The sequence below is a fragment of the Larus michahellis genome, chromosome 12 (genome assembly GCF_964199755.1).
Source record: "Larus michahellis chromosome 12, bLarMic1.1, whole genome shotgun sequence".
NCBI classification, from domain to species: domain Eukaryota; kingdom Metazoa; phylum Chordata; class Aves; order Charadriiformes; family Laridae; genus Larus; species Larus michahellis.
The window spans coordinates 4,937,290-5,070,973 of NC_133907.1; the positions used below are offsets into that span (position 1 = coordinate 4,937,290).

Consider the following 133,684-nt stretch of genomic DNA (forward strand, 5'->3'; position numbering starts at 1 on the left):
AACTCCTTGAGCTGTATTTAGAAGAGTTACCATACGCAATCAAGAGGAAAAATGATTTATTCCTCTAAGGCATTAGATTCTGTTTCGTTTCATCTGAGCCTGAACCCGGGGCCACAGCTGATTAGGAGGAGTCCTGCCTAATCGGAGGCTTTTCCCTCCCAGCGTGCCTGACCTTAAGATATCGCAGTCATTTCTTCCGTGCTATCTTTGTACTTGGGACAGCACCGAGGAAATATAAAGGGTTGTGATCACTGTGAACCTCTTGCCTCTCCAGCGTGAGCAGCGTTGCTGAGCCGGACCCAAGGCTGTGTTTCTAGCCCAAAGCCCTCTGCTCCTGCGCTGCGACGGTGAGTGAAGGTCCCTCCGTGGCCACAGGGGCACCTTCCCCTCGCAGTGCCGGGGGCTGGAAAGCGTTGATGCATTTGCCCAGCCCTCGAGAGCTGCGGGCTGAGCACCCTGCACCAGCCGCCTCTGCTTTGGACAAACCCATCCAGGTTGTCCAGGGGCTGTGGTTTGAGAGGAGATGGCTGGATTGAAGAGGCATGGCTGGAAGGGCCTCCTGGCTCCTCTTTAAGGGTGTCTGAGAGGTGGCATCTGAGCGTGGGGTGGGACAGGGTTTGTGACATCTCCACATTGGTGTGAGCTGTGCTGGGGACGTGGCAAAGAGTAGCAAGTGCCGGGACAGAGCTGGCAGGAGGCAGCAGCTCTTGCCCGGCTCCACACACCTTTACCTGTCCCGGAGACCAGAGATCGCTTCGCCGGCAAAGCATTCCCGGTGTGGGTGTACTTTGCCCTGCAAAGCAATGCTTCCTAGGGGTGTAAAGAGCAATCCAAGCAACAAAGCTCAGTGGACAGATTTTGGCTGGTGCAATCCTCCCCTCCCTTTGCAGCAGCTTTTGGGGCAGCCGGGCAGGGAGGTGCTGCCGGTGCAGCCCTGTGTCCCCAGAGGGACCGGCTGTGATGCTCTGGGATGCCCTGGCAGTGTGCTCCACTCCCGGGGGGGGGCTGTGCCTCTCCTGAGTGTGCTGCGGTGCTTCCCCGCTCTGCGGAGGGCGGCTGGGCACTTGCAGGGCCGTTGGTAACTCGTGGTAGGGCTGGGGCTAAGGCTTGAGAAGGAGAAACAAGGGGAAGTTATCTACAGCCAGTTGTAAACAGAGATTCCCGGTTCACCTGTGGATAACTGGCCTTGGGCTGGATGCAGAAAGGATGTGGCTCTTGGGGCTTGAGCAAGACGCCCTGGCCAGGGGAAAGTCCCGGGGTGCGTGTGGTTGGCTTGTCTCCTGGTTCTTCTGCCCGGTTTCAGCAGCGGTGGTAAAGCATCGCTCACGGGGAGCATGTCCTGCCTGCAGGCCAGAGGCAGGCTCTCCCCACAGCGCCGACAGCAGCACCGAGATTTGGGGCTCTGCGTTGGGGACGCCCCGAGGCCTCCCCGGTGAGGCTGCCCTAACCGGCCGAGGCTGTTACGGAGCCGGGGTGGGCTCCCAGGGCTGCAGCAGGGGTCGTGCACCCCACAACTGGAGCATCGGGGTGAATCCCAGTGGGTCAGCCCACCGCGTGAGCCTGGGGTCCCTGCAGCAGGGCTGGGGGTCCCACGTCCCCGCTCTGCCAGCCCCATGCTGCCGGCAGCTGCCTTCCCGGGGTCCCCCCGGGTGCTCAGCCGTGCTCCCCTTCCCTCCTGTGGGGAGCCCAGGGCTGCTTCGCTCCCAGCCGGGTGTGGAGGACTCGCATCCAGAGACAAATTACATAAGGGCTGCGGATGACTCATGCCAAGTCCCTGTTTTTCTCCGGATTGTTTGGTGATGGAAGCAGAGCCACTTGCGTTTTCTCCTCTGGGTACCCGCAGGAGCAGCCTGCAGCGTTTGGGAAAGATGCACAAAGAGCCGCCCGGGCATCCAGCCGGCAGCTGTGCAAGCAGGGCCATGCCATGGTCCTGCCGGCGCTGCTGCCCGGGGGCTGCCAGGGAGCGGGGGGCTGCAAGAAATCGCCGGTTCCTCAGTCGCTGGGTTTCTCTGGGCTGGTTTAGGGGTGGCACCGGAGCACGAGCATCTTCGCAGGAGGCCCTCCCGGGTCCCAGCTTGTCCTCAGACAGTTGTGCAGCACACAAACGCAGCGTGTCCAGGGATGGGGGGGCCTGCAGCTGAGGCCCCCCCCCCCCCCCCCCAGGGCAGCAGCGATGGCTTCGTGGGGAAACCCCTCTGTGGCTGTCAGTCATGTCACCTCGGGAATGGAAACCGAAACTCAGGGTGTTCAGCTGGGTGTTTGTTTGTCTAAAATCGGCAAACCCTGCCTTTCGGCTCTCCCCCACCCCGATGCTGCTGATGCGGTGACGCAGCTTTGCCTCCTCCCTGCTCCAGCTGCGGCTGCCCGGCCCGGAGAGGCTTCCTCCTCTCTGCCAGCCAGAGATTAAGTAACAGCAGAGCCCGGCTTCTCCCCTGGGTTTTTTCTCTGTTGCTATTGCCTTTTATGCACGCCAAGCACGGCCAGAAGCTTTATCTACGGCAGTGAAAGCTGCTTGCTCCTGGAGCTGGAGCTCTGGGGAAAATGTCTCACCCGTAAAATCACAGTGGAACCTCCAAATATCCACCTGTAAAATCAGAGTGAAGCCTCAGTGCCGAGGCTGCTCTTCCCCGGGTGAGCCTGGCACTCTCTGTCCTGGCTCTGGCATCTTGTGGGGGGGGCGGAAATTGCTCGAGAGTATTTTGTTTCTGGGTTTTTACTGCTGTCTGATGGTGCCCAGGCTATTACAGAGACATTTGCTGTGGTTTGGAGTCGGTGCTGCGGAGAGGATGATTTCTACCCACAGGCAATGCAAACGAGGACGGGCTCCGTCGCTCTTACATGTCCCAGTGCCGGGGCTGGGGACCGGAGCTGGCGCCTTCCCGAGCTCTTTGGCCTCGCTTGGCTCTGGGGCTGCATCTTCGCAGGGGAAGGGACCGCTCCTTTCCTGTGCCGGGACAGGGCCCCCGCGCAGCCCCGACCGATAACTGTTCTCATGGCAGCTGCGAGGAAAGGCTGGGAGGCTCCTTCCCGGGCAGGAAAGCCGAGCGCGGGGTCAGCTGCTCCTGCGAGACCGAGCTGCCCGCTTGGGCCATGTGAATAAACGCAGAGCGGAGCAGGGCGCAGCCCTGCAGCCCTGGCCCTGCCGCAGGTGGCCATCACGGCCGCAGGTCTGGCAGCGACGGGGGCTTTGGTGCACGGACCAGGCGGGTTTTCTGCCCAGGGATGGATGGTTCCCACGACCACCCACTGCTCCGGCGGGGTCCATGCAGTGCCCACTGGCCCCTGCACCACCGCACCCTCCCCGCTGTGAAAGCCCCTTTCCCTCGGGGTGCGGTGGGGTTGGAGTTCCCTCTGAGGCACTCGATGGGTGTGACTGCACAAAGCTGGAAGGAAAAAAAACATCGTTCCTCTTCCTCCTCCTTTCAGTGTTGACAAACATGCCGGAACCCGGTCCCTGCTCTTCCTTCCTCCCCTGCTCCCGCTGCCCGCCTGCCCTGCGGGCTGGCTCTCGCCTCCTCGCCATTTCCTCCTGCTTGTTTCGAGGGCCAGCTTTTGTTTCCCTCGCTGACGCTGGCTTTGTGTCGGGGCCCCTGCGCGGCGTCACCAAACACGGTGTCCCCATCCTTTGACGGAGGGATTTAACAACATCGCTGTTAGCAGGGAAACTTTGTCTCTGGTGCCTGCAATCTTTTACAGCCACTCGGCGTTGGAGGCGTGGTAGTTTTGCCTGGTTGCTTTCCAGGGCTTGCAGCTGGCCGTCAGCATGAAGATAATTTTATTAGGTGGGAAGGCTGGGGCCCGGCCGCACCGCTGCGTGGAGCACAACATCCGTCCTGCGGGTCGCTGCTTTCCAAAGCCTCGTGTCCCGGCTGGTGAGACCATGTGCTGTGGCAGCCCCCGTGCTGTGGTGTGGTCCTGGGGCTGGGGAGGGGGGGTTAGAGGAACCTCCAGGGCTTTTTGCTTGGATGCGTGTGTTTTGGGGGGGGGGGGTACTGGGGCTGCAGTTTTAGCAGGGGTGCCGCTCTCGCCGGTTATCTGTGTGTACCACCCTCAAATTTGCAGCAGCGGAGGCAGGATGCTCCCTTGCGCTGCACTGGGCTGCTGTGGGTCTGGCTCAGTGAGGGGTTGGGGGGCAGAGGAGCCCCCACCTGAGCGTGGGGTGATGGTGCTTGTACCGTGGCACGTGTCGGCAAACCCAGGGTGCAGGGCTCTTGCCACCCAGGGTGTGGGTGCTGCCGCCCGATGCAAATCCGTCTCTGCTCGCCTCGCAGCGCGCTCGCTGCTGGGGGTGGATTTGAGTTTGATGGTTTTTTGGGTGCTTGTGGTTGGTTTGGGTTTGTTTTCTTCTCTGGCTGGAGGCTGAACTTTCTGCAGCAGGGCGCTCACCTCGGCAGGCGGGGAAGGGAATGGAAAATGAAAGTGGTGCTGATGAACAGAAACGAAATCGGCGTTTTGCCCTCCCCGCCCTTCCTCTCCGCCCCCCCCCGCCCCCCACCCCAAGCCCTTTTTAAGCGGGGGCCGTGGGGCTCCTGCGCTGGCGGCGGGGCTGGCCGGGCTGGGGAGCGGGGCTGTCGCCGTGCCGCTTAATATTCGCTTTATTATTATTCCCTGGAGCCGGTACCGGCGCTGGACGGAGGCTGAGTGCGGGAGAGCCCCGACTCCCCCCGTGGGTGAGCAGCGGCCGGCGGCCCCGGGAGCATCCCCTCCGCGCTGGGGGGCTGCGGGGGCGGGGGGGGGGGGCAGGACCGGGAGGGGTGTGGGGATGAAACTCGTCCCGGGATGCGGTGTGCGGGGCGGGGGGGGACAGGACCGGGGGGGGAAGCTGGTACCGTCCGTCCTGTTCGGTGCGGGCAGCGCTGCCCGCCCCCTCCCCAGCCCGGTACCGCCTCCCCCCGCCCCGCGGCCGCCCGGTGCCCGGTGCCGGCTCCCCCCCGGTGCCGGCGGGCGGGGCGGGGCGAGGCGGGGCCGCCGTGATGCAATTTCCGCGAAGTCCGGCCCCGTTTTGAATGCGGGGAGGCCCCAGAAACGAAACCGGCGGCGGCGGCGAGTCCCCGGGACCGTCCCCCCCGCTCCCCACGGCCGCGGCAGCGGTGAGAGCGGCGCGGGGGGCTGCGGGATGGATGGGGGGCGGGGGGGGGGGGGCGGTGTGGGTGGGTGTGCGTGGAGCACCCTGGCGTGCCGCAGGGCTCGGGGTGCTCCCGGGAGCCCCGCAGCGTCCTTTGGGGTGCGCAGCCCCCGCCCCAGCTGGCAGCATCCCTGCCCGAGCTGGAACCCCCCGGGGAGAGGAGGGGGAGCAAGGGGCAGGAGGCAGGTTTCGGGGTGCAAATGCCCGGGTTGGAGGGCAGGGAGCACCCGGGCTGGCGGGGATTGCACGGTGCCACCTTCGGAGAGCAATCCCCAGCAGCTCTTCGCTCCCCGCTGCCGCTTCTGAGCTTCGGGGATGCGTCTGGGAGCTCCCAGTGAACTTTTTATAGTTGGATAAAGCAAATGCAATACCTGGGGGTGCAGGTGCTTTGGGGCTGTGCACAAACGGGGGGGTTCGTGCCTGCCCACCCGCTCGGGCAGCGTGTTGTGGCTGTCACTTCGCAACAGCCGGGCCGGCAGGACCGTGCCAGCTCTCCGGGCGGGCTTGTTGAAAAAGGCTGGGGAAAGGAGGGACCCCAAGAACTTCTGAGGTTGGTTTTGCCCAGGAGGGAAACGCCGGAGGGGCCGTGGCTTCGGTGCAGCCAGGATAACTGCAGGCGATGGGGTGGCACGGGGCAGCATCCGCGGGGCAGCTCCTCTTCCACTGGTGCCAAACCCTTCTGTCCAGCCCAGCCATGCTGGTCACTCGCGGGGTGCTGGGCGATGCTGTGCCGGTCTTGTACCACTGCTCCGAGTGCCCACAGCCAAGAGGAAGAACTCCGTGGGTGCCCAGGTCCGGTCCTTGGCTGGGACTGACAACCAGGGTGCAGGGCTGCGGTCCCCTGAGGCGCGCGGTCCCCTGGCTGTGCCATTGGCCTGTCCCCATCCCCGCAGACAGCTGTCCCCGCACCCTGACCCACGTCACTTGCTCTGATCGAGGGGCACTTGGCTCACTCCAGCGTAGCGTTTCACCTAATCTCCTGTCAATAATTAATCGAGGCAAGACCTGACAAAAAGGCCACCTTCCTCTTGGTGATGGCAGAGCGGTACGGAGCGGCAGGACTCAGCCGTGGAGCCGCAATGAGTGTTTCTGCCACGGCCGTGCTCCGACTTGCCATTTCCAGGGAAATGTGATTATCCCTGGCGTCAGTGCAGCCCTGCAAGGCGCCTGCCGGGGGACGACGCTCGGATGTAGCATGGCCTGGCCCTGACCCGAAGCGTCTTCCTGAGCACGGAGGAAGTGCTCTTAGCGAGGCGGTGGCGTGGTTTGGTTCAGTTTGGTTCGGTTCGGTTTGGTTTGCAGCGAGGCCGGAGCAGTGCTGGGCAGCCGGTGCGTGTGTCACTATTGTGAGAGAGGAAAATACTCGCCCCGATGGGGCTGTGAGCGGGTGCGGAGCTGGGTGTACAATAAACCAGCCTCTCCGTCTGTCAGAGCGACTCGTTTCACCCATCAGCAGGATGCAAGTGGCTTTAAACCCCAGGCTGGGCTTTTCAGGACCGCTGGAAAAAGGTTGTTTTTCTTAAAACGTACAAAATTCAGCTTGCAAATTGTGGTCTGTGGCTTGCTGGTAAATATTGCTCTCGCTGAGCTCCCATGTTCCTTGGAGCACTTGGATTTTGCCCTGTTGACATCAGAGTTTTATTATCGCTAACACAGTTATCTTATGTGGACCTCCCCGAGCTTCCTCGTGCCCTGCATCTTTCCTCCTCCCGGGCTTGGATTGCAAAAGCTCCCGGAGCCTTTTCCTTTTTTTCCTTTCTTCTCTGATATAAGTTGGTTGGAGAGAGAAAAAGGCTTTAATTTGGCGTCGGTGCTGGTGCTGAGCGGAGACTTTAAGTGGGGTTTGCACTTCCCCTTCCTCTTCCCTCCCACCTCCAGACCCAGAGCATGTTCTGGCAGCTTGCTCAAAATCAAAAGCTTTCTTAAAAAAATAAACAGCAAGGGAATTGACCCTTTAAAGGTGGAATATTCCCTCTTAGCTTTTTGAGACTGGAATGCCCTGTCTAGGCATGAATACCAATAACAGCCCAGCAGTCCTCTATGGTCTTTATGTGTAGTTTTTAATGCGTTTAACCGAGCAGGTCGGTGTCGTTGCTGCTGCAGGACCACGTCTCCTCTGGGCTCTGTGGCTGTGGATATGCCAGGACGAGGGAACTCGGCTCCTGCTCCATGGAGCCAACTTCCAGCGATCAGATTTCACCCTCTCTCATGTGTTTTACTGAGGTATTTTGGAGTTTGCACCAGTGACAGCGTTGCACACATGTTGCACAAATCCTGAATGTGAGTGCCTTTCCCAGGAGGGCTCATCCGAAGGAGGAGAATTCCAGAGGAAGGAAGGTGAAGCTGCTATCAGAGGGAAGGCGAAGCGTTCCCAAAGCCGCAGATGTTAGCCCCAAAACAAGCCCCTGTTCGGCCGAGAGCGCGCTGCTCACCCCCGCCGGCTTCAAAGGGGCTGAAAGGCTCTTGGAGGCCGAGCGTGACCTCGGGTCCCCCTCCAGGCATTCCCGCTGGCTGCGGTTTGTCCCCACCGGCCCCTCCGTGCCTCTGCCCTGGGGTCCGGCTTAACTCCAGCCTGTTCCTGACCTCCCGGGGAAAGCCGAGTGGGAACGTTCCCTCTTAGCATCGCACTTCGGACAAGGACAAACAAGTCTCCCCAGGCTGGCGCAGGAGGGATGTTTGCCCCCCCCCAGAAGGTGCAAGGGGTTTCCCCTCCTGCAGCCCGGCACAGGGTCCCGTGGAGCCGAGCTGGGGGCTGAGCGTGTCTTCCCCAAACCGCTGCCTCCATTCCCAGCTGCCGGGAGTTTTGCAGATGTTAATGACCCTGTGGGGGTTCGGCAGGAGGAGCCCCCCCTGGTTGCAGGGTCCACGGCCCCATGCCAGCGCTGCGTTGCCTTCATTGTCTTGCTGGGGATCAGCGGAGCATCACTTGGTGCCTTGGGCAGGAGACACAGCATCCCACTCCCTCTCCTGCCTTGTTGTTGTTTATAGGTGCTCTCCTATATTTTTATTGTTTCCCAAGTTATTTCATTTCAGTGCAAAGTATTTTCTCTGCATCAGGCAGCACCAAAACCGGCCCCAACCTTTTTTTTTTTTTTTTTTTTTTTTGTGGTAGAATCAGAGCAAAGAAAAGAGTTCTTGACCCCTGCGTAGTGTCTGGGCTGGAGACACAGTTTTCTTCTGATGACCGTGGCCTTGTTACAGTCAGAGGATGGGGATACCCTGGCTCTCTGCCAGTGCCAGCCCTGCTCCGGGTCGGGGATGCTCTTCCTTATGCTCTTCCTGCGTCCACATCCAGCAGCTCTGCTGGGGCTTTGGGCACGGGAGTGCTGCAAGTAAAAGTTTGGAAATAAAGGCAGAGAGATGAGTCGGGGTGATTTAGCTCTCACTGAGGTGATTTAGCTCTCGGTGATAGTGTGGCACAGTGACCCGAATCGTGGCAGAGGAAGCGCCAGCGGAGTCTCGCAGCTTACCGAAACAGAAACTGCCCAGCGCCAGGCTCGCTGCCAGACCTTGAGAGATAAACAGGGCTGGTGTTTATCCACCGAGCGCGTGTCCAACCTGATGCGCGGCAGAGGAGTAGGATTAGGTGATTTCTTCCTAGCTCGGCAGCAGGTGGGTGCTGTGGCAGGGGGATGGGGTGCAAGCAGCTCGCTAACGGTGAGCTGGGAGGGCGGGCGATGCTCCAGCCGCTTCCCCCCTGCAGTCCCGGCTCGGTGTTTGCTGCCTGGAGCTTCAAGTGGAGCAGCAGCTTCAGCGCCCCCCTGCCCGCCTCCCCCAGCACCCCCTTTATCCCAGCGGTGGGGAAAGGAGTCTTAATTAAAAATGAAAAGTATTTCTGCAGAAGCAGTACAAAGTTTGCCTCCCGGCTCTATTTTCTGCCAGACCGCAGCTGTAAATACCGCTCTTCCCTGTATCTCTAGAGAGCTGGTCCTTCGTGACCGCGGGTCAGGAGCCCAAGACGGGTGCTCGGCACAAGGCTGGTGGCTTTGCCTGGCAGCAGACGCTGCCCATCAAGCTCCCTTCGTCCCGAGCCGCGTGGGCCAGCCGGGAAACCTTGCAGCATCATTCCCAGGGATGCTCCTGGCCTCTGGTTACCCAGGAAACTGCTGGCAAATGCCGGAGCCGATGGCCGGGGAGGGCAGGGAGCTGTGAATCACCTTCCTCACTGCCGGAGCTCTCGCAGCCGGATGTTTTCCAAGCTGTCGGCCGGAGGAGATGCCGGCAGGTCCCTGTTCCAGCATGCCCGTCTCCCAGCCTCGGGTGCTGTATCTGTGGAGCAAAGAGGGAGGTTGCTTATTAATTAATTCCAACTCCTCTTTTGTGCCACAGGGGGAGATAGGCTGGGGGGGTTGGACCTGGATTTTTCCCACTCGGCGTGGGGCAGCCGTGGGGCTGCCTGGCCAGAACCAGGGGAGAGAGCAGGAAAAAGAAAGAGAAAGTTGGCAGGAGCGGAGCGAGGCGGGGGAGGCGCCGACAGCGGGAAGAGGAAGTCAAATCGTCCGGCCACGGTCCGGGAGGAGGTTGGTGGCCGCTGTGGGGACCGTGCCGGGTCCTCCGGGGCAGCCAATGCTGCAGCCGGCTCTCCTGCGTGGGGTGGCAAATGCTGGCGGTCTGCAGGCTGTGGCACGCCGGGGACCGAGCTGAGCCCTGCCAGGAGCCCTCGCCGCTCGGCAACCTGGTCCCTGCGGGACGCGGTCCCCTGGGACCCGGGCTGGTGGGTGAGCGGGTGGGAGCAGACCCCAGGCGCTTGGGTACCACGGGTGAGGGTGTCTGTTGGGTTTGGGTGCTGGGTGAGGCTCCTGGCCGCTTGCTGGTGAGTGGGGCTAGGCTGTGCCGGTGCCTCAGCGCGCACCCAGCCAGGCTCCGGCTGATGTTTCCTGCTAAGTCGCTTGTTCCTCGTTTCTTTGTCAGGCTTTGTGTACTCACACCAATGGCTGGCAGGTACGTAGCGAGCTAGGACACAGCTGCTCCATGGCGCCTCCTCCCCCGGGCATCGCCTTGTAGGAACTTCCCGCCATTCATTTTGCTCTGCTCAAGCCATCGCCGAGGATGCCAACAGCAAACGGCCCGGCGGTGCCGCTGGGCAACCTCCAGCAGCATCTGGAGCTGCGCCTGGTCTGCTCCAAGTGCAGCGTGAAGGAGAACGAGATCACCTACCAGCTGCGGGAGGTGGAGCACAAATGCATGTATGAGATCCTCCTGGCCCGCTGCCGCAACCGCTGGAGCACGGCCTGGAGGAAGGTGTCCAGGCGGCCGGGCTTCCCCAACCCAGCCCGCTACGCCGTCTGCAGGTACTACGTGGTGGGGCTGGGCTGCAGCAAGCACAAGAGCCAGTGCACCTTCGCCTGGAGCCCGGAGGAGGCCATGGTCTGGAACTTCGAGAGGGAGCAGCAGCTGGAGCGGCGCCGGCTGAAGGCGGCCGTGCTGCAGGCGCAGCTGGGAGGTCGCCCCGCCGCCGCCGCCGCCCCCCCCCACTCCGCGGCCAGCGCTGCCAACGAGATCGCCAGCGAATTCGGGGGGCACTTCCAGGAGATCTGCAAGCGTTGCTTCTTTGGCTGCCCCCAGCGCATCTCGGTGGGTGGGCAGGGGCGGCTCTGCGAGTCCCACCGGAGCTGGGACCCCCTCCTGGTGCACGTGGTGTCGGACAGCCGGAGGAAGGAGCAGTACACCGCCATCCGGCCCTGCCCCGAGTTCATGCCAACCCTCAGCTACTGCCGGTTCGTCTCCAGGGGCCAGCCCTGCAAGCACAGCCCGCAGCGCTGCCAGTACGCCCACAGCGACGTGGAGATGGCCATCTGGGAGGCCGAGAGGGAACGCGGCTTGGTTCGCTCCGACCTGCTGCCGGCCACGGGGACCTGCATCACCAACGGCGAGCCGGCGGCGCCTGCACCCGTGCACTTCTACTGCCGGCTCTGCCTGGTGACCTTCAGCTCGCAGGAGAGCTTCGAGAGCCACTGCTCCTCCATCGAGCACGTGCAGATGCTCTCAGCTGACACCTCTGTCCAGTGGGTCCACCGCGCGCCACCGCTTGGGGTGACCAAGTTCTCGCTGTGTAGCAGGTAAGGCATCCCCCCGGTGCGGCGGGGAAGAGGGCAGGGGAAGCCACCAGCGCCCTGTGGACCCCCCCACGCCACCATGGGACACCTCTCTCCCGACAGAGCGGAGGTGTGCGAGATGGGGAACAGCTGCACCAAGGCTCATTCCACCGAGGAGCTGCAGGAGTGGATCCAGAGGGTGAAGGTTGCCATGAAGAAGAAGAAGCAAGCACTGAAGGAAGGGCTTTTGTCCTACCAGGACCGGCTCATTGCCGAGTATCGGACGTGCTCCAACGAGGTGTTGGTTGTAAGTCGTGGGCAGCGGGGTGGGACCGTGTTTGTCCGCTGGAGCCCAGCGCATCATGAGAAGCCTCTTTGTAAGAGCTTGCGAACGGAGGGTACTGCTCGCCTTTCTGACGGTGATGCAGAAAGGGATGTTGTGTCCCCCTTCCTTCACCCATTTTGAGGCAGCAACCCGAGAGCCTGCCTGGGGTTCCCAACCACATGCTGTGCCGTGGGTCCTTTCGTTCCCCCAGGCTGCTGCGTGGGGACGCTGAGCAGCGGTGGGTGAGGACTGAGCATGAGGATTTACTGACGGTCCCCTCTCGGGAGGATGCAGTGTAAAGGCAAAGGATGAAGCGCGCGTCCGTGGGATGTTGCCTGCAGTCCCGTTCCTCTCGTGTCTCCCCCACAGATGGCTGAGCATGTCGAGGGCGTCAGAGTTGTGTGTGAGCAGCCCCTGCACGTGCAGTTGGAGGACAGGAAGGTGAAATACCGCTGGAAGTTCAGGGTCCACTCCCAGGTGAGCCCTGCTCCGTGCAGCGGGAGGCTGCGAGCCGCTGGCGGTGCCTGCCACTGCGCGCAGTCCTTGTCCTTTGGGGTTTTTCGTTTGGTTGGGTTTTTTTAATTATTATTTCCAGAAGGGGCAAAAGGATAGGGATTTTGGAATGTCCAAATGAGGACGCGTGTTGGGTATTTGGGAGCAGCTCAGGCTCAGGTGATGCCTGAGCTGGGGCCATGTGTGAAGGGTGCAGCCACCATGTCTCCTGTCTCGTCTTGTGCGGTGGGGCTGGGGCGAACCCGGCTGCCCTCAGCACCTCCCACGTATCATCACAAATAACAAGATTCAGCTGCTTTCCTGCCCAGGATTCCGTGGGTGTTGGGGGCAAGAGGCTGGGTCTAATTGTCCTGTCCAACGTAGGAGATCTCCCATTTACAGCAAACTGGCTCAAAAGCTACAAAATTGAAACCTGAGGTTTTTTAAGACCTTAAAATAATTGTTGCAGGAGGAATAAGCTCCTTTAAGGAGAATTTCAAGTGCGCTGTAGGTCTGGCATGGCGTTTGGTTCCTGCAGCAGCTTTTGGTAGGAAATGCTGCTGGGAGGACCTCATCAGCTGCTGGACTCTTCCCGTGGGCTGCCCTCACCGTGTCCCTGTCTTCTCCTCAACTGGCAGATGCCTCTGCAGCACGTGGCGCTACTGAAGCGGGAACCTGGGGTCAGCTTCTCCCTCTCAGGGAATGGGCTTTCCCAGGGCGTCCACTACCTTCGGGGGGAGCACGTGGCCACCCTGCCTTCCTCCCCTCCCACCGCACTGGTGGAGGTCTGCATGGAGTGCTGCACGCTGGGCGTCTTCGAGCAGTGGGTGGTGTTCGACTTCGGCAGACGCCCCGTCCTCATGCAGAAGATCAAGGTGAAGGTGGGCCGGCGGGACACCCCCCAGCACGTCCCCAGCAGCAGGGAGAGCAGCCGCCCCGTCAACTTTGTGCGATGGGATAGAGGTAACCGGATCATCGTTCCCAGCGTGCCAAGGACTGGTGAAGACGTGGATCTGCTGGCCAAGTACAAACCTCCTGCTCTCGCCCTGGACTACCAACGTGAGGCTGGTGCAACTGTTCCCATCACCCGTCTCAACTATCGTGAGAGGATGCACAGCTTCCTCTTCTGCGAGGAAGAAGCCGAACAAGCTCTGATTGCCAAGTAAGTGCCAGCTGTGGATCCAGAGGGGTTCCTCCTCGCCATGGACCACGGGTCCATTTCTCACCCTTGGGGCCATGTTGCCACTGGTGTCCCTGTCCCTTCTGGGTTGGGTCCTGGGGCGCCTTCCCAGAAAAATGGAAACCTTCCAAGAACGATGGCTTGCTGGGTAGTGATAGGAGGGGAAGGGCTGGGTCTTGTCCTGCAGCCATGGATTAGCTAGGAGCACAGTTTCTGTCCCTGTGTGCTCGGGGCCGGCAGACTCTCCCTGGGTGTAGGCGGCAATCCCCCCTCTGCAGCAGGTCGGGGGGTGGGTGCTGCTGATCTGATGGGCCCGTTCTCTGCTCTTCATTCGGGCGTTTCTTCCTTTCAGGCTCAACCTGCGGGTCTTCATCTCGCTGACCCCCATGCTGCAAAGCCTCTCCATGGGGATGAAGTTTGCCCTTTCTGGTGAGCTGTTTGCTGAAGTGCCTACCCCTTACAACCTCTCGCCGGACACAGACGAGGGGTATCTGCTGAGCAGGTCTGTGCCCACTGCTTTCCTGGCACTTGACCCACCTGTAGACAATCGGGTTTACGAGGTTATTGTGGAGCATAAAGCCATCACGGAGAAGACCATCTGGCTACAGATACCAAAGAGATGCTGCTCAGAGCTGAACTTCAAGCCAAACACCTCCCACAAGGTGGAGATCCAGTTCCAAATTGACCAGATGCTGTTCCGGCAGTGGCACCAGGCTGTGGACCACCTGTTGGATGAGAAGCTGGTCCTACCAGATGTCGCCAGTTGCTCTGTCCCCTACTCTCTTGGGTCACCACAGAAAGGGAATAACAAGCAGAAACTAGCCATCTCCTTCATCACGGGCCAGGCAACCACCAGCCGGCAGGTCCCACCTCTTCTCATCTACGGGCCTTTTGGCACGGGGAAGACGTTCACCTTGGCCATGGCCACCATGGAGATCCTCAGGCAGCCCAACACGCGGGTGCTGATCTGCACTCACACCAACAGGTTAGAAGCGGGTGAGGGAAGAGGGAACCAGAGCTGTGGGCTGGGTCCAAGCAAGCTCATCCATTGCTTGCCTGGTGGGATGAGAAGCGAGCTGGTGTGTATGAGACGGAGCTGAGCTGCCCTTTTCTTATTGTGCATTTCAATTACCTGCTTAAATAAATTAATTTTTATTTAATATGTCTGTCGGCTGAAACCAGGACAATGTCTTAAACTCCTCTAGCACTCCCTGCTAGGAAGAAGTCTGGCATGGGTGGAAGTATTTGTGGAAAAGGCAGCATATTCCCGCCTCATTATAAAATGAGGATGGGGTTGGGAGAGACAGTTAGTTCTTTCTAGCCTTTACTGTCTACTGGAGGAAGTAGAAAGCTGTTGCCTGACCTTGCTGGGATAATACTGTGCTCTACTTGCCCGTGCAGACTATTGTGCTCTGTGCACATGCCAATTTTTTGACTTTTCCGGGGAGAGTTTGGGAAAGAGTAAATGCAGATCTGGTCTGACTGACACTGAATCTACCTTCAGAGAAACCAGGCCAAGATTGTTAAAATTAGAGCAGTTATGCTGAAAAGAGTGTCCACATCCGTTCCTGCAGGCTGTTACTGCCTTAGTTTTTAATGTATAATAGATGGGTGAGTGCTAATCTTAGCTTGTTTCAGGCTGGCTGCTTGCACTGAAGCTTCTTCTGCAGATCTTGTCACCTGCCCAGGCTGGGGATGGTTAGCTGTCAGAGGAGGGGTCTGTGGGACACAGAATCTTCTTGGGCACATTGCATTTTTCCATATGAGCATCGAGAGATGCCCTCGCCTCGAGTATCAGCTCCTATTTTAAACCTTACTCTCAAAATAGGCTTGGAGTTGGTGGCTGCGTAAACACCAGTTTCTTTGTGCATATATGAATGTCTCCTGTGACGAGCGCGTTGTCAGCCAAGGCTGGGAGAGAGTTTGGGAACATGCTGGTGAACGATCAGATTGCGTGTGGGGATGATGGTCACAGCATTTGGGAACAGCACGTACAATTCCTTGATGGTTTCCCCCTTCGTTCCCCTCCAGTGCTGCTGACATCTACATCCGGGAGTATTTCCATAACTACGTGACCAATGGGCGTCCGTGGGCTGTTCCCCTGAGGATTATATCCACTGACCGTCCCATCAACCTGACGGACCCCATCACTCAGATGTACTGCTGCCTCTCGCCAGACCAGCGCTCCTTCCGCCACCCCACGCAGGCGGAGATCGACAGGCACCGCATCATTATTACCACCTCCATGTTATCCAAGAACTTGAAGGTTGCCCGAGGCTACTTCACCCACATCATGATCGACGAGGCTGCTCAGATGCTGGAGTGCGAAGCTTTGGTTCCGCTCTCCTACGCCACTTTCCAGACCCGGATTATCCTCGCTGGGGACCACATGCAGATAACCCCAAAGTTGTTCTCTGTTGGGGATCGACAATCTGCCGATCACACCCTGTTAAACCGACTCTTTCAGTTTTACCAGAAAGAGAGGCATGAAGTGGCCACAAAGAGCAGGATCATCTTCAATGAGAATTATCGTTCCACTGCAGGCATAATTGAGTTTGTCTCCAAGCACTTCTACATCGGCAAAGGCAATGCTATCCAAGCCAGTGGGAACATCCCACCCCATCCCGAAATCTACCCGCTTGTGTTCTGCCACGTGTCTGGCATGGCTGAAAGGGATATGTCCATGATTTCTTGGCACAACACCTCCGAGATAATACAAGTGATTGAGAAAGTGAAGGAGATACATCAGAGGTGGCCGGATGAGTGGGGTGTCCGAGATCTGAAGAGGATCTGTGTGGTCTCCCATGGCATGCAGGTATGTAGGAGAACCACGTGTTCCCCACCTGAAGAGTCTATGCAGGCACTGCTGACCGTTCTCTAAACACTCCCTAATAAATGCTGGACTCTTTATGATAAACCTGTCTCTAGTGCTAGTAAAAATAGGGAATCTGCAGTCTTGCATGCCACCGGTGGTTTTTTGAGGCGCCCTCCATTTGGGTAGTATGTCCTGGGTGGTCGGAGCAGAGATGCCTCATGGTGGGATGGTTTAGTTGAAGATTTCTTTCAGCATCCTCTAGGCAGGTTAACTGTAGGGCAGACTGGGAGCACTGGCTGAAGTCAGCCCAGGACACGTGGCTGCTATCGAGAAACTTTCTTGGGGAACCTGCAGCCGAGAAGGGTGAGGGACCTTGGTGTTGGGTGGGGGGGCGTTTTTGAGCTGAATCATAGAATCGTTTTGGTTGGAAGAGACCTTTAAGGTCATTAAGTCCAACTGTTAACCTAGCGCTGCCAATTTACCAGTAAACCATGTCCCTCATCACTACATCTACACGTCTTTTAAATACCTCCAGGGATGGTGACTCAACCACTTCCTCAGTTGTGCCTCTTTCCTTCTTACCAGGTTTCTGCAACAAGACAAGAGCTGAGAAAAAAGCAGCTGCAAGATGTGGTGGTAGAAAACTATGAAAACTTGCCAGGTTTGTGTTTTGCGTAACAGCAGATCATTCCTAGCTGCGTTTTGAGGTCTTCTGTGTGCTAGGGAGAACTTTTGCAGTCATGTTGGTGGACAAGAGAGTCTATAGCAGCTACAGCCACTGCGCAGCGGGCAGGGGGAAGAGATATTGGGTTGTTAACAGAGGACTTTCCAGCATTTTAACGTTGTCCTCCTTGCTAAAATGCAAAATACTGGCTGATCTCATGGCAAAATACCTCTCCGGGAGGGTGCACGCGGCGCTGTTAGGCAGAGGTCCCCTACCCTTCCCCGTGGCTCTGCCACCGCTGCAGCGAGTGGCCACAGCCCACCTGGCGCTGTTTGGGAGGGAGTGCCTGGAAATCTTTTGGCTGATTTCCATCCCCTTCTGGTTGGTAATTCTTTGATTTTTTTTTTATTTATTTTTTTTTTTGTCCTTTCCTCAGCGAATAAGATTTCACACTGAATTAAATCTGCCCCCACCTGTCAACTCGTTTCGAATATACGGACGTTGCTTTGTAGGAGGGTGCAAACCCTGTCAGTGCGATCCCAGGGACTTGAGCATGTGTGAATCATGTGAAAGCCCCGAGTCCCAGTGGGGGAGGCTAGTAATAGAAGGGAATTGAAACCAGGATGGCCTGAGGTTACCAGTCGCAGCAAAAAGAAAAAAATCACAGAACAGCTCACTAAAGGAGGAGTCTGCTCCTCTGAATGACGAGGGGGGGATAGGGCTGGTTTTATCCTCAAGGACTTAGTTTATGACTCATCCATGTTTTTATTATTATTATGTTTTTTTTTATTGTGCAGCTGGGACTCCTCGTGGTGAGAATAACTGACCCCTGGGGTGTGTTTCTGATCTCCACACCCTTTCTTTGCAGTCTCTTCCCAGCTCTGAAATCACCAGGGTGCCTCTCGCTGTTTGTTATTTGTCGTGCGATCAGCAGGGCTGTCCTTGAGGGGAGAGGGATTCTTCCTTGAGAACGGTCACCGCTCTTGTTCCTGCGAGACCCCTCAGTTCCCCGAGGAGTTTAGGATTCACGGAAAACTATCCATGTTTGCGAGGAGTGGCTGGCGGGGGCTGCTCCATGGGCACTTGTGGCTGCACTGGTCTGGTGCCCTGCCTTTCTCCTGTCTCCACGCTCCCTGGTGCGTGGGTGGTGGTGGCCTCGTGGTGCCTGTCCATCCTGGTTCATACCTGGAGGCTCTCGCGATCCCCAAGAGCTGCTTTATTCACATCAGGTGACTCCTGTGACTCAGCCGAGCGAGGTTACATCAGCCCATGGCCACGTAACACAGTGTAGATGGGCAGAGCGCCGGGTGGCAGCCAGACAGGGTCTTCCCCGTTGGGTTCCCGTGAGTGACTTCTCCCTTGTCCCCTATGGTGCAGGGCGGGAGTTCCGGGTCATCATCATCAGCACAGTCCACACCAGCGAGAGCCTGCGCGTTTCAGCCTCCCACCACCTCGAGTTCTTCAATGAAGCCAGAGTGCTCAACACCATCATGACCCGGGCTCAGTCACTGGTTATTGCGGTGGGGGATGCGGTGGCCTTGTGCTCCCACGGCCAGTGCAGCAAGGTATGGAAGCGCTTCATCCAGCAGTGCATCGAGAAGGGGAGCATCTTCCCGGAGGACCTGACGATGGCCCAGATCAAACAGGCTGCGTGCGACAAGGAGAGCTGGAGCAGGAGGAGCCCAGAGAGGGACGAGGAGGACAGCGATACAGATTCCTGGAGCTCCGAGGCTGAGAGCATGAATCCTGATGATCCCATCCTTCAGGAGCTCTTAGATGAGAGCAAGAACGTGCTGGTGACGGTGTCCGATGAAGGGCTGTTGAACGTGAAGACCGAGGCTTCAAACCTGTGTAAAGACAGGCAGGAATACGTCAGCTTCTCTTCTCAGATGATGCAGGAGTATCTGCGCATGCACCCCAAAATGTACAAGAGATGTGAGCTGATCAAAGAAGGGTTCGACAGAGCTTCTGCCTTCACCCTCAACGACTCCCCTGCAATGACCATTCAGATCAAAGGCAGAGTTCACTGTGGGACGGCCTTCACTGGGGACGAGGTGCTCGTGGAAATCCTGCAGAACAGCACGGCTGACAGCAGCAGCCACCGCCCTCAGGGGAAGGTGGTGGGCATCTTAAAGCGTGCGGAGAGAGAACGGACCTTCATCTGCATGATGGATGAATTTGATCCCCGGGTGATGATACCCATCGATCGCACTGTCACCAAAATATTTGTCCCAGGGCTGAAAGAGAAACCCAATGTCATTCCCATCCGCAGGCTTGTCAATGGGAAGTACAGAGTGGTCAGCTGCGAGAAGATCAGCCAGGAGACGAGAAGATGCCAGTTGTTCTGCGTCCAGGTTATCTCCTGGCGGGAAGGGTTTTACTACCCTTTGGGGATAATAACGGAGATTCTGCATGCAGCATTGACTTTGGAAGAGGGCTTAAAGATCCTCGACTTGGAATATGGTTTGGAGAAGAAATACCCAGCTGCTGTCACCAAGGAATCAGCCAAATACACTTCCAGCAGCAAACTAAACCTCACCAAGGAAAATCTGAAGGACTGTCGGAGTTACCTGACCTTCACTGTTGACCCTCAAGGTGCCCGGGATTTGGACGACGCTATCAGCGTTAGGGATCTTGGGCATCAATATGAGATTGGGATCCACATTGCAGACGTGGCTGGCATCATTCCCAAAGGCAGCGCTTTGGACCTGGAAGCAAAGAAGCGGGGTGTCACCTACTATGCTCCTAACCAGGAGCCTCTGTGCATGTTCCCACCCCACATTAGCCAAGATGTCTGCAGCCTTCTGCCACAGAAAGATCGCCGTGTGATCTCCTTGTTTGTCACTGTAGAAAAGAAGACTGATGAGATGTTAAAGGGAGTCTTCACCGTCTCTGTGATCCGCTCGGACCAGCAGCTGTCCTATGAAGAGGCAGAGCTTTGCATTAAGGACCACTACAGGGGAGCGGCAGGGGCCCTTCGTTTCAATACCGTGGAGGATTGCATAGCTGTGGCTTATCACTTCTCCAGGATCCATCGGAAGTTTCGGCTGCAGGAGGACTGTTTCTATGACCGGATGGACGAGGAAAGCTCCCCGGGTAACAGGGGGTCCCATCAGATGATAGAGGAGTTGATGATCATGTTCAACAGTTTTGTGGCGGAGTTCCTCACCAACCAGGAGGGGACCAGAAACGTCACTCCTCTCCGATGCCAGTGCGAGCCAAGCCTTCAACAGTTATCACTCATGAAAAACAAGTACAGACACATCCTTCCCTTGTCCATCCATCTCTCGCACCACCTGGGAGAGGTGCCTCCTGGCCAAGACTCCCCTAACAATGTGGTGTTCAGTCTCCTGGCCCCGATCTGGGAGCACCTGCAGTCAGCTGCTAATGTCCGCAACTTCCACAAGATGATAGACCTTATTGTCACTGATGACATCCATCCAAAGCTGGCCCCTGTGGCCCTGGAGTTCAGGAGACTGCTCAGCCGCTCCTATTTCAGTCGCTCCAACTCCACTGTCCAGTCGAAAGCGGGCCATTATTCCCTGCACGTTGACTCGTACACCTGGGCTTCCTCTCCCATCCGCCGGTACATGGATGTCGTGGTCCAGCGGCACCTTCATTCCGTGCTCCGCAAGAAGCCCATTGTCTATTCTTTAGATGACATTGAGTTTCTCTGTCATGACTTCAACAGGAAGAATTCCCAGGCGGTGACATATGAGAAGAGAGCCCGCTGCCTGCAGATGGCCACCCAGCTCAAGGGCCAGGTCCTGCAGAAGATCGCCTTCGTAGTGGATATCGAAGGGATGCAAAAATATTTTAAAGTCCTGTTTCCACTGAACAAAGAGAGTCTTCCAGATCCCCAGATAATTAACTACAGGTCTCTTCAGCTGATAGAGCAGCCCATGTTCATCCAGGAGAAGAGCAGCATCAGGCTGCTGTGGAAGAGGAGGGTGTACTTTGTGGAGATGACAAAGGAGCACAGCCTGCAGGAAGGACCTCTCCGCGACCTCAGTGTCACCTTCTTTGGCACCCAGACTTGGCAAGAGGTGCTGGCAGCCATCAGGAGGGAGGATTTTGAGACCGCGGCCTCCATCCTTCAGAAGAGCAAGGACCTGTACCAGCGGCACGTGGGCTGGGTAAGGAAGAGCCAGTGCTCGCACTACACGGAGCTCTTCCTGGAGCTGAGTGCCGGCGACGCGCTGCGGTTCCAGCTCACCACGGATGTCTGCCGGGGCTTCCTGGTGCCCTTCGTGCAGCTGTGGTGCGTGACGCCGGGTTTCGACGTCTGCCTGCAGCACATGGAAAAGCCTATTGATTGCTTCTCTGCCTATGCCACCCTGCCATCCAAAGACAAGTACAAGCATCCAGCGGAGTATAGCAAGGTTTGGATGCCGATGAGCGCCATGGAGTCTGCTTCATGTGCGGTAGCTGAAAATGACTCGATTGTCCTCCATGGTGTCAAAATAACCTGGGCGAAGCAAAGGACAAGCAAAGGACAGCTGCAAGGGAGTTTCCTCCTAGACAAAAAATTTTTGGAGGAGTGCTCCATTGAAGTGGACTTCAACTACTGTTACTTGTGCATTCGCCTAGGTGGGCTGAAGCTTGGGAGCCTTCAAAGCGATGAGGATTGCCTTAGCCACAGCCTCCAGAACCTGACTCTTCTTAACAAGGGCAGGTCAGAAAGCAAACTTACGGTTGATCCAGATACCTATACCTGGGTGGCTCACGGGGTCACTGAAGAGTTCAGCGACGATGAGAAGTCAGACAGGACTAGTCAGCAGACCATGAACTTTTACATCCGCTCTATGTCTATGGAGAACATCCCCGTGGAAATCTCACAGGCCTCTGCCAGGTTCACAGTGGAGCTCATACCAAAGATGCTGCCAGACGTGTAAGTGTGCTTAGTGGTTGTGCTCTGGTTGACCTGTCCATGCAGAGCAATGGCTTCTCACGGGACTCCTTTGCTGCACCCAAATGGATTTTTCTCACTGGTGTGGCTGATCCCCCCCAAAAAACCTGTCTTTGCCCAGCTTCACTTGGCCATGCTGTTGGGCTGTTGATGTTTGGTAGGGGTGGCAGCATTTCTCAGATCTGTTCTCCAGATGGCCTCTTGCTCTTCTGGTTGACCTTGAGAACGGGGAGACAGGGAAAGGTGCCGTGCTGAAATTTCCCTGGGCAGCTGTTTCTTATGTTATGGGATTGCTGCAATATGTGTCATGAAAGGCAGCATGAAGCACTGGATCAGGGTTTGCTTAGCGGAAGTGCTCCCTGATTTCCCAATCGTTCCCCTTTGTTGGTGCTGTGAAGCAAGATCTGCTCTTATTAAAGCAGAGCTGATGTCTGGTTTGCCCTTCTTTGTACACAGCATGGACTGCTACGCACCCACAACTGCGGTAGCTTTTTCAGGGCAGAATATGCTTCCTTTTGTATCGTGAGTTTTAGGAAAAAAAACCTGGAAGCTAATCCAATAAAATGGGGTGGGCCGTAATAAAATGGAGTTGGGACAGAAGCTGTGCTTCTTGCTCTCAATGTCTTTGCAGGCCCAGCTCTTCAGACCGTTGAGAAATAGTCCCAGATGCAAAAGAGCACAATAAGAGTTGTTTTGGTTTAAGTTCTTTGTGGATTTAATGCAACACCAAAGCGGGGAGAAAGAATAAACAAGACAGTTGTACAAAGCTGTGTTACAATTTTTGCTATTTTAAGCTACATTCCATTCATTCTTATTTTTCCCTCTGTCAGACGGAAAGAAAAGGCAATTTGGAAGCTCGCGTATGCCTCTGAGCTTGCTAGAAGCATTGCCCTGGGCCACGAACCTCCTAAAAAAGGTAGGTGCAGATATTCACCATTCTTACCTTGTGGCTACTTGCTTCTGGCCGGGCAGGTGCCCTGGCAGCTTCAGTGGGTCCTTGCCGTAGGGGTTATGCTCCCGGACCAGGAGGTTCCCCTGCCAAGGGGAGGAGAGGAGCTGCCAGCCTGGCAGAGTGAAGGTAACGTGGGATGCCGGTCTGGAGGGTGGCACGGGTGATGTTTTAATCCCTAGGACCCACAGAAGAAGGCTCACGGGCAGAACATCTTGGCACAGGACAAGGATTCCTTTTAGGTGGCCTTGTAAATGGGCCATGATTGCTTGGTACCTGCTGCATCCTCCTGTTGAATCCCTTGTGTGCTGTCTTCAGTAACCTTTAAACTTGTTTTTTTTTTGGTTTTTTTTTATCGCTCTTTGCCGTAACAGTGACGACGTCCAAAATCCTGCATCAAAAATCCTTTGATCTCCCTGGCAGCCCCAGGAAGCTTAACCACAGTCAGAACCAGGCGATTCTAATGGCTCTGAGAAAACCCTTCACGCTCATCCAAGGCCCACCAGGTAAGGCCGGGGGGGATGGCACAAGTACAGGCCTACTTTGTTATGAAAAGCAGGTTAGAGTTAATCTGTTGCTTTCCAGAGGACCCTTCCCGAGACAGAAGATGGTAGCGTGGGTTGGCATCACCCACAGCTCTTCAAGGCAGTCACCTCAGTTTTTGATTTTTTATGTCATGGCTGATCCTCCAGATGCTGATCTAGAGCATGGGTGTCACGGTTAAAGTGTTCTCAGCAACCTCCTTGTTTTTCTAGGCACAGGGAAAACCGTCGTTGGAACTCACATTGTCTACTGGTTCCATAAGCTGAATGAGGAGAGCGTCGAGAAGGAGCAAACACCATCCGCTGAAGAAGAAAAGCCCAAGGGGAGAAAGTGCATCTTGTACTGTGGCCCGTCCAACAAGTCTGTTGATGTTGTTGCTGGTAACTATCGGTTTTAAGCCCCCGAGTTGGCTCGTACTGGTGGGAGGGAGAACATGTGGCCGTGAGCAGGAGGGGCAGAAAGCGGGGCTGGTCCTTGCAGAAGATCCCTCGCTGCAGGGCGAGGACCGGTGAAGGTGGGGTTGGTGAACGAGGGGGTGGGGAGAAGAGGCAAGTGCCCAGCAAACGCTGGGCACCTCACAGGACAGGAGCTTTCTCAGCATCGCCGGTGCCTGGTGCTGCCTGAGCAGACCTCTTCTCCTTCCCCAGAGATGCTGCTGAAGATGAAGAACCTGAAACCACTGAGGGTTTATGGGGAGGCCATTGAAACGATGGAATTCCCGTACCCGGGGAGCAACCGGCACCTCTACCGCAAAGCCTTGCGGGATGCAAAACCAAAGCGGGAGCTCAGGTAGGACTGCATGGCCCCGCAGGCTGCGAGAGGGCTGGGGAGCGATGTTTTCTGCACCGGTAAAGCCGAACAAGCCAGAACAAATGTGGTTTCCACTCTCTACTGTGGAGCAGCACTATTAACCTGCTTTGTACTTAATTTTTTCAAGTGAAGGTGTATAGTCTAATGTAGCACCTAGTCAGGAAACACCCTAGATGTTTTCATCTCTGTTTTGAACAGCTCTAAGTGTCTCTGACTTCATTCCTGCTTGCAACTACTAAAGAAAGGTGGTTGTATTTTGTGTCCTCGAGGGTGAGCTCTATAAAGATGGAACAGTCTGGCTGTGACTTCTTTAGCTAATGGGGTTTCTCCACATAGACAGATGTGGTATACTTCACTGTACAAGAGATCACTTGGGTCTGTGTGGGGAAAAATATTTATATATTGACTCTTTATTCAGCGAAATAATCCTGCATCATCGCATCCGGCGGCCGCCCAACCCTTTATGGCAGGAGATCTGTAACTTTGACGCTCGGATGAAGGAAGGAGAGCTTATAACAGAAGAAGAAACAAAGAAGTGAGTAGAAAGAGACCCTGGTGAGAGATGGCTGACTCTGGCCTTGTGCCACCTCTGAAGCGCTGCCTGAAGGAGCGCAGTGCAGCAATCTCCTTCCCCTGCGAGAAGAGGTTGGGGCTACACTTGCTGGGTCTCAGCTGACACAGACTCGTAGGCTGCGTGAAAGTCAGCGCCTTTGTCCTGGCTCATGCAAGGCAAGGGACTCGGTGACAGCATCGAGGTGGATTAATCAAGCTGTGTGTTTGGAATGATGATAAAAAGTGATTAGCTCAGGGTTAGTGGTACAGTGCAGAGCATCCGCATCGCTTCTGCTCTGGTGCTGTTGTCCCTCTGGACCAAAAAGTCATACTGTGCATGTGTGACACTTGCATCCTCCACCCTGAGCCCCTGCCCTGTTGAGTTCAGGACAAAGTGCATTTCCTACAGTGTCCATCCAAAGCCCTTTTCTGGAAACACCAGCTCATCCTGGGTAGGGAGACGGAGCCATAGTCATTTGGGAAAGTGTAGCCTCTGCCTGGTTCCTGCATGAGGAACCTGGAGATGTTTCCCCTATGCGTGACCTGGTGTCTTCTGCATCAACCACCAGGTACAAAAATCACTTGTCAGCTGCTCGTGCCTATGAACTGGCAGGCCACGATGTCATCCTGTGCACGTGCTCTGCCGCATCCGCCTCTTCCCTGGAGCAGCTCAATGTCAAGCAGGTAATCATCGATGAGTGTGCCATGTCCACGGAGCCTGAGACCCTCATCCCCTTGGTCAGCCACCGCCATGCTGAGAAGGTAAGTCCCTTCCAAAGATGTGTCTCTAGGATGGCTGCTCAGGGCTCTCAGACCTTTGCATGTCTTCCACCCTTACCATGCTACTCTTCCAAGTTTTACCAGGTTTGAGGGTTGTTCTTGGTGGCATCTATGATGGTGCGTCAGTGTCTCAGCCTTCAGGGAGTTGTTTTCTTTGTGGTATAACTTCACTAACTATAATGAAAATCTTGAGGCACAGAGAGGTAGATGCGGTACGTAAGTATTCTCACTAGATGTATGAGCTGTGCATTATCTGTTCGTATCGCACAAAGCAGAGTCGTAAGACCTGCTGTAGGCCTGAAAGCTGTGGTGGAGAACTATTGCATCTGCTCACCTCTCTGCTGCGTGCATCAGTTCAGCACCTTGTCTCCAAACAGTTACACCCATAGTGTCTCCTCTAAACTTCCTCTTGCCTTTCTGCAAGAGAAACCAAGTGGTGGTGTGGCTGGATTTTTGGTGCTTCTTTACAGGGTGGGTGTCACTGCCACCAAAAATTGTGCTGGCCCAGGTAAAAAGTATTGACGTGACAAGAAGCATGGAGCAGATCTCAGCAGACTTACTGCATGATGAGTTCTATCGGAAGAGAACTAGGCTCTGCATTATCTGGGTCGAGATCTTTATGTAAGGCCCAACATGGTTCCTTGATTGAGGTTGCTTTAACCATAACAGAAATAAGGAGCACCAAATGTCTGTGTGCAAATAGCTTTTCAAAGAGCTGAATGCCTTCACCAGTGCCACCCACCCTCATAGCTGAAGTGTCCACTCTTCGTTTCAGGTTGTTTTGCTTGGGGATCACAAACAGCTGCGGCCTGTGGTCAACAATGACTTCTGCAAGAGTCTTGGCATGGAGACGTCTCTCTTTGAGCGCTACCGGCATCAGGCGTGGATGCTGGATACGCAGTACCGCATGGTGAGGCCCTCGAGTGGATTGTCTTTTCTCTATCACAGAAAATGCTGCTATCGGGGCTTGCCTCAAGCCACTGGGAAACAGATATTCTCCATTAGTGCTTTCCTGTCCTAGAGTGATTAACAATGCCCTCGCCCGGTGCTGGCTTGTAGCACAGTGGCATTGCAGGTGAAGCCTGCCCAAAAAGATGCTGCAGGTTGAGAAGTTCCTTGTTTTTTGTTCACCTCAGTTTCTCCCCTTTTCTCTCCCAGCACAAAGGCATTTGCGAGTTCCCATCCCAGGAGTTTTATGAAATGCGGCTGAAAACGTGTCCCCAGCTTCTTCGTAAACCCAGTGTCTTCCACCACAAAGACAATGGCTGCTGCCCCATCATCTTTGGGCACATGGAAGGGAAGGAGCAGAGCCTCATGATTTCTACTGAGGAAGGAAACGAGAACTCCAAAGCTAACCTAGAAGAAGCGGAGCAGGCGGTGAGGAGGGTCCTGGGGAACTGCTGGAGATGTACAAGGGAGGGTGTTGTGTTGGGTGACTCTGGGGATCATGGTGGGATGATGGGTAGTGATACAGGACAAGGATCAGTGGGGTACAGTATCTGCCTGGCGTCTTCTCGGGTCTGGAGCGCTCCACGATGTTCCTGGCCAGAGGCAGCTGTAGGGAAGTGTGACCCAGGGCAGGGCAGGGCAAGCAGCGCAGCCGGGCACCATGGCTGCCCTGGGGACAGGCTGCTGGAGGACTGGTTCCCTCCAGCCACCGCGCTCCCAAGTGAGCAGGATCCTGCTCTCCCCAGGTGAGGATAGCGAAGCAGCTGACACTAGATGGCACCATCCGGCCAGAGAACATCGCCATCCTGAGCCCCTACAACGCCCAGGTGTCCGAGATCAGCAAGGGCCTCCTGAAGGAGGGCATCCGTGGAGTGACCGTCTGCACCATCATGAAGAGTCAAGGTGAGCTGGCAGGAGAGGCGGGGGTTGGTTCTGTGCTCTCCTGCCTTCCCCAGAACGGAAGCAACCTATCACAGAGACGGTCTTTGAGCAAGTCCTACACCAGGGTCATTTCAGCCATGGAGGAAGCATCCCTGGGCCAGGTTTCTGGGTGATTTGTCATTGTAATAAATCCTTTGGGAAACTCTGGAGTGCCCAGGCAGGGTGAGACTGATGAAGGTAGGGAAGTGGAGGATGTCAGAAGGGGGTGTTAAAGAACTGCCGTAGCACATACTCTTTGGAGAGCAACGACCAGGGGTCCCATGGCCTCCAAAGCTAGAGAAACCCAAACGGTGGCTGCAGTTTTGTGGGTCTCGCTGTAGAGAAATGAGTGTCTTGTGGGGTGGAGGGGAGGCCAGATGCTTCCTTCTAAAAAAAAATCTTTCAATTCTGCTTTCTAGGAAGTGAGTGGAGATACGTGATCCTGTCGACCGTACGCTCCTGCCCCCGATCAGAGATTGATAAGAAGCCCACAAAGAGCTGGCAGAAGAAGTTCCTGGGGTTTGTTACTGACCCAAACCAGGTCAATGTGGGCATCACGCGAGCTCAGGAAGGACTCTGCATTGTAGGTAGGTCTCCTGGGAGCGTGCACAGGCCTGCAGGGGAACAGGATGCTTGGATAAAGGGGTGGAGATCCAAACTAGTATAACCGATGGCCTTGCTTTATTCTTCTGCCCTTAGGCTGTCTGTGGTTTTGTAACTGGGCTATCTGGGAAGTCTGCACAAAGCAGAGATCCTGCGTGGCTCCGGTACAGCATGTATAATTAGTTTTTCTCACCCTCTGGTTTGGACCACGTTGTTTCCATCACTTGCATGCTAGAGCTCTCTCCTAACAGCATTTGGCTGCTTGTTTTCCTCCTAATCACGCAGATGGGCTGTGGTGTGTAGGGGAGCTGCTCGCAGATATGACAGCACTGTAAAGGGAGCTGGGATTCCGCAGAGGAAATGTCCGAAGGAAATGTCCCTGCAAGTTATCCAGCACCCTTAGGCTAGAAATGTCAGACAGAACTTTCCGTGACTGGTCTGTGATGGTATCATCCAAGCCTTTCTCGGCCACTAACCCGCTGTCCCCATCCCCGTGCCAACAGGGAACCGGTACCTCCTGGAGTGCAACCCTCTGTGGAGGAGGCTGCTTCAGCATTACCGACAGCGCAACTGCTCTACTGCAGCCCAGGGGATTTTTGTCAGGAAGACTTCATCCATCCGCCGATGAGGATGGGTTGCAGCTCGATGAGCTCGTCCCTCTCTACCTGAACTGCGTTACGTGTGCCTTGGGAAGGACGCAATCTTTCCATTATTTAATGACCCATGGAGCCAGCATCTTCCCCTGCGCAGCGACAGCTCAGCTTCAGTGTGTCCTTTGGCGTCGTGGGGTGGTTTCTTTTTTTAATCAGTGCAACCTTGGACAGGAACTTTCAGCTCTAGCAAACCAAAAATCATTGGAAATGGATGGATGGGTGTGTGACTTTATTGATGACACTATTTTTGTAACTGTAAGATGCTCAGCGGAGCCCCCATCCTATCTGCCGGCGCAGCTGCATTTTGGGGACCAAATACTCAGTCCATTCGTCGAGGGTGGAATGACCGCATGCAAGCTGCGATTTGCCATAGAGGACCAAAGCTTCTGGGTACTACCACTCATTTTAAAACCAAGGCCAGGGAATTTTTAAGGCTTCTCTTTTTCTCAAAGCAGAAAAACAATTTGTTTTGGGTTTTTTTGTTGTCATCATTTTGGTTTTTTTTTTTTAAATGAAGGAAGAAAGCAAAGAGAACCACGTACCACTCTTTGTCTAGCCAAAACGCTGTTCTCCAAGTGTGTAAATATCACAGAGCCGAGGCCAAGTTGATTTTGTAAATAGATTTACTTATTCTTTCTACAAAGGAGGTTGTCCTCACCAGTATAAAGTTAATGAAAAGCGAGGACCGCTCCTACCAGGGACCGTTGGAAATTGTAAGCATATTTTAAACTGTTCTGAGTCTTATCTGAAATCTCCTCCTGTAAAAGCCCTCCTTTCCTACTCCAGATTTTTTTAAAGCTGCTTCTAATTTATTAACTTTTTAACTCTGTGAATTTGTTTCACAGCCTTACGGCCTGAGTTTTTAAGAGCGGGGATGGAAATTTGATAAACGTACCACAGCATATTTGTGTATAATGTGTTTTTTTTCTATTATTATTATTATTATTTTAAGTAGCCAAACTGCTGTGAACTGGAAGCTGTGATTCACTAGAGAAGGCTGCTTTTGCCCGGTTACGTATGGCTGATACAGATGGGTAGCGGGGAAGTGGTGCTCTCTGCTGAATCACGCAGCTGCTTTTGTGAAGGTTGATAGTTTCGAGGGAGGGTGTCTTTTATCTCATTTCAATTCTGAATGTATGAAGTGCCTGCCTCAGCTCTCCCCAGGACCACGCGCCTGGCCGTGGTGAAATGTTCACGTGGGATGGAGCCAAGATGCAAACACGGTGGTTTTGCAACAGGTATATACTGTGCTGGGACATGAGTCCTCCTTGGCCTAAGGGAGGGGTCCCCGTGACTTCACAGCGCCATGGCAAGGGTGAATTTTGTCCTGTTTGCAACTGAAAATGCAGCATGGCTCTTTCCGGTGTGGAGGAATGTGCAATAAGAAAGCGTTGTGTCTGGAAAAGTCCTTATTTAACGCTGTGTTTCTTCTCATGACTGTGTTAAACTTGACTCGAGAACCTATGGGGAAATTTGGTTCTTCTCTTCCTTATTTTAAAGTACCTTCCTGCACTTCTGCATTTGGTGGGCTTGATCTGTACGTTAGAGAACCCCCAGGCTTGCTCTCGTCTTACTGAAGCGTAATATCGGGCATACGGCTGGCGATTCCATAAGGGACAAAAGCCTGTAGGAAGTACCTCCTGCTGGTTCTAAAGATGCTTGATAAAAGCTGGTAGGATGTAAAGTTCATTGTTCCTCTTTGAAGTCATCCCACCTGGGATCTTAAAAGACTCTGCGTCAGCCTGATTTTGCATATTGCCATTGCAAATTGCAAATATTATTACAATTCCAAAATAAGCTTGTATGGGAATCATTTTGTGGACTACTGAAATACAATCGTGTATCTCCAAGATGATGTGGAGAATTGCAAAGGCGCTAGAATTGTTGGGATAAATACTTTAGCGTGGTGCCAGCGTCGTTCTTGGTCCCTTTAGAACCAGGGGGTCTCATTTTCATGACCTAACGTAAGTGTAGAGTTTCTCCCCTCCTTTTTTTGATGGTTATTTCATTACACGTAACACAAATGAGGAGACTCAACCCAAGCGTAGTGGCTTAGTCCAGTGCTCTTGTATGGGGTTTGGTCATTTGTGTGTTTGTGTAGACCAAGAAAGATGCTTCAAAAAGTGTCGTCTTCTGCCCTTAGTGGGGGGGAAAAAAAATGTTTACTGCTACTCCTTGGAGGCTAAAGCCTAGGCTGAAATGCTATGCTTGGTCACCTCTGTGTTGCAAGACAATATACATATATTTTTTTTAACTCTGAAGATGCATTTTGTACCTGGTGCTTAGAATTGGGCTGTGAGCAGGTACCCGTAGAGTTGGTCCCGCAGCTGCAATAGTCAGGGATAGCAGAAAGTGCAATTAATGAAACTTTTTATAGACTGTTAGCACCAGCTGAATATCGTGTTCTTGTCCTTGTGCTCGTGTATAGAGAGAATCATAGAAATGAATAGAGAGAAAAAGTTCAAAGTAGTCTGGTTTCATTTGCACACAGAGCTTTGAATTTACTTTTGAAAGAATTTTATGTTCAAGCACATATTCTTAAAATAATTATAAAAAACAAAAACAACCAAAACCACCAAACCTTTGGTAATTCCAGTAGGAAACCACTGGCAGCATGGTGTGGGTCTCTTCTCCCAAGTAACAGGCGATAGGACAAGAGGAAATGGCCTCAACGTGTGCCAGGGGAGGTTTAGCCTGGATATTAGGAAAAAATTCTTCACTGAAAGGGTTACCAAGCATTGGAACGGGCTGCCCGGGGAAGCGGTTGGGTCACCGTCCCTGGAGGTACTTAAAAGATGTGTAGGTGTAGCGCTGAGGGACATGGTTTAGTGGTAACTTGGCAGTGTTGGGTTAACGGTTGGACGTGATGATCTTAAAGGTCTCTTCACAACGATTCTGTGATTCTGTGGTGCACAGGCCATCTGTCCGATCACAGGCTCTACCTTTGCCGCCGGCTCGCAGACAAAAGAACATTGTTGCGGGACACAAATGTGGGCTCATCCAACAGGGTAACTTAATTTCCTCGGCACTAGGCAGAGCTGGAGCCCAAGCTGAACGCCAGGAACCTGCGCATGCAGCAGGTCCATGCGGTTGCAGTCATCACCATGTGTCCTGCTCCGACTGGCAGTGAAATTAGAGACATCCAGAACTAGGAAAGCTCTCCTGGGCTCCAGCTGGCAAAGGAGAAGCCCACTGGACTGTTTTTGAGGATTTGGACAGATCTGTGTAGGACGATCAATTTACTGCAATAAATTGTTGGGTTTTGTTTTTTTAAATAGAAATGAAATGTTAAGTGTCATGAAGTGTAAATCAAGGCTAACTTGAAATGTGGCGGGTTTTTATCTTTTGTATGTCTGTGACTTGCAGCGAACCTCAAATGACGTTTTGGATACAAATATTTCTACCTGCTTCTACCATTTCTAAGAATGAACCTCAACATTCCTTTTTTTGATATTTAAGCCATAATTGTAAAAATGATTTGAATTTATTTAAATAATAAATTTTATTACTAAAAGGCCTGTTGGTGTGATGGTTTGACCAGACTCTGTGTGGGGACAGCTATGTTTGGGCTGAACCGAATGGTAAAAAAGAAAACGGGCGATAACTGCAGTACGTGGCAGAAAAAGATTGTTTTCTACAGATTGGTCGTGTGGATGTATTACCCTTCGCTGTTTGTTGGGGGGGTTTGGAGGGGTTGGTTGAGGTTTTTTTGTTGGTGGTTTTGGGGGTATTTTTTTAATCAGTGATCTTTTCGTGCACTGTAGGGGGGTGAGCATTGAATCATGCTTATGTTGGACCTATTAAGCACAGGGCGTAGAGGGTGAGAGGAACCAGAGACAGAGATAAGTTAGGGTGAGTGATTTGAAGAGCTCAGGTGCTTTGAAAGAAGGACGTGGGGGGGAAAAAAAACAAACTTGGGGTAAAAAAACCTAACCCAACATCGTTGCAAGAAGCTGGCACTGAGCATTTTTTGGTGGATGGAAAGCACCGGATGATGGAGAGGCTTCTATCCCCTGTGCTTTGCATCCAAGGTGTCCTGCAAGACTGCCTGCCGCGACCTGCTCCCGCCCGTGAGTTCTGGCAGTGGGAAGTGGGTGTTGAGTCCTGAATGCTGCCTAAAGGTGTTATTTTGTGTGAAGAATTTGGAATGGGTTACTGTGAACCTGGAAAGATTTGGGGAAGGCGCTTGCAAAATTGTTGTTGAAAACAAAACCAGTTCCGTTTCAGGCGAAATGTTTGAAAACCTTTAATTTTTCTCATTCTGCTTTTTCAAATGGATAAAATAAGGAAAACGTTTTTGTGTGTTACCTCATCATTCTGGTGCCTTAGGGGCTGCTTCCACGTCTTCAACAACGTTATTCTTGTGTCTTCAGCGTAATGCTATCGTGCCACCTTACAAAGACAAGCGTTAGAGTGTGCAGTCTTCGAATGGTGAATTCGTACGAGCTGCCAGGCTGCAGGTTCTGGACTATGCATGTGTTGGAGGTGACTTGCTGAAGCCTACCGTATCCCACTTCCGTCTGACTCCCGTTTGTCAGCAACTTAACGTGCAGTTCACATTCTTCGACATGTGACTCTTGGTTTTCGGTAAACCACTTGAGCTCGGCCCAGTCCTTGTGTGCAACTGATTCTTTTCGATCAAAAATCAGTGGCCTTTTCGTATAGAGAGAAAGCCTAATGTTGGAGAGCCCGGTGCCTCTAAGACCTGCATGTGAGACCAAACGGTGCTTGATATAGAGCTTTCCTGGCTCTTGCAAGGAACGGAGATTTTTCATCGACATGGAGAGCTGAGACACTCTCTGCACAATCAGGTCCCACCTGGAGAGGAAAGTTATCATGTCCCAGGTCTCTACGTAACAGCTCAGCTCCTCCCAACCCCGTTTCAGCTGTTCTAGCAGCTCAGTTAAAAGAAACAGCTGGATTTCAGTCTGTTTTTTTCCCACTTTCTTCACCCTCTCCAGTCGGATGGGGTCTATTACTTGCAAGATGTCAATGCAATGCAGCACGTCGTTCTGGTCTCTCACGTTCACGTGTTTGGGCTCAATCTCCAAGTAAAAGTAACACTTCTTCAGAAGCTCGACGTTGTTCCAGTGGTGCTGGAGGTTGTGGAGGCTCAGGTCGGAGCGCAGGAACTGCAGAAGAAGGGTTCTCCTTTCCAGGTACTGCTCCCAGCTGGCATTGTTGTCTTCTCCGCCGTGCGCAGCACTCTCCGAACTGGTTTCAAATCCATTCAAAGCCTCAGCCATGATTCCAAAGCTCAGTTGCTGTGTGAGAAAGCAGCAATAATAACATCAACAAGCAAAGGAAAAGCAGCCGTTGAGGGAAAGTAATCATAGAATCATAGAGTCTGTTGGGTTGAAAGGGACCTTTAAAGGTCATCTAGTCCAACCCCGCTGTCATGGCTAATCATGGCTGAGACTCTTCTCTCCTCTCTTACTGATAAAGCTTAGCTTATAAATTTATAGATGGGAAAGAACTGTTAGGCTAGGTGTAGTTCCAGAGGAATTTTCCTTTCTGGTTAAATGGTTTCTAATGTTTTGTAGAGGCTTACTTTTATATATTCCAACCAACTGGTCTCCTGCTACTCCCCCTTGAGAGGTTCTACCTCTGCTTAATAGATTCACTGTCAGGAATTATTCTCTGATATACTCTGCCAAAATGTCTCCCTATCTTATTATCTTCTGTTTCATTCTAATTAGATGCCTTTTGTACTCCTGTAAGCAATTTCTTTCCATTCTTCTACATCTCTGGAGATGTCTATTTTTCTCTTTTTGTAATCTGCCAGGCTGTTGAGGTTTGAGACCCATCTTCTAAGCCAATTCCTACAGCTACATAATCACCTTGGTGATTCAAATTAACCCTCTGCCCCCCGAGCGAGCTGCTGTGCAGCAGGCAGAACCACGCAGAACGCCGAGTGCCGCCTCACAACAGCTTTCAAGAGGAACATTAGTGGTTTTCCTTGCACCTCTGCCTTCAACAGCAACATTGTCGGCGAGGTATTGTTTTCCTTCAACAGCAGCATTTTCAGTGATGTGTTGTTTTCCCTGTCTTTGGTTTTAGTTTACGTCATCAGCTTGGCCCGTGATATCGCCTCGCTTTCTTGTAGAAGGACTCTGTTGGTCCGTAAACAATGTACTGAAATGCAAGCAAAGCGCCTGCGGAGAGGTAAGGGTTTGCTGGTAAGAAGGTGTTTGGGTAGTGGTCCTTGGCACCGCCGTATCCGCTCTCTGTCTTAGTCTTGGCCGTTCCATTTACTGACAAAGCCGGGACCTGCTTGGTGGTTCCTGCTGAGCCACGATGGACGGTGTTTCCCTGTTTTGCTTTCGCTGCAGTACCCGTGGCTCTCACACCGTACATATCGCAAGCAGAAATCACCTAAATAAATGCCTGTGTCCCCGCCGTCGGCGATACTGTAACGAGAACCCAGCCTGACGTTGCGAACCTGGCCTTCGCAAGCTGAACACGCTTGATTGCAAAAAATAGGGAATCCCGAAAGTAAGACTTTGTGTGACCCCAGCCAGCCTGCGGTGATACGATCTAGCAACAGGTAACTTTCCTCATTCTGTGTAATTTTCTGGTTATAATTATTTAAGATTTCTAGTAGCTAACCGGGATATTTTAATTCTTACATGTCTTGTGGAAGCTAGATGGTGATACGTAGTTGACAAAGCAATTTTTCTCAGCCTCATTTTCCCTAAATAGACATAACAGAGCTAATAACGGTTCCTTGTAGGAGTTTCAAGTGTTTGTAAACCTTTCAGATGTCTGGTCCCTAGCTGCACTACAATTTATACTAATTCGCTCATCCACAGCCACTTTTTTTCCAAGAGAGCTGTCAACTGAAAAAACAAGCTGTATTTCCTTTTCACTGTTTTGCTTTCCACTAAAAAAAAAAAACAAAAACAAAACCCAAAACCAAACCCCAAACCAAAGCAGTGCCGGTTCCTGGCATCCCCGTAGGGAGCGCAACAGGGACAGCGCATGCACCAGGTTACGTTACCCCGCTTTCAGAGCGATTTGGCTCTCTGCAGCAGTCTGTTTGCCCACAGAGACAGAGCTGTGATTGTGCTTGTTTTGCCTTTCTGTTTTTATATCTCTTTTGTTTTTTTTTTCTTGCCAGAAATGGCTTTTTTTTCCCCAGTAGCGCTGCTATGTTTGCAGCCTGGGAGGCTGGAGTTGTAGAATCACAGACTGGTTAGAGTTGAAAGGGACCTTAAAGATCACCTAGTTCCAACCCCCTGCCCTGGGCAGGGACACCTCCCACCAGCCCAGGTTGCTCCAAGCCCCGTCCAACCTGGCCTTGAACCCCTCCAGGGATGGGGCAGCCACAGCTTCTCTGGGCAACCTGGGCCAGGGGCTCACCACCCTCACAGAAAAGAATTTCTTCCTCAGATCTCATCTAAATCTCCTCTCTTCCAGTTTAAAACCATTACCCCTCGTCCTATGGCTCCCCTCCCTGATCCAGAGTCCCTCCCCATCTCTCCTGGAGCCCCTTTAGGGACTGGAAGGGGCTCTAAGGTCTCCCTGGGGCCTTCTCTTCTCCAGGCTGAACCCCCCCAACTCCCTCAGCCTGTCCTCACGGCAGAGGGGCTCCAGCCCTTGGAGCATCTCTGTGGCCTCCTCTGGCCCCACTCCAACCAGTCCATGTCCAGTTGCCCGAGCCGGGGGCTGCATGGCCCTGGGATCCCCCAGGCCAAGGGTTCCCTGCCTGCCATCGCCACCCCCCAGGCCCGGGGAGCCGGAGGCAAACCACCCGGGGACAAGGCTCCAGCATCCCTGGGCGGACGCGGGTGCCGTTCCCTCTCCCTGCTGTCAGTTCCCACCACCCAGCCATGCCCCGGCTGGTGTCACCGAGCCCCCAGCACCCGCTGACGTCCCCCCTAAGGCTCCACTTTTCACCATGATGCTTCTTTGCCCTTGGCGGCAGCGGTTTGTGGGGACATACCCCTAGTTGTCTACGGGACTGGAGGCCCCAAAATCGTCTCTACCTTCCCCTCCGTAAATCTCAGTCACAATCCACTTCGTCCCTGGGGAGAGGTGGCACCTGGGGTCCCTGCGGGTCTGGTGACACCGGTCTGGCCCCAGGGGGAGACAGCCACATGCGTGGCCGTGTTGTCCTCTGCCTGATTAGTTAGTGGCATCTGTTTCTACCCCGCCGGCGGTGGCTGGGGTCGCCAGGACACAATGCCTGGCTGCTGGAGTCACAATGTGACGCATCCCCCGGCGCCGGGCACGGGGCGAGGGGTCGGAGTGACCCTCGGGCTGGGTGTCCTGCTCTCCGAGGTGTGAGCAGGCTCCGTCCCCCAGCCCAGGGCTGTGCCCGGGCACTCTCCCACCCCACCGGGGGCAGGCAGGAGAAGGGCTGAGGGCTCTGTGCTTCCCCCTGAACCGGCACATTTGGTTTCACTCCCATCTCGCGCCCTTGCTGTTGCGATGGGGCTGTGGGAATGCTATGCGGATGAAAGGACCATGTGCAGGGTTTGTGACCATTGGGTCACCCAAAATACGATTTCCAAAGCTTTGCTCTCCTGTGCGAGACGTTCACACTGTTCCCCCAGCATGTTTCGCCTCTGCTCCGTGGAAAGGCAGCGGCCTCAGTGTTTTCTGAGTCCCAGCTCTAAAGCCGAGGAGTCTGAGACTGAGCCGCTTCGCTCTGGGCTGCTTTAAAGCTCCGTTCTCCCTGCAGAGCCCAGACCTCAGCAGCAAACTATGAGGACACGACCTCGAGCCAAGGGTCCCTGCAGGCAGAGAGGAAGCAGCTAAGGCAGGACAGCCAGAAAATGGTAAATGCTGGCTGAGAGCAAGGTGTAGCAGAAAAGCTGGCTCCATCCCAGGAATCCTTAAGGTCGTGCCGGTGGCACCCTGCGAGGTGGCCACGGCCAAGGGCCTTGCTGGCACTCGGAATCACGGAATCACGGAATCTTCAGAGTTGGAAGGGACCTCTAGAGATCATCTAGTCCAACTCCCCTGCTAGAGCAGGATTGCCTAAAGCACTCGGGTGCCCTGTTTCTCCCACCGCAGGCACCTCGCCTGGGTTTTGAGTCGGGAGGTTTAGGTCAACACTACCCAGGGGCTGGTGAGTCCTCTCAGTCCAGGCTGCTCCGAACTGCGCTGTTTGTCGCATTTCTGGGAGGAGGATTGCGAGTGACGCTGCCCTGAGCTCCTGAGCATCAGGACATCAGCCTCAGCACCCCGCTGCTGCTCTGCCTGGGACCCTGGGCTGGATGCCCACACGTAGGCTGCAGCTTTGCTCTTTGCTGTTTTGCCCACGTTAATATTTGCCCAGGAAAGCACGGGTGGTTCTGGGGGACTAACGGGATCTGCTGGGCTTTACGGCGTGCTGTGGGGTGGGGGGGTATTTTCGCTTTTTGAGGGTGACTCTTTACATCTGAGACTGGACACGCTCCGGTGCTCTGCTCTCCCCAGGGAGACAGGCTGTTTCACAAAGCGTCGGGAGTTTCATTAATTTAAACACATAATCCTTATTAAAGAGATGTGTTGAAATAGGATATAAACGGCTCCATTAAGTGCAGCAAACTTCTCTTTTTGGGTAGGAAGGGACTCTCCTGCTCTGCGCTGCTGCGGGACCCGGCTGGCCAGTCAGCTGCGTTACGGTGGAGAAGAGACGGGCTCGTCTGGTTCACAGTGAGCTCAGTGCCGCGACCGGTGTGTGTGTTCATCACCAAACCGGACAGGCCTCCTGCGTCTGAAGGTGCCTTCGTACCCCCTGTGATTAAATCTTTGGGTCAGGGCTTAGCCTTAATGCTGCCGTGTATGCTTAGCGGGTGCATCTCTGATAAGCTTTTTTAATTGAATGATAGGCAAGATCCGCAATGCCAGCCCTGAGCTTCTGCTTGAACATCAAGGGAGGAGGCGATCTGTCATTTTAAGAAATCAATGCATCTCCTCGAGGCAGCCGGAGCTTACCATTTCATTTCACAGCTGCCAAGAGATTAACTATACGATTGTCAGGTGTGATTCTCTAACAGACAAGATAACAAATATGAGTGAAAGAAGGTTGATAGCCTTGCTTGACGGGGAGGGCTAGCAGAGATCAGCATTTGGTAATAACACCAAGTTTCTGCAGGAAATGAATGTTCCTGGTGGTGTCATGGGTCCCAACCCTGTCATTTGGGTTGTGTGTGCTGGGAATTGCCCGTGTTCTTTTCCCTCGGCCTTGGTGGTCTGAGGGCCTAAGGACGTAAGAAGAATCCTGTGGAGGTCCAGCTGACCTCGCCTCCTCTTCCAGCCACGGCCTGTGCCAGGCGCCCCGGGAGGAGTTTAAAGCAAGGCTTGCACTTTGTGTCCGTTTCCCTTGGTGCCCTCCCACCCCACGATCTCTGAAGATGCGATGGTGTCTTTGTAATTAACAGCTCTCAGTGGAGAGCACGCCTGCCATCGAGCTGGCGAGGTCTCGGCTATTCAGGGTGTTCCTGTCCCCCAGAACTGACCTGGAAAAGGCGGAGGGAGAAGACGAAAGTACTGCGGGGCTGAGCTGAGCGCCGCGGCTGAGCTTCTCAGGCAGCAAAGGCGAAGTCCTGGGCTTAGCAAGCTTTGCTCCTCGTTTTGTCAGGGTTGGGATGTCACCTGAAGCACTCTCTATGAGCCCAGCATGGCGCGCCTTTGAAACAGGATTTATTGCCGGAGTTGTGCAGAGGCTTTTGCACTGAGCTCGCTTCTCCTTGGCATAAATGCTAACCTTCATCCCAAATTCAGCATGGAAAAACGGAATCCCTTTGGCTGCCCTAGCCAGCACAGCAGGCCAAGCCGCCGTCTCGCTTTTAGGAATACGAGCATAAACCTGCTTATAGTCTGCAGCTGAAATTTTACTGTTTTCAGCAGCTTTGCATCAGGGATCAATTCAACCATAGGATTTTATAGCACTCTATGAATCCCTTTGAATTAATACAAATACAAATGTGTTTGAAGCACTCAAACACCATGTACCACTTCCCCCCCCGCCATCAGCTGAGCTCTCTCTGTAGCAGAGCTGACAGCCGTTGTCTGTCACGTTTGTCATTCTGCCCCGTCCTCCTGCCCACAGCACCAAAATAAAGACCTTGTTAGTCCTGTCTTTGAGATCAAGATATAAGCAGACAATTGATTTTCCTCCCTCTTCTCATTAGTGAGCTCTGACACTTAATAAAACATATTTCCACTCTCGGGGTAGGCAGAACACCCAGATAGTGCCTGTCAGAGAGAGCCGGGAGCGGGGATTCATCTTTATGGAAAATCAATATCTGGAACAGAGAAATTGGCAGAACCCAAATTAAAAGTCGCCGGCAATTTCTGTCTTCATATTTCATGTCTTCTGCATTTCTGAAACAGGAATTTGCTGCAAAGGAAACCCACCACGGGGGCCAGGGAGGAGGACGGACTTTGTGCCTGGTTCTTCCTCTGCTGCTTCCAGGCGGGACCTCCTGGGTGAAGGTGGGCGTCAGGTTTGGAGCAGCTCTTTGGGCAGTGCCCGGTTCAAGGTCCCGGGGACAGAGGGCTGTCCGCCCTGTGCCTCTTTCAGCCAGAGGTTGTGTCCCCACGGCTGTTGCTGGCAGTGCTGGCATAGAAGTCTCCCAATGCAATGTCACCACCCCCTCCAGGGTTCCTGACTGTGTCCCTGCATCCCTGGACGGTACCCATATCTCGTCATGTTCGCCTGGCCCCACGGGATCAGGACTTTCAGAGCAGGGCAGCCTGTCACCTGGCTGCACCGAGCGGCTTCAAACCCCATTATCGTCACAAGGGTGTGACTGATTTACTCACTGCTTCCTCCCAGTTTCGCTGGTGCCTCATATACCTGAAATAAATGATACGTTCCAGATATATCCCAAATCTAAATCATCGCCACGCAGCAGTGAACCCACTTTGCTCGTCGGGCTGTGATTCAGAAGGCTCACTTTGGGAAGGAAGAGGGATGGAAGTTTTCTAAGGAACCTGGGGGAGAAACTGCTCTTCTGGGATGCAAAAGCCCCAGCTGGATCAGGCCAGGAAGGAGTTAATTGTGTCCCGGAGGCAGCAATTATCTCCAGCTCATTACACCTACTAATGGCACCCAGGGAGGGAGCCCCACAGCCTGGACCCGGGTGGAGCTTGGGGTAGCTGCTTGCCTGCAGCAAGCCAAGAAATTTGGGGGTTTGGAGACTGGTTTGGAGCAAAAATCTTCCCTGGTCTGTGCCCAGCCCTGAGACCTGCTGCGTGCGGGGCTGAGGGCTCGGGATTTCCTCGGGAAAGGGAGCCGTCATCTGTTAGCTCTCCTTCCCTCCCCTGCTGAGAGTTTGATGGTTGGACAGGGCTTGGCACCCAAGGGGAGCCCTAGGACGGACAGTCCCTCCGTTCTCCAGCGGTGACATTAATCTGAGTACCCAGGTGACATAGATTAATGTACCCAGGCGTGCGTGCGGGATGCGAGAGGTGAGAGCTCCTCTGGGCTGCGGGCTAAGGCAGGAGCTCCTTTACCGATGATCTGGCTCAGGAAGATGGAGCAGGGTCACGGAAGCTCGTTTATCTTGCTGGAAGCTCATCAAAAGCCCATTCGGATATCCTCGTGCTGTGCTGCGCTTTACAAGACAGACGTCCTTGAGCAGAAGTTCAAGGCAGGCTGCCGTGTCCCAGATCCCACGAGACAGCCCTTGCTGGCAGGCTCCTCCGAGCAGCAGGCGTCTGTGCCCCCTTTTTCCAGGAAAACTTCCCAAGGGGGTCACGTTTGCTTGGATGTGGGACAGAGAGCGAAGACGGAAAGTGGGAAACTCGCTCAGCCTGCAGCCTTGTCCCCCGGTTGTCACCTGCGGGGCTGCGGCTGGCGGGGAGCGCAGGGGGGCTAACGTCAGGACACGGCAATCCGACAGAGCCGGGTGTCCCCCCTTCCCAGGGCATGGGACACAAAAGCAGCGCTGAGGCTGGAACATTCGTCCCGCTGGGAACGTGGTGACCAGCACCTTTAGTACCAGCGGGCAGAGCTTGACCCTGCGTCCCGTGATTTATCGCCTGGCCGGCCGGCTCCCATTCCCTGCCGTCTCTCAGGGCCAGCGCGTCAATCTGCAGTGCCAATGTGCCGGATAAATTAGCCCAAAGCCTTCGTTCCCACAGCAGCCTCCAAGCGAGGGAGGGCTGCAAACCCCCAGGGCGTGAGCAAGGCTGGGGCATTTATTTCTTGCCGGTGAAGGCTCAGGGGACGTTTGTCTGTGTTCCCAAACACAGGGCCAGTGCTGGGGCATTGAGGAGGAATTGAGGCCCAGGGTAAGAGAACAACCTTGGCTTTGCGGAAGAGGGGAGGTAAACCCTGGGCGTCCACTTTAGTGCCCCTCACTCATGTCTAGAAGTCTTTTCAGAGGGGGAACGGGCGCCTTTCGCAAGACCACAGATGCTGGCCCTTCTCGGGTTAAAACAGGAGCGATTCCAGAGACAGATCCGAGCAGAGCTGGAGGTCGGAGCGGTGCGTGGCTGGCTCAGGCGTTGCTGCTGCTCGCAGGGATGCTCGCCCTGGGGGGCTTCATCCAGCCCTGACACTGGGGCAGGGGGCTGCTGGTGTCCGTGGGGCTGATCCATGGGGGGCTGCTCTGGGAACAGCGACAGCCCCGGGCTCCGGCGGCAGGACAGCAGAGGTGAAGTCACGCCCGTGTCAGCTCATCCATCTCTGCCGCTCGCAGGCTGGTCCCGGGGGAAGCGCGGGCTTTGGCAGCTGTAAGTGGGTTGGAGGCGGATGCAATTCTGGAGAACAAGATTCCCTTGCAAAAAACCTATATAAAAAAAATAAATATTAAAGTTCTTGGCTGAGAAGCTTGTTTAAAGATCTTATCTCTGGCAGAGGAAATAAGGTCTTAATTCCCTCCTTTGCTGCTTGCCTTCCAGCGCGCCTTCGCAAGGGCTGGGTCCCCGGAGGTGCGCAGGCCGTTAATTCTGGCAGGAAACGAGCTGGAGATGAGAAGTGGCTTTTCAGAAGACTGACCTGAAGCGGCCGTGGGCGAAGCTGCCGCCTCCGCCACGCGCGGTCCCGGCGGTGGGGAGAGGCAGGCGGAGGGTGTGCGGGGTGGGCACCCTGCGCGGCTCCACAAACATGCGTTCAAGGCAGATACCAGGCAAAAAAATATATTTGGCTTTCTGACTTGGCCATCTTTCTCTTCCGAAGGCTTGGTTGGAATCGGGAGGTGGTTTGGGCAACCCCTTGTTCCATCCCCCGGGTCCCCCGGGCAGGGCTGGCATCACTGGGTCTTGCCTGGGGTTTCTGCAGGAGGAAGGATGGGGTGACCATGGCTGTCCCACGAACACTGCGGGCTGCACTGCTCCCGTCCGAGCTGGCACTGGAGAGCTGCTGGGATAAAAGGTGTTTAATAAGTGACAGCTTGATGCCATCCATGGCCTTTTCTGCTGTGTGGCAGAGCACCGGGGCTGGGCTGTCCCTCTGCCAAGGACCCCCTTGACTGTCCTGCAACCGAAGAGGGGGACAGAGGATGAGGAGGGTCCACCCTCCTGCCCTGCAGCACGGCGGCCGGTGGGGAGAGCAGAGCCCCTGCTTGCCGGCTTTCGTACCCTCGTGTTTCATCGTCACCTCCACCCGCACCAAGAGCCTCGTCTGAGTCATCTCCCGGCTAAATGGAGTGTGTGGGCTTAGCGCAGCTTTAGCTGTTCATCCTCTGCTTTGCTGGAGCCTGACACGGGGTAAAATAGAGCTATTCATCAACGTGGAGATGAGGCAGATGAATGTCCTGTACCAATAAAAGGGGCCTTGCTCTCCTCCTACCAGCTCGAGCAGGTAGTGTCTCTTTGTGGCCCAGCGAGGACTGCTTAAGTGGCTGCTGCTTGAGGAGCTCAAGAGATCTTAAAAGAAATATAGACTTACGTTTTGCACCGAGTGACTTAGTGCTCTAGCTATAAAATGCAATGCCAGAGCCTCTGTGGAGAGGAAGCTCTTGAAAATGTTCCTACCGTGTGTCGAAGCAGGGAGAGGGAGAGGGGGAGTGAAGCTGGTGGCAGCATCTCACCATGGGCTCTCTGACATTAAATCCCTCCGGGGTGAGGTTGGTGCTTGCCCGGCTGGCACCCAGGGCCACATCTGGCCTGGTGGCCATGGCGGCTGTCATGGGTTTCCTTGCCTGTCCCACCCTTGCCCTCCTGCCTGGCGGTGGCCTTTGCCACGTGCAGCTCTTCCCCAGCACGTGGCCTCTCCTGGTCCCCAAGGAGCCGCGGGGCAGGGGATGGCTGGTGCTGAGGTACTTTTGTCGTCTATCAAGTCATTGAAGTGCTGTTGTGGAGCTCAGCAGCCCTCTTTGCATACGGAATAGCAGGTCTCCAGGGAGCAAATCCGGAGTGAAACATTTCTCCTGGTGACTGACACCAACCTCTCTCTCTGTTAATGATGTTAAAAGCTTTTCAGCTGTCGGCTGTGCCATGCGGTCACCTGTCCTTACCGGCTTCTTGCCTGCAGTATGGTGGCACACGTGCGAGCTGACCCGGGCTCCCACCCCAAGCTCCTGCTGGTTTTCATCTGCATCACATTTGCAGGGGCCGAGCTAATGAGAGCTGGGGGCCGCACGGAGCATGTTACATGTCTGGTCACAAAGTGCATGCTACCATGAACCTGGAGGCTGGCAAAACGGTCCTTGTCACTGGTGGAGCTTAAAACAGACGGAAGGCACAGGAGCAAAAGGACCCTCCTTGGAGGGGCAGCAGCATTTGTGCTGGGGAGTTTGGGGGCGTCTGCATGTGGTGGGGGACAGTGGGCCGTGCCCAGGGCAGCAGGATTACATCTCTACAGGCAAGGTCGAAGCGTGTGTCTCCCAACAAACCTTTCTTCCTCCGGTGGGATGCCAGCAATCCCGATCCAGACCCAGTGGCAGGGCCCCCCCCTGCTCCCCAGCCTGTGGTGACTGTGTGAGCATCCCCACTCGCCCAGTGAGCACCGAGCCGGTGACCACGCAGCGGCAGCAGTGTGGCACGGCCGCTCACCGCAGCTGCACTTGTCACCAGGACAGGGACAGTGTTGGGGCTTGTCCCAAACCTCCCAGTGCGACCAGAGCCAACCCGGCCCCTTCCCTGCCTGCAGGAAGGATGCTGGGGAGGGACCGGGGGGGAATGTTTGAGCACCCAGTGTTGCCCTCGCAGTGGGTGCCATGCAGTCAATGCTCCTCAGCCCCAAGATAACCTGGCTGGAAGCTGGAGGGGGCAGGGGAAATGCAGCTTGGGCCCCCCCTTGCTTGTCTGCCAGCAAATGGGGCAGCTCTGGCCCCTCGGCATCACCCTGGCCAGGGCCAACCAGCTCCGCCGTGGCCCCGCTGGGCTGAAAGCATCCATTTTAGGTCTCTGTCGGCAGCAATTAAGCAGCACAATGCTGACGGCCATGTGGGGGGAGCCCGCAGCCACGCAGCCGGAGATGCTGGGGCTGCCGGGGGGGGGAAGGACTGGTCGCTGAGCACGTCCCAGCACAAGGTTTCGAGGCTGTTACGCAAGGGCTGGCGAGCGGCAGTGCATGGCCCCGGGTGCCGGGACACCCTGTGTCCCCACACAGGCGCAGGGTGGCCCCACGCTGCCCAACACCCGGGAAATCGCTGCCTGCCGTTCCCTGCCCAAAGGAAAACTCATCCCTGCAGGACACGGCTCAGCCATGCTGTGCTTTTCCCATCACGGATGTCAGCTGTGGCACTGGGGGGCCTGGCTGGAAACAGGGCTACGGGGGCTCCCAGCGGCTTGGTTTTGGTTTGCACATGTGGGATTTGGGACAGAGGATCTGCGCAAAGGGATTAAATATTTGTGGCTACTAAAGCGGCAGTTCTGCAGGGCATTTTCCTTGCTGGGTTTGCAGCCGCCTCCGGAGTGGGTGGCCCAGCTGGGCGAGAGGCTGCTCGCCCTCTTTGGCTCCCGTGCTGCGGGGCTGCCGGGGAAGGGGGAGGACGGGGAGGCGTTTCCGCGGGCAGAGGCCACGCTTGCCTGCCCCGCTAATCGCCATGGCCTACTTGGTGTCTGCAGCGAGAACGGGGCTAATCCTAATCCGGGGCAAGGATAAAGGGCTGTGGGTGCTGTGTGCCAGGGAGCCACATTCTGGTTGGCACTGGCCACCGTACCTTGGTTTAGTGCCCCCGGCTGGGGTCAGGCCAGCTAGCCCAGCCCAGGCTTAGCTGGTCCGGCCCTCCAGGATGGAGCTGGGACCACTTTAGGGCCTTGGTCTGCCCGCCGCTGCTCGGGGATTCCCCTTCCTTACTTAGAGACCAGCAGCACAGCTGAGGACAAACGCACAAAGCTCCTGTTTCAAGTTGTGTGTGGCTTTTCAACCCCATCAAATAGCTTTATTCACACAAACGCCCCTTAATTTACAAAGCCTCTGCCACTCATACACATCAGGGTATCCACAGTGTTCAAAGAACTTAAATAGAACGTCTCATACCAACCCAAGTAAACCAAGTACAAAAAATATTTATATAAACTTGTTCACACATAGGTCCTAGATTACCAGCTTCTGTGCAAAAAAAAAAAAAAAAAAAAAAAACCAGATTCATTTACTAATTATCATTATCTTTAGTTTGGAGTCTGGGTTTAAGCCTTCTACTCTTGCTAGCTCAGCACAGGGGCTGCAGGGGGGAGCCCAGGGCAGGGCTGGGGCAGGGAAGCGGCTCGCAAAGCTCCTGGATTTTGCTGGATGAGGGAGCTGAAGGCCCAGGGTGGGCTGGGCAACTGCTGGGGTGCCAGCCTGGGGACACCAAGCACTCCCATGTGGTCCCTGCGAGCTCTTCCAGCAGCCTGGACATCACCCTCAGAGTGAAAAGCACTTGGGCAGACTGCAGAGAAATGGAACTTGTCAGGGTGCTGCTGGAGGAGAGCAACTCCCTGCACTTTCCTTCCAGCTGTGCCCACCACCCTGACACCCCGCTCTGAAGTGTGAAATGCTTTTGGACACCAAGGGCCACACGCTGGGATGTGCCCAGTAACCAGCAGACAGCAGAGGAGCTGCTGGCGCAGTTCTCCCCACCACCAGCGATGTTAGCAAGGAAGCAGCAGCATGAGCATCAGCCCCTGGATCCCCCGGCTCCGGCTCTACTCTCCGGATGCTGCCCCTCTGCCAAGCCTCGGACCCCAGCAGCCTGGCCGCGGGGATGGGAGGCTGCGAGGAGCCGGGGCTGAGCACCCCGTGCCCATGCTGCAGCAGCGTCGCTGAAAGGGGACCAGGACCCCCCCACCTCACCCCAGGCGGCTGTAGTGTGAGGCTTGGGCAGCGCACACCTGGGGTAAGGAAGGAAAGCAGCAATGGGTTTCCCTGCTCTCATGACCTGCAGAAAGCCCCGGGAAAACCCATCCCAGTTGCCCCATGACGCTTGGCAGGCTTAAACCCAGACTCAGTACTGCATACGGAGGAGACATACAATGCACACAACGGAGGATTTCCACGACGATGGTAATGCTTGTTTTAAGTCTTATTGCTCCAGAAAGGCTCTGGGAGCCTCTGATATGTGAAGGAGCTGGGTCCTGAGGAGTAAAGGAAGACCACAGGGGTAACTCTTATCTGTCACTAGCACCGCTGAACCTCAAAACACAGCAGCAAGGGGACAAGGGGGAGCTAATCTATCCCCTCTAGGCTAGAGCCACCTCTGCTCTCTCCTCCCTGTGGACTGAAGCTGGTCGGGAGATCCCCGTGACACCGGCACGATGCTGGCGGTGTCAGCCTTGCTGCAGGCTGGTGCAGATAACACGTTTCCCAATCCTCCTGAGGCTTGGCTTGTTCCCCCCACCCACCCCACATCCCTCTTGTAAACAGCGTAATCAGAAGTAAACAGTTTCATACAATCACTCCCCCAGCACGGGCACCGGCTGCAGCCCCACAAGCTCAGAGGGCAGCAGGGTTTCACGAGAGGGGGCTTGGCTCCCCCCACGCTGACCAGACCCCCCCAGCACCTGGATGCTCAGCTTCGCTGCGGCCAGGAAGAGATGGAGACAGCCTGGCCCTGGGCTGGGCAATGGGCTGCAGGCTCGGTGCTGCTTTCTTAAGCTTGAGTTTTCCCAGTGGCGCATCCTAATGCCAAAAACATCTACAGCGGAGGGAGAAGTTCAGCCTGTAGGAACTGGGCAGGAGATGCCCGATAGACCCACCTGGGAAGAAAAGCCTAAACATCCTCCACCCCACAGCACATGCAGGTTTGAGCTGTTCCCACCTTGTTCTAGAGGTTCTTGGTCTGGGCCAAAGTAACTGGGAGGAGAGATGCTGGGAGCTGTAAACACAAGGCAGGTTCCCGTATAGTCTGGGGAGTCGAGCACAAACAGCAGCAAAACAATCAGGGAGAAAGGCTCTTAAAAGAACAAACTAATCAGGGAAGCATCCACAGTAGCCAAAGGCTAGCAGCCCTAGCTCATTCTTGGAAGTGTTTGCTAAATCCTAAAGTAAGGCACTACGGTCTAGCTCACTAACATCAAGCTGCTTTAAAAACACATCTGCAATGCAAAAGCTGAGGTGGAGACGTGTGGTTTGAAGACAGCCTGAAACAGCGGTGGACCAAGAGGGCTGACCCTCCCAGGGCTTGCCTGGCCGCTGCCCGCCAGGCTCGCTCCTGTCCCCAGCTGGAAGCAGCGGTCCCGGTGAGCAACTCACTCACCACCTTCCACCTCCACATCCTGTGTTTCAGGCTTGGTTTCCACACATGGAAAGGTCCCTTCAACTGGGATGTAATGCCTGGTGAGGGGCCCTTCCAGCAGGGAAAGCCACCCGAGCAGGGCTGGGAGGGTAAAGCCCTCTTACTGCACTGGTTCAAGCCAGGGTTAGGTTATAACAGTTGTTAACAGCCAGGAGCAAAGGCTCTGTCAGGTGGAGGAAGGATGGTCCAGTGATCACGGCACTAACACCGTACTTGTGAACTACAGGGTTCAGCTCTTGTCCCTCCTGCGGGATGCGGGGCTCTGCAAGCCCTCCCCGGGAGCAGGGGGAGAAACCCGCCTGCAGCCCCCCAGCACGGCCGCCACAGGGATCTGCTGCTAGTTAGAGAGAAACGAGAGCAGGCAAAGTGCTGCTCACAGCCCCCGCGAGTGCTCTGCGGGCAGGGCTGAGCACAGCGCCTGCTACCCAGCCCCAAACTGCTCCAACCCCAGCAACCAGCCTGGAAGGGGTCTGTACAGTCATGGTCTGGCTGTGGCTGGCCACAGCCCACAGAGGCATCCCTAAGAACAAACGAAAAAGCAGCGTGGGAACAGGGGCTTGGCGCTGGATTTGTGTTGTCGGAACCTTCACAGGTCACAGACTGATGGTCTGGAACCTCCTGGCATCGTCCTCCTAAAAGGGACCTGGCCTTCCTGCAGCAACAGCCTTAGCTTTGTGTCCTAGAATAGAGATGGAAAAAAAAAAAAAAGAAAAAGATACCCCTCCCTCCTTTCCCTGCTTTAGCTCTGCCTTAGCCCACCTGAATTTCCTGCATTTCCATTCGTTCCTGTGAGGTCAGCAAAGTATACAAGCTGCTGCCAGTTCAGGAACCTGATGTGTCAGTGATGACACAGGAAAGCTGCAGGAGGCAAGGAGCAGCTCCCACAGCCAGGGACGAGGGCGTCGGAGGGACCCTGTGGCCTCATCCAGTCCTGGCTGCGGTAAGGGCTGGGCGCCCGGGCAGCTCGTGAGCGGTGCTGGGTCAGCCCAGCCCACCCCTCAAACCGCCACCAGGTGGTTTAGCCTGATGAGAAATGGTTTCGTTGGTTCAGAACCTGCAGGGTGCGAAGAGGTGGTGCTTTACATTGCATTTACAGTGAGCAAAGTCTAAAGACCATCAACGCGGGCTCAGCCCTGGAATATTAGTGTTGCTCTAAATATAGGCAAGGAAATAGAGTATTAACTGCTCAGCCTGAGGTTCCAATCTCCTTACCTGAGCTGTACTGTAACCAAACCCAAACAGCAGCATTGCCTTTTGCTTCCTGAAGACAGTTATCTAGCAGGGAAAAGTGTTTTGCAGGAGGCTAGAATTCCAGCCTGTGAGCCATTTAGGCCAAACCTCCTCCTCTCCCGAGTACTGTTCTTAACAACTGAAGTTTGGCATGAAATGGCTCAGAGTAGTGGACTGCTTTCTGTTCCTTTTGTACAGAGACGATGTCCACCTGAAAATGTACCTATGGGCTCCCCATTGCCCTCCGTAGAGAAAGACTGTAACAAACGTCACTAGTGAAATCCAGCTTGGGGAGAACAAAGGTCTGCCCGTCGCAGCAGCAGACCTGCCTTGCTGAATGGTTTTTCAGCTTGTTTATGCTACTCTACCCTAATGTCAACCGCTCATAGCCTGGGCAGCATCCACCTATTGAGAAACTGCCTGGCTATGAAATTACTTAGCTGCTTGGTCCAAAAGACTCACTTTCTCTAAAGCATTGCACGCCCGACGCAAACCCAGCAATCACTTTGCTCCCGTTTCCCCTAGACAGAAGCAATACCTTTAAACCTAAAGTTGTGCCCAGCTGGACTCGGAGCTGGCGCCTGGCAGCACACCTCTCTGCCGGGATGCCAATTCCCACCTCCTTATGGAACCGGATCTTCTCTAGAAACATCTACCGAGTCTAAACGGCAGCCCAGGAGACACAGGGAGGGCTGGGCAAGGGCAGCTCTGCTTTCTGGATCTTGTTTAAAAGCCTTGTGAGCATGACAACTGCCAGCTCGTGCTCTTCTACGGGCCCCTGCAGCCCCCTCCCGCACTGCCAGAACACCTCTTCCCAACAAAACAAATTAACACCCAAAGATTTCACATTGCCGGAGATCCTGCAGACCAGGGATCTTCTGTATCATCATCTTCCCTTATCTTTGCCTTCCCTTGTTGCACGTAAATAATGGAGATTATGGGTCCCTGGAAAATAAACCTGCAAGAAAAACAAGAAAGGGAAAAAAAAAAGAGGTCAGATGTGTCAGCAGTTTTGTCCCAGTTACTACATTGTGACAACGTCCTGCCAGCCCTCCTGCTGTCACCCGACCCAGGCTGCAGGTAAGTAAAGCAAGCAGGATTGCTGGTGCAGTGTGCACCCTGCATCTCTCCTTTAATTCCCAAGCCTTAATTAAAGCATCATTTGAGGGACTGGGAGAACTTGAGATGAGCGCACGCCTTCTTGTTACATGGTCACAAACAATGACTGCGAACAGCAATGTCTACGAACAACTGCTCCGGGGGGAAGGTGCAAAGGTAACCAGACTGGTGCTGGAGCCATCCGGCTGCTGGATGGAAGGGCTGGAGGACACCCAGTCCCACAGCCTTCCCACTGGTTCCAGTTAGCCCGAGAGGAGCATTGACACATCTCTCTACTTCACAGTGCTTTTGTTATCGATCCAGGCACTGGGTTCAGTTTACAGTCATTTCTTTCTCAGGAGTGATTCAGACAGCCCTGCGCAGAGCACGCTGCCAAGGTCAGTACACGCTTCCAGCCGCTCCAGTGCGCGGGCTGAGCTGGGACGGGTCGGCTGGGAGTTGAGCATCGCTCCGTATGCCCCTTGTTAGGGGGCACAGCCCCTTCCCACAGGGCTCGCTGCAGTGACAGCCTGGCTGGAAGGAGGATGAGCGCTACCACAGCACAGCTCAGCCTTGAGGGTCCACGTGATGTGCTCGCGCGCTGTGGCTCCCAATTCTCCACCAGGAAAGGTGGAACAAGCTGTGACACCGAGGACACCCTGCATGTGCGTCAGCAGCAGCTCGGGCTTCTCAAGTGGCTCTGCAAGAGGCGGTTAAAATCCATTTCGGTGCAGCTGACAGCAGAGCAGGATGGGTTCGCAGCGCAGCCATGCCACAACCTGCACTTGAGACGAGGATGCTCCGTGCCAGGGATTTCAGGGAAGAACAAGCAGCTCTTTGCTGCGCCAGTCCCTGTTCTGGCCAAAGTCACAATGTAGAGCATCCCCCACGGCCCTGAGGCACCAAGGGTGCTGCACCGATTCCTCCACAGCCCTGGCACTGCACCCTCCTGCTCTCCCAGCTCACGGACGCAGAAACACCCAACTCTGCCCATAAGCCACCAGCATTTTCCTCCCAGTTTGTTTGCAATCCAGCAAACTCCCTGTGGATGTCCCATCCAGCAGCAAGGCCGGACCCAGCAGAGGAACAGCGCATGTGCACGACATGTCACTTCTGTATCGGAAACAACATCACTCAGGGTGTCGCAACCTTCAGAGCGGGGACCAGCAGAGCTGAGGCCAGGGATTGTGCTGGGAAGTGGCGGTGATGGTTCGATGAAAGCTGGGACCCACCTGCCTGATGGAGGGACCTGGGGCTCTCCCCGCTGCTGTCAGCTCTGCCCACTGGCTCCTCAAGGGGGACGGGGCTGGAAGCCACTGAAACACAAACCTTCACCCCAAGGGGAGGACCTTGCTCCACTTCGTCACCCCTCATGCTATGCACAGGTGGGAATTTTCCAGGAGTTACCCGCAGCTTGATTTTTCCCCAAACTTGAGCTCTGAGCTCAGACAGTTACATGGAAAAAAAAAAAAAAGGGGGGGTGGATTTAGCTGCCCCCTGCAACAGGGGCAGATCCACACTAGGGTGTACGGCCAGGTCTTCTCCTAACTGGGAACGAGCGAGGGACTCCGCAGAGACACTGAGCGACGGAGCAGCGGGAGAGACCTGCTGAAGAAAAACTGCCACTGCCCAGCAAATTACTCAAATCCCTTAGCCCTAGGAAATCTCATTAAAGAAATCCATGTCTGAGGAACACATTTCTGAAGGAAGAGGCTGCCTCTGGCCTCCGCTGCTCGGAGCAGAAGCCGGGGCCACGGGCACGCTGCTTTTCAAGAGAGGTTAACCGGGAGATGCCACCTTTGCAGGCTGCGATCAGAAAGAAAAGCCTTTCTGTTTGAGAAGGCAAAGCTTGCGAGAGGCACCCCGATATCAGGTCGAGGGCAACGGCTCAAGGAATTTTCTGGAAGATTTATCCTGTGGCGCAGCTTCATTAGCAAGTAGGGCAGCGTTCCTGTTTGTGCTTCCCTGGAGTAGGAGCGTTTTCAGGGAAAGCGCTTCCTTGAGCGGCCCCGAGCTCACAGCTCTGAGACAGGAGAGCTCACTCCATTGACGCACGTTGTTTCAGGGGCTTGTTCAAGAGCTTTTAATCCCTCCACTGATGCCACTTATAGTTTTAATCAGCTCGAATTGTTCATTCGGCATCAGCAGGATATGAACCAGCAGCCCATGGAGTCCTCAGCCAGCACCTAAGGAAGATGACACTAATGCGTGGGTCACGGCAGAGATGGGAGGTGGCAAGGCAGTCTGCGTGGCAGCAAAGGGAGAGATAACCCAGCACCTTCTTGTGTTAATCACATTATCGACCCCTGCGTGGGAACACAGGGTACGAGAGAAGGCGGCTGAGAGCCAGCTTTATCTCCTAAATTCTTCCTCATGCTTTGTACGTACGTTTGTGACGCACTCCTTGGGAGCTCCCTTAAATCCAACTGCAGTGGCCTCCCCCGGGAGGGAGAGCGGGGTGACGGTGAGCAAACGAAAAGACTAACACATCTGGCCAGAGGTGACGTGATCCAGTTCATCCTCAGGGCCCTGGTTCTCTCCAGGTAGAGTCACCGCTGCCCAGAAAGGTGTCACTACTCCGCAGGGTGGCCCTGCAATGCTGCACCCGCTGCTATGGCCAAGAGGAGGAACTGACCTTGCTTTCACTGCCCCGTGGCTTGTTTTGACCGTGCCAAGACTCACAAACCACACCGAAACCACTCTGAAGTCAAAGCCAACACTGAGAAATGAAACCGCTGTCCTTTTCCTTGACTTGCCCACCTGTTTCTGGCCAGCGGGGTCAAGGCACTTTTACCGCATGGTAGAATTTGAGCTGAGTGGTATTAACAGACAAGACTTAACTGGATGCAACGGCCCTACTTGCTGACAGCTCACCAGCACAGGCACTGCCGATGTGCGTCCGATCCCTGCCCTCCAGCTCTGAAATTCTGTAGGACAGCAGTTTATTAGCGGTGCTCAGGAGCGGGCACAGCACCAGCGAGCTCTCGCTGGGGACAGACACCATCACGCAGAGCCGACGAGCTTGTTCAGCATCAGCTCCCCTTGCATTTTGAAAACGCAAAGAGGAGAACAATGCAAGTGCAAACAGTTATTTCCATCTGAAACTGGAATGATCAAAACCAGTGAGAGAGGAGGAGGAGGAGGAGGAGTGCTGGAGGGAACCAGGCTGGTCTCGGCTGTCAGACACCTTTCTGCTGAAGGCAGCCCCCAAGATGCTGCAGTCTGCACCACACCACACGCACACGTTCCTGCCATTCACCTCGAGCATCCATCCCAAAATCAGACCTACTGTTTCATCCACAGTGAAAATATCATGGGATACGATCTACCAGAACAAGCTGCCTTCTACACCAAGCACAACCATTACAGTTTGATGTCCTACATGATTAAAATGACAAAGTTTCTTAAATGTAGAATTCTGGGCAATGCTGCCACTTGCTCCCCATGTAACCCCCTTATTTCTGCGGCCAGGACCACCAGTGCTACTCCAGTGAGCAGCAAACAGCCATGTGCTCTCGCTGTACCTCGCTCCTCAATGACTTATCTAAGAAGTGCTCAATCCACACTGCACGAACTCCCCAGTGTTAGAGGGTCCCACCAAAGCAGTGTCCACTGGAGGCCCCTCACCTGCCCTGGGGAACTCACAGGGCAGCTACAAAACATGCAAAGAAAAAGATGTCCAGGAAAGGAGGAGAGAGGAGAGTCACCCCAACCTTCTGGTACGGACAAGGAGGGGTGAAATACTCCTTAGTGTGCGGTGCAGTCACAGTGCTGGGCAATCACACGGCAAACAAGAGACCATCAGCAGGTACCCAGCACAATCCAGCCACTCCCAAATTGTACTAGAAAGGCTTTTGTCCTCTTTGCCCAAAAGGCATGCTTTTGGGAACAGTGATCTCGGGCTTTAGATAATGCCTGCTGCAGAAGGTGGGGAAGCACAGTGTTCAAATAAGAAAGAAAACCTTTGTTTTGCCCAGGAAAATGCTGCCCACCTCCGCTGAACCTACCACCCCAGGGCCACCAGCAGCACTGGGGAGAGGAACATGGAGATGAGCAGGCTTGTCTCCACCCCAGCAGAAACCCCCCCAGACACCCTGGTGTCCGGCAGAAACCAACCCAGAACGCTTTTCCTGGCTGAGAACTGACATTTAATGTCTACATTTTGGAAGGGTAACAGAGCACGAAGCCTGCCGACTGACAGGTGCGTGCAGCATCTGTAGCAGAACTAAAGGCTGGAACACGAAGCAAAATCAAAAGAGGTCAGCAGCATACCAAAGAATAAGCAAAAATCTGCTTGCCTGGGTCAGGGAGGGTTACAGTTTTCCAGGTTATGACATGAACCAAGGCTGCGCAGGGTCTGAAGCTGTCCTGGGGAAGAAGAACCCACTGCATGACCCAGCAGCCCTATAAGCTACATGCCAGCACCACAATTAATTTGGGAAGAGGTTACTTGAGTTTCTCGGTCAACTTAAATTACCTGAGAGCAGAATTCAGGTTCAGGTCCTGCTCTAAATCCCATTTTAAGCTTCTCAAGCGGGTTTCCGATTTAAGATTTGCATTTAACAACAGCCAGAGGCAGGCTGATTTGAATGCACAAATCCACAGACGCATCAGAAAAACCTTATAGGAAAGGACACCAAATATTCTGCTGCCCCATAAACAAGCCAGAGGAATTCTCTCCTGACGCACAGCGCAACGCTCAGGGTTTGTGGTGAACATACGCCCGGCGCCGGGTTCCTATCTGGGCCAAGCAGCCACGCTATGTATGTATGCCGGGTTGTGTTATACAAGTGCATCCATCTCTGCTGCAGCTGTGTCACTGATCGGTGCAGACTCACGGCTGGCTCCGTCCTCGGATGGAGGTGGGGGGGAGGTTTGCAGAAGGCAGCTGGGTTTTAAGCAAACAGCCCCGGGGTAGGACTGTCCCCTCGGTGTTTGTTATCCCTGCATGTACTATTCTGCAGATATGCGCAGGATGAATTTTCCCCAGAGGGCACGGGGGTTGCATAACTCAGCAGCATCGTGTCAGCACAGAGCGATGGCAGATGGCGGCCGCAAACCCCGACCTGACCCTCTGCCACGCAGCAGAGCCGCTCTGGACAGCCAGGGGAGACCCACACCTCGCCCTGCGGCACGAGGTGGGGTGCCCCCGCTTCTGCCCCTGGGACTTTTATCACACCCATCTCAAGGGCTCGCATTTCTGCGGATTCACTCCCCCACCCTAATCCCCAGCCCAGACTTGCGCTGGGACCAGTAACAAGTCCCAGCCCCAGGCCGAAGCAGTCGCATCAATTACTTGCACCGGAGATCTTAGGGGCGCTAAATATTTTGTGCCGGGGTGCGGAGGGGATTGTTTGTGGACCAGTTTGGACAAACCAGCAGTGACAGAACTAGACCTAGCCCGTGGACCTTTCCATTTCTATATTCCTATTCCTCTGCAAACAGCACAAAGCTCACCTGGGCACACTCATAGAATGGTTTGGGTTGGAAGGGACCTTAAATATCATCTAGTTCCAATGCCCCTGCCACGGGCAGGGACACCTCCCACTAGACCCTCTTCCACATGGAGAGGGGATGGGTAGCGCATCACTTTACATAAGCTCAGGAACCCTCAGATGGGCAGCAATGAGGTTTTTTTAGCAAAACCTGCCCAAACATCCCCACCACCCTGCTGCTGGAGGCTCACTCTCGGGAGCGGGCCAGGCACACAGCCATCGGCTGCAAGCCGAGTGTTTGCTGGTTAGGGGGTTTGCTGGCCAGGAGAAACCCTAGTAACAGCTCCTGTTTACAGACTGCTTTGCCATGCAGGCAACACCTCCCAGTCCTTTGGTGTCACTGGCTAATGACACCACATCCCTGGGGATCCTTGCAGACCATGTGTGACTACCCTCAGGACCAGGATCTCTGAGCTTGGGACTATTTAGGAACCAAGATGGTGGGGGGGAGGAGGGAGGGGACTCTGCTTGAACGGAGCTGAGCTCACTCTGAGCACAACTGTTTTGTAAGCTTCCTTCCTGAGCAGACACAGGTCTGAAAAACACAGATGCTGGCGACCAAAGCATCCTACTGGGTTTAGACAACTGCAGTTCACACCAAAGGGAAGTCCTGCCTTTAGCAAGGAAACGAAACGAGACAGACCCACATGCCTTGTAGGTGAAAGCAAAGGGAACAGCTTTGTCTGCGCTGAGAAGGACCTGCCACTCCACTCAGTGCCTGCTCATCGAACCAGCCGAGCCCCGAGGCGTCCCGTCTGAGTCTCAGAGGGGAAGGGGACTGTGCTAGACAGCAAGGTGCTCTCACCACTGACCGCAGAAGTTATACCATGCAGAAGAGGCGGCAGAACTGGCAGCTCCTTCCCTGCCCCTGGGAGAGGCTGAGGTACCCAAAGCTGATGTCAGAGGGTGCTCGCGGCGTCTCTACGCCATGCACCAGCCCGTCTCAGCCGCTGGCCAGGGCCTCTTGAGGAGCAGGGCTCCTACACAGCCCTGCCAGGCCTTTGGGCAGCAGCAGAACGTGCAGCTGCTAATTCTGTTTCCCACCTCTACTTTATATTTGCAGTAGAATAGGTGGGAAAAAAAAAAAATTACGAAGCAGTGCTCTGATGAATCACTATAGAAATAGCTCTGGGAACATAAAAGAGTCCTTTGTGTCACTACAAAGTGCATTATCAGGCTGGTGCAGCAGACAGAATAATATAAAAACTGCGGATCACTCACCCAGCGGTAAAGCACAGCAGTGCCCTGCCCTGAATTTAAGCAGCACATGTAACTTGGTCCATTCTGGTTTCAAGCTCAAAGGCATCAGGTCGATCCTGCGGGTTAGCAGCCAACATGTCTTTCAAGAGCTGCTTGATCCCCTCAGACATGGAAGTCCTGCGTTTCTGAGGGATGTGCAGCTCCATCTTTGGGTTTTCTAGCAGCGCTTCCCCAACAGGCACAATCTCAGTCCCCTGTTTGATGTAGGTCCCCAGCAGCTCCTTCTTGGTCTCCGCGTCGATGAAAGTTATCCTCTCGATCATGGCCCAGATGATGATGCCGAGGGCGAAGATGTCAGCCTTGGCAGTGTAGTGTCCCTCCCAGACCTCGGGCGCCATGTAGAAATCGGAGCCACAAGCCGAAGACAGCCAGTACTTGTTCACATTCACATTCTTGTTCTCATGCGCACCCTCCTTGCCCCGAGCAGTCAGGCCGGCGCAGACCTTGCTCAGCCCAAAGTCGGCCACCTTGAGAACAGGGGTGCCGGACTTCTCGGTTATCAGGATATTGTCTGGTTTCAGGTCCCGGTGGACAATGTGGTTCTTGTGCAGGAAGGCAATGGCGCTGGTCAGCTGCAGCATGAAGCTCTTGTTTGTCGCCGGGTCGGGTCTTCGTGAGAGCACATACTGGTTGAGGTCTCCCCCTTCGCAGAACTCCATGACAAACCAGAGATAGCAAGGCTCCTCCGCGTAACCCAGGATCCTCTCACCTAACCAAAAGGGACAAAAACAAGAGAGGGTTTTTCAGACACATTGCAAAATGTCCACACTAACTCAGCGCAGGCAAGGAACCGGTCTGATTTACGCCGATAGTGAAGGCCTTAGGAATGTGAGCGGGACCTGTCGCACTGCAGGGTACCAGCAGTGATGCTGGCGCTGCTGTGGCTTCAAGTGCTTTAGGATCCTGTTGAGTGTCACACACCAGCGCCACATTTGTTGCCTGGGAGCCAGCTCAGGGACCTGTCTGGAGCAAAGTGCAGGCGTGCGAGTGAGACCGAGCACACGTCTTCTCAGTTCCTTGCAGGGAACTCGGGAGCAGAGGGTTATTTTCCTGTGCTACCATCAAGCAATTCTCCCCAAGCTCTGGAAACCAAAGCAGCAGGCAACTAAAAGCACAATTAGCAGCAAGTCTACGCAAAAATAAAAAAAATCATTTCTGCGTGAATGCCAGCTGTCCCACCTGAGCTCTGCTGCAGGGGGCAAAGGCTAGCTTATACCTTATGTTTTACTAGTATAACTGCAAGTGGGGAGTAAATCACACCCCTTAACGCTGTGCGACTACAGCCTTGCTAACAGCAGTCACACCAGTGTCACAGCCTTGCGGCACTCGGGCACTTTTTAGGCTAAAATTTGCGTGTTTAAGCGTTGCGTTTGCGCTAGGGGAGCTCTGCCACTTCATACAGCTTTCGCTAAGTGCCAACAAGTCTTTAAAGAGCAGAAAATTGGAGGCCCAAACAGCCAACGTGTAAGTGCAATCTCAGCCACGCTTATGAATATAAATGCTGCCTCGCTCCTTAGCGCTGCTGCTCAGTATTATGCCCCCCAACAGCTTCCTTCCTTCACCAGACGTCTCATTGAGCTCTTCAAGCTCAGAGCGTTTCACGTCCAATTCATCGCATCCTGGTTTTACTCCACAACCCCCCTGCCGAGGCAAATCACTCTCTTGCACATAAACTAGACACGTGGAGAAATGCAATAGCATCGTATCGGCTAACGGGGCCGGGTCTGCCGCCGGTGGTCCCCAGGGCATCCTGGCATCGCATTGCGATGCCAGGATGCCCTGGGGACCACCGGCGGCAGACCCGGCCCCGTTAGCCGATGCCAGGATGCAAATCCTGCTGGCAAATCCCACATCACCTGCACAGAGCACCCAGCTGACAGGCAGAGCCTGCACACACAACCAGGGCGTCGTTTTGCTCTAGGAACTGGGGTTTTTTTCCACCCTCAAGCACCATAAGGGAGAAGCTGGAGGACGCCACTCACCCCTGCCACAGTTAACAAGTCACAGAGACGAATCCAAGTGTTTTGAAAGCAGTTAAATAACTCCACCCATTTGACAAAGTTGGGTTTTGTTTTAGCAAAGCCCTAGAGAGCATCTGGGAAAGCAAACTTCCAGCAGCAGGTAAAGCCAATGACTACCACAGACACCAAGCCCAGCGCCTGTGCCTGCAATGGTCAGTGATCAGTGTGGGTGGGAATATTGGTTATTTGCACAAACAGTCTGTATCCATGGCTACTGCTATGGCAATGAAAGTCTGCACAACAGAAAGATTTGGCTGCACCTCCCTGCCCTCAGCAGAAGACGAAGGTTTGGTCTGGGGGATGGGAGGGACCATCAACAGGCTGGAGACGTGGGGCACTGGGTGCATTTTGAGGCATCAAATGAGACACCCAAAGTGCTGGAGGGGGGCTCAGCACGTGATCCCAAGCCAACTGGGAGCAGCCCAGGACAGCTTGGCTCTGGAGACCAAAACACCAACGAGGAAAAAAGCAGGTTCTCTGGTGCAAGCCGCCCTTTGGTGAGACTAGCATGACAGCATGGAAACGGGAGCAGAGACCTTTGCACAGCCCCAGCTCCCACTGCCGCTGCCACCTTGGCTTTGCTAAACCCCAGCGCAGCAGGGCACCTTTGCTTTCCTGCTCCCGTCAGCATCCATGTAGCCCCAACACGGGGAGTAGGAGGGTTTGGGGCTTCTCAGCCAGGAACTGCCCCACGACGAGGAGCACGGCAGTGCCCCGTGCCCACGCACGGCCAGGAGCATCAAGCCAGGGCACACAGGTGGGAGGGTGAGAGCATTCACACGGCAGCGCTGCCCAAAGCCCCTTCCCACAAGGAATCAGCTCAAACACCGGCTCACCAGCAGCAAGGACCTGCTGGCTCCAACAAGCCGAGGTTTGTTTTTAGCATAACGAAGCCTCTGATTTAAAAATTGGCCCCTGGACGTCGGCAAGCGCAGGGAGGACGCCACTGACCCAGCAGTAGCTGCTAGCACCATGCACTTCACTTTGGGTGGAGCACTGCTAGGAGACGCTTAAGCCAAGAGTAATATTTCCTCATTTTCTTTCTATAATCTGAAAGTGTTTTAGTTGTTAAATCATCTTCCTGCCTTCAAAACAAACACTTTTAAACATAAAGAGCTGGCAAGCCGCTTCCTAAAGATGAGATGTTAGCAAACTGAAGTCAAGCAGCCCAGAGCTGAAGAGATGCAGACGACAGGCTGGACCTGTTCTCCGTCACGAAGGGAGCATCCCCGCACGCTCCCTGCCCAAACACGGGGTGGCACACGCTAACCTCTCCAAACCTGCAGCAGCCCTCCCACCACCTATCCTGGGAGCTCATTAACACCTTGTTAATTTGCTTAGCATCGCAGGGAAAAAGAAATAATAATCTAGAGACAGCAGACCCAGCATCCCACTGCCGTGTGCAACCTCCGACTCCCTCTGCGCAAAGAGGCTGTGCCAGAGAGATGAGAACCAGCAGCACAAAGCCTGGGTGCTCGGACCGATGGTAACACGCGTGGGCGACGCCAGGGCAGCCTGCGAGCGCGGCTGAGCACCGGCAGCGAATTGCTGTCACCCGTGGGTGACAGTTAGGAAGCAACGCCCTACATGGGTTCACTTAAGGTAGCTCCCTCACCTGCCATGGGTTAGGAAAAACAAGAGGGGCACGTGGCTGTGCACAAGCCCCAAAAATGTGTATCGGGGCACCAAGCACGTTGCTCAAGGACACACCTCTCCTCCAGGCTCAGTGCTGGGCTTCCAGCTTCCTTTTTGCACTCTGGCCTTAAATTTATTATTCCACTTCTCATTAAAATGATGATGGTTCAGGCTCCACGCTGTAGCCGAGACACGACATTGCCTGGTATCCCGACAGTTGTGCTCCCGATCCAGAAAGTCTCCGACTAATCCCCCCCGCCCCGTGCCCTGAGCCCCGGCGCGTTGGCACAGCATCTGTGCAGGCCTGTAAATAGCCCAGCTGCGGTCGTGCAGAATGGCACGGCAGCACAGCTACGTGCTGGCTACCTCGGCTGGAGTGACAGCACGGCGGCTCCACACACGCAGCCCGTGCGCTGCGGACAGGGAAGGAGAGCGAGCAGACCTGGGAGGCTCATCTAGCTCTAGCTTTTGTTCTGAAAATATTTATCGGTGCCATATCAGACTCAACGCTTGGGAAGGCAGCAAGAACAGCCTCTGCCCAGCAGAGCACAGCCCGGAGGGCAGTCAGGAGGAAGGCAGACGGAGGGGAGAACGCACTCTGGGTTTGGGAGTGAAACTGCTGCTCTCTGGCCTTGGGATGGAGAACCCAGCTCTGCTCCCCTCTTCAGAGGGCTGCAGCAGGACTGGCGCAAGCAAAGCTCTCCCCACGGTAGGGAAGTCAGGGGGCTCTCTCCCCACCCAGATGGGAGGCATCTATAGCTACCCATGAGCTTTCCCCGCAAGCCATGCCATGCTGCCTCTTCTCGGGGTGTGCAACGTGACAAAGCGGGGGGACAGGGATCTCCTACATCTGCCAGAAAGAGCTTGAGTTGCTACAGCTGGTCACACACCCAAAGGGAAGAGTTGGCTCCTCTCCCGGCGAGTTGTGCCCGTGAGAGCACATAAAGGAAGCACCCAGGCTATACAGAAATTAGGACACTGCCCTTCCTGGGGAGGCTGCCGTGGGCAGTTGTGTGTGGAGTGTGAAGGGAGAGCAGGATCAGGTCTGGACATGTCCCCCCAGGAGTGCAGAGGGAACACGGAGGGCAGGGACAGCCTGAGAGACAGAGCTTTGGTCGGAGATGGGTTTCAGCAGCCCTGCATGAAGTCTGTGCCTGGCACAGGGTTTGGAGGCTGACTACGCTGGGGAGCATGGGGACACTGAGCTCCTCAAGGAGCAGACACGAGCCCTGGCACACAAGTTCGGGGAAGGGAGGGGTTGGGGTGAGCTGGCTCTGGCTGCGACAGGTTGGGGGGCACGAGGGCATCGAGGATACAGGGCTCTGGTATTTTTCCACATCTTCACTGCACATTGGCAGAGCTGGGTCTGACAAGCAGCCAAGGGAGCAGAGGGAGGGAGGGAGCATTTCAGAGATGTCACCATCACACTCATAGGCTGTGGCAGGAGAAGGTGACTCCTGACAGCCCCATGATGCTGCTAAGGGACCCCAGGGGAAGGCGGGGGTGTCAGCCCAGGCTACAGGCACTGGTGCTTCCAGGGCTGTCCCCATAGAGGCCACAGTGTGGGGGGAACAGGGACAGGAGAGCACAAAGAACAGTCCCAAATCTGTAGGACCGGTGCACGCAGGGCACCATAACGGGCTGCAGCCTTGGGGTGCCCAGAGGAGATGGGACTGTGCACCAGGTGGAGAGGGGGAAGACGTCCCCTTGGTGTGACTGGGGCAGAGACCAGTGAAGGTCCCTGAGGGACATGCGTGGGCTGTGGCACAGGTCAGGATAGTGGAGGGAGCCCCAGGAAAGGGGTGTAATGGAGGAGGAGGAAAGCACTGGCATGGGGTGCAGGGAGGGCTGAAGGCAGCACACAGGGATGCTCCCCAGGGCTGGGTCTGAGTCTGGAGGTGACAATGGGGTCCCTCATGAGGGGGAGCATGGGGCTGGGGTGCTGCAGAGGTGCAGGGCACAGGGAGGGACCCCACAGGCAGGGCACAGAGATGCTGAGGCGCAGGGTCAGGACTTAGCGAAGGGTGTCCCTGGGAGGAGCAGATGGAGGAAGGGGAGAGAGTGGAGGGAACACACAGACAGAGCCCAAGAGCATGGCACGGGGCACAGCCCAGGACAGGTGACACTCTGCAGGGGTCCCAGGGGCTGCTTGGGGTGGGTGGCAGCAAAGAAGGGTGCTGGGGCAGCAGAGGGACCCTGTGGGGGAGCCCTTCAGGGACAGGACCCAGGAGGATGATGGGAGCAGCAGGGAGCACACCTGGGCAGGTACCACTGCACTGTGGAGGGACCCCCAGGGCTGGCAGGGGTGACAGAGGAGACTGGGATGACCAGAGGTGCAGTGGGGGGAGCCTGGGGGCGGTTATACTGGAAAAATGGTGAGTTAAAGTGGAGGGAGGTGTGTTGCGAGGGTTGGGGGGGAGCTTTGGGTGCTCCTCTGAGGGCAGAGTGATGCCAAGGAGGGATGTGAGCAATGGGGTGATGCTGGGGTGCAGGGGGTGTCTGGGAAGGGGGGGGGGGGGGGTGATACCAGTGGTATCCCAGAAGTTACCTGGTATGGGGGCATCAACGACAGCAGGGAGGTGGCAGACCCAGGGGTGGGGGTGACACTGGGGGTGGGGGTGGCATCCAGGGAGGATGACCCTGGGGTGCCCAGGAGGGTGCTGGGGGTGGTGTGTGCGTGGGAGGGTCGGGTACCTTTGAGGGAGGTCTCGACGAGGCGCAGGTAGAGCTGGCTGCGCTTGTTGCCGTGGCTCATGCGCTGCCCCAGGCCGTGCCGCTGCAGGACGCACTCCTCGAAGCGCACCACGTTGGGGTGCTGCCGCCGGAGGCTCGTCAGGGCCCAGAACTCCGCCAGCGCCAGCTCCACGTTCTCGGGGGCGTCGCAACGGATCCGCTTCACCGCCAACCGGGCGCCGCTGCGGCCCGACACCGCTTCGTACACCACGCCGTAGGCCCCGCGGCCGATCTCGGCCAGCAGGCTGTACCGCGGAGCCCCGCCACTGCTACCACCGATACCCGGGCCAGGCCCCGCCACCACCGCCGCTGCCGTCGCCGCCGCCGCCGCCATGGGGCCCCGCCGCGCTGCCCGCCGCCGCGTCGCCCTTTGTGTCCCGCGGCGGCCGCCGTCCGCCGGCTCCATGGCGCCCGCCGCCGCGCGCGCCCCCCCCGCCCCCCGCCCGCCGGGGAGCGCGGAGCCGGCGAGCGCCGCGCGGGCGAGGGGGCACGCGCCGCCGCGTCGGAGGGCGGAAAAGCGCGCCCTGCCTGCCCCTTTAAGCGCTCGGCCAATCGCAGCGGGGCGGGACGAACCACGGCGGCGGCGGGGGGGGGGGGGAAGGGGAGGGGGGCGGCGGTGAGACCAGGACTGTCCCACTCCCACCCCCCCAGCGGCGGGGCGGGTGGAGGCGGAGGCGGCCCGCTCCCCTCACCCGGTGTCCGGTAACCGGGGCTCCGAGCCGCCCGCGCGACTCAGCGCGGCGGGGGGTTCAGCGCGGCGGTCGGCCACCACTCTCCCCCCCGCCGCCGCCGTGGTAGGCGCCGCCCCGGTGTAAACAGGCCGGTCATAGGGGCGGCCGCACTGCGCCGCTGCCGCCGCCCCGGCCGAGCCCGGGCTGACCTCGCTTGGCACGGCGCGGGGAAGGCGGGGCGGGATGGGCCCGGTTCACGCGGCTCACCTGGGGCCCAGCGGCGGGCTCCGGGCCGGGCACTGTGGCGGCGTGTTAACGGGCGGGGCGGCGGCGGGATAAGAACGGGGCTGTGCGCCCTGACGTAACCCCTTATGTAACGGCGGGGGTGACCCGCCCCCATCCCACCGCACCGGGACGGTCGGTGCGCCGGGAGGGGGCGATGCTCCAGGGGGGAGGGTCGGTACACCGGGAGGGAGTGACGCCCCGGAAGGGGTGTCAGTACACCGGCGGGGGGTGATGCTCCAGGGAGGAGGGTCGGTACACCGGGAGGGGTGTCAGTACACCGGGAGGGAGTGACGCCCCGGGAGGGGTGTCAGTACGCCAGCGGGGGGTGATGCCCTGGGGAGGGGGTAACGCCCCGGGGGCCGTGCGGCGGGAGAAGGCACCCGGTGCACCGGCTGTTGGGTAGCCGGTCGGTGGCCGATGCACCGGTGCCATGCAACCGCACTGTGAAGGGCGGGCGCGGAGCTCGGGGGCGGTTTGCGCCCCCCGGCAGCATTTAGGGGTCCCTCCCGGGCACCGCGCTCGCTCTGTCGGGGACGGTGCGACCTCCTCCGTCCCGGGGCTCACCGGGAGGTTTCCAGCTGGAAGTTCCCCGGGAAAGTTGCTGAGATCCTGGAGGGGCATCACCCGTGGGACAAGAAATATGTCGGTCACCAAACGCGGGGCACAACGACTGCCGTGCACTGGGACCCTGCGGGGCGGTGGTGTGTCCCCCAGGATGGCCGTGTCCCCCGTGAGTGCGGTCCCCTCTCCCCACTTGGCCTCATTGCTCCCGCAGGCAGGTGGCGTGGGATGGCTGTGTCCCCACACAGCTTGTCACACACACCGTCCCCAAACTGCTCTTCACCCCCTGGCTGGGGACCTCACACACATCCGTCCACCCTGGGTGGTGCGGGGGGGGCTACTCCTGGCACTGGGATGCCGGGCTGCGTGCTGCTGGGGGTGGGCAACTGGTGGCCCCCAGGTTTTGGGGCTTTGCATGCTGCTGTGCCGCTCCCCATGGGGTGGAAGGGGGGGGAATGGCAATACCCTAACGTGTTTTTTTTCCAGACTCTTCTCCCTGTGTTTTCCTGCCCCCCACGCGGGTGACGTGAGTGGCAGGCGCTCTGCTGACGGTCAAGGAGAGCATCCTCAGAGCCGCTTTATGGAGGAGCTCGAAAAATTACTGCTTTCTTGACTCATTTCTGAGGCATGTGCCTTTTTGATCATGCAGTTGGGCTGCATCATGCTGGTGCGTCCCCCACAGAGGGGGACGGAGACCCCCAGAACCACCGGCAACCCAGGGCCCGACGTGCAGTGTGGGTGATGGCTCCCATGGCGGGGCTGACCCTCGGTGGCAGGGCGCGGGCTGCAGCTCCTGCAAGTGGTTTGAACTCAATTTGCTTTTAAATGCAGCCGCTTCACCTCCCGAGCTTGGGGATGCGGGGGCTGTGCCGCAGCCCCGTGCTCCCGGTGCCACTCGGCAGCCTGGCACGATGTGTACCGGTGGCGGGGACGATGGCAGCAGCGTGACTCGCTGTGTTTACGTGGGCTCTGCTTTTTGTACCGGTGTTGAGTGGCCACTTGTGCCTCCTGCCAACGCTGGGAGGTCACCATGTGCCTGCACGTGTGCCCACATGGGCTGCTGCGCTGTGACACAGGCAGGGGCTGAATCGGCTCCTGGTCCCACACCGCTGCTGTGCCTGCTGCCGCATCCCCCGCAGCAGTGACCACCCCCTGCTCTGCGCTGCCTGCCTGGCATCTGCCTCCAGATTGTCCCGGTGCCACTGCCAGAGGTTTGCCCTGCTGCTGTCGTGGTCAATCGGAGACTGCACGGCTCCTGTGGGCAGCTGGGAGCAGACCCCCAGGTTTAACCCCCACCCCGCAATTCTCCCCACGGAGTTGTGGGTCTCGTGACCCACAAAATGCATCCCTCAACCTGCAGCCCAGCAGCAGCCGCAGGGAGCCCTTGCTGCCCTGTGCCCACATCTGCCCGCGAAAAGGCCACCTCCCGCCTTGCCCGTGGCAGCCTGGTGTCACTTTAGGGCCAGCAGGGAGAGTCAACATTTTGGGAGTTTCTGGAAAAGCCCCATCCCACTGAATAGAACAAAGCTGATGGTGCTGCAGGAACCGCAGTGGAGCAATTGCCTTCCTGTGGGATGCTCCTGCTGGCAGCGCTGTCGCGGTCCCACTGCTCGAGGACAGCCCAGGTGGCTGGCATTGCTCACTCTGCCCGTGGGGACAACTTACCCCCATCTCAGGACGGGGAGCCGGGCACTCTCGTGGCTGCGGAGCCAGCGGTGCCGTGTCTGGGCTGGGGGTGTCAGGGCAGAGCCGTGCCACTGCCGCGGGTGACGTTACCTGCCGTTAACTCCCACTTGCTTTCGCGGGAGCCTGGTACGCACGCTCGTCCCCCTCCTCGCCAAACCCGCTTTTCACTCACGTAGTTAAGAAAACTTAACTTTTCTATTACCGCACATTTCTCTTACCCAGGTGCTTAATTACCATTGTCCCAGGGAAATGTCAGTGTGACTCAGAGACAGTTTCCCATTAGGAAACGGCAGATGAATATTAATTAAACTTGCTGGTGGGTGGGCTCGCTCCCAGCTCCTTTCCCGGGGGGATCCTGTCACCCGCCACGCCTGCCCAGACCGCGACCGGCCCCGGGGAGGACCCTCTCGCCCGGCTCAGCACATCTGTGGCACACGTAGAAAATCAGACGACTATGCTCTGGGGACAGGAGTAACTCGACCTCCCTCCCGGAGCAGAGAGAATCTGCCCTGAGGAAGGAACCTTATTACAAATGACTCTTCTCTCTGTTCCTGTGGGGTTTGCTCTGTCTCCAGAAACGCATCTCCCTCCGGTGCAATTACCTTGGATGGGGAGGTGGCTGATCCCTGGGCTGTTGTGCTCCAGGGAGGTGCAGGTCTGCTTTTGGGGGGAGAGCTGTGGCCACCCTTCTCCCCTCCACGCTCCTTGTCCCCAGGCAGGCACCGGCCTTTGGGGTGATGCTGTTGCTCTCACCCGGGGACGTGTCACGGCTCCTGGACGGAGCCATTTGCCTACCTAACAGGTTGGACTGGGGAGGCTGGGTTTTAGGGAAGGATTTGAGGGGTTGGGAGGGCTACTTGGTAGAAATAATGGGTTTTGGTGTAAGAAATGCTCCTCTGCACTGTGTCTGCGGTGCCCACAGGACCGCTGGTCCCAGCAGCAAGGGTTAAACCCACTCTGGGGGGATGCCGGCAGCCCCCAGTTGAGTGTGTCTGTGGTGGTTTGCAGCTGCGTTTTGTTCTCCTCGGCTTTGTTCTGTGCCTGCACAGCCCAGCACACTCCACAGCGAGCGGGGGGTCCGTGGCTGCCCTTTGCTCGTGCCCCTGCGGGGCCTGAGCCTCTGTCACCCCTTTGCCGCAGTGCTGCTGCCTCCCGGGATGGGTCCCACGGGGGACATCTCCTCCATCATCCCTGGGGAGATGCAGGATGCCCTGCATCCCTCAGTCCCTCCGTGCCGGTACAGCCCCAGCCCGGGTGAGCCAAAATCCACCTCCAAGCGAAAGCCATGGGGTCCCACATGCTTTCTGGGGAGCAGAGCCTGGCACCCCAAACGTGGGTGCTAGTGGAGGTGGCCACCACCTTTGGGAACAGGGGACCATAGGCAGCTGGCGCAGGCTGCCCTGCTTGCCCAGCTGCATCTACTGGGTGTCCCATGGAGGGTCTTGGCCATGTCAATGGCCCCCGCACCCCTCGGTGGCACCGGGAGGGCTGAGCAGGGGGCACCGGGTCCGGCAGCTGGTGTTCGAGCTGGGGAGAAAGGCAGGTTGCTGGGAAACATCCCTCTTGAGCTCCGATAAAAATAGCTCCGTCTTCAAGGCGAGAGGACGGGCTGCGCTGCCGGCAGCGTGTGGGATGCGCTCGCTCCCGCCGGGGCTGCAGGAGACAGGACGGGCGGCCTGGCCTCGTGGGGTCTGTGCCCTGGACCCCCCCACCAACCCCGCATCTCTGTTGGGACACGGTGCAGGGGGGACGGTGGTTCGTGGGCTCAGGGGGGGTGCCCTGGCATTGCCCAGCGCTGCCTTCCTTCACCCCCAAATCAGGCTTGGAAATGTGTGAGCAGGACTCAGGGCTGAGCAGGGACAGCAGTGGGGGGGTTGTCTCTGTCGTCCCCTCCCCACTTGCCCTGTGGCTCATCTCTTTGGTTTTGTCCCCAGGAGGAGGGGGGACGGAAAGAGGGTGGGTGGGGGGGATCCGAGCCCCATCGGTGCAGAGGTGGGGGGGTTTCCCTGCCAGGGCTTTGCTGCCCAGCCGCAGCCAGGCTGGGTGGGTCGGGGGGGACCAGCCTTTCCCGGGGCATGAAGACCCTCTCGCCCTTCCCGGTGGCTTCGGATGGGCTCACTCCTCTCCCCAGCATTGCCACGAGGACGGTGCCTCTCCCCAGTCCCTGGGTTGGGGGAGTCGGGGCTTCACACCCCTTGCCCTTTCCTTCTTGGGCAGGATTTGAATTTGGTGACACGGGGGGGATTCACGCCCCCGGCAGCCAAACTCCTCGGCACTCAGCTGGCGGGGGCAGACGGACCCCATCCCAGTCCCCTGCCACCTCCCGAGTTTGGGGCACGCTTTTCAGCCCTGAGGACCGAGGCTGTCGGGGGTCCCCGAGGGACGCAGCCCGTGACGGTGCAGCGGCGGGATGCACACCCCGGTCCCCGGGGCAGCCGGGGGGCTGCGGGGAGGTCCCGGCACGGCGGGAGAGCTGCTCGGGAGGTGGCGAGGATGCTGCGGGGCTGATTATTCACAGCTTCCCTCGCCCCGATTGGCTCCGCGGCGCCGAGCGCAGCCGGGCCCCGCTGCAGGAGGAGACTCCGTGGCCATAAAAGCGGGGTGGGAGCCGGCGGGCGGCGAGTCCGGTGGGCACCCTGGGCACCGCCGCAGGGCCACCAGCCAACGTGGCCTTGCCACCGCCACCGATGACCGGCTCAGCCTGACAGCCAGGGAGGGACGCCCACCACCCACGACCCGTCCTGCATCGGCGAAGCGGGTGCTCGGCGGGACGGGGAGCAGCGGCAGGTAGGGCTGCCGGGGTCTGCCATCCCGCTCCCATTGCGCGGGCGCAGCTGGGGTATCGCTCCTGCTAACCAAAGAGTGACGCTCTTTAAAAACACCCCCCGAACGACGGTGCCGAAAGCGGCTCACGGTTGGGCTTGTTGCGTTATTTCGAGGGGCTCCCGCCTGGCCGCAGGTGCTCCTCTCGTCCCTTGAGCGGTTTTGTAGCCCATGAACCGCTCTCTAGAGCTTCACTGGGGTTCGTTTTGACACCGATGCCACGTCTGCCACCTTTGCAGTGGGGACACCCAGGGCTCAGAGGGGGAAAGGGAGCGGGGGGACAGGACGGGGGGAGGTTTCTGTCTCCCCCCGACTTGGCTCAAGGAGGAGCAGCGGCCACAGGGCTGGGTTTCACTGCGATTGTGTTCCAAAAGTCATCAACTTTTTTGAGAAGCCCTGTCCTGAAGGCATTTCCAGGTCACTCTCAAAGGTGAGCAGAGGAACGGCTGGAAGAGGATTCTTCTTCTCCACCACAAATCTCTGCAGGGTCCTCACCTGCCCGAGTTAGACCTGTGCGGGAGGAGAGACCTGCTCAGCTTGGGAGAGCTGCTCACATCCCTCGCTAGAAATAATCACAGGTTAATTATGACGGGGGGGTCGGTCTCTGTGCTGCCTGGCACACACAGTCCCGATTCCCCATCCCTCCTCGGGTCATCGAGTCTGTAACCGATCCCTGGGGTGCACGGATGCAGCTCGGGGCTTTTCCACGCATGAGCAAAGCCTGAGCATCAAAAACTGGAGTGGAAATGGAGGAGGGGACCCCGGCAGACGCCTGACACAGGTAGGATGTGCTGCGGGTGGCTGTGGTGGCCGGGACCCACCGCTGGCATTGCCAGACACTGCCACGATCCCGTCGAGGCATTTACACAGGAGAGACGGCTCCGGAGCCTCGGGACTCCTCCAGGTAAAGCGGGATCAAGCTCTAACTCTGCTTTTTCTTCTTCCTCCTTTTGTGTGCTTCTTTTTGCTTTTTTTTTTTTCCAAAGACCTTTGTTTTTCTCCCTTTTTCCCGCCCCAATTTTGCCAGTCCCCCCCTTGCTGCAGGAGCAGGCAGGGCGCTGTGGGGGCATTCGTGGCTCTGTCTGGACAAGGTACATTTGCAGCAGGGTGTCCCGGGATGCTCGGGCATGGAGGGTCCTTGGTCCCCCTGTGCCCCGGGGAGCTGCAGCTCCCCTGAGTGCCATGAAGTCCCCGATTCTCTGCTCGCAGCGGGGCACGGGGCTGCCGGCAGCAGAGGAGCACAGCAGGGACAAGGGAGGGGAAGCTGCTGGGAAAAGTGGGGGAAAAAGGTTTCCCAGCAGAGCTGTTGGAAAGCAGACGGTGGTTTTTCTTGGGAGTTTCGTTCCTCTCGGTGCTGCAGCTGGCACCTACCTGCGCAGCTGGTGAGTCCTCCCCTCATCGGTGCTGTCTCGGTGGCGGCGGGGCAATAAGGGACCGTGGCTGTGTCTCAAGGGAGAGGGCTGGCTGGGGTCCCGCCATGCCTGTGCCCATCCTGGGCACCCGCCTGCCCTGCTGCCTGCTGCTCTCCTTGGACGAGTTGAGGGGATGCTCTTAGGGCTGCACGGAGCCAGCGCGCGCCGCAGCCGAGGAATGCAGACAGCTTGACACACGATGGTGCCGATAATTCAAATTAAATTTTAATCTAGCATGAATTAATACTGTGGCATTAACATTTCTTCATCAGTACCAATTACAGTACATTAGCAGATACTGCTGGAGAATACAATAGTCTCTAATATGCGTCATTCATGTGTAACAGATCCCTCTGGGTCATGCCTTTCCACCCCAGATAAAAGCAGCCAAGGAGGTGGGTGGGTGCTTGTTGCCAGCGCACCCCTTGGGGCTCAGCTCGTGTGGTCCCGGTGGCACCGCGGTCCCGTGGCACTGCAGCTGGGGCCAGCACTGGCCCCTCCAGCCTCACCTGGGGGGTTCTGGAGCAGCACTGGGCACTGCTGCCGGCACAGCCCCTCTCCCAGCCATTGCACGGCATGTTCAGCCCTCCGTGGCCTCGTCCACAGTGGCGAGAGGCTCTGGCAGAGCAGCCGGCAGGCTGAAGGACGGCGATGGCAGCTTGCAGGTAGGCTTCCACCCGAAACTGGGCTTTTTCTCCCTCCCTGCTGCTGCACCAGCCCAGCAGAAGGGGTTGGTGGGAGGGAGGGGAGCCGGGGCTGCCCCGGTGCAGCAACTTGGGGTGAGACTGTACTGGGTGATGGCATCCCCCTGTCCCCTTTCTGCTGGTGGCTCCGATTGCAGTGCTTTTCTTCCCCAAGGCCAAGGGGGAGAGCTCGTGATTCATCCCCCCCGCACCGCACAAACGCGGTGATTGCAATATTGCAGAGAAACTCATCGCTAAAGAAAAAAAAGGGGCTTTTTATTTTCTAATGGTACAGAAGGAGCGATGGATGGGATGGGATGGGGTGGGATGGGACAGGAGTCCCTGCCCTGGGGACCTCGGGGGCCTGGCCGTGGCTCAGGGCTTGTGCCAAGGACCAGGATGCAGCCAGGGTAAGGGATCGCATTCCACGGTGTTCCCGCCGGTCACTCCTGTCCTTTTGTCTCCCTGCCTGGGACCCAGAAGCAGCACCTGGAGGTGGGTCGTGTGGTCACAGGTCCCGGTGCATGTCCCCAGGAGCAGCCGCGCAGGTGGAGGTGGCGGGTGCCCCTTGCTGAGGGTGCCAGCGGGGTGGTGATGGGCTCCCTGGGGCCGGCGCGGGGAAGATGACGGGCTCTGTGCCGTCTCTCCCTCCCCAGGCAGCGGCTGCGGGGTGAGATGGCGCGGTGGGCGCTGGCGCTGGCCCTCTGCCTCTCCCTGGCCATGGCGGCATCCGCTGACTGCGTGACCCAGTGCTCCCTCTGCGCGGCCCAAACCCGCGGCACCGAGAGCAGCGTCCAGCCCCTGGTGAGTGGGGGGGTTGCAGCAGTGAGGGTGTCGCGGGTGACGGTGCATGGGGGGGCAGAGCTGGGTGCTGCTGGGGTTGGTGGTCGTGGGCACCCCAGGGTGCTGGGAACATCCAAGTTTGGCTTTTCGCTGAGCTTGGCAGCATGGCGGGTGCGGACCCCTGGGCTTGAGGTGGGGGCACCCCCGGCGAGGGGTGGGAGGAAGGCAGGGGGTCAACCCGAGCAGTGGGGTGATGCCGGTGGGCGCCCCGGGACCACTGTCTTGCAGATGTGCCTGTGGGAATGCCAGGGCTCCTCGCCGCCCGGCCCCGAGTGGGAGACATGCAGAAAGGCGCTGGCACTCCTGGCCCCACTGGTGGCCCTGGCCGAAGGGACAGACCCGTCCCCTCACGAGGCAGAGGAGGATGAGGCAGAGCTGGAAGAGGAGCTGGATCCCGGGGAGCTGCCACCGGCGCCGGTCAAGCGCTACGGGGGCTTCATGAAGAAGATGACCAAGGGGAAGCTGCTCTCCCTGCTGCGTGAGAACGCCCACAGCAAGGGTGGCCTCAGCAAGAAGTTCGGGGGCTTTGGCCGCAAGCCGGGGGAGCGGGCGGCCCCCGAGGACTACCCGGGGCCAGCAGGCGATGGGGACGAGGAGCCCACGGGTGCTGGGGCCAAGGGGCAGGAGCTGGCGGAGCTGCACAAGCGTTACGGCGGCTTCATGCGCCGGATCCGGCCCAAGCTCAAGTGGGACAATCAAAAGCGCTACGGGGGCTTCCTGCGGCGGCAGTTCAAGGTGACCACACGGTCGGATGAGGACCCCAGCGCCTACTCAGGGGAGGTCTCGGACCTATAGAGCCAGGCGTGGGACGGGCGGCACCACGGTCTCCACGCTGCCAGCCCGGACTGCGCCATCCCCCCCCAGCCCCATCCCCTGCCCATCCCGGCATCATCCCTGCCTCATCCCCCCAGGGTCCCCATCGCCAGTTGTCCCTCTCTGGTTCACCCGCCCATCCCTTAGGGACCCCGTGCATTGAGAGGACAGTGCCACCCCTCCGGCTGCCGGCAGTGTGGCTGCGGGTCCAGCCCCAGGGCTCCTGGGGGCAAATCGAGGGTGGTGGTGGGGAAACATGTATCCTGCACCCTCCCCTGGCTGCAGAAGCACAGCAGGGTTTGGAAACGATCACAGATGATGAACGGGACGATGGCCTCCGAGCACCAGGAAGGATGAGCCAGGGCAGGATGAGCCCCTCCGGGCTGGTGGATGGCCCCGGCAGCCAGCACGGCCGTGGGAGAGGTGGCTGGGCAGGGCTGGCACTGTGGCACCATCCCCGGGGCAGGCAGACGGCCGAGCACCACCCCGACTCCCCTCCCCGAGCCGCTCGCCCTGTCCCACCCGTCCCAGCACCCGCCTGGTCCCCCCCAGGCTTCCCCCCCTCAAAGAACCACCCCCAAAGGCAGGGTCAGACCTGCGCCCCAGCCCCTGCTCCCCCCGCAGCCAATAAAAGGCAGATGCCAACGAAGCCGAAGCCGTGCCGGGTGCTGAGTGTCCTCTGTGGGGCAGACCCAGCCCTCGTCATGAGGGGATCACGCGCCCCAAGCCGGGGGGGCTATGGGTGCCCAGGGTTGGGGTGCCAGCTGCAAGACCTGCAGGCAGGGGCGGTGGTACCCTCCCCACGCCATGGGTGTCGAAGGGGATGTGGGGCACCCACACACCCCATTGCTGCTGCCCCTGGAGCCATGCCCCTGGGGAGGCAGGGACCCCCCAGCCGAGCAAGGGCAGGGATGCTCAGCCCAGCCCGGGTATGTGTGGCGTCCTGGCTGGGGACCTCCCGCAGCGCAGGGCCATCTGCTCACCCCCAACAGCATCCAGGGAAGGCTCCCTTGGGAATCCCAGCAGCTGCCCCGGCTGGGAAGGGACAGCCCTGCCGAAGGGCAGTGGCCAAGTTGCTTTGAGGACAGCGTGACCCTGCCAGCAGCAAGGTAGTGCTGAGAGAGCCCAGCCTGGCCAGCAAATTCCCTTTCAAGCTTCTCCTTCCTTGCCTCACCTTCCACGTGGCTCGTCACGAGGGGAAGCCTCAGGCCACAGTTTCCAACCCCGGCACAGCACAGCTTGTGTCGCCCACAGCCAAGCCCCCAGCTCCAGGGTGGGAGAGAGGGGAGGTCACTGCAGAGCACTGGCACGCTCAGCTCACCCACTGCAGGGGCTGCAGCCAGCACCCAGCCTGCTTGCACCCCACTTTGGGCACCCCAGCTCCGACTCGCCTCCCAGGGAATGGGAGCACCTAAGGCTGCAGCAGGGCTGTGTGGGGAGAGCTGGCCAGACCCTGGGCCACCCTCACCCTCTGGTGGGCTACTCCCCTCCCTGGTGCTGCCCAGGGGGACCAGCACCACAGCCCCCATCCCAGCCTCAACCTCCCCCTGTCTTCCTCCTCCTCTTCCCTCCCGCTGCAGCACACCCCAGGGATGTGCAGGACCCCCACCCCACCGTGCACCCCCCTGAGTGCAGGGACAGGCTGACATGCGAGAGCAGCACAGGACTTTTCACTTTTATTATAAAAATATCTTGCAAGCGAAAAGAAAGAAAGAAAGAAAGAAAGAAAGAAAAAAAAAAGAATAGTCTGTACAAGCAGTCACATCGTTCTCAAAGCATCACCAGGCCCCCCCCCCCAGCCCCCGCCACCACAGCCCCCCACCAGCAGCCGTGGGGCCAGCCCCATGCGTGCCCACTGCTGCAAGGCCACCTGGGTGCTGCAGGAGCCAACGCGCAGGGTCCAAGGATGGGGCACACGGAAGACACTTGTCCCCATGGGTGGGCTGGGAGAAGCCTACCTGGCCCCCACAGCAGAGCTGGGGGTGGGGGGGGGGATGTAAGTCCCTGTTAGAGTCCATGGGGTTTTGGGGTCTTCACTGAGAACTCGGTCTTAATTTTGCACATCTTATTCTAGTGTTAAGTACACAGCAGTACACCCACGTACAACACAAAACATTGGGTTTTAGCTCTAGAAATTAACAGTTACATGTCAAACAGTCAAAACATGTTACACGGTACCTGCGGGGAGCTCCCGGGGAGGGGGGGAAAACCGGGCTGGTGGGGGCACCCGCAGCCCGGCCGATACGGAGCTGCACGCTTTGTACAAGCCTGGGGCAGCGCTGGTGGGTCCCGGTGCGGGGCAAGGCTGTGCAGAGGAAGATGAGGAGGAGGATGCTCCATGTCGGGGAGACGTACCCGGAGCCTCCCTGGGCGGCAGGACGGGGGGAAGCCCACAGCAGGGGGGGCTCAGCTCGCCAGCCTTCCCAGCCTCATCGGCCTTGGTGCGAGAACCGAGGTCCCGCAGAAGGGACACTTGGGAAGAGTGAGGCGGACGCTCAGGTCCTTCCTTTAAAGCCAGAGTTTGTTTTCCAGGCGTCGACGGCAGAGAGCCCCAGAAGGCAGCGCGGGGGTCCCGGCCGGTCCCTGCGGGGTCAGGGGGGCTGTGGGGAGCCATACAAACCTGTCCAGGCGGTGGCATCCCCGCGGGTGTGGAGACACTGTCCCCATGGCCTCAGCCCAGCTGGAGCTTCCCGAGGAGCCGCTGCTCCGCTGGCTCAACCCCCTTGCAGGCAAACCCGGCACACCGAGGCCGAGCGGCCCCCCCGTGGCTGTGGGGCAGGGATGGAGCCCCAAAAGGGATGGAGCCGGCAGCCCCAGGACCAAGCTGCCCCCAAAAATCAGGTCTCTGAGGATGGGCGCAAACCCCCACCAGTATTGCGGGCTGCATTTCCACACCAAAATGCGAGTACCGCAGCATGTCTTCACATCACTCCCAGTGCTTCCAAGAAAATCCTCCCGGGGAGGAGCAGAGCAGCTCCCCATGGGGCAGGGGGTCCCGGCAGCCGCTGCAGCCCTGCTCACTTCCTCGGGATCTGGACGCTGGCGTACTCGGAGCCGGTCTCCTCAGGGTGCGGGGCCGGCCGCTTGGGCGCCTTGCTGAGGTGCACCATGTCCAGGTCGGCGTAGGTGAGGTTGTCATCGCCATTGGGCGCCCGGCTGGGCTGGATGCAGGCGTACTCCGACTGCTGGCTCATCTCCACCATCCGGCGGATGGTCTTCTTCTCTCTGTCGAAGTTGAGGTCCGCGTAGGTCAGGTTGTTGGGGTCAGATTCCTGCACGAGACAGCAAGAGTTCCTCATCTGGGAGGACGAGCGAGGAGATCCCCCCCGGCCCCGTGCCCACCCCATGCCCTAAACCCAAAGCCCCACACATCAATCCCGCTGCAGCTTGACCTGGGCCAGCTCGGTCTCTGCTTGTAAATGACGCCAGCAGCTGGCTGGGACAATCCTGCAGCAATGCTTTACCCCATGCTGCATCTTCAAATCACCAGCCACCGCTGCCACTGACAGGCTTCAGAGCCACCACCGTGATTCAAGAGCCGCCCCGTCACCCCGTCCTGGTAGGGACGGGCAGGGGCCAGCCTGCCCAGCGATGCCCACGCGGGAGCTGGCAGAGGGATGGACAGATTGCTGCTGATCACGACTTTGCTCGTAACTGCGTCACCAAATGCAAAATAACTCCACAAATAGCCTGGCTGGCTATCGCACAGCTGGTTCTCCAGGCAGCACAAACCTAGACTTCCCAGGGAGGAGGAGGAAGAGGAGGAGGAGGAGAGAAGGTGAAGGCAGAAGAGATGCTGGGAAGTGGCTATCCCATCCCCGGGAACAGCTTCTCCTCTCTCTCCAGCCACAGCGTGGAGACACTGAGACGTTTCACAGGGGAACCACCACCCTCCACCGGAGACACAGAGATATTTCATGCAGGAACCACCACTCTCCACTGGAGAAACCAAGATGTTTCCTGCAGGAACCACCACCCTCCGCTCCTGCCTCCAGTGCCTCCCGGCTGCTCCCCCTCCCCGGGTCCTGGGGCTGAGCGACACACCTGGGTGGTGGCCTCGCTGCTCTTCTCCGGCTCATGTAACCTGAAAGGGGGAACAAAACAAGTCAGATCTACCCATTGCCTTGTGGCATCTTCCATAGTGATGGAGCGGCAGGGGCGGGGTGGGGCAGGGGGGGCATTCAGAGGCAAAACAAGGTCCTCGCAGCAGCACCCAGCAGGATGAGTCCTCACTGGTGACCATTTGCTCACGTGCTGGGCCAGCTGCATCTCTGCAGGCTGGAGACCCAGCTCCCACCCGCTTTTTCCGCCTCACCAAAAGCCAAATGTTTGGGTACGAGATCACCGCGGGGCCAGAACCACAAGCAGGGAGATCAGCAGCGCCTGCGCCTTCCCTTTCGCAACGAGCTTTTGGGGATCCAGCTCCATCCAGATCCCAAGGGACCCAGTTTGTGGGCTGGAGGTATCCAGCTCAGAATGCCTGTGGACGACTCAGTGACTAGAGGAGATGCGCGCTTACCTAGCAGATGGCGAGCTTTTACCTGTCGGAAGAGAAATAATTCAGGAAAGAAATAGTTCAGGAAACAACATAACCCCCCCTCCTTCCCCAGGCACATGAGCCCACATGCAGAGAGTGCTGTAAGAGCAGATATACATCTCTTCCCAGAGGCAAGTGCCTGCAGTTTTCTGGAGTTTCACTCCATTTACTGCAGGACTGTTGCCGGGCAGAGGGCAGGAGGTGCGAGGGGGTGTCAGACATTTTTAGGTACAAGGTACAACAAGCACATTTGAGACTGCTCCTGGCAGGCACTGGCACGCAGCGCAACCGGGCAGAGCTTCCCCTGCGGCCCGCAAACAACTTGGAGAGCTCTGCTCCGTCCTCCCCTTTGGACACGAGCTGCAGGCACACAGCCATGCGTTCAGAACCCAAGCCCTGATGCTCAAGAGAGGGAGAAGAGGGTCAGGAGCAGATGCTTCCCTGCCGTGCGCTTGGTTTCCTTACCCTTGCTCTGCTTCACCCGGATAAGGTAAAGAATTGCAGCCACCAGTAGTGCCAGCACAGCGCAGACCACTCCCACCACGATGTAGATCATCAGAAAACCACCTGAAACATGAATGCAAAAGGTCACCATGGGCCTGAAAATGATGGTACCGACAGAGACCCTGCAGCCTTACAGCTGGGGTTGGCCTGGTGATGCCTGGAGCACGGAGGACCTGCCAGCATGACCTCCCCAACCCCCCAATATGGGGATTTTGTGTCCTTGAACCAGATTCTGGTGGGACTTTCTCAAGGGGGGTGATATCTTACAGTCCCCTGGCAGAGAACAAATCCCAGCGGCCCTCACGCACCGTTAACTGTCTGGGATGAGTCTGTCGTTTCTGACTTGGACGTGGCAGTGATCCACAGGGTGGCCGTCCTGTCGACGGGCTCCTGGGCATCGTGCACCACACGACAGGTGAACACGGACCCGTTCTTCTCCTCCATCGCTTTGACCTCCACCAGCCTGGTCAGCTTGAACAAGCCCTGGGGCGTCTCCACTGGCTGTGAGACGTTCTCCATGTTCATCTCCGTCCCGTTCTCCAGCCAGGTGATGGCCACGTCCCTGGGGTAAAACCCCTTCACGTGGCAGGTGAATTTCACGGTCTTGTTCACCCCAACAGGGCTCGGCGGGTCAGCGTCCACCTGGATGCTGGGGGAAACTGGGAAGAGAGGCAGCGCCTGGTGCCCAGCGTTCCCCGTCTCCGCTGCCGGCGGGGTGCCCTGTCCCTGCCCTGGGACCCCCAGCCCCACAGGAGCTGGACACCCCCAGCGCCGGTCCCCCCCCAGCCCTCACCTCGCAGGGCTTGCCTGAGCTGGTACGTCTCCCTCAGCGGGGCCGTCAGCGTGGGGTGCCGCACCTCGCAGACGACCTGTGAGCGGACGTCGTCCACCCCCAGTGGCATCGTCACGGTGCTGACCATGTTGTAGGAGGATTTCATCCGCTCAGGGGTGATCGTTGGCTGCTGAGCCGAGATGGGGACCCCATCCTTGAGCCATTTCACACTGATGTCTTCAGGGAAGAACCCTCCGGCCGTGCAGGTGAAAGCCACCGATTGCCCCGGCCCCGCTCTGTCTTCGGGCCCGGATACAACTGGGGGGGTGGGTTTGGCTGCGGGAAGAAGCGTGGGGCTGTCATCCGGGCTCTGCCACCCCCTCCTGGGGCTGCAGGGAGAGGGGTCTCCCACGGGGGCAAGGATGCGCCCAGGAATGGCCCACAGGACCCACTCCTGGGACCCCGAGACCCATCCCCATCCCCACTCGCCCCGAGCAGAGCCCACCGGGCTGGGCTGGGCTGGTTCCCACCGGGAGCCCCACTCACCACGTACGGACACCTCCGTGCCTTTTCCATGCTGATACACCTCATCACCGCTCACTGATTTGCGGAACTTCACGCAGTAATAGGTGCCGGCATCCTTGGGTTGAACATCCCTGATGCGGATGGTGAAGTCTATGTCAGACCCATTCACTGCCCTCACCCCATGGGTGAGGGCGTTCGTCTGGTCATAGATGGTCTGGTTCCCACTGCCCCAGCCCTTCAGCCACTTCACGGGGCCAGCGGGAGCATTTCCAGACGTGGTGCAGGTCAGGGTGAGCGTCTCCCCCGCTGCCACCGACACCTTGTCCTGGGGCTGCTGCAGCTTGAAGTCCCGACTCACCTGGGCACCTGCACCTGGGGAAAAAACAGACGGAGTCTCATCTGGCACTGCACCCCCATCCATGCTCCCCACTGTCCCCCCTGGCCGTGGGACAGGCTGCACACACACCTCTGGTTAGCCTGGACCACGGGCGACGGAGCTGGGCCAGCCCCAGGGAGCCCGAGGGAGAGGCTGCGGTTACGGCAGCGGGCACAGACCTCTGCCCGCAGGTCTCGGCAGCGGAGCCGGCCGGAGCTGTGCTAGATGGCCACATATCGTGCTCTGTACAGCTAAAACCTCGAGCAAATCCCAGCTGCCCACGCCTGCCAGCACACCGCGCCGCCTCCCAGGGCTGCTCGGCTTCGTCAGTCGGAAGGAAACAAGGGCACGACACGCTCCGAAAAGCCAGCTCCCCTTGCAGATGCGCTACCACGTTTTCTGCGCTGAATCTGTCCCATTTCTGCATTGAATCCAAGCCCCGCTTCGCTCCAGCGGAGCACAGCCATTAGCCGAAGCCGGTGCCAGTCAGGCAGCCGCCATTCCTGCTTGTCACCGGCAGAGGAGAGCAGTCCCCTTCGAAGCATCTCGGTCACAAGGCTCCCTGATCCAGCCGACTGCGTTGCACCTCCTGGCACCAACGGAAAGCCACCATCCCAAGTGCTCCCCTCAACTATGCACCCATGGGTGCCAGCACACCTTCCCCTGCGCACGGCCAGCCAGGGAGAAACTCCCCAGGTCTCTCCAGGAAAACCGCAGGGGCTCCGCTCTCCGCAGGCAATACCAAAAATCCACCTCGGGAGGACCTGCAGCCAGCGCCGGCAGGGATGGGGGTCCGAGCTTGCTGCCATGCAGGAGGGATGCTCTGGGAGCCATCCGGCTCAGCGCCGTGGAACCCAGCAGTGCCACTGCTCCCTAAAAACAGCTGGAACAGCGGAGACAACCACCCCACAGCCTACACGGCTCCTCAAAGGGTTAGTTTTGGCAACACTTGCCATGCCAATATAGTCACTGAGACCGAATTGAATGAGATTTCAATCCAGGTCACCGCTTGAAGGAACAGAGAAGGTGGGAGAACCACCTAAACCCGCCTGCTGGTAACAGGGGCCAGGCACTGCTGACCGCTGCAATCCCAGAGCTGGCAAGCTGCACGGAGAAACGGTGTCACGGTCGTGCAGGGACCGTCATGTTCGAGCAGGTAACTCCTGCCACAGCTGAGCGGTGCGGGGAGCGCACGGACCAACGTCCCCAGAGGGTGGGAGCTGCATTGGCACAGCTGGCCGGAGGGCTGCAGCTGCACCCACATCTCTCACACCAGAAAAATCCAGGGCAGCAACTCCTGTGAAAGCTGCCCTTGGTCCCTCCACAGCCTCCCGCCATGTAGCTGTCCCCAGGATGGGACAAAATCCTTGGCTGGATGCTCCCAGGAGGACCCACTGTAGGACAAGCTGCTCCGAACTCTCCCGGCCACGGCTGGCTCCCACCGAGCCTAGAGAGGATTTTTGGCAGCTGTTAATCCCTTCTGACTTCCAGCGGTATTTGGTATATCCACAGATGTTCTCACTGTCTGCGCAATTACATGATCTTGATGGCCAGAGTTACCAGGAGTAGTTTCTCCAGATTCCCCAAGTTAAAGGCTTTTTGCCCAGGGCATTAGTCCGCTGCATCCCCAGCACAGGCTGATGCTCGCAGCCGAAAGCTTCAGCCCTTCGAAGGGCTGCGTTTCCCTTCGATGTCACATCAAGGCTAACGCAGTAGCAGCGCTCGACATCGGGATGAGTTTGTCCCAGAAGACAAGCGTGGAAGGACGGAAACCTGGTTTGTGTCACGTCCGAGTGTATCATCCAGGCCCAGCCTCGGTCTTGCAGCTGAGCAGCAGCGGTTTGGGCTTCTGCAGGGTGAGCCCGTGTTTCTCAGGTGAAACCAAATCCAGGGGAGCAGAGCCCCGGAGCAGAGCCCCTGCCCTCGGTGGGGGCTGATGCGCCCCATGTGCAGAGCCTGGTGGTGACGCAGGGCACGCAGCGCCGGCTCCGCTGCTGCAGCATCTCCTGAGCTTCTCCATCGCCTGCGGCCCCCGGACCTTTCGCAAGAGGTGGTTGAGAAATGTGTAGAGGAAGTTTAGAAGCACAGAAGCATCATCCGCCTCTCGCCAAGCACCCACACAGGGATGTGACACAGGCAGGGGACCCGGCTGCTCTGGGCACGGGGACCCGGCACCCCCAGCCACCGTCCGCACAGACCCCCAGGCCCCTTTGAATGCCCAAGGTTGCCGCGTTGCTAATTGCTCTCTCCACCAAGTTGGGCCAATGAAGCTGCGTTGCCTCTCCGCTCATTAGCAGGTGGCATTGCAACATAGCAAGAGCCTTGGGAAGTGGGGGGGGGGACACAGGCACCAGGTCCCCTCCCAGCCACAGGGGCTCTGCACCCCATGATGAACATGTCGCTCACTGCTCCCCTCTGCAATCCTGCCTAAGAGACTGCAGGGTGGTGTGACTCCCCCAGCCCATGTCCCCTCGAGGGTACCCGGCACCAGGGAGGGCTGCCCTGCTCAGAGGGGCCAGCGCCACCCCGCACCGACAAGCCCAGTGCTTCCTCTTCATCCTCCCTCTCTCCATCTGTCCATTCTCCCTGCAAGGCACGCGCAGTTCCAGAGGGGAGAGAGACGGGGGAAACGCCTGCTTTGGGCTCCTGAAGCTGACCCCAACGCCGGAGTGTGGTTGGGGTGCGCAGCACAGGCATTGCTCAGCCCTGAAGCTCATTTCTTGGTCGCAGCCACGGGATCTCAGAGCAGCAGCCACAAAAGCAGCGGGCAGTTAAACTGAGCACGGCTGGGTATAGCCGCCTCGGCACAACGTCCCTGCCTTCCTGGGGTCACGGGGATTTGTCTCGGCAGGCAGCAGGGCTCACCTCTCCGAGAGCCCGGGTTTGCAGCCGGGCCGGCGATGCTCCGCGTGCATCTCACACCGCCGAGCCCACATCAGCTCCCCGATGGGCAGCGGCGTGCGAGCACCTTGCCCTGCTCCCTGTGATGAGGGATTTGCAGGCAGGGCACACGCTATTGTCCAGCAACAGGCTGCCAGGGGTGCTGCTGCTGCGGGGCCACCACCGCACGGGGCTTTTCTGATGGTGCCGCTACTCCCAAAGCGGTCCCGAGAGCGGCCAGGGAACAAAGGGCTTCGTGCTGCCTCCGGTGCCACGTGCCAGGAGGCTTCCCCGGCAGCTCTCAGTCTCTTGGTCACAGCAGCAAACACCGCGTAGGTCTAAGGAGCCTCTCAGGGCTAAAATGTGGCTTTTGGGTATTTTTCCATGTGTTCTGCTGTGAGCCACTGCGCTACTTAAGAGACTTTCACGCACAGCTCTGCTCGGCCGGTGCTTTTTCAGATCACCCCATTGAGGGTTTGCAGGACACCTATTGCACGTGAGCTTCAGCCACGCTATGCTACGTTAACACCACGCCGCCTTAACGAGACACTCTCGCACCTCCCAGCCGAGGAGCACGAGTCCTGGACAGACCACCCAACTTCTCCACCTGCCTGTCCTGCACCCAACAGCCCTACGCCAGGACCAACCCGACTCTTCGCGTGCTCCGAAACACCTCCAAACTCCAGCAGCAGCCTCCAGAGAGGTGCTCCCACACACACCCCGCCCCGGCCCTGGCCACAATGGGAAAACACAAAGGGGAAGTTGATAGAAAACCCCAGAATATGCAAGTTAGAAAATGCAAAGTTTCCACTGAAGCTTCTCTCCTCCCTTCCCCCTGAAGGCAGCTTCTCCTTGCACCCAGGAGATGTCTCTCCTCCTTCCCCTTTCTGGCTGCTCGCCCTGAGGAGCGATGGGGCCAGGAACCCAGCTGAGCCCTCTCCCAGCGGGTATTTGCCAGCAGCACATGCGAGCCCTGACCCTCATGACATGCTTGTGCACCAGGAGCAGGCTGCGGGGTACCTTTGCGCTGCAAACACACGGGGCACACCAGCATTTCTCACGGCGAGCATCAGTTCAGCGCAGACCCGCTGCCCACCTGCGCATTCGCAGCGAACGATGACACTATTTTCTTAAGACTTTGATTTCAAACCACCTAGAGCCAGCGCAATCCTTTCGCCGCCAAGATCAAGGGGAGCTGAGGTGCTCTGACCCTGTAATCTGCTCTATCCTACCCTCCAGAATTAACAAAGTGCTGAAAATCGTCACCTGACGTTCCCACGTAGGTGGGAGCATCCTCGCAACGCAGACCCAGAGCGCTCCCAGCCCAGAGGAGAGGCAGGAGCACCGGCATCGGGCTGCGCCTGGTCTGGCGGAGCCTCCCTCCTGCTATTCAATTTGATCCTGTTATTCAATTTAAGTTGAGAGCAAAATAATCCCCAGCTCTCCCGCTGCAGTGCAAGTTTTCCATCTCGGTGACACTTTTTTTTTTTTCTCTCTCTGTATTCCACCTTTTGAAGTATTTGATACTGAACAGATTGCAAGAGGCTGGGGTTTAATTCAGGAGAGGCTGCTTGGATGCTTCCTGATAAAAATAGATTTTTTTTTTTTCCCCCCTCCAAAGAAGCCGGTTAAGGAGCTCCGGGATGGCGAGGGAAGGGCCGCGTGCTCCAGAAGCAACGTGCAGCTGGTCACCGGCATCCGGAGCCTCACGGTCACTCGCTGAAGGAAGGGACCGACGGGCAAAAGAAACCCCAAAATAATCCTGCTGGAATTTCACCTGCAGCAGAGCTGCCCCTGGGGGAAACTAACAGGTGCTGCCTATAAAAAGGGCCTGGAATCTGCAGTTCGGGGGGAAGACAAGAAGAGAGACCCAGGGGTAGCTGTCGAGAGCTATGCAGATCCCAGAGCGGCTCGGGGACGGCTATAGTAAAGGCTATATTTTACATACATGACATCAGAGGAAGCCTCGGATCACACGCAGCCACCATTTGCAAGCTTCCCTCCTACAGCATTAGCAGAAATTCAGCTTGAAAGCCAGAGCCCCACGACCAAACAGATTTCCTCTTTAGCGGAGGCTCCGGGAAGCGCGGCTGAAACCCTCCGTTGAGAAACGCCTGCACAGCAGGGTTCTGCACGGCGCACATTTTGCAACGGGGCTTTGCAGTTCAGCTTCCCAGCATCTCGTCTCCTCTTTGCCCTACAGGAAGATCTCCTGCAGGACCTTCCCTTTTCCCCCTTTGCTTCTGCAGAAGCGCTGTCGGAGCAGCCACCCTCCGGCAGTGGGAGCCTGGGCCAGGAGTTCAAGCTCAGTTTGAGCCATGGCCCAGGAGGGTCCGCCACAGGGTCTCCACCACATGGAGAAAGAAAATAAACAAACATCTGCATGCTCGCACCTGAAACCAGGGATGCAAACCACCTTGCAGCCCAGGATGGTTTTTTTCCTAAGGCTGGTTTGGAAAAATGGTTTTGTTTTTTTTTTCTCCCCCCTCCAAGGCCATGTTTAATTGAACTCAAGAGCTTTTCTCAAGCCATTCTTTCGTAGCAGGAAATCGCAACGGTTCACTGAGAAGCTGCGCTCGCCGTCAAAGCCTTCTTGGCTTTCAGCAACTGGGAGTTTTCAGCTTGGGGCCAACACTTCTCAGTTGTGATCAGGCGACTCAAAGCAAGGAGTGTTGTGCTGAAAGCATTTGCTTTCTGCTCAAGTTTGTGCTCAACTCTCCGCCCAAGTAAAGCTCCAACGGTAAATACTTCCAACGGGCCTGGAAGAGCACGGCTTTCCCCCCATGCGGGACGGTGTTTCACCTGTGTGGGAGCCTGGGCTGGGCTATTTGAAGCAGGATCTGGCGGGAAGGTGTAAAATTTGGTCAGACCAGGCAAAAAACTCAGCAGCAAGATGCTCCTGAACGGGCATCGCTGTTGCCCCAAGAGCTTTGCACAAAAAGCCCCGTCCCACCCCGGAGGCACAGGCAGCGCCGGGTAGGAAGGAGGGCGATTCCTTCGCAATATCACCCGAGATGAAGAGCACCGAAACAAACCATCCTAGAAACGAAACATCCTTGAAAGCAGCAGCCACCACAGGGCTTCGTTCCTGGTGGGGCGAGAAACTTCCCACTGCTAGCGAGGGAAGGGAAACAGCCAGGGAGCGGCGCGCACCACCATCATCCCTCCTCATGCCACATCCCCAAGCTTTTATATGGGACGGGAGGAGCCACAAGCCCCAGGGAGGGCTGGGGCAGCCGGGGGGCTGAGGTGACCCATGGCCAGTGCTCGCAGTAGGGCTGGGTGGTGCAAGGTGCCTGGGAGGATGGTGCAATCCCACCACTTCGGTGCTCAACAGTTGGGTTGAGCAGCAAGAACTGCATACCGTCAGGGCTAAGGCAGGGAGGTAGCAAGAAAAACAAGTTCCCAGCAGAGGAGGCAAGCAGCCCTCGCCAGAGCCTCCCAGTGCCCACTCCGCCATCCTCCCCGTCTCCGGGCGGCTTCCGAATGGGAATTTGGGCTGCTTGCAGAGATTTGCCTCTCACATAGCTGGCAGGGGGTGCTAGCAAATGGGTGGAAACAACATGCCTCTTCACGTCCCTGCCTAATTCCCTCATCTTGCTGGAAAGGGGAATGTCTGCCTTGAAGTTTGCTGCCGGAGGAGCAGCCGAGCGCGGGCCCCGCGGAATGCCCTCTGCCATCGCCGCGCTCTAGGTCATCTCACGGAAAGGTCAAACCAAACGTGCGCAGCGAGACAGCATCATGTCGCACTCGGGAGGTGCGCGGCGGAGGGGCAGCAGGGAGGAGAGAGGAGGACGGAAAGGAAAGGAGCGAAGGGGGAAGAAAAAGAAGCCAAACCACAACAGAAGAGGAGGGTGGCAGGAGCGGGAGAGCCCGCGGCGGGTGGGAGCCATGGCTTACCTGGCCAGCCGGGCAGGGACAGCAGCACCAGGCAGGTCAGCGGCCAGGAGACACGGCCGGGGCCGCGGGGCAGCGGCTCCATCCTCGGCGGGTTCTGGGGAGCAGAGATTAGAGCGGCTTCAGAGCGCGGCTGCCGGCTTTCAATCGCACAGGGAGAAGGAAATCGCTCTTCTCAGCCCCAAAATGAGGAAGGAGGGCTGGGCTCCCGCCTCCCCCCGCTTCCCTCCCGGTTCCCCCCTCCCCCCCCTCCCCACGCCGGGGCTGCGGGTGGGGAGCCCGGGCACACGCACGGCCCCGCCGCCGCCCTCGGGCACCGACCTGGCCGGGCCCCGGGCTCGGGCTCCGCTGGCGGGGCCCCGGGCGGGCGCATGCCCCGGTGGCGAGCGGAGCCGCGCCTGCCCCCCCCACCCCCTCCGTCGCCGCCGCGCCGCCTCCGTTGCCGTGGCACCAGGGCGGGATGGGGCCGGACCCGGCTCGGAGACCCCCCCCCCTCCCCTTCCCTCCCCCTTCCCCGGCGGCGGGGGCGAAGCCAGCACCGCCCGGCCCGGAGAGAACTTGCTTTTGTAATGTCACCTCGGCGTGCCCGGTGTGCTGCTGCCTTAAGGTGGGCTGGGGGACACCCCCCAAACCCGTCCCGGGACCCCCCGGGTCTGAAGGGGTGCCCGGCTCCCCCGGGGCAAGCAGGATGCGCCCAGAGCAAGCAGGATGCAGGGCCGGGGCAGAGGAAGGATGATTCAGTGGCCCCAGTGCTCATCCAGGGCTGCAAGGAAGGTGGCTGGGGTCCCCCTGCTTGCCACGGGCTTCCTGCGCCAGGGCCAGCATGGCCACCGCTTTGGCACAGCCATGGCACAAAGACCAGCATCCCTGCACTGGAACCGGGGGGGGAAAGCACAAGGGTGCTGGGGCAGGGGTGGACGCAGCTTAGGGGCTCCTGAACACACAAGGCATTTTGTGCCACCCAAGGGGCCACACAGGGCCAGCAGCTGAGCCAGGAGAGCCCATGGCAGAGGCACAAGTGGCATTTTGGAAGTGCGTTGGGGACAGGAGAGCTCAGCCCATGGGGGTCAGACAGAGCAAGGAGGGGAACTCTGGTGCAGCACGGACACATAGAGAGTGGATGGGGAAGGAGAGGAGAGACCTGCACCCCTTTCCTGCCAGGGGGGCCCCTTGAGTTGCCCTCTGGGAGCATGGGGACAACCCCGTGACATCCCTCAGCAGGGGAATGGGCTTAGTGGGAGCCCATCCAAGGGGGAGAGGACAGGAACCCACAGTGGGGAGAGGCAACAGCTTGAGGATGAGGCAGCTGAGATGGGGACGAAGGAGGACACAGAAGAGGAGGAGGAGGAGGGTGTCTGGACGCGAGGATCCATAGGTTGCATGTCCCTGCACTGCCCTGCTTCTCCCTGACACGAAGTCCTTCCCAGAGGATGCACAAGGACATTCTCCACTATCTGTGCCTGCTGCAGCTTCTCCCACCACCCGTGGGCACTTCAGCAAGGCCAGGACAGGGACCAGCTTGTTCCCCTGTGCCTTGCATGGGCACGGTCACCCGCAGCCAGACGTGATGCTGGCAGCTCCCAGCAGGACCTCCAGCAGGTCCCAAACCCACCCTGTTTTCCCCTCTGCAGACCCAGGGACAGGGTGGACCCTCTGCAGAGCAGGGGCTCCCAGCACACCGGGGTAGCACCCAGCAGCACCCATGCACCCCGCAGATCACACACAACTGCTCTCCCACGCCGGGACGGGGCCCCGGGGCACTATCGGGTGCCTGTGCCATGCCAAGGGACCGGCTGCCGGCTCCCTCCTCCCTCCCCAGGCAGCCGCTGGGGCTGTCGGCTTTATTTAGAGCTTCGCACAAACAAACACCAAAGATATCTGAAGGGACTTGGCACCATCAATCTGCGCACGGCGTCAGGCTGCGCGCGTTCCCCTCCCCGCCAGCCTCCCCCTCGGCCCCAGCTACGCCCATGTGTTGCATCCAGCCTTAATTTAGCTCCCTCCGCTGCTGGGAGCTGGGACCGGCCTCCCCAGCCATCTGCAGTGCACCCCCCCAGCCCCCCCCCCCCCGGGGAGCACCCCCGGGGCCGGTGCTGCTCCTACTGTAAAATTATTTGCGGCCAGAGCCGCTCCCGGGGAGCCCGGTGCAGCCACTGTTTTTATTTCCCCTTCGCACAGCTGGCGAGGACGTGAGCAAACAGCAGGGACCCAGAGGGGGCGTTAGGTTCGGCCTTTGGCCTTTTTTGCGCATGCAGCGTGGCGTGGAAATAAATTACCAGTTTGCGCAGGGACGGGACCCAGGATTCATGGAAACCTTGCAGCTACACTGCCCTGGGCGGTGCATCCCACCCAGCGCCAGCCTGGGCACAGGCAACCAGCAAGAGGGAAGGTGCTGGGGACACGCCGCAGCCATTCACAGCCGCTTTCCTGGTTATTTTTAAATGGAAGCACAGTTCCTGGAGGCCTGGCTGACTTCAGCCTGTCTGGGCTGTTCTCCCGCTCGGCGTTGAAGGTTCAGACAACCTGTTTCAAGGCGATTACAAAGCAGAGACAGCCCGTACGCAAGCAGAGTGCTGGGGAAGGAAAGTTAGAGCTTAAAAAAGCTCTTGGGCGAGAGAAGGTAGCGCGGCGGAGCAGATGGTGCAGCGTGAGCTTCCCGGGAAGAGCCGCTATTGCTCCCCATTAGGAAGCATATGGGCAGGCTCAGCTGCCTCCCCTCCTGCCCACGGTCCTTCCACTCGGCATCGCAGGGCCCCGCTCGAACACGGGGGGCTCTGGGGGAGCCGCCCCCAGAGGGCAGCCCCTGCCCCGCGGGCTGGCAATGAACCTGGGGGAGAGGAGCACTCCTGCTCCTTCGCACACCCAAGACGGAGCGAGAGCGCAGCATTTCGGGAGGCGCAACGCCACCATTAGCAGCTTCCTCCTGCACCAAACACCCACGGCGAGCAGGAGGCTGCTTGGCAGGGCGGGCAGCGCTGCCAGCCGGGCTGCGCTCGTTTTTGCAGCATCTTCGTGCTTTAGCTTAAAACCACTGCTCCCGCAGGGATGATTTTGGAGCCCGGGTCTCCCCAGGAGCCACGCAGCAGCCAGCGCGGGGGGCTGGGGTAGCCTTTTAGCAGAGCTTTTCAAGAATAGGTTGATTTTCACAGTTTTGAGGCACGATGAGGAACTTGCATCATGCTGCCAGCACTCTTCTGGGGAAGACACGTGCTCCGGCCAGTCTGAGACAGGCTGACCCACCCACACAGGTTTGGGTGCTCTGGTTCCCTTCCTGGGACAAAGGCTGCAGCCAGAGCCACCACTACTCCCAGCAGGGACCAGGGGTCCAGCGTGCTTTTGCATTTCCCCTTTTTCGGCAGCAGGACCAGCTGCGCGAGTGACTTCCTCCCCTAGCAGGAGGTGGGGGGTCCTTCTCCGCACAGGGACACCCGGCTGGGGCAGCAGCACCCCATCCCAGGGAGGGCCCCCCCAAAAGACCCTCTTGTCTCAACCCAGCAGCATCCAACGGGGGCAATTACAGCCTCACCAGAGCGATCCCACCTGAAAGTCTTGCAGCACTGGTTTTGCCCAGACTGCTCTTTCATCCCCCTAATTAGCAGCCTGTCTGATCCCCTCCCAGCACCCACAGCCCACGGGGACAGCGGTGGCTCACTCTGCTGAAGGGGGGTTTCACAGGTGATGGAGATGGGAGAGGTTTCAGTTCCTGCCCTGCGGTGCCAAACCTCAGCCTAGTGATGAGCCACGTTTCACTAATGATGGAGGTGACTGCGGTTCTTTCCCTACCCTGGGCTTTTCCCCTCGGGATCCCCCACTCCCCAGCCCCAGACCAGCATGGTAGAGCACAGCGGGAAGGCTACCTATGGCCTGACCAGCTGGCCACATCGGCTGTCCCAGAGGGCTTGTGGGCTCAGTGCAGCCTCAAAACCCACACCAGCAGGGAAGCTTAGAGGTAAACATGTGGGAAAATATCAATACTTTGGATATCAGCTTAGAAAATACCCTAAACCAGCATCCAGCAGTGCTGTTTTGGGATTGTGGGTGCAGAGCCTTGCCCAAGCACCAGCAAGCAGCCAGCACCCATGGGACCCCCTCCATGATAAACCCAAACAACACATTGTACGCCCCCGCCAAGGCACTCCGGATTGCAGGGACTCGCTGCCGCAGCGAAGCTGAGAGCCGCTCGGTCGTATCCAGCCCCAGGCAGAACCCAGCCCAGTCCCAGCACCCCAAGAGATGCTGCTTTCACAGCTTGCCACACCAAAACAAGGTTTGCAACCACATCAGAGAGCCAAACCCAGCCCCAGCGCCCGCACGAGGTCTGCTCCAGCACACGCAAGCCAGTGCGGCCTCCCTGCACGGGAGAACAACAGGTGCATGGGGCCGGGAAGGTTCATCCCATCTGTTCTCCAGCTCCATAGCCAAACTTCAAGACCCCTCCAGCCTACTAGCCAAGCGGACACATCTTACAGCCCTCCTGCCTCTCCCCACCACCCCTTGGGCTTCAGAGGCAGCACTCTCACAGGGCTTTTCACTGGGAGAAAAACCACACAAATGCCTTTGAAAGTAGGTAGCACCAATTACACTGCTGATATTTAGGGCTTCCAGCACAACAAATGGAGCTTCAGCTTCATTAGGTACCATGCCAATTTAATCCAAGACATCCAGTACAGAAGGAGCTTAAATTAGTTTATCTGATGTTAACTTATAATAAGCAATATGTTAACACGGGGATGGAAAAAAGTGACCTGCAGCCTGCGCGTAAGGAGCAGCACGCAGGGGTGGCCGAGCCGGACCCTCACCCAGGGAAGGGGCAAAGGAACCCACCACAGGAGCACCCCAGCCCCACAAAAACACCGATTTAAGAATCAGGGGTGTGTATCATACCTGTCTGCTCACCGCACGCTCCAGCTGCGGCACCCACAAACACCTTCCAGCTAGAGGTGGTGGCACCCAGCCACCCCCTTATGGGGGGGAGGGCCTGTGGGGGTTTAATGAGCTGCAGGTGCTTCGTTAGGGCTGCGATTGCCAGAAGACAGGCAGGGGTGGGCTGTGGGGGCTGCTGTGAGCCGCCTGTGCGTGGGCTTGTCCCCTTATCTTTTGGGGAGGGGCTCAGGGGAACTGTCTGTAATTGCTTTGGCCAAGCTTTTATCGTGTGATTTAGGGCTGAGCTGAGACATCTCAGGTCCTCGTCTGAGCTCTCGGCCCCCGGCGGTGCAGATGGTGCAGGGGCCGAGCGGGGAGGAGGCGCTCCCCGACGCGGGGGATTTTCCAAGGAGGCCACCTCCACGCGCGCCGGCCGGACCTGCCGCAGGGAGCCGGGTTCCTAATCGCAGCCTACTTAATTTCAGGGGCGCTAGAATGCTCCGCCGGGATCAGCTGGTCCCCTCCATGTCCATAAAATGGCTTTCAGGAAGGATGAGGGAGGGATGTCGTCACTGTCTGCCCAGCGCTGGACTCTGCTGGGCTGCAGTGATGCTCCGAGTGCCCTTGCGGCGTTCACACACCGTCACCCACGGCTTCGGCAGCGGTGGCAGAGCCCGGCCGGTGTCAGACCATCCACCGAGCAAAAAGAGAAGCACGTGGGCTGCAGCGGGGACCGTACCCACACCGCGGCTCACCCGTCCCAGGGCCGTGCAATGCTCCTGGGCTGCTCCCACTCAGCAGGGGCACCCTGCGGGGTGCTGCAAGCCGGGTAACTCGTCCAGGCTTCCTTAACGCGGCCCTGCAGGCTTCCGACTGGGGGAATTCCTCCTGGCTGTGTCAGAGCAGGAAAGGTGGTTTATATCCTGTGCCTGGCCTGGAAGCTGCCCCAGCTGACCTGGAGGCGATGGGCAGAGGGACTGGGGTTTTGGGTGAAACTGCTGACCGGCTGGGAAAATCCAGCGGCGCGGGATGGCTCGGGAGGATGGGAGCCGGCAGGGCTGGCGCCTGCTGGCTGGTTGGCTGCCCCGAGCACTCGGAGGGCTGCGATGAACCTTGTTTGCAGGCAGGATCCTGCCCCTGGCTCTGGGGGAGGATTTCCTCGCTGGCTGTGGGCGCAGTGGCCGAGCAAAGTCCGAGCAGGCTGCAGCGTCCTGGGTCGGCAGCACAGGCACAGCGCTGGGACAGGGACCGGGGCGCGAGGCAGCCCCCACCCAGGGCAGCTCACAGCGGGGCACAGGGTGGCCCCAGTCCTGCACCCCTTGTGCCAGCAGTTGCAAAGCTCAGGGGCTGTGAGGGACACCCGCACTGGCTGGGAGGCACAGCCAGGGCTCGCTCCATCTCTCCTGGGCTCCAAGGTAACCCCGGTGCCACGGTGGCAGCTGAGTGGTCCTGCCGTGGGACCCTCACCCGCCCCGGGCTGGGCAGGGCAGGGAAGGGATGCTCAGCCCCAGGAACAGCGGTGCTGAGGAGGAGAAAGTGGCAGGGAGGGGAGGAGAGGGAAAGGGAGGGGAGGGGAGGGCAGGCAGGGGCAGCCAGGGAGCTCCAGCCACGCAGGGGATGTTTCAGAGCTGGGTGCTAATTGTTGATGGGCCCCTGGGAGCTGTTAGAGCTGAATCCCCCATCTCCGCTCCGGAGGAGGATGCTCTGCACCGCGCTGGCCCACGGGGACACGGTGGCAGTGCCAGTACCCAGATCCCCACAACGCACAGGTGGTTCCCCGCAGCCCATGGCCAAATTCTTGTCCTGGGGGCTAATGGGAGGCCTTGTCATGCTGACGCCAGACAAATTTACTTTGCCCTCTCGAGCCCCTGCAGCTGTGGCTCTCCCCAGCAGGCCACGTCCCTGACAGAGCTGCTGGTGGTTCCCCGTGTCGGACACAGCCCATCCTCCTCTGGCTGCCCCCTGCTCTTAATGTGGGGGCTGCCGGTGCCATGCCCCCGCCCGGGGCCATCTGCGGACCGTGCAGGACAGCCTGGAAGCCAAGGAATCCCCAGGTGGACGGGGTGCAGGCTGTGGGAATGCACGTGAGAACAGCGGGTCCCTTTGAGCCTACAGCCCCATGGAGCGATGCTAGAGAAGACCTTGGTCTCCCCTTGGCGGTACCACTAGGACCGTGGTGGGGTGAGGAGCCTGGCCGAGGGAGGAGCGATATAATCTCAGTTTTATTCTGCCTTTTTTCCCCCGCATCCTCTCAAAGTTCTTTGTTGATTGCAAATTGTTATCATGAAAGCGCATCCAACGCTGCAATAGCAGATAATGCTCCGCGCGCTCCCAGGCACGGCTGCTGTAACTCATTGCAGGCTGGGCTGCCTGATAAAGTCCCGTGGCAGCTGCAGATGAAAATAAAAATGCTAACGCGGTGGGATTTATCATGTTAAGCTATCTCAGCCCATCGCTTCCTGCTCGTCAGAGCTCTCACTGGAGGCACCGGGACGGCTGCGGGGCTTTGAAGCCCAGGCTTGGTCGGGGCATTTGCGCTGTTGGACCTTGGCCAGCCACAACCCAGGAGCCGGGGAGATGCCCCGGCGCGGGGCTGAGCTGGGACACGTCGGGTGCAGGAGACCCAGTACGACCCCATGTCACCCTTCGCTGAGTGTTATTAATGAGGGTGCTGAGAGAGAACGGCGTGGCTGGCAGGGAGGGCTTTTACCGAGGTTATTTGTGAAAGTGCCATATCTGATGCATCACGGCGGAAATGGCAATTGCACGGTGGCTGGGGGGGGGGGGGGCAGGGGATGCACCCCCCGAAACGGCCGGACCCAGCCCTGGATGAGGGTGCTGCTGTCTTTACCAGCCCCCCAGCATCGCCAGTCCATCCTCAGCCCTGACACCAGGCCGTCCCCTGCAGTGGCTGTCCCAGGCTGTCCCCGCAGCAGCCATGCAGCTCAGGGGCCACGTGCCGGGGCTTGGGGCTGTTTGCTTTGGCCCCGTTGAGACCAGGCACATCCACGCTGCCTGACCTCCGCGGGGCCAGGGCCATGCTGGTCTGCCACTGGAAGCTGAAGGAAAACGCTTCTGCAAGGGGTTTGTGTTGTTTTGTCTTTGGTTTTTTTTTTTTTTTTTTTTTTTAAACTGAAGGGCAACAAAAAGCACGAGGATTAATGTGGCTCTGCAGGATGCACCGCGCTCCCGGTGACTGCATCGGTCCCAAGGGTCTGGCTTGGCCCCGATAAGGAGCTGCAAATCAGAGCTGTGAAATGCTGCCGTCCTGCCCCGGAGCTCGGTCTGCCAGAGCCGCGGAGGGGGATCAGGGATTTAAAGGGCCTGAGAGATGTCTAACAGGTTTAGAAAATATTGCCTGGGATTATCTACTAGCAGCGGTGACCAGAGACGTCTGAGCCGAGACACACATCGGCACCAGCTGATGTGTGATGTCTGCTGAGGGGGGATGCCTGCGCAGGGGAAGCCTGTTCTGCATGTGTGTGTGTTTGTGTGTGTGTTTGTGTGCATGCGTGTGCGTCTGTTTGCATGTGTGTGCACACACGTGCGTGCATGTGCAGTGGCGACAGCTCTGGCACGGGGCTGTAGGTGCAAATGTGACAGCTGGCCCGGTGGCAATGCAGGGTCTGAGCTGTGCACAACCCCCGGTGGCCACTAGCCCCATGCTGGGTCTCAGATGCCAGGAGAGAACCTCGAGATCCGGCAGCAAACCATCTGCCCCGCCGCACGCGCGAGGGATGCTCCAGCCTTCGCCGCGCTGCAGCCCTTGAACAGCAGCTCCTGACCGCCAGCATTAATGATATCCACCCAATTAGCCGCCGCGAGCTCTGCCTAGCCCCAAGGATTAGCAAACGAAATCATCATCCCAAGGCGTAAGCAGTTAACACCACTAATTAGTCATCGCGTGAATCCTAACCCAAACACTAACCCGGGCTCGGGCAGCCTGTGCCGCGGGCAGGGGGCTGCTGCCCCTCGCCCACCCCCCCAACCATGGGCTAGGGTTTCCCTCGGCTCCTGGGGACGGGAGCTGTTTACGGAGAATTTACTGGGCTCGGGGATACGTTATTTTTACACGTTGCCATAGTTACCGATACCATTATAAAATTAAGCCTGAACCTTGCTGAAGAAATGGATCCGTCAGAAGCAATTATTTTAGCGAGCGCGTTGTTGGTGCTGCCACGCTGCCCACCCCGTGGCCGGCGGCGAGGGGCCGAGCCCAGCCGGGGCTATGGAGCTCGGGTCCATGGAGCTCGGGGTGATGGCCTCATCCTGCTCAAGGGCCGGGCTGGGACACCGGGCATGCTGCCGGAGCCCTGGGATTGCCCGGCTGCGCCACGCTGGGAGCCACCGGCGCCGGCACAGCCCCTCGGTGCTGGCAGCACTGCCGGGCACGTCTGGGGCAAACAAAAGCCCACTGAGAAGGCGCTTTCAGCCCGCTTCGTGGCTCCCTCCCGCAGCGCCTGCTTTCCCCCTTCTCCTGCCTCTCTCAATATTTTTTTTCCCTTTCCCTGCGCTTCTCCTCAGAGGGACACTTGTGCTGGGCTCGGGGCACTGCCAGCACCGGGGCTGCGGCCAAGCACGGCTGAGCTTTAAGGTCACTCGGTGCCAGGAGGAGCGAGGAGCCCTGGGGACCCCTGCGGCGTCCTGCCCTTGCTGCCGTCCGGGGATGCCCTGTGCCACCCACTGCCACGGGAAGGGGAGGAGAGGGGAGCTCCCCAAAGGCTTTCCCCATCCCGAGCAGCAGCACCTGGCTCTTTTCCCCAGACAAAACCCACCGGAGTATCCCTGGTTGTGTGTGCGGCTCACTCGGGGCATGATGCACGTGTGGGTGTCAGGGGACCAGGACCACTCCAATGTGTCACCATCAGTTGACCCAACATGAGGAGTCCTGGGCATCCCCAGTGCAGGACACCCCTCCTGCCCTCCCGGGGACCCCCTCAGGCGCCGGCAGGACCAAGCACAGCAGCTGGATCCACCCTCCCTGTGCCAGCTCTGGAGGGCGATTGTGCCCAAGCAACGTCCCGTCAAACACCGAAAGCACAAAGTGAGTCTTTCTTAAGCACTGCATGTTCCTGTTCGTCCCACGGTCCTGGAAATCCCTCTTTAATCATTGCCAGAATCTTGGCCTCCACCACATCCTGCAGGGAAGGACCGCACGGGCCAAAGGAGTGTTGGGCGCAGAGGATTTCCTTTGAAATGTGTTTCACACTTTCATTTTCACTGCCTGCCCCCTCTGACGTGATACAAGAGATGGGGAATGGCTGGAGGGCAGCCCTCAATCTGCTCCACACCCCATCAGCTCCAGGGATTTAATGCAAATGATTCCGGGTCGAGCAGAGAGGTCCCCAGTAGCAACAGCTGATACAGCACAACCTCCTATTAGACACCAGAGAATCCACACGGACAAACAGCATCCTCCAAACACCTCCACCTCCCCTCAGCCCAAAGCCCTGTGGCTGCAGGGCCAGGCTGTGGCGTGGGCACTGCCGGGCAGTGCCCGGGAGCCCACCTCCTCCCCGCACTCCCCAGGGAGGGTCCCGCAGGGCACCCCCGTGCCGGGCAGTGGTTGTCCCATACCGTGGTTTTCACTCAGGCGGTGCCTGGGGGGCTGGAGCCGTCTCTGCCGTGCTGGCGAGAGCCCTCGCTCCATCAGGAGCCCGGGGGGAGGACGAGGCTGGCAGCGAGGCTGCGGCACCGAAACAGTTCCTATGACAACCCCAAATCCCAGACCTGTTTATCCCCTTTAATAAAAATCCACAACAACTGTGAAACCGGGGAATAAGATTCAATAAGTAAGAGGTGAAATAAATCAGGAACGGCGTAAAGCATGTCACCGTTTTACTTCGGCTTCGTTCCTTGCTTTCCGAGGAAAAGCCTGCGAACTGAGGAGCTGCAAACGGGCCAGCTGGGGGGTTTGGAATTGGTGGGAGCAGGGTCCAGCCGTGCAGCATCCCAGGGCTTCTCCCTCCAATTCTCTCTCCCAGCAGGAGCTCAGCCCAGGGCAGTCGGCAGGCACAGGCAAGACCCACGTGGCATTTCTTGGGGACATTCAAATTGTCCCTGAGACCCTCTCTCCCTTCCAAAACCCTCAGAGCACCCCAGCCATTCCTCCAGCTCCTTGTGCTGCTCTCTCTCGGTGTCCTGGCACAGCATCCCCATGGCGTTGCCTGGTCCCCATGGCATCACGGGGTCCCCGTGGCATCACGGCGGTGCCTGTGGCATCATGGAGGTCCTGTGGGGTCTCTGTGGCTTCGGATAGTCTTGGGCCCATGGCTGCTTGGCTAATGATGTGCAAAGGGACCAGCCTGTCTCTCCCTGGGGATGGGCTTGTGGCCACCACAGTCTCACAGTGGCGAGGATAGGGATGGGGACTGGGATGGGGACAGAGCAGGAGCACAAGGGCATCTTGGAGAGAGACACCCACAAATCAGGGCCTTGGCTAGAGCTGCTGCCCCATCAGCCACTGGAGGGGACAAGCTGGAGCGCCATGGGCTCCCGGGAAACACGATGGCCCCTGGGCACCGTCCCCATGAGAGGCACTGCCAGCGTGGGGGGGGGGGTGGTGTCTCTGCTTCTCACCACGGAGCTGGAGCATCCTGGGGCAGGGCACGAGGCGTTTATCCCTGTCTCTCTCCTTTTCTCCTTGCTCAGCCCTGGCTCCAGCACAAGCTCAGCTTTGTCCCGCTCCCCCGTGAGCGCTGCCAGCCCTCTCCTGTCCCCCGGGACACCAGGGAGATGCCCTCATCTCCCTTCTTCAGCCAGCCCCACGCACTAGCTGAGACCGTGCTCTTCCTTGGCACTAATTAAATCATTGCTCCCCCTCCCCACGCTGCTGGGACCAGCCTCCTCCGTCAGTCACGCTCTCCGGACTAATTGCTCTCTGTTATTCCATGTTTTCCATTGGAGGCTCATACTCCCTGCTGCCTCTCGGCACAGCCCGTGCCTCCCACGCTGGCTCCCTGGCACAGCATGGCACATGCCACCACCCTGACAGGCTCTGCCAGCCCTCTCCCGTCGGCACCTCCAGGAGCCATTTCCCAGGCGCCAGGAATGGAGTAGACTCTGGGGCAGCCCCCGAGCATCCCCTGGCCCTTTCCCAGCTCCTGCTTCCCGTCCCCTCCCCACGGTGGGGGTCTGCACAGACCCCCACCGCGGCGCAGCCCAGCTCAGCCTCTCCCCACCCGCTTTGCTCGGCTTTGCCGTCCTGTGAGGTCTCACCGGGCTCACAGACCGCAGGGAGGAAAAGCCCGGCTAAAGCCCCCCCGTGCCACCCACACGCCGGGAGCTTCTCGCCGTGGCAGGGCCCGCTGCCGGGCCCATTTGCCAGGACACACCGCCGCCGCCTCATCCACCCCCCTGCACCCTCGCCCCCGGTGTCCGGTGCGGGGTCCAGCGCTGGGACATTGCCCAAACCCTGGCTGGAGCTGGCGTGTCCCCTCCCCGGCTGGGACACCGAACCTCTTCCCACCTCCCTGTCCAGCCACTGCCTCTGCTCCGGCAACGAAGCCGCCTTTCCTCGGCCCCGGCTGTGGGCAGGAGGAGCCCCAGCATCGCCCCCCGCCCGCCCCAGCCATGGCAGCCCTCGACCTGCCACAAGCACCCACCTTTCTCGATCGAGCACCCAGCGGGCGACTCGGCGGGACGGGACACCCGGTGGCACCGGGAAACCACCACGGATGAGTATAAATCCCTGACCCCAGTGTCACCCGGCGCTGCCCCCCCAGCGAGTTGCTGCCACCCCAAGCATGGTGCCGCCCCCCAAAGCGAGGTGCTGCCCCCCAAGCGAGGGGCTCCCCGACACGCTCCTACCTTGTGTCTGAGCTCGGGCGCTTGTTTGTGCTTTCACTGCCGGCACACCCCAGGCTGATGGCTTAAAGGATTTTCCTATAATAACCACTAAATCCTTCCCCTGGGCAGTAAGCCGCAGACCTGGGCCCTTTCCTAGGTGCAGAGCGCTCCACGGTGCTCTGCTCACTCGTTGCTTTGCATATGCTCGTATCAAACTGGATTTCCCCCCCACTCCTGACACAGCCCAGTGCTTAAAAAGCTCTAAATCCCCGTGAATTTCATTTCCCCTTCTCTGCAAGGTCTATCCCCAGTTTCGGTCTCACCCACATATTTTACATACTCCTGCTCGCGATCCTGACGTGAGCTTTCCGCGAGCTTTGGTCTCCTCCCCGTGCAGAGGCCGGGCAAGTCCCGTGTCCTGCTCAGAGCGGCTGCAGCCTCGGCCGGGAAATGAGCCCCGGCGTGGCCGTGGGTCCGCTCGGGACCCGGTGCCATGGGAGGCTTCTCCCCAGCACCCCCATGCCACGGCCCCTCGCTGCCACTGAGGCTGGTGCAGAGGGGACCAGGCTGGGGACGGTGCTGGGGGCGGCAGTGACAGACCCCTGCCCTGGCAAACTCCCCCCCCCACCCCCCCCATACCCGCAGGGTGCTGAGTACCCTTGAGAAAGAAGTGACCCAAAAGTGTCCCCAGGTCACATCCCGTCCCCCCCCCCCCCGCAGGCGATGCTTACTCAGTCATGCAAATGAATTTCAGTAGTGGCTCCTCTCCCCTCAACAACTCTCTCCCCGAGAGGATCTCTGCTGGCAGACAAGGCTCCCCTGGGTATACGCATGCTGCTGTTTCACACTGTCTTCTTTCAGTTCCCTTTTTTTGATTTCACAGTAAAAAGTAGATAAAGTTAGAAACCAGCAGCTTTCAAGGTTACAGGCAGCAGCCGGTTCCTCTGCCTGAAAAGTGTGTTTCACCCTCAGCCCGTGCCTGCCAAGGGGGTGTTTGCGTGAGGCGGTGCACGGCGCGGTGGCAGCACCCGCCGCCACGGGTGGGTGGGTGTCTGCACTTCGCACCGGGGTGCACGCGGGTGCCGCCGCCACGCTCCGTAACGCTCCCCTCAGAGGTGGGCACCCAGCACGCGTGCACGGAGATGGGGATGTGCGCGGAGCAGATGTGCATGGAGCAGGGGATGTGCATGGAGCAGATGTGCATGGAGCAGGGGATGTGCATGCAGATTTGCATAGAGCAGATGTGCACGGGGCAGATGTGCATGGGGCAGAAGAGGAGTATTGACCAGATGTGCATGGACCAGATGTGCGTGGAGCAAGGGATGTGCATGGAGCAGATGTGCATGGAGCAGATGTGCATGGAGCAGGAGATGAGCATGGAGCAGACGCGCATGGAACAGATGTGCATGGAGCAAGGGATATGCATGGAGCAGATGTCCATGGAGCAGGAAACGAGCATGGAGCAGATGTGCACAAAGCAGTTGTGCATGCAGCAGGTTTGCCTGGAGCCGGGGATGAGGACAGAGCAGGAGACCTGCACAGAGCAGGGGATGTGCGTGCAGCAGATGGGCATGGGCTGGCTGGGGCCAGAGCAGGAGATGTGCACGGATCAGGGGAGAAAGGCTGGAAGGGCAGGCAGGCTGGTGCCAGCCGCCCTGCTTTTAACACAGCATCAGGATCCTCGTTCCCAAATACCAGCCCCTTCGGCAGGGCAGGGAAAGGCATGCAAGGGCTCAGCCTTGGCCCACGAGCTGCAGCAAAGCAGCACCGAGGGCTGTTCCCGACAGAAGATGGAGGTTTGGGGGGAGCCGGGCAGGGTGGGAGGTGGGGGTGCCTGTGGGGACAGCACAAGCCTGGCAGCAGCACAGGGTGAGCTGGCACGGGACTGCAGAGGCCACACGTGTCCCAGGACCCCGTGGGACCAGCACGATTTCTCCTGCTCTGAAAACAGCAGGACTGGAGGGAATGGCTATTTGCTGGCTTTAATGCGGATGGGCTTGGTGCGGTGAAAAGATTAACACAAATTATGAACCTGCTGAGCCGGGAAAGTGCCGGTGGCGGCCCGTGCTGGTGGAGACAGGCATACGAGAACTCCTCCTGGAGCAACTGGCACCGCACGGCTTGCACAAGGCAGAGGTGCTCAGCTCCATGGCCTGATCCGGTGCTCGAGATGGCTGCTGGGTCCTGGCAGAGCTGCTGCCCAGCCCTGGCACAGCAGGTCCGGCCCTGAGCCTCACCCTGCCCGGTGTGGCCACCAAGACAGGAAAGAATTAGGGGAGCTCTGCCAGGCATGACAAGCTCGGACCGGGGTGTGCCGTGCAAAGCAACCCACTTCCTTCTTTATTGTGCCCTGCAGAAATGTCCCTGCTTCCTCCCCCAAAACGGGCTCTTCGGCCTCACAGGCTGCGGTGCCACATGTCACTTGGTAGCTACCCTGACGCTGGCGTACTCGGAGCAGGCTGCGCCGGGGCTCCTGATGTGCCGCGGGGCCGCGGGCAGGGGCTGGAGATCGGCGTAGTGGATGTAGTTGTCCTCCTTGCTGCTTTGCTGCAGAAATGCAGACGAACGGTTAATGCTGTCGCTAGATAAATCTTGCAAAAATAACCCTAATGGCGGGGTTCAGCCTGCGTCGGCGGTGCCACGGCTTGCACAAGTGGCCCCAGGCCGTGATGCGGAGCGTGCCAGGACCACGTGCAGGGGGCTGCTGCTCAGCCATTGCCCACGCTGGCCCTGGAGCCTTGCAGAGTCCCTGCAAGCCAGGGCATCGGCATGGGATGCTCTTCCCCATATTCACAGCTCGCCCTTACCTGGCTGGGCAGATGGGAGCTCTCTGCATCCAGGACTTCACTGTTGGGGGAAAGGACGGCCATTAGAGCTAAAGGAAGCTGGGTGCCCTCCCCACCCCGCTCAGCACAGTGCTCCTCAATTCCCATCCCAAATTTTAGCCCGGCTTTGCGGCATGTGGCCACACATGATGCCCACGCTGAAGGCAGAGGAGAGGGACAACGTGCCATCGGCGTTCCTGGGCCGGGCTCAGACACCGCGGTGAGGGGCTGCAGGGAGCTCCCTGGTGCTGGGTGCTCCCCTCCCGTGAAACACAGAGAGAAGCGATGCAGCGCAGTGATGTGTCTGTGAGTAAAGGACCTCTTCTGGGGAAAACCACCACTCCAGAGGGAGAGGAAATCAGGATAAGGCAGGTGGATAAGGCGGTTCACTCAATTTGAGGTGCCGAAGAGGTGGTGGGTACGAACCTGGGGGTGCCGGGGGTCCCTGCACAGCACCGCAGAGGGATGGGCGAGAAGGTGCCCATGGCCGCCGGCCTGGCCAGGCACTGGCTGTCTGCCTCACCTCTGTGCTTCCTCCTGCACATGCAAAGGGTGATGACGACGCCAAGGAGGAGGAGGAAGCAGAGCACTACAGCTACAGCCACCATGCTGCGAAGCAAGGTTGTCTCTGTGGATATACAATGCAGAGTGGGGAGAGGGTGGTGGTGGGTGCAGGGCAGCACGGGACCCCGCTGTGGGCATGGGACAGGGTCCACTGGGAGCAGCGTCTCATGGGGCTGCACTCACCATGTATGGACACCTCCGTGCCTTTTCCACGCTGAAACACCTCATTGCCGCCCAGCGATTTGCAGAACTTCACGCAGTAATAGGTGCCAGCATCCTCGGGTTGAACATCCCTGATGTGGATGGTGAAGTCCGTGTTGGACCCATTCACTTCCCTTGTCACACGGGGGAAGGAGCCCGTCTGGTCATAGATGGTCTGGTTCCCACTGCCCCAGCCCTTCAGCCACTTCACGGGGCCAGCGTGAGCATTTCCAGACGTGGTGCAGGTCAGGGTGAGCGTCTCCCCCACTGTCACCGACACCTTGTCCTGGGGCTGCTGCAGCTTGAAGTCCCAAGTCAGCGGGGGACACGCACCTGGGCGCAGCGACAGGAGGGTTTGGGGCTGAGCGATGGAGGGAGGCGAGGGCTTGCCCCAGTCACCCCCAGCGGCACGGGCAGGGGCTGAGCGGCCCCAGCTTGCTCCGAATTTGCAGCAGCTCAGCTGAGAAATACCCCTGGATATGGCGGAAACAGAGCGCAGGCACCGAGAGCGGCAGAAGCCAGGTTAAAAATGAACGAGGGGCAAATTTACACCCCCTGTCGTGTGGTTAACAGGAGGCGCTGTGGGCGCTTGAAATCTGGTGAGGTACAGAGGGAGCCAAGGGGAATTCCTGGCAGGAAAAACTCCCGAGCGCTGTTAAACATTAACGCCCCAGCTCTGTACAACGTGAGCCAGGACTACTGGGGCTCTGCGAGGAAGTGGGGTTCACAGCCCGGGGCTCTGCGCAGCCGGGGCCAGGAGCCGACTCTGAGCCGGGATGTGCAGCCCCGGAGACGAGCGCAGCCCCCAAACCCCTCCTGCCCCCAAAATTCCTCCTGCCCAGAGCCCCCCCGCCACCTTCGGCAACGGCTCGGCGGGGCTCGGGGCTGCAAATCCCGGGGCTCTGTTCTGCGCACTCGGGGCTCGGTTCTGCGCACTCGGGGCTCGGTTCTGCACACTCGGTGCCCGGTTCTGTGCACTCGGTGAGCGGTTCTGCGCACTCGGGGCTCGGTTCTGCGTACTCGGTGCCCGGTTCTGCGCACCCCGGGGCTCGGTTTTACACACTCGGGGCTCGGTTCTGCGCACCCCGAGACTCGGCGCTGCGCACCCCGCCCGCCTTGCCCCCGGCATCTCCGCGCAGCCCAAAAAGGTGGTCGGAGGGGGGACTCCCCACACCCCCTCGCCCCGTCCGGTGTTTATCTTTGCCGGCCTGCTCGCGTTAGCGATCTGCTGCGGCGGCCGGGCCTCTTCCCGCCGTCCCTTGTCCCCCCGCCACCCCCCCGGCAGCAGCAGCCAGCGGGGCAGGGGAGCGGGAGGCTGTCGGGGGGCCGCCGCCGCCGCCCCGCTCCGGACTCACCCGAGAGCCGCAGCGGGAAGAGGCTGAGCTGCAGCAGCAAGACGCGCCAAGCCATCGGCACTGCCCGGGCTTCGGGCTCCGGCGCCGGGAGAAGGGGAAGGAGAAGCCGCACAGGAAATGGAAGGCGAGCGGGCGCGGGATGTTAACGCTTCTGCTGCCTGCCCCGGGGCGGGCGGGGGGCAGCGGCGGAGCCGGACGGCAGCTCCGCCGGGCTTCATCCCGGAGGGCATCGTCATCCAAGGACCAAGAGCCTCCCGACACGAGGGGCTGCGCGGGGCGCGGGGCAGGAGAGCGGCTCTGCCCGCCCCGGTTCGGCTGCAGGGGGGCTCCGGCGAAGCCCTGGGCGAGCTCTGCACCACGGGTCCATCGGAGACGCCAGCCCGTGCCCCGATCCTGCTGGCAAGGGCTGGGGGTCCCCCGGATGCCCCGGGGTGCCGAGCTGAGGGCTGGCCACACGTACGGGAGCGTGCCGGGTCGGGGCCCCGCTCGCTGGCTGCCCGGTGCTGGTGGCCGTGGCCGTGGCACACATCTGTGGGGAGAGCCGGAGTGACATCAGTGGCGAGGACCAGCCCTGTGACGCGAGATGGTGTGAACACTCTGGGAACCAGCTGGGTCTGTGCAAGGGGTCCGTGGAGGAACTTGGTCTGTGGTGAGCCCCTTCCTTCCCCTTTGCCGGGGCAGAGCCCAGCACCCAGCCGAGCCGAGCAGAGCCCGGCCGAGCCGAGCTGTGGGGAGCAGGACGTGGGAATGACCATGGCCCGGGTGACACGGGGGCTGCCTCTCGCCTGCCTGATGCTGCTCCTGCTCCGCAGAGCCCCGGGTGAGTGTGGGCCCCGCACAGCCCCAGCACCTCTCCCCCGACACGCTGCCCTGCGCCGCAGGCTGGGCAATGCTTCCCTGTGCCTGTGGGCATCTGGGGCTCCTCTCTCACTGCCTCCCTTCCAGCTTGCTTTCACCCCCAGCAAAGAGCTTGTTTTACTCCAGCACGTCCCAGGGGTCCCAGGACCCCCCCGTCCCGCAGTCCCCGGCAGCGCTGGCTGCCGCGGGGGGTGAGGGACGGGGATGTCCCCTGCTGTGGGCTCAGGGCTGGGGGTCTGGCGATGCCCCGTGCTGTGTCCCGGCTCCAGGGCCCCCCGTTAGCCCCAAACCCTCCTGTCGCTGTGCCCAGGTGCAGGTGCCCAGGTGAGTCGGGGCTTCAAGCTGCAGCAGCCCCAGGACAAGGTGTCGGTGGCAGCGGGGGAGACGCTCACCCTGACCTGCACCACATCTGGAGTCGCTGCCCCTGGCCCCGTGAAGTGGCTGAAGGGCTGGGGCAGTGGGAACCAGACCATCTATGACCAGACGAACCCCCTCACCCATGGGATGAGGGCAGTGAATGGGACCAACACAGACTTCACCATCCGCATCAGGGATGTTCAACCCGAGGATGCCGGCACCTATTACTGCGTGAAGTTCCGCAAATCAGTGGGCGGTGATGAGGTGTATCAGCATGGAAAAGGCACGGAGGTGTCTGTACGTGGTGAGTGGGGCTCCCAGAGAAGCTCCCGGTGGGAACCAGCCCAGCCCAGCCCGGTGGGCTCTGCTCGGGGCGAGTGGGGATGGGGACGGGTCTCAGGGTCCCAGGAGTGGGTCCTGTGAGCCATTCCTGGGCGCATCCTTGCCCCCGTGGGAGACCCCTCTCCCTGCAGCCCCAGGAGGGGGTGGCAGAGCCCTGGTGACAGCCCCACGCTTCTTCCCGCAGCCAAACCCACCCCCCTGGTTGTGTCCGGGCCCGAAGACAGAGCGGGGCCGGGGCAATCGGTGGCTTTCACCTGCACGGCCGGAGGGTTCTTCCCTGAAGACATCAGGGTGAAATGGCTCAAGGATGGGGTCCCCATCTCGGCTCAGCAGCCAACGATCACCCCTGAGCGGATGAAATCCTCCTACAACATGGTCAGCACCGTGACGATGCCACTGGGGGTGGACGACGTCCGCTCACAGGTCGTCTGCGAGGTGCGGCACCCCACGCTGACGGCCCCGCTGAGGGAGACGTACCAGCTCAGGCAAGCCCTGCGAGGTGAGGGCTGGGGGGGGACCGGCGCTGGGGGTGTCCAGCTCCTGTGGGGCTGGGGGTCCCAGGGCAGGGACAGGGCACCCCGCCGGCAGCGGAGACGGGGAACGCTGGGCACCAGGCGCTGCCTCTCTTCCCAGTTTCCCCCAGCATCCAGGTGGACGCTGACCTGCCGAGCCCTGTTGGGGTGAACAAGACCGTGAAATTCACCTGCCACGTGAAGGGGTTTTACCCCAGGGACGTGGCCATCACCTGGCTGGAGAACGGGATGGAGATGAACATGGAGTACGTCTCTCAGCCAGTGGAGACGCCCCAGGGCTTGTTCAAGCTGACCAGGCTGGTGGAGGTCAAAGCGATGGAGGAGAAGAACGGGTCCGTGTTCACCTGTCGTGTGGTGCATGATGCCCAGGAGCCCGTCGACAGGACGGCCACCCTGTGGATCACTGCCACGTCCAAGTCGGAAACGACAGACTCATCCCAGACAGTTAACGGTGTGTGAGAGCCGCTGGGTCCCGCGGCAGCAGGGGGCTGCGGGATTCCTGTCCTCAAGCCGTAGCCACTCACGTCCCCTTGTCCCCACTGCAGGTTGGAACCTCCTGTCCAGCCCCGGCTTGTGGCTTGGCATCCTGCTGGAGAAGGGGCTCCTCGGTGGGCTCCTCCTCTTCCTCTTCAAACGTGTGATGGCATGAGGAGGGAAACACGGGGGCAGCCCCCACGTCATGCTCTCTGTCGGTCCCCCGTTCCTTGGGTGGTGGCACCGGGAGCGGGTCTTGGCGCTCGGCCACCGCGGGCTTTGTCCTGTGTACCTGGAAATAAAGGGGCCGGGATACACAGGCCGCCCTGGGCTGATCTGCGCCGCTGGATCCTGGTGCTGGCACTGCCTGCATCCTGCACATCCGCCATAACCCAGCGTGCAGACCCCCACTGCAGGCCCCATCCATGTGGCCCCCCTCAGCAGCTGTCCCGCTGCTCCTTGTCCTGTGCAGCCCTGCACAGCCCAAAAACATGCTTGCAGGGCAGAGGCAGAGACGGGCGGCAGCTCCGCCGGGCTTCATCCCGAAGGGCATCGTCATCCAAGGACCAAGAGCCTCCCGACACAAGGGGCTGCGCGGGGCGCGGGGCAGGAGAGCGGCTCTGCCCGCCCCGGTTCGGCTGCAGGGGGGCTCCGGCGAAGCCCTGGGCGAGCTCTGCACCACGGGTCCATCGGAGACGCCAGCCCGTGCCCCGATCCTGCTGGCAAGGGCTGGGGGTCCCCCGGACGCCCCGGGGTGCCGAGCTGAGGGCTGGCCACACGTACGGGAGCGTGCCGGGTCGGGGCCCCGCTCGCTGGCTGCCCGGTGCTGGTGGCCGTGGCCATGGCACACATCTGTGGGGAGAGCCGGAGTGACATCAGTGGTGAGGACCAGCCCTGTGACGCGAGATGGTGTGAACACTCTGGGAACCAGCTGGGTCTGTGCAAGGGGTCCGTGGAGGAACTTGGTCTGTGGTGAGCCCCTTCCTTCCCCTTTGCCGGGGCAGAGCCCAGCACCCAGCCGAGCCGAGCAGAGCCCGGCCGAGCCGAGCTGTGGGGAGCAGGACGTGGGAATGACCATGGCCCGGGTGACACGGGGGCTGCCTCTCGCCTGCCTGATGCTGCTCCTGCTCCGCAGAGCCCCGGGTGAGTGTGGGCCCCGCACAGCCCCAGCACCTCTCCCCCGGCACGCTGCCCCGCGCCGCAGGCTGGGCAATGCTTCCCTGTGCCCGCGGGCATCTGGGGCTCCTCTCTCACTGCCTCCCTTCCAGCTTGCTTTCACCCCCAGCAAAGAGCTTGTTTTACTCCAGCACGTCCCAGGGGTCCCAGGACCCCCCCGTCCCACAGTCCCCAGCAGTGCTGGCTGCCGCGGGGGGTGAGGGACGGGGATGTCCCCTGCTGTGGGCTCGGGGCTGGGGGTCTGGCGATGCCCCGTGCTGTATCCCGGCTCCAGGGCCCCCCGTTAGCCCCAAACCCTGCTGTCGCTGTGCCCAGGTGCAGGTGCCCAGGTGAGTCGGGACTTCAAGCTGCAGCAGCCCCAGGACAAGGTGTCAGTGGCAGCGGGGGAGACGCTCACCCTGACCTGCACCACGTCTGGAAATGCTCCCGCTGGCCCCGTGAAGTGGCTAAAGGGCTGGGGCAGTGGGAACCAGACCATCTATGACCAGACGAACCCCCTCACCTATGGGGTGAGGGCAGTGAATGGGACCAACACAGACTTCACCATCCGCATCAGGGATGTTCAACCCGAGGATGCCGGCACCTATTACTGCGTGAAGTTCCGCAAATCAGTGAGCGGTGATGAGGTGTATCAGCATGGAAAAGGCACGGAGGTGTCTGTACGTGGTGAGTGGGGCTCCCAGAGCAGCTCCCGGTGGGAACCAGCCCAGCCCAGCCCGGTGGGCTCTGCTCGGGGCGAGTGGGGATGGGGACGGGTCTCGGGGTCCCAGGAGTGGGTCCCGTGGGCCATTCCTGGGTGCATCCTTGCCCCCGTGGGAGACCCCTCTCCCTGCAGCCCCAGGAGGGGGTGGCAGAGCCCGGGTGACAGCCCCACGCTTCTTTCCACAGCCAAACCCACCCCCCCGGTTGTGTCCGGGCCCGAAGACAGAGCGGGGCCGGGGCAATCGGTGGCTTTCACCTGCACGGCCGGAGGGTTCTTCCCTGAAGACATCAGGGTGAAATGGCTCAAGGATGGGGTCCCCATCTCGGCTCAGCAGCCAACGATCACCCCTGAGCGGATGAAATCCTCCTACAACATGGTCAGCACCGTGATGATGCCACTGGGGGTGAACGACGTCCGCTCACAGGTCGTCTGCGAGGTGCGGCACCCCACGCTGACGGCCCCGCTGAGGGAGACGTACCAGCTCAGGCAAGCCCTGCGAGGTGAGGGCTGGGGGGGGACCGGCGCTGGGGGTGTCCAGCTCCTGTGGGGCTGGGGGTCCCAGGGCAGGGACAGGGCACCCCGCCGGCAGCGGAGACGGGGAACGCTGGGCACCAGGCGCTGCCTCTCTTCCCAGTTTCCCCCAGCATCCAGGTGGACGCTGACCTGCCGAGCCCTGTTGGGGTGAACAAGACCGTGAAATTCACCTGCCACGTGAAGGGGTTTTACCCCAGGGACGTGGCCATCACCTGGCTGGAGAACGGGATGGAGATGAACATGGAGTACGTCTCTCAGCCAGTGGAGACGCCCCAGGGCTTGTTCAAGCTGACCAGGCTGGTGGAGGTCAAAGCGATGGAGGAGAAGAACGGGTCCGTGTTCACCTGCCGTGTGGTGCATGATGCCCAGGAGCCCGTCGACAGGACGGCCACCCTGTGGATCACTGCCACGTCCAAGTCGGAAACGACAGACTCATCCCAGACAGTTAACGGTGTGTGAGAGCCGCTGGGTCCCGCGGCAGCAGGGGGCTGCGGGATTCCTGTCCTCAAGCCGTAGCCACTCACGTCCCCTTGTCCCCACTGCAGGTTGGAACCTCCTGTCCAGCCCCGGCTTGTGGCTTGGCATCCTGCTGGAGAAGGGGCTCCTCGGTGGGCTCCTCCTCTTCCTCTTCAAACGTGTGATGGCATGAGGAGGGAAACACGGGGGCAGCCCCCACGTCATGCTCTCTGTCGGTCCCCCGTTCCTTGGGTGGTGGCACCGGGAGCGGGTCTTGGCGCTCGGCCACCGCGGGCTTTGTCCTGTGTACCTGGAAATAAAGGGGCCGGGATACACAGGCCGCCCTGGGCTGATCTGCGCCGCTGGATCCTGGTGCTGGCACTGCCTGCATCCTGCACATCCGCCATAACCCAGCGTGCAGACCCCCACTGCAGGCCCCATCCATGTGGCCCCCCTCAGCAGCTGTCCCGCTGCTCCTTGTCCTGTGCAGCCCTGCACAGCCCAAAAACATGCTTGCAGGGCAGAGGCAGAGACGGGCGGCAGCTCCGCCGGGCTTCATCCCGAAGGGCATCGTCATCCAAGGACCAAGAGCCTCCCGACACAAGGGGCTGCGCGGGGCGCGGGGCAGGAGAGCGGCTCTGCCCGCCCCGGTTCGGCTGCAGGGGGGCTCCGGCGAAGCCCTGGGCGAGCTCTGCACCACGGGTCCATCGGAGACGCCAGCCCGTGCCCCGATCCTGCTGGCAAGGGCTGGGGGTCCCCCGGACGCCCCGGGGTGCCGAGCTGAGGGCTGGCCACACGTACGGGAGCGTGCCGGGTCGGGGCCCCGCTCGCTGGCTGCCCGGTGCTGGTGGCCGTGGCCATGGCACACATCTGTGGGGAGAGCCGGAGTGACATCAGTGGTGAGGACCAGCCCTGTGACGCGAGATGGTGTGAACACTCTGGGAACCAGCTGGGTCTGTGCAAGGGGTCCGTGGAGGAACTTGGTCTGTGGTGAGCCCCTTCCTTCCCCTTTGCCGGGGCAGAGCCCAGCACCCAGCCGAGCCGAGCAGAGCCCGGCCGAGCCGAGCTGTGGGGAGCAGGACGTGGGAATGACCATGGCCCGGGTGACACGGGGGCTGCCTCTCGCCTGCCTGATGCTGCTCCTGCTCCGCAGAGCCCCGGGTGAGTGTGGGCCCCGCACAGCCCCAGCACCTCTCCCCCGGCACGCTGCCCCGCGCCGCAGGCTGGGCAATGCTTCCCTGTGCCCGCGGGCATCTGGGGCTCCTCTCTCACTGCCTCCCTTCCAGCTTGCTTTCACCCCCAGCAAAGAGCTTGTTTTACTCCAGCACGTCCCAGGGGTCCCAGGACCCCCCCGTCCCACAGTCCCCAGCAGTGCTGGCTGCCGCGGGGGGTGAGGGACGGGGATGTCCCCTGCTGTGGGCTCGGGGCTGGGGGTCTGGCGATGCCCCGTGCTGTATCCCGGCTCCAGGGCCCCCCGTTAGCCCCAAACCCTGCTGTCGCTGTGCCCAGGTGCAGGTGCCCAGGTGAGTCGGGACTTCAAGCTGCAGCAGCCCCAGGACAAGGTGTCAGTGGCAGCGGGGGAGACGCTCACCCTGACCTGCACCACGTCTGGAAATGCTCCCGCTGGCCCCGTGAAGTGGCTAAAGGGCTGGGGCAGTGGGAACCAGACCATCTATGACCAGACGAACCCCCTCACCTATGGGGTGAGGGCAGTGAATGGGACCAACACAGACTTCACCATCCGCATCAGGGATGTTCAACCCAAGGATGCCGGCACCTATTACTGCGTGAAGTTCCGCAAATCAGTGAGCGGTAATGAGGTGTATCAGCATGGAAAAGGCACGGAGGTGTCCGTACGTGGTGAGTGGGGCTCCCGGTGGGAACCAGCCCAGCCCAGCCCGGTGGGCTCTGCTCGGGGCGAGTGGGGATGGGGACGGGTCTCGGGGTCCCAGGAGTGGGTCCCGTGGGCCATTCCTGGGTGCATCCTTGCCCCCGTGGGAGACCCCTCTCCCTGCAGCCCCAGGAGGGGGTGGCAGAGCCCGGGTGACAGCCCCACGCTTCTTTCCACAGCCAAACCCACCCCCCCGGTTGTGTCCGGGCCCGAAGACAGAGCGGGGCCGGGGCAATCGGTGGCTTTCACCTGCACGGCCGGAGGGTTCTTCCCTGAAGACATCAGGGTGAAATGGCTCAAGGATGGGGTCCCCATCTCGGCTCAGCAGCCAACGATCACCCCTGAGCGGATGAAATCCTCCTACAACATGGTCAGCACCGTGACGATGCCACTGGGGGTGAACGACGTCCGCTCACAGGTCGTCTGCGAGGTGCGGCACCCCACGCTGACGGCCCCGCTGAGGGAGACGTACCAGCTCAGGCAAGCCCTGCGAGGTGAGGGCTGGGGGGGGACCGGCGCTGGGGGTGTCCAGCTCCTGTGGGGCTGGGGGTCCCAGGGCAGGGACAGGGCACCCCGCCGGCAGCGGAGACGGGGAACGCTGGGCACCAGGCGCTGCCTCTCTTCCCAGTTTCCCCCAGCATCCAGGTGGACGCTGACCCGCCGAGCCCTGTTGGGGTGAACAAGACCGTGAAATTCACCTGCCACGTGAAGGGGTTTTACCCCAGGGACGTGGCCATCACCTGGCTGGAGAACGGGATGGAGATGAACATGGAGTACGTCTCCCAGCCAGTGGAGACGCCCCAGGGCTTGTTCAAGCTGACCAGGCTGGTGGAGGTCAAAGCGATGGAGGAGAAGAACGGGTCCGTGTTCACCTGCCGTGTGGTGCATGATGCCCAGGAGCCCGTCGACAGGACGGCCACCCTGTGGATCACTGCCACGTCCAAGTCGGAAACGACAGACTCATCCCAGACAGTTAACGGTGCGTGAGAGCCGCTGGGTCCAACGGCAGCAGGGGGCTGCGGGATTCCTGTCCTCAAGCCGTAGCCACTCACGTCCCTTTGTCCCCACTGCAGGTTGGAACCTCCTGTCCAGCCCCGGCTTGTGGCTTGGCATCCTGCTGGAGAAGGGGCTCCTCGGTGGGCTCCTCCTCTTCCTCTTCAAACGTGCGATGGCATGAGGAGGGAAACACGGGGGCAGCCCCCACGTCATGCTCTCTGTCAGTCCCCCGTTCCTTGGATGGTGGCACCAGGAGCGGGTCTTGGTGCTCGGCCACCGCGGGCTTTGTCCTGTGTACCTGGAAATAAAGGTGCTGGAATACACGGGCCGCCCTGGGCTGATCTGCGCCGCTGGATCCTGGTGCTGGCACTGCCTGCATCCTGCATACCCGCCATCACCTGAAATGCTGACCCCCACTGCAGGCCCCATCCATGTGGCGCCCCCGGCAGCTGTCCCGCTGCTCCTTGTCCTGTGCAGCCCTGCACAGCCCAAAAAGGTGGTTGGAGGAGGAAAGCCCCCGCTGCCCCGTCCGGTGTTTATCTTTGCAAGCCTGCTCGTGTTAGCGGTCTGCTGCGGGTGCCGGGCCTCTCCCCGCTGTCCCGTGTCCCCCCCCCGGCAGCAGCAGCCAGCGGCGCAGGGAGGCGGGAGGGCTGTCGGGGGGCCAGCACCACTGCTGCCCCGCTCCGGACTCACCCGAGAGCCGCAGCGGGAGGAGGCTGAGCTGCGCCAGCAAGAGCCGAGCCACCGCAGACCCTCTCTTTGGCTACCCAGTGCCCGTGGCTGTGGCCGTGGCACAGATCTGTGGGGAGAGAGAGCGGGACTGAACATCTCTGGTGAGGATCAGCCTCGTGACAGGAGATGGTGGTGATTGATGGCCAGCGGTGAGCCCCTTCCTTCCCCTTTGCTGGGGCAGAGCCCAGCACCCAGCCGAGCCGAGCAGAGCCCAGCCGAGCCGAGCAGAGCCCGGCCGAGCCGAGCTGTGGGGAGCAGGACGTGGGAATGACCATGGCCCGGGTGACACGGGGGCTGCCTCTCGCCTGCCTGATGCTGCTCCTGCTCCGCAGAGCCCCGGGTGAGTGTGGGCCCCGCACAGCCCCAGCACCTCTCCCCCGGCACGCTGCCCCGCGCCGCAGGCTGGGCAATGCTTCCCTGTGCCCGCGGGCATCTGGGGCTCCTCTCTCACTGCCTCCCTTCCAGCTTGCTTTCACCCCCACCAAAGAGCTTGTTTTACTCCAGCACGTCCCAGGGGTCCCAGGACCCCCCCGTCCCGCAGTCCCCAGCAGTGCTGGCTGCCGCGGGGGGTGAGGGACGGGGATGTCCCCTGCTGTGGGCTCGGGGCTGGGGGTCTGGCGATGCCCCGTGCTGTGTCCCGGCTCCAGGGCCCCCCGTTAGCCCCAAACCCTCCTGTCGCTGTGCCCAGGTGCGGGTGCCCAGGTGAGTCGGGGCTTCAAGCTGCAGCAGCCCCAGGACAAGGTGTCGGTGAGAGCAGGGGGGACACTCACCCTGACCTGCACCACGTCTGGAGACGCTCCCGCTGGCCCCATGAAGTGGCTGAAGGGCTGGGGCAGTGGGAGTGAGACCGCCTATGACCAGACGGGCTCCTTTCCCCGCGTGACGAGGGAAGTGGATGGATCCGACACAGACTTCACCATCCACATTCGGGATGTTCAACCCGAGGATATTGGCACCTATTACTGCGTGAAGTTCCGCAAATCGCCTAGTGGTTATGAGGTGGTTCAGCGTGGAAAAGGCACAGACGTGTCTGTATACAGTAAGTGGGGCTCCCAGAGCAGCTCCTGGTGCGAAATACCCCTGCCGGGTGCTGCCTCCCGCACAGCCCAGCCCCATGGGCTCTGCTCGGGGCGTGTGGGGATGGGGATGGGGTCTGGGGGCCCGTCCCTGAGGGGGACCTGTGGTGGGGGGAAGCAGCAGAGCCAGGGGTAGTTGGGCAGCCTGTGGCCACATCCCTGGCAGTGGCCGTGCCGCAAGCCTGCTGTGGGGCTCTGGGGGGTGCATCTCAGGGCTCAGCACTGAATAATCCCCCTGTGAATGTTTGAGGCTCTTCTCTCACTGCCTCCCTTCCAGCTTGCTTTTATTCCCAGCTGAAAAGTTTGTTTTATTCCAGCTTGTCCTGGGGGCCCTGGCATCCTCCCATACCACAGTCCCCAGCAGTGCTGGCTGCCCAGGGTGGGGCGAGTGATGGGGATGTCTCTCTGTCCCCTGCTCTGGGCTTGGGGCTGAGGGTCTGGCGATGCCCCGTGCTGTGTCCCGCCTCCGGGGCCCCTCATCAGCCCCAAACCCTCCTGTCGCTGTGCCCAGGTACGGATGCTCAGGTGAATCGGGACTTCAAGCTGCAGCAGCCCCAGGACAAGGTGTCGGTGGCTGTGGGGGAGACGCTCACCCTGACCTGCACCACGTCCAGAGACTATTCTGGTGGACCCATGAAGTGGCTGAAGGGCTGGGGCAGTGGGAACGAGACCATCTACGACCAAATGGGCTCCTTCCCCCGTGTGACGAGGGCAGCAGATCTGTCCGACACAGATTTCACCATCCACATTAGGGATGTTCAACCCGAGGATGCTGGCACCTATTACTGCGTGAAGTTCAGCAGATATCTTGGCCGTATTGAGGTGTTTCGGCATGGAAAAGGCACAGAGGTGTCCGTATACAGTAAGTGGGGCTCCCAGAGCAGCTCCCAGTGGGAAATACCCCTGCCGGGTGCTGCCTCCCGCACAGCCCAGCCCAGCCCCATGGGCTCTGCTCGGGGCGTGTGGGGATGGGGATGGGGTCTGGGGGCCCATCCCAGGAAGGGGACCTGTGGTGGGGGGAAGCAGCAAAGCCAGGGGTAGTTGGGCAGCCTGTGGCCACATCCCTGGCAGTGGCCGTGCCGCAAGCCTGCTGTGGGGCTCAGGGGGGTGCATCTCAGGGCCTGGTGCTCCATATGCCCCCTGGGAGTATTTGGAACTCTTCTCTCACTGCCGCCCTTCCAGCTTGCTTTTATTCCCAGCTGAAAAGTTTGTTTTATTCCAGCTTGTCCTGGGAGCCCCAGCATCCCCCTGTAGCACAGTCCCCAGCAGTGCTGGCTGCCCCGGGAGGGGTGAGGGATGGGGACATCTCTCTTTCTCCTGCTCTGGGCTCGGGGCTGGGAGTCTGGCGATGGCCCTTGATGTGCCCTGGCTCTGGAGCCCCTTATCAGCCCCAAACCCTCCTGTCACTGTGCCCAGGTGAGGGTGCCCAGGTGACTCAGAGCTTCGAGCTACAGCAGCCCCAGGACAAGGTGTCGGTGACAGCGGGGGAGACGCTCACCCTGACCTGCACCACGTCTGGATATGGTCCCCCTGGCCCCGTGAAGTGGCTGAAGGGCTGGGGCAGTGGGAACCAGACCATCTATGACCAGACGGGCTCCTTCCCCCGCGGGATGAGGGCAGTGAATGGGTCTGACACAGACTTCACCATCCACATCAGGGGTGTTTGTCCCGAGGATGCCGGCACCTATTACTGCGTGAAGTTCCGCAAATCACTGGGCAGTGATGAGGTGTTTCAGCATGGAAAAGGCACGGAGGTGTCCGTACATGGTGAGTGGGGCTCCCAGAGCAGCTCCCGGTGGGAACCAGCCCAGCCCAGCCCGGTGGGCTCCGCTCGGGGCAAGTGGGGATGGGGAAGGGGCTCGGGGTCCTCAGGCGCATCTGTGCCCCCGTGGGAGACCCCTCTCCCTGCAGCCCCGGGGCTGGGTGGGGGTGGCAGAGCCTGGTCTGACAGACCCACACTTCTTCCCGCAGCCAAACCCACCCCCCAGGTCGCGTCTGGGCCCCACCACAGAGCGGGGCCGGGGCAATGGGTGCCGTTCACCTGCACGGCCAGAGGGTTCTTCCCCAAAGAGACGCTCACGTCCCCTTGTCCCCACTGCAGGTTGGAACCTCCTGTCCAGCCCCGGCTTGTGGCTTGGCATCCTGCTGGAGAAGGGGCTCCTCGGTGGTTTCCTCCTCTTCCTCTTCAAGCGTGGGAGGGCATGAGGAGGGAAACACGGGGGCAGCCCCCACGTCCTGCTCCGTGTCAACCTCTGGTTCCTTGCGTGGCGGCACCGGGAGCGGGTCTTGGCGCTCGGCCGCCACGGGCTTTGTCCTGCGTACCTGGAAATAAAGGGGCCGGGATGCACGGGCCGCCCTGGGTCTCAATGCTGCCTAGCCCGGGGCTCGGCTCTGGGCACGCCAGGGCTCGGGACCTGCCCACCCCGGGGCTCACAGCATCCCGGGGCTCGGCTCCGGTCACCCCCTGGCTGGGCGCTGCGCACCGCCGGGCCGCCAGGGGCCGCTGTTTCTAGCGCGCGGGGCGGTGCGCGACGCTCCGTGCCGTTTCCGCCCGGCGGGGTTTGGCGGCGCACACGGGGCGGGGCGTGGCGGGGCTCCGTGCCGTTTCCGCCCGGCGGGGTTTGGGCGCTGCACCGCGGCAAGATGGCGGACAGGGAGGAGGCGCTGAGGGAGTTCGTGGCCGTGACCGGCGTCGAGGAGGAGCGAGCGCGTTTCTTCCTGGAGTCCGCCGGCTGGGACCTCCAGGTAGCCCCGCCGCCGCCCCGCGTCCCGCAGCTCTTCCCGGCGCCGGCTCGGCCCGCTGAGGGGGGGCCTGGTGGCGGGGGCGCGGCCGAGGCTGGCGCCGGGCGGGGGCCGCGGCCCTGGAGGCCGTCGCGGTGGCGGAGGAGGGAGCGCTGGGCCGGGAGCTCGGTGTCCTGCAGGCTCAGGCCTCGGCCGGGCTGAGGCGGTGCCTTGGGGGCCGGCTGGGGCCGGAGCGGGGCATGGTCCCCTCGTTAATTTTAACATCGCTAATTGCTAGCACGCAGTGAGAGAGCAGCGTCTGGGTTTTGCCGGGTTTGCGTAGGTTTTCCTTGAATGGTCGATTTTCCTCAGTGCTCCGCCGGCTGCACTGCCAGCAGCGGCCCCTGCACCCCCAAATGAAGGGGGAGATCAGCCACCTCTCTGATCCGCTCCTGTCTCCCATCTCCCTCAAATCATCTGCCTGTGTTTAATTAACTCCGGGTCTTCTCATGAATGTCACAAAAGCAGCTGTTTCAGAAGAGTAATTTTAGCATAGCCCCTGTAGAAATATTGCAGAATAAGAGCCTCGCTTTGGGGAAGCTGCTCTGGCATTTCTGTAGTGGTGAGTGTCCTACAAAGCCAAACGTTAGAAGGTGGCAAAGCCTTGTCTTTGCTAGGACATCCAAACAGGGAAATCACATGAAATGTTTTCAGTGGGTGATGTGCCTTAAGATGTCCAGCATGACAGGAGCTTGAGCTGTGTTATTTGTGTGTGGTTTTTTCCATTGTTCTGGAATGCTTGCTCTCATCCTGAAAAACTCCGGCCGTGTTCCTTTCCAGATTGCACTTGCCAGTTTCTACGAGGACGGGGGTGACGAGGACATTCTGACTCTTCCCCAGCCCACACCCAGCTCTATATCCAGAGGCACTGCAGCCAGGTGAGGCGGGAGCTTCAGCTCAGGCCAGTCTGTTTATTGGCAGCTTGTAAACCTGACAGTGCAAACTGTGTAAAAACACAAGCTCTATCTAAAGCATTGATATATATTAATTTTCAGGAGAAATAGCTCTGTGTTCAGATCTGCTTCACCTCATATGGTTCTCTAGAAATTGTGAAAACCTCAGCATTTATACATTGCAAGCTCCCATGTTATTGCACAACTAATCCAAAGATCAGTTAGGACAACTTGCCTCATTACTCAGGAAAAATTTGATTTCTCTATCAATTAGAAGGTTAGAAGACAATCAGTTGGTAATGCTTTTATTTGAGCAGATTGTACCTCTGCAGGAAAAATATTTTCTGATTTTGTGTAACACCTAATCCAATCAAGTTGAGCATTTTATAACAAGAGGTTAATTTTGCTGCACCAATTCCTTGTGGAGTAGGGAAATACTATCCAGTTTTAAAGAAAAGGAGCTACTAAGTCTTGAAAGAAAAGTGCTCTAGGTTCAGGCGTCGGTGAATACAGTCCATATTGCAGAAGAACCCAGTTTCAGTTTGGATCAGAGCTAATAGCCTTGGCAGAAACAACAAGAGGGGAAGGATGTGGAGGCTGGACTGTCCTGGGGCCAGGAAGAGAAACCTGTGCTTGTGCAGGTTTGGGAGTGGCGGCTTCAGTGTGCAAGCAAGGAAGGTGACTGAAGACTCGCTGCATTTTCTATGGCTGCAGCCACCATCTGAGCCTCCTCCAGTGCACCCGCTCTTGTTTTCTGTTGGTGTAGTTGGCAGAGAGGTCCAAGAGCAAAATTCGCCACTCGGTTACACCAGTTCTGACCCATCATTTTATAGAGTAATGAATCAGACCCTTAAAGTAGAACAGGCTCAGCCTAACTGCTGTTTTCAGGAGCTTTTGCTTATGTGGTTGAAATGCGTCATGAGGCTGACATACTTCTCTGATTGCCTTTTGCAGTGACCATAGAGTAACATCATTTAGAGACCTTGTTCATGCGCAGGAGGATGACGATGAAGAGGAGGAGGGACAGCGGTAAGTTTTCAGTTAAATACTTAAAACCTGGGTGTTTATCTCTGCCCTTTTTGATGGCTTGCCACTTGTGCTTTTTTAAAAAGCAGATTTGAGATGAAATTCCTGTAGTGAAAAATCTCAGGTTTGACACGTAAAGGTTGGTCAGTGCAAAGTCTGTGCACAAGCACATGTTCGGCATGGCTGTATAAACGCAAGTTTTCGTCGCTGATTGTGCAGTTGAGAGAAAGCCTAAGGCAGGATGTGGAAGCCCTAGGTTAAGAATGGAAAAAAGCCCAAATCATCATTTGTGTCCACAGAGAAGGGAAATAGAATAATGCAGGGATTGTTTTTCTTTCTGCTTGGGAATTTTGGGTTTGCTTTTTGGTTTTGTTTTTTGTTGGGGTTTTGGGTTTGCTTTTTTGTTCGTTTTTTTTTTTAAGTGCTGCTTAAGGGTAATGTAGTGGAGTGTGGAGGTGGAAAGAGAAATGTAGGTCCCCTTTCCAGTGGGAACATGGCATACTAGTGGGAAAGTCATCTACGATGTCAGCTGTAAGTAGTTAAATACCCTTAAGGTTAAAAGGCAAGGTAAACTGAATGGATCTGATGGCTCAGTCTAGGTAGACTGTGTGGTCTTCTGCAAACAGATGTGAGCTTGCTCTGTGTGTTTTTACAAGCCATCTGGAAGCTAATAAACCCAGTCTTCCAGAAGTGCTTAATTGCACTTCACTGATTGCATTCATTGCTTACAGTTCAGACCCATCCTGTGTGTGGTGATCTTTCAGTGTAGCATGAATATGTGCCTTCCTTCAAAATACCAGTTAGATGTTGCCCAACTTCTTCCATCTGACAGGTCAGAGACTTGCTGGAAGTCTTGTTGAGCTTGGTAATATAACTGGTACTGGCATCTGAAACTGAGCCTTGTCCGTCTGGATTGTTTCTCTTCCTAGGTCTGAGACAGTTGTTATCACTTTATTGCTGTTGATCAATTGATAATTTTACAGTAACTGACGTAAAAAGAAAGTCTCTGCAGTACAGGAACTTGTTAAGTGGCTACAGTAGGAGATCCACTGGTAGGAGCTAATATTTGTAGATCCAGGCTGTACAAAAATGAACTGAATCCTGATACAAAACTGCTGGGTCCTGTCACATGCGTCTCCTGGAGAAGCAGCGGTCCAGTCTTACCCAGAAGCTGTGTGCTTTCTGTTAGGTTTTATGCCGGTGGCTCAGAGAGAAGTGGACAGCAGATCGTTGGTCCTCCGAGGAAGAAGAGTCCCAATGAGCTGGTGGAGGATCTGTTCAAAGGAGCAAAGGAGCACGGTGCAGTGGCAGTTGATCGGACGGCCAAGAGCAGTGGCGAGACTAGCAAGCCTAAAGTGAGGAGTGATAAGTTCTTCTTCCTTCTGTTCCCTGTTTCAGTTAAGGCTCCCACCATGACAGCTGTTTGGTACTGTGGAGTCCTGGAATTGTCTTAAAAGGACAGCTAAGCCTGGGCTCTTCTCTTAGTGCAGCTCCAATTCGTGTGTCACACTGGCATGAAAAGCCACTTTCCTGTGCCACATTTATCAACTTGTTCAAGCTGGTGACTGTGCCTGCAGGACAATAGGTGTTGCTGATGCCACAAAGTCCCCCTGTTCGTCCATAACAGTGTTGGGGAAAGGGAATCAAGTTGTCTTGGGGCTGTGTCTCTAAAACCTCTTTGCCTGCTCCTCTCTCTTGCAGCCTTTCGCAGGGGGAGGGTATCGCCTCGGGGCTACTCCAGAGGAGGAGTCTGCTTATGTGGCAGGAGAGAGGAGACAGAACTCTGCTCAGGATGTGAGTATCTCTCTGTTCTGTTTTGTAGATGTCACCCGAGGGATTTCTCTGCTGTAGCTACAGAGCTTGCAAGCCCAGAGAGTTATAAAACTTGATAGAAATTCAAGAGGACAGAAGTATAGTAAATCCTGCTTCTCAGGGATTTCTGATTAGAAAATAGTAGGTGCTTGGGTCTTGGGTAAGCAGTTTTCTGATGAACTTTTGATTAAGAATCTGAGCACTTCTTAGAAGTACAGATTGTGAAAAATAGCGTGCAAAGAGCACTAGGCAATTAACTCTTCTATCCCTTGAAGAGATATGGAGCTAACAGCATCAACGAAAGATTCTCTCGTGCTTGGTTTGTGACCAAATACGCATCTAGGCAGTGGTGGGAGCTTGGTTTCGGCTCCTGGCCTAGCACACTCTTGGCTCTTCAACCATATTTATCAAAAAGGTGTCTGTGGTGCCACCTTTTAGAAATTGATGCATGACTGTTACATAGCCAGTGCTTTGGGGTTTTTCCCTCAACCCAGAGGAACCTGGATGGAATGTTTTCTGCACCTTGGAATTCCTCTGCCAGTCTGGAATGCTGCGTGGGTTATTGTTCTTACGGAGATGTTTCGGTGAGACTGATTGTTGTTTGGCCGCTGCTGCAGGTGCATGTTGTGCTGAAGCTCTGGAAGAGTGGATTCAGTCTGGATAGCGGAGAACTGAGGAGCTACCAGGATCCGTCCAATGCCCAGTTCCTTGATGATATCCGCAGAGGGTATGTAATGAGAGGGGAGAGAAAGAATAGCTGTTTTCTGAAACGTGAGCAATGGCACGTTTCACCTGAGCTTTCTTATAAGAGCTAGATTCTTAACATGGAACTATGGGAGGGCAGACTCGAACATTTACTTCAGATCAATGGGAAGTGGCCTTGGTTTGTAGGGGGCCTTGAGTTTGAAGTGAACAAATGGACGTTCATATTGGGCAGAGGATTTCTGATGTACCATGTCACTCCAGGTGAGGGTCAGGGAAAAGTCACCTTTAATTTGTGTCTGTTAGTGGGGAGGTGTGCATCTGCCCTGTTAATTAATCACAGGCTCGCTGCGATTCCTGAAATTCCAGAGGTCTGCGGCTGGCACTTTTTCTCTGCGCTTTCCCGACTTGTTTCTTCAGGCAGCTGCCTTAGGACACTCTCTTTGCAGGGAAGTCCCGGCAGAGCTGCGCAGGTTAGCACGGGGCGGACAAGTGAACCTGGATATGGAGGATCACCGCGATGAGGAGTACGTGAAACCTAAAAGTGTCTTCAAAGCTTTTACTGGAGAAGGACAGAAGCTGGGCAGGTGAGAAGGCAGCAGTGCTGGTTTGCTATGTGTGTGACGTGAGAGAGTCCCTTGAGAGTTTTGCAACGTTGAGCCTTTTGATTCATCTTTCTGAAGAAAAGGCACTCGAGGCCTGGGGTATGGGGGGGTGTTCCTCTAAAAGAGAAAACGAGGTTTGTACTGTGAGGTGGCTCAGCCTTTCCGTGGCAGGAGGCAGATCCCTAGTTTGGAACCGCCATGGTGAATGTCACGTAGGAGCGGTGTTTCCAAATTACACTGCCCCTGTTCCTGTGGGTATGTGAAGACCCATGATGTGGTGCTGCAAAGGGAGATGATAGAGGTCTAGACAAGTCCCTGCTGACTAGCTGACTCCTAAATTCTCGCTTCCAACTTGCATTAGTGTCTCTTGACTGGGAACCCTGGTAGCTGGGCCCAGCAGGCGATAAGCTCACTGCCTGACTGCTGGCACCCTGCAGCTGGGTGGGTTTTTCCGTTTTTTAACAGCTCGCCTTGTGTCTCCCTGTTCTCAGCACTGCACCCCAGGTCATGGGCACCAGCTCGCCGGCCCAGCAGGCAGAGAATGAAGCCAAAGCCAGTTCTGCCATCGCTATTGATGAGTCGGAGCCCATCACCAACATCCAAATCCGGCTTGCTGACGGTGGGCGACTGGTCCAGAAGTTTAACCACAGTCACAGGTACAAACGCAACAGGAAACACAGGTTACTAACTGGGAAGGCCTGAATGACAATGCAAACTGCGCACAGATGGAGCAGATGTTGAAGTCCTGGCTAGCCTGCTAAAGGGAGCTCTGGGGATCCTTCTGTATAGGTGAATAGGAATAAAATTATTGTGGGGTTTTAAGGCAGTCGTTAACTGTTGGAAGGATAGGATTTGCTTTCCAAATAGTGATGGATTATAGCCAGTGATACTGCACCTGGGAGCGTCATTATCAGCGGAACGTCCCTTGATATCACCTATAAAAAAACTCCCTGAATTTCTTCTAAGGACTTTAGAAACTGTCAGGTAACTAGGAACTTGGTTCAGTTATTCTGACTCTCAGTTCAGACTTTTTTACTGGGCTATTCCCTGTGCTGACTGGAGCACCAAGGGATGCTCTTAGAGCAGTTCAGTTCCCTTGGACGAGCAAAGATGGGTTATATACCCTGTTGCTTCGTTAAACTTCTCTCCTGAAGTCGTCCTCACCTACCTGATCTCAAAGAGTGTGGCCATTTGTTTATATTCCTCCAGTTTCTGTAAGAGAATCGAACATGGTGCAAAAAAGTACAAAAACCTATGATCGGGTCAAGGGAATAGATCCAGTGTTGCTGTTGCGGCTGCTCATGGGAGTTGAGATCATTTAGGTTTTGCTGTGTGTGATGAGCTCAGTCACTTAGAGCAGCTAGCGTCAAGCAATTTGTTAATCTGATCATCTTGAAGCGTTCAGAAGCTTTCAATTTCAAATAGCTGCCTGACAACACAGATGATCCTGTTGGGCAGTGTAAAAGAACATCTAGTTGTAAATCTTTAGCCTATAAAGCAGCTTGTGTTATTTTAGTAAATGGGAGTCTGCAGAGGAGTAGGTTAAATAATAATTGTCTGGCCTTGGCCTTTACTGTTAGCTGAAAAACAAGCGCAGCGACTGCAGGGTTGCATGCTCCGGAAAAGGTGAATTTAGGCTGTTGCCACGCGCTTCTACAGGATGTTCAGTAACAGGATCACCCTTGTGTGTTTGATCCCTTTGGACAGGATCCGTGACATCCGGCTCTTCATAGTAGATGCTCGGCCAGCGATGGCTGCCACCAGTTTCGTCCTCATGACCACCTTCCCAAACAAAGAGCTTACTGATGAGAACCAAACCCTGAAGGAAGCCAACCTGCTCAATGCTGTCATTGTTCAGCGGTTAACATAAAGGAACCCACCTCTCGCCACACTGCAGCGCGCATGTGTCGTCTCGTCCTGTGCGTGCACCTGCGCCGTGCAACACAGGCTCACATCTACTCGTAGCTCTGGGTTCTTAGGTCTTGGTTGGACTTTTTTCTCTTTAGTTGCGTTTCCCATGTTTTTTTTTTTTTTTTTGTGATGATGATCAGTGGACTTTAAAATAAATAAACGAAACGAATCCGTTTTGAAAGGAGCTGCAGCCTATTGTGCCACAAATTCTCCCACAAGAGTTCAGTTACCTTTGTGGATTGTGTTACTGCACTCTTTAGAGGGGAGGTAGGTAAGGGGGAAGGGAGCTCCCAGGGAGCAGTTTCTGTCCGTTGCCAATTGACTGCTCATCACAATCTTTTTACTCTTCCCTCTCCTCCAGAGACTGCTGCAAAGCGCTTCCTTTATTTTCGCACATTAAATATAAACTATACGAGAATGGGTGATCTGATTGTCAGGATAATGGTGACACTACTGTAAAAGCACTGGGCCGGGGAGGGGGGGAAGTCTTTGTGAAACAGCTGTTGCTCAGTGTGGGGAAAATTCCGCTGTGTGTGTGCAGGTGCAAGGTTTAACACTCTTCTTGGGCTGTTCCGGAGCCAAAGTCCCGACTTTCCTTCCCTCAGCAGAACTCTTAGGGGCGTTCATTGCAGTTCCCAGCTGCTCTGCCTGCACTTTCTCCAGCAGTCCAGACTGACTGCAATTTTAATTTGCTGTATTGCATTTTCTGAGAAACCCTGCTGCTGACCTTTTCTTTCCAAGAAGGCGCGAAGGTGAATCAGCTTGAAGTGACGGAAAGTAAAAGGCAAACAGAGTCTATATTACTGGAAAGCAAGTTTTATTTTAAGAGCTGAATTTATTGAGATGATGGAAACAGCTCTGGTGGAAAAACTCAAGGCTGTAGTACCCTTTGATTTATTTCCTCTCATCTGCTGAGGACTAACATAGCCGAACACCTGGTGTTCTCCAGCTTTGGTCTGTTGTGCTGTTTATGGTTTAGGCTCAGGTCTCCGTATCTTTCTTTCCTTTGAACAGAATCCCGCGGGTGAATTTGTTACGCCTAGACATGAGGGACGGCTAGCGCAGCAGTAGCATCACGCATACGAGTTGCCATCTAGCATTGTGCCAAGGCACTTCGCACCGACCCGTAGCCTGTTTGCTCTCCTAGGCCCGGGTTTCGGAGCAAAACTCCGGGCTGTGCTGAACCCTGGGCCTCCAGACACCAGCTAACTGGGGGCTGTGCCTCGCCAGCGGTATCCCTCTGAGAGAGGCTGGATCGCTGCTGTGCCAAGGGTTGGAGCGTGGTGTCCGCTTCCTGCCTTAGTCACGCTGGTGCCCTGCGGCTGCTGCGCTGTAAGTCCACCCCCCTCAGCACCCTGAAGCTTCCAGGTCCTCACCTTGGTGCCAGCAGAGAAGCAGCTCCAGGGACGCGCAGGGTGGGGGAGGGCCGGCAGGTTGGACAGGTTCAGCACGAGAAACTCACCTGGCTGCCTGTGTTAATACAGAACTGCGGGAGTAGATGCCAGACCTTAGCAAGGGCGTTTTTACAACAATTTCTTGACTGAGAGCTGAATTAACTTACATTTTTCATTACTAAATGGATATATAATGTGCATAATAGCAAATTTGTAAATTAACTTGAAAATTACCATTAAAAGCCCGCAAAATAGGATAACTGCGTTTGACCCTTTATAATGGCTACCATCTCTTCTCATACTTTGGATGATGTGCATGCAGATGTCTACCCTTACCGCTTTGGGATGCTCTGCAAGCAGGCTTCCCAGTGCTGAGCTGTCTTCAGCTAAATGAGAACAAAAATCTCAGCAGCGTTTTAAAAGACTTTTTCTGGCAGGTGAACTTGGGAGTTTTCCTGCCTGCCTCACTCCACGTTGTATATTATGATCATTTAGTTACCTGTGCGAACCAGTACAGAGAGAATTCGGAAAGGGAATTTCCCTCAGCGCTAAATATAGTCACAGCTGCCTCGTGGGAAGTCATTAATTTGTAATTGTTCATCCGAGGAGTTCTTGTTTCCTGATCTTCTCCACATGTGTCATTGTGGAGACCTGGGACAACATCTTCCAGAATGCTGGCCAGCACGTGCCCCTAGACCTAGAAAGAAAGTTTATCTAACAGAAGGAGTACAAATTACTTGTCTCCTGCTTCTGCCTTGGTTAGCCAGTGGCATCAGAGGGCTGAGGTGGTGACTAACTGGTGTCCGCCGTCTTTGGCTGGAGGAGCTGGACGCATTGGTGCCCCCAAATTAAACGAGGGTTGGCAGCTGGACAGCAGCTCATCCAGCTGCCAACCAAGGATTTTGCGGCACAAATTCTGCTCACCGATGGGAAGTTTTCACATCCAGGTTTCCTCTCAGCTCTCTCCTTGCCAATGGGATGGAAAAGTGCTAAGTTCACAAAGGCTCGGCGCTCGGAAATGCTTCTCTGCCAGGAAAAGCGAATTTTCCCCTGAGCCGGAGGGTGGCAGTGCTGCAGAGAAGCCGCTCTCCACCTCGAAGGCTCCTGCTGAGGAGCTCTGCCAGCTCCCTGCTGTCTGCGGGACCTGCACCTTCTGCTCCTGCCTGGCTCTGACACCCTCTGGGACGCCGCTGCCGACTCCTTCTTCCCCCGATTCTTTTCTTGGGTTTTGTTTTTGTAAGTAATGAGCAAGTCCTTATCTCCTGGCGAGCAGGACCAGCTCTGCCCTGCCGCCAGGCTATCTGAAGTGTGCCCCAGTGGAGCACTGAAGTGGTATCAGTAACCAAGATAGGCATATCTTCTTCCAAAGTTGACAAAAGAGCCTATGGAACGAACTGGAAGCAACGTTTCACCGTAAAATAAGCTATAAAGCAAAAATTACAGCCAGGATAATTAACGGGGAAGGGATAAATGACCAGAACAGGAAAAAGGGTGATGGTGGAAAGACACCTTGATTTTGTAAAGAAAATCGCCTTCCTTGTCACTTGTGCAGCTCTTTGGTGTTTGACGTCTCCCTGCAAGAAGGTAAATGCTGGTTTCTGACACTGCTATGGTTTGTGATGTTTGTTACCAAGTTTATCTGAGTTTCTAGTAAAATCTCCTTCCTTTATCATTCTGTTCCTTTGTTCTAACAGAGTTCTAGGCTGAGATTGGGCTTTTCTAAAGCTGACATTCATGCCCGTGAACAAGTGTCTTTTTCTCCTTTGCCCGGAGAAGTGTTTCACTTTGAAATTTTCCTTTTTTCTCTGATCATTCCCTCCACGGGGCAGTCTTGCCTGTCTTCGTGGTCTTTCACACACAGTGCTCTATGCCTTATGTGAAAACTTGCCCCTTTTCAGTTTCTGTATGATAAGATACAGCCCAGTTTTATGACTGCGCTGTCCTGCCTGGGGCTGATGTCTTTCGCTGTATCTGAGTGTTTTTCTTTGCCTGCTGTATTTTAACAGCTTTCCCTCCCTCAGATGGGTAATTGTAGGACTTCCTTGGATTTTTTTTCCTTCGTACGCAGTTCATTGTTTCCTCTTCTTCCTTCACATGTCTTTGTTGCTAAGATTTAGTTCCTGTGTTTTCTGATAGCATTCTGCACCGTTTCCTGGGAACTTTGCCTGCTCTCTGTAACGCCGCTTTTGCCATGGGTTGTTTCCTGGTCCGTGTTTCTTGCATGGTCAGTGGTCTGCCTACCTCAGGAGGTTCTGCTATCCCAGTGCCTTTGGTCAAGTAGTTTTTCAGTGATCCTGGTGTAGGAACATCCAGGTACGTGGTACTGCTGCTTCGTTTGGCACCAAAATCGGGTAGCTCAGCTAGAAGATAAATTGAATTAACGATGAGAGATAGGGAACAAGAAATCTCAGTGGGCACCACCTGCAGCTACAAGAGGATGACAGTAAATTTTGGTTTAATTTTTTTTCTTGTTGCCTTTGGTTATACTCAGTTATATTTAATTTAGTCTTTGCTCCTCCTCATTGGTGGAAAACACTAAATCTTTCCAAAAGGAGAAGGTGACCTTCATGCCATGGCTGCTTCTTGGGTGGGTCTTCAGCTCCCTAGTGTCTTTAGTTGGAGGAGTGGTTAAAAGGATATCAGGCTGCTCCTGGGATGTTCTTCGGAAGCTCAGTTGGGAGGGTTTTCTTTCAAAAGTAGCACTCCTTTACAGATCTTTTGTTACCAAGAAAAAAGTACCTTTAGTTGATGTTTTTTCTGACTCTGTAGTTACTGTGGAAAACTGGCTTGGGGGATTGATGTCCTAGTAAAACAAGATGCTTATGGATTTCTTCAAAGCCCACCACCATGAGGGGAGGACCTGTGATATCTGCGTTAATCCTTGAGCAGGAGCTGGTGTCTGTTCAGGAGTTTGCTGTTCTAGGTAAGCCTAGTGAAGAATTACTAGACTGTGAAAGCAAGATAGTGCTACCCCCTTACCGCTTCTAAATGGTCTTGCTTCTGTTGGTGAACCATAATGTTTATGGATGGAGGCTGGTAATTTTAAATGACAGATTTAATTGAGCAACAAAGTTGTTTCTCTTACCAGGTTGTGGGTTTCCACGAGCGCTTGTATAGTAAACACTGGGCGTCATCCAAGGAAGGGTGTCTGACAGTTGCTCGAGGCAGAGCTGGGAAGCTGAAGCCCGTGGTTCTCAGCTGTGCCTGCTGCCAGGTGTGCTTTCCTGGCAACCCAGCCACATCCCCCGTGAACGAAAAGCCTTTCAGCTCCTCTTGTGCCTTGAGACTCCAAGTGGACTTCTCCGGGCTGCGTGCTTCTGTACCTGTCCTTCAGGCACAGCAGCAATGAACGTACGCACCAGTGCTCTGCCTGCTGTGAAGGGAATTCACCATTGCGCTGGGTCTCCTCATCTACAGTCCTTGTTAACGAGGTACGATCGCCCTGCCGGCTTCCGTGGTGTGTTTTAGGCAGTTTGACTTTACTTTAGGAAGGAAAAATGCCTAAAGGTAGGTGATGTCTGCTGGGGGTTCAGCTGCAAGTCTCCTTCTTGCTCTGGTAAATGATGCATGTGCTGCGCGGCTCGGCATAAACATACACAGCAGGGACGATGGCGGCGAGCGGCTCTGGGGGCTGGCGGAGCGTGTGGCACTGCAGACTGCTTGGGGACTTGCGTATGTTGGCTGCTGCCAAAGTGCTAACTGGGCTCCTGCGGCAATACTGACGGAACAAGTAAGCAAACGGGCGCTGTCTAAACCACGGCAGCGGTTTATTGCAGCTGCTGGCCAGGTGATCGGGCTGGCTGTCGGCAGGGATCCTGCAGAGTTCAACAGAAACGGGAAGAAAAATCCTTTCTAGTTACCTGTTAGCAAAAGTTTTTTACAAATGAGTCCCACGTTTCCCAATTACACACTTCTACAGAGAGCAGTATAATACTAATTATGCAAGAGGCCCACATGCTTGGTAACTGAACAGCTCCCATGTCAAGCACCTCTCAATTTACTAATTTATCATTTTCTGACTTATTTACTACATTCCTAAATGCTTATCTTATTTGCTGTTCTGTCTTGTCTGCACTGAGCCTGTCTGTCCCAGCTCTGGGAGTTCCTGAATAGATTCCAGATGTTCTTATTTACTCAGGTACATTTCATGACTCCTCATTAAATTAACTCTTTATTGACTTAGGGGGCCTACAGTAGCAACAGCTCTTCTTCTCCCGTCTCATCCACCTTGGTGGCTGTTGAAGCCACATCTCCCGTTCCACCAAGAGAAGGCAGCTGCGCTAAGGGGAACACAAGAGCCGCTGGCTGCGCGTAGAGAAGTCAAGGAGGGGTAAACCTCCAGAGGACTTGCTAGTGGAACATATCCAAATGCTGCCACTTGCTTCTGTGCCAAAAAATTCCCATTTTTTGGCTTTAGACTTGTTGGTTTTATTTTTTCCAGTGGGGCTCCCTTGTCTGAGCAGCCCGTCTCTAGGTCATAGTACCCTGAGAAAAGCTGTTCAGCTAGCATGGCTTGGATTGGAGTTGTTTGTATCATGCATTCCCGGGCCCTGGGCTGCCTTGAGAGATAAGATCTTGTTCTTCTGCAGTGAGGGGGGTTCTGGGGAAGGTACTTTTCCTTTGCAGTGAGTAAACTCCAACATGACCTTGGTTCTTAAGCTGCAGAGCTTTGGCTTCTCGGAGCCTTTTGCTCAGTATTTCTGCAGCAGAAAAATGGGTGTAGCTGCGGTTTTGCCGAGTGCTTTCCCAATTCTTTCAAAACCTATTTCTAAGCAACGGATATCAAAAGATTAGCGTAACGATGGAGGAAGCATCATCCTTTTGCTCCAGACCCTTGGTGCGTGGCAAGCTGGTTTGGTTAGATTTCAGGCCTTGGCACACGGCATTATTAGAAAGCTCATTGCTCGCAGCAAGTAGCCCAGTGTATAGCAGTGATTAACAGTGAGATTGGTGCTTTTTACCAAAATCTGCCTTTCCGGCACAAAGCTGAACCCCGCTCCCACGCAGAGGTGGGCTGAGAGCTCTCCATGCTGCGCTAGCAATCATGACATCCTGTCTAGACCCAACGGGTGATGCCATGTTCCGTAAGGCACTGAGCAACACCACAAAAGGCTTTGGGAGGATCTGAGCAGAGCAGAAATAAAGCTTTCCTGCGCTGAAGGTAACTGCGTACTGAGATAGCCAGGGAGCGAGAGCTACACAGCTACTCTGGGAGGTAACTGTTGGTCAGCTGTTGGCTTTCTAGTCTGTGAGCAGAAAATGCAGCTATTTGCACCTGGAGAGTAAATGAGTGCCAAAGAGCCAGAGGATTAAGTGCTGAGTACAATTTCCAAAAGTACCTTGTGTCTGTCCAAATGTAATTGTGTGTGGTGAGTGGGTACAAAATGGCCCAGAAAAAAAAATAAAAAGGTTTTTATATTTCCTTTTGAGTTTCCCCTTTCCTCTTGGGTGGGGAGAGATGTATTTTGCTTTCTTATAGAGATGTATGCTTAGATACACTGGTGGGAGACAGGGATTTGGCTCCCACTGCGCTGGCTGTGGTCCAGCGTGAGTGATATTTGTTATCTGGGATGTCAGTAAAATAGCAGTGAAGAGAGATGCCGCTGACTCAGTCGTACTGTGATTTATTAACCAAGTTCTGACTCAGCCTGCGAAATTCAGGGTATTTAGATTAACCCCCACTGGACAAGGCAAGGCTGAGCTGAAGATGACGCATTTTTTTAACAGCGTTGTGATGAACCTTGCAGAACGGCTGCTTGCGTTCCCCTTGGGTATGGGTGGTGGTATGGAGATGCTGACACGGATTTAACGCTCCCAGTGGCTCTCGGGAACCTGGGAGGAGAGCAGGGACAGGGTTTTTCCTGTATTCTTCTGCCCTGTGTGCTGCATTTAAGTTCAGTCTTGGAGGCTGAGTTTGATCTAGCTAGAGAAGCCTGGTTTTGAAGAGCTGCCTGATGAGGCTGGATGTACCAGACATCTCAGATGATTAGCGGGCAGAGTGACCGTGTGATCCCTTTCCTGCCTTCTGTCCTCTGAAGCCGATTTCTCCCTCTGCCTTTGCTTTGCCAAGTGCTCGTACCAGTGCCTGGCTGCGTGCTGCGAGCACCGCTGCCTTGGGAACTCAGCTGCTCCCACACAGGCAGCGCTGAGTAACTGGGCTCCTACCGCTCTTAATGTAGGAGTAATTTTTGGTTTGTGATACCAAGATTGCTGGGCTCTATGGGCAATGAAGGGTCTGCGAAAGGGGACTAAGAAAAGCATGATTCGTGTCATCAGGCTAAAACATACTGTGTGGGGTCTGCATTGCCATGGGAGATCTCTCAGGAGCTCACAGACTGAAAGAGGTTGATAATTGCAGATCTCAACTTAGTAGAGAAAGGAAAGCGTATCTCACGCCTCCTGTTCTCAGTGACATTGTCCTGCCTAGCGCAGTGCCCACACCTGGCGCCCGTTAAGGAGAGCACAAAGCAAAGGGGCCAAGGGTTTCCACAGTTATGAATGTGGAGCCAGAGCTGGGCCTCCTGGTCTTCGTGGACTCCCTTGGGAGAGAGGGGCTTTGTCACGGAGTGACCTGGGGCAAGAACGTGCCTGTTCCTGCTGCCCTTTCCCTGGCTGCTCCAGCCACTTTGGTTGCCCGCTGTGGGTTTCACACACCGGTTCTTTGCAGATGGTGGTTGCTGGTGCTGAGGCAGTGGTCCTGGGTCAGCTCGAGTGCATTCCAGTGGTCGTCTGGAGCTCAGGCAAAGGACCTCTTCTCCGCACCCCTAAGATCTCAGTGTGGCAGCAGCCCCGGGATGGGGAGGAATTGCTGGACCCAGCTTGACCTTTGAAGAGTACCAGATTTCTCCACTTAACTGCAGAGTGCCTGGGAGCTACTGCCCCTAGTACACGCTGCACTGTGAGCCCTGCCAGGTTTCCTGCCTCCATGGGCAGGGTCTGGAGATGCTCCTCCCTCAGGGCTAGTCACTTCCCCTCCATCAGCTCGCCCTGGGGCCCCGCAGATGTGTATCTTCACTTGTCAAATCTCCATCCAGCTCTGATCTGCGCCTGCGGTGCGCTCTTTGACGTACGAGGCAACTTCTTCCTCACGCTGGGCGAGGCAGCTCCTGTTTCCCCGCCACGTGCCGCTGAAGGACACGGTCGTGACTGCAGTCATGCTTCCAGGTGGTCATGAAGATGCTGAGCTGCACAGGTTAACCCAAGAAGGAGCTCTCCCGCAAAGGAGCATGGTCCACAGAGAGGTAAGATCAATCTCCCAGGGTGGTGCTTTCTCACATGCAGAAATGCATTTCACACCTGCACGCTAACCCTCGCGAGTGCGCACACCCACGCAGAGCCTACCCGGATCGAGCAGCCGCGGCCTGTGGGGGCGTTTCGAAGTGTTTATGACTCAAGCTTGAGAACACATTGTTAAAGCAAGGCTCTGCGTTTTGTTGTTGTTGCTGACTTTCAAGTGAAATGGGCAGAGACGTGCAGAGCGCTGTCCTACCTGCTGAGACCATAAAAGGAACAAAAGCTGCCACAAAACCCTACAGCCGAGAGAAATGCCTTTGTAATTTTAGAAACAGAACTGCTGCAGGAACAAGATGTTGTATGAGTAAGTGCTCCTCAGCGGTGGGGCAAAGCTAATGCTTCAGCCATGCCTGCGGGACAAAGTTAGTCTGCAATGTGAAATACAAGGGACCCGACTCCCGCTGTGTGCTGTAAAAGGCAGAAGGTAAAGTGGGACCAGAAGCTGAGAGGCAGAAGCAGGCTGCTGAGGTTACCTGGCACAGGGAGAGCAGGTGCTCTGCTCCCCTGGGTGCGCAGGAAAAGGCTGGGTCCTCCAACCTGGTGGGCACCGCAGCATCAGTGCTTTTTCCATGGCGTGGGCTTCCATAGCAGGAGTTGCTGCTAATCACTGCGTGAGGGAAAGATGCTCGCTGCCTTCTGAAATGCTGCTTTTTGGGACTGCGCTTGTGTTTTCAGAAGCTGCTCCCTAGTACCGTTACAATGAAGGTCCGTCGTCCCTCGAGGGTGGCTGTCAGCTCAGCTGACGTTAGCGGCACGGCAAGACATCTCCAGCCCAAAAAGGCTGGGGAACCAGCAGGTTGCCCCCTCACCCCACAAGAGATGGGGCAAGTGGGAATTTGAAGTGATTCCTGACTTGATTTCCCTGTTACCCAGCTGTCGATGTGACCATGTT

General features: G+C 57.6%; 11 protein-coding genes across 21 annotated transcripts in view; 7 read left to right on the forward strand and 4 right to left on the reverse strand.

The window, feature by feature from the left end:
- The first annotated feature begins 227 nt into the window (after positions 1–227).
- Positions 228–31,812, forward strand: HELZ2 (helicase with zinc finger 2). Of its 6 annotated transcripts, none has more exons than XM_074604991.1 (20): positions 228–347; positions 10,037–11,184; positions 11,284–11,467; positions 11,855–11,962; positions 12,616–13,139; positions 13,510–14,142; positions 15,189–15,972; positions 16,558–16,633; positions 18,014–21,527; positions 22,376–22,461; positions 22,869–23,000; positions 23,250–23,417; positions 23,685–23,826; positions 24,266–24,382; positions 24,969–25,161; positions 25,955–26,089; positions 26,338–26,556; positions 26,874–27,030; positions 27,468–27,635; positions 28,155–31,812. In XM_074604991.1, exons 2-20 carry the CDS (start codon positions 10,175–10,177, stop codon positions 28,277–28,279), a joined length of 8,475 nt encoding a protein of 2,824 aa, XP_074461092.1. In that variant the 5' UTR covers positions 228–347; positions 10,037–10,174; the 3' UTR covers positions 28,280–31,812. The 6 variants fall into 6 exon arrangements, with proteins under 6 accessions (XP_074461092.1, XP_074461089.1, XP_074461088.1 ...); XM_074604988.1 differs by lacking the exon at positions 228–347 and adding an exon at positions 3,790–3,872; XM_074604987.1 differs by lacking the exon at positions 228–347 and adding an exon at positions 4,547–4,670.
- Positions 31,813–32,598: 786 nt separating this feature from the next.
- On the reverse strand, positions 32,599–43,366 carry FNDC11 (fibronectin type III domain containing 11). The gene is made up of 6 exons (XM_074605501.1): positions 43,280–43,366; positions 42,514–42,723; positions 41,246–41,336; positions 38,892–39,146; positions 37,371–37,627; positions 32,599–33,568 (listed from the first exon to the last, which is right to left on the reverse strand). Exons 1-6 carry the CDS (start codon positions 43,364–43,366, stop codon positions 32,660–32,662), a joined length of 1,809 nt encoding a protein of 602 aa, XP_074461602.1. The 3' UTR covers positions 32,599–32,659.
- Positions 43,367–45,404: 2,038 nt separating this feature from the next.
- Positions 45,405–63,923, reverse strand: STK35 (serine/threonine kinase 35). Its single transcript, XM_074605393.1, has 3 exons — positions 63,345–63,923; positions 56,956–57,703; positions 45,405–50,099 (listed from the first exon to the last, which is right to left on the reverse strand). Exons 1-2 carry the CDS (start codon positions 63,787–63,789, stop codon positions 56,991–56,993), a joined length of 1,158 nt encoding a protein of 385 aa, XP_074461494.1. The 5' UTR covers positions 63,790–63,923; the 3' UTR covers positions 45,405–50,099; positions 56,956–56,990.
- Positions 63,924–69,212: 5,289 nt separating this feature from the next.
- On the forward strand, positions 69,213–73,803 carry PDYN (prodynorphin). The gene is made up of 3 exons (XM_074605182.1): positions 69,213–69,373; positions 72,161–72,308; positions 72,576–73,803. The coding sequence occupies exons 2-3, from the start codon at positions 72,180–72,182 to the stop codon at positions 73,140–73,142; spliced, it is 696 nt and encodes a 231-aa protein (XP_074461283.1). The 5' UTR covers positions 69,213–69,373; positions 72,161–72,179; the 3' UTR covers positions 73,143–73,803.
- Positions 73,804–74,808: 1,005 nt separating this feature from the next.
- LOC141750432 (tyrosine-protein phosphatase non-receptor type substrate 1-like) lies at positions 74,809–99,596 on the reverse strand. 2 transcript variants are annotated; one of them, XM_074605480.1, is made up of 9 exons: positions 99,324–99,596; positions 86,655–86,748; positions 79,520–79,870; positions 78,995–79,309; positions 78,510–78,860; positions 78,163–78,264; positions 77,680–77,701; positions 77,205–77,244; positions 74,809–76,432 (listed from the first exon to the last, which is right to left on the reverse strand). In XM_074605480.1, the coding sequence occupies exons 2-9, from the start codon at positions 86,734–86,736 to the stop codon at positions 76,178–76,180; spliced, it is 1,518 nt and encodes a 505-aa protein (XP_074461581.1). In that variant the 5' UTR covers positions 86,737–86,748; positions 99,324–99,596; the 3' UTR covers positions 74,809–76,177. The 2 variants fall into 2 exon arrangements, with proteins under 2 accessions (XP_074461581.1, XP_074461579.1); XM_074605478.1 differs by lacking the exon at positions 99,324–99,596 and adding an exon at positions 86,973–87,104.
- A 1,669-nt stretch (positions 99,597–101,265) lies between these two features.
- Positions 101,266–104,783, reverse strand: LOC141750433 (uncharacterized). The gene is made up of 5 exons (XM_074605481.1): positions 104,248–104,783; positions 102,875–103,225; positions 102,554–102,755; positions 102,110–102,149; positions 101,266–101,849 (listed from the first exon to the last, which is right to left on the reverse strand). The coding sequence occupies exons 1-5, from the start codon at positions 104,300–104,302 to the stop codon at positions 101,721–101,723; spliced, it is 777 nt and encodes a 258-aa protein (XP_074461582.1). The 5' UTR covers positions 104,303–104,783; the 3' UTR covers positions 101,266–101,720.
- Positions 104,189–107,145, forward strand: LOC141750431 (signal-regulatory protein beta-1-like). The gene is made up of 5 exons (XM_074605477.1): positions 104,189–105,067; positions 105,416–105,766; positions 105,989–106,303; positions 106,438–106,788; positions 106,883–107,145. Exons 1-5 carry the CDS (start codon positions 104,365–104,367, stop codon positions 106,984–106,986), a joined length of 1,824 nt encoding a protein of 607 aa, XP_074461578.1. The 5' UTR covers positions 104,189–104,364; the 3' UTR covers positions 106,987–107,145.
- LOC141750430 (signal-regulatory protein beta-1-like) lies at positions 107,125–110,020 on the forward strand. Its single transcript, XM_074605476.1, has 5 exons — positions 107,125–107,954; positions 108,303–108,653; positions 108,876–109,190; positions 109,325–109,675; positions 109,770–110,020. Exons 1-5 carry the CDS (start codon positions 107,237–107,239, stop codon positions 109,871–109,873), a joined length of 1,839 nt encoding a protein of 612 aa, XP_074461577.1. The 5' UTR covers positions 107,125–107,236; the 3' UTR covers positions 109,874–110,020.
- On the forward strand, positions 110,012–116,696 carry LOC141750429 (signal-regulatory protein beta-1-like). Of its 2 annotated transcripts, none has more exons than XM_074605475.1 (5): positions 110,012–110,841; positions 111,190–111,540; positions 111,751–112,065; positions 112,200–112,550; positions 116,477–116,696. In XM_074605475.1, the coding sequence occupies exons 1-5, from the start codon at positions 110,124–110,126 to the stop codon at positions 116,578–116,580; spliced, it is 1,839 nt and encodes a 612-aa protein (XP_074461576.1). In that variant the 5' UTR covers positions 110,012–110,123; the 3' UTR covers positions 116,581–116,696. The 2 variants fall into 2 exon arrangements, with proteins under 2 accessions (XP_074461576.1, XP_074461575.1); XM_074605474.1 differs by lacking the exon at positions 116,477–116,696 and adding an exon at positions 112,645–112,889.
- Positions 116,697–116,950: 254 nt separating this feature from the next.
- On the forward strand, positions 116,951–124,289 carry NSFL1C (NSFL1 cofactor). Its single transcript, XM_074605483.1, has 9 exons — positions 116,951–117,120; positions 117,937–118,034; positions 119,004–119,078; positions 120,265–120,430; positions 120,777–120,869; positions 121,505–121,614; positions 122,039–122,176; positions 122,686–122,850; positions 123,902–124,289. Exons 1-9 carry the CDS (start codon positions 117,019–117,021, stop codon positions 124,062–124,064), a joined length of 1,110 nt encoding a protein of 369 aa, XP_074461584.1. The 5' UTR covers positions 116,951–117,018; the 3' UTR covers positions 124,065–124,289.
- Positions 124,290–127,766: 3,477 nt separating this feature from the next.
- Positions 127,767–133,684, forward strand: part of LOC141750434 (sodium-dependent lysophosphatidylcholine symporter 1-A-like) — a 15,270-nt gene continuing 9,352 nt past the window's right edge. For 2 of the 4 annotated variants that reach the window (XR_012589666.1, XR_012589668.1), the window contains exon 1: positions 132,806–133,684. This exon is cut by the window's right edge. Coding sequence is in view for 1 of the 4 variants with exons in the window: in XM_074605482.1 (XP_074461583.1) it covers positions 132,654–132,740 (87 nt within the window). In the remaining 3 variants the exon portion in view is untranslated. Of the gene's footprint in view, positions 127,813–128,268; positions 128,423–128,587; positions 128,931–132,166; positions 132,741–132,805 lie in introns of those variants that run through there. The other 2 variants (XM_074605482.1, XR_012589667.1) reach the window with 2 other exon arrangements.

What these genes read in the sequence shown, in the direction of transcription:
- HELZ2 (XM_074604991.1), top strand. Translation starts at nt 10,175, where the DNA reads ATGCCAACAGCAAACGGCCCGGCGGTGCCGCTGGGCAACCTCCAGCAG. An exon ending in GCTCATCCAAGGCCCACCAG is followed by an intron (nt 23,001 to 23,249) that starts GTAAGGCCGGGG and finishes TTGTTTTTCTAG; the next exon opens with GCACAGGGAAAACCGTCGTT. An exon ending in AAACCAAAGCGGGAGCTCAG is followed by an intron (nt 23,827 to 24,265) that starts GTAGGACTGCAT and finishes CTCTTTATTCAG; the next exon opens with CGAAATAATCCTGCATCATC.
- FNDC11 (XM_074605501.1), bottom strand. Translation starts at nt 43,366, where the DNA reads ATGGCCACCAGGCCAGATGTGGCCCTGGGTGCCAGCCGGGCAAGCACC. An exon ending in TTAATGTCAGAGAGCCCATG is followed by an intron (nt 42,724 to 43,279) that starts GTGAGATGCTGC and finishes CTTCGGTTGCAG; the next exon opens with GACAGTCAAGGGGGTCCTTG. An exon ending in GCTCATAGAGAGTGCTTCAG is followed by an intron (nt 37,628 to 38,891) that starts GTGACATCCCAA and finishes CGTAAAGCCCAG; the next exon opens with CAGATCCCGTTAGTCCCCCA.
- STK35 (XM_074605393.1), bottom strand. Translation starts at nt 63,789, where the DNA reads ATGGAGCCGGCGGACGGCGGCCGCCGCGGGACACAAAGGGCGACGCGG. An exon ending in CGTCGAGACCTCCCTCAAAG is followed by an intron (nt 57,704 to 63,344) that starts GTACCCGACCCT and finishes CCTTTTGGTTAG; the next exon opens with GTGAGAGGATCCTGGGTTAC.
- PDYN (XM_074605182.1), top strand. Translation starts at nt 72,180, where the DNA reads ATGGCGCGGTGGGCGCTGGCGCTGGCCCTCTGCCTCTCCCTGGCCATG. An exon ending in AGAGCAGCGTCCAGCCCCTG is followed by an intron (nt 72,309 to 72,575) that starts GTGAGTGGGGGG and finishes ACTGTCTTGCAG; the next exon opens with ATGTGCCTGTGGGAATGCCA.
- LOC141750432 (XM_074605480.1), bottom strand. Translation starts at nt 86,736, where the DNA reads ATGGAGCCGCTGCCCCGCGGCCCCGGCCGTGTCTCCTGGCCGCTGACC. An exon ending in CCGGGTGAAGCAGAGCAAGG is followed by an intron (nt 77,702 to 78,162) that starts GTAAGGAAACCA and finishes CTCTTCCGACAG; the next exon opens with GTAAAAGCTCGCCATCTGCT. An exon ending in AAAAGCTCGCCATCTGCTAG is followed by an intron (nt 77,245 to 77,679) that starts GTAAGCGCGCAT and finishes TCCCCCTTTCAG; the next exon opens with GTTACATGAGCCGGAGAAGA.
- LOC141750433 (XM_074605481.1), bottom strand. Translation starts at nt 104,302, where the DNA reads ATGGCTTGGCGCGTCTTGCTGCTGCAGCTCAGCCTCTTCCCGCTGCGG. An exon ending in CACGGAGGTGTCCATACATG is followed by an intron (nt 102,756 to 102,874) that starts GTGAGTGCAGCC and finishes GTATATCCACAG; the next exon opens with AGACAACCTTGCTTCGCAGC. An exon ending in GGGACCCCCGGCACCCCCAG is followed by an intron (nt 102,150 to 102,553) that starts GTTCGTACCCAC and finishes TTCCCCCAACAG; the next exon opens with TGAAGTCCTGGATGCAGAGA.
- LOC141750431 (XM_074605477.1), top strand. Translation starts at nt 104,365, where the DNA reads ATGGAAGGCGAGCGGGCGCGGGATGTTAACGCTTCTGCTGCCTGCCCC. An exon ending in GCTCAGGCAAGCCCTGCGAG is followed by an intron (nt 106,304 to 106,437) that starts GTGAGGGCTGGG and finishes CTCTCTTCCCAG; the next exon opens with TTTCCCCCAGCATCCAGGTG. An exon ending in CTCATCCCAGACAGTTAACG is followed by an intron (nt 106,789 to 106,882) that starts GTGTGTGAGAGC and finishes TCCCCACTGCAG; the next exon opens with GTTGGAACCTCCTGTCCAGC.
- LOC141750430 (XM_074605476.1), top strand. Translation starts at nt 107,237, where the DNA reads ATGTGGCCCCCCTCAGCAGCTGTCCCGCTGCTCCTTGTCCTGTGCAGC. An exon ending in CCTGCTCCGCAGAGCCCCGG is followed by an intron (nt 107,955 to 108,302) that starts GTGAGTGTGGGC and finishes CGCTGTGCCCAG; the next exon opens with GTGCAGGTGCCCAGGTGAGT. An exon ending in CTCATCCCAGACAGTTAACG is followed by an intron (nt 109,676 to 109,769) that starts GTGTGTGAGAGC and finishes TCCCCACTGCAG; the next exon opens with GTTGGAACCTCCTGTCCAGC.
- LOC141750429 (XM_074605475.1), top strand. Translation starts at nt 110,124, where the DNA reads ATGTGGCCCCCCTCAGCAGCTGTCCCGCTGCTCCTTGTCCTGTGCAGC. An exon ending in CCTGCTCCGCAGAGCCCCGG is followed by an intron (nt 110,842 to 111,189) that starts GTGAGTGTGGGC and finishes CGCTGTGCCCAG; the next exon opens with GTGCAGGTGCCCAGGTGAGT. An exon ending in GCTCAGGCAAGCCCTGCGAG is followed by an intron (nt 112,066 to 112,199) that starts GTGAGGGCTGGG and finishes CTCTCTTCCCAG; the next exon opens with TTTCCCCCAGCATCCAGGTG.
- NSFL1C (XM_074605483.1), top strand. Translation starts at nt 117,019, where the DNA reads ATGGCGGACAGGGAGGAGGCGCTGAGGGAGTTCGTGGCCGTGACCGGC. An exon ending in CCGCCGGCTGGGACCTCCAG is followed by an intron (nt 117,121 to 117,936) that starts GTAGCCCCGCCG and finishes GTTCCTTTCCAG; the next exon opens with ATTGCACTTGCCAGTTTCTA. An exon ending in GACAGAACTCTGCTCAGGAT is followed by an intron (nt 120,870 to 121,504) that starts GTGAGTATCTCT and finishes CCGCTGCTGCAG; the next exon opens with GTGCATGTTGTGCTGAAGCT.